At 43.5% G+C, this 144,179-nt stretch overlaps 3 protein-coding genes across 10 annotated transcripts in view; all 3 read left to right on the top strand.

Annotated features, from left to right (window-relative positions):
* The window catches only part of LOC311145511 (uncharacterized protein), a 27,549-nt gene extending 8,900 nt beyond the window's left edge, over nucleotides 1-18,649 (top strand). For 5 of the 8 annotated variants that reach the window (XM_084181770.1, XM_084181765.1, XM_084181766.1 and 2 more), the window contains 3 exons: nucleotides 12,204-12,614; nucleotides 13,483-13,662; nucleotides 17,714-18,649. In XM_084181770.1, coding sequence (XP_084037896.1) covers nucleotides 12,204-12,614; nucleotides 13,483-13,662; nucleotides 17,714-17,868 — 746 coding nt within the window. In that variant the 3' untranslated portion in view covers nucleotides 17,869-18,649. The remainder of the gene's footprint in view (nucleotides 1-12,203; nucleotides 12,615-13,482; nucleotides 13,663-17,713) is intronic. The other 3 variants (XM_084181768.1, XM_084181769.1, XM_084181767.1) reach the window with 1 other exon arrangement.
* A 40,753-nt stretch (nucleotides 18,650-59,402) lies between these two features.
* LOC311145334 (uncharacterized protein) lies at nucleotides 59,403-96,550 on the top strand. Its single transcript, XM_084181564.1, has 11 exons — nucleotides 59,403-59,484; nucleotides 60,717-60,828; nucleotides 61,779-62,381; nucleotides 62,581-62,654; nucleotides 89,971-90,539; nucleotides 91,027-91,123; nucleotides 91,316-91,382; nucleotides 91,506-91,678; nucleotides 93,920-94,036; nucleotides 95,716-95,775; nucleotides 95,895-96,550. The coding sequence occupies exons 2-11, from the start codon at nucleotides 60,789-60,791 to the stop codon at nucleotides 95,982-95,984; spliced, it is 1,890 nt and encodes a 629-aa protein (XP_084037690.1). The 5' UTR covers nucleotides 59,403-59,484; nucleotides 60,717-60,788; the 3' UTR covers nucleotides 95,985-96,550.
* A 1,971-nt stretch (nucleotides 96,551-98,521) lies between these two features.
* LOC311145333 (CD109 antigen-like) lies at nucleotides 98,522-116,291 on the top strand (the record flags this gene model as incomplete). The annotated part of the gene is made up of 27 exons (XM_084181563.1): nucleotides 98,522-98,689; nucleotides 98,818-98,943; nucleotides 99,078-99,117; nucleotides 99,280-99,361; nucleotides 99,486-99,594; nucleotides 103,937-104,188; nucleotides 104,756-104,860; nucleotides 105,274-105,456; nucleotides 105,630-105,782; nucleotides 106,227-106,322; nucleotides 106,675-106,744; nucleotides 106,985-107,090; nucleotides 107,220-107,337; nucleotides 107,825-107,938; nucleotides 108,205-108,423; nucleotides 109,175-109,316; nucleotides 110,089-110,265; nucleotides 110,425-110,506; nucleotides 110,609-110,837; nucleotides 111,052-111,223; nucleotides 111,515-111,705; nucleotides 111,880-112,035; nucleotides 112,195-112,260; nucleotides 114,668-114,810; nucleotides 115,013-115,169; nucleotides 115,328-115,430; nucleotides 115,541-116,291. The coding sequence occupies 27 exons, from the start codon at nucleotides 98,522-98,524 to the stop codon at nucleotides 115,729-115,731; spliced, it is 3,750 nt and encodes a 1,249-aa protein (XP_084037689.1). The 3' UTR covers nucleotides 115,732-116,291.
* Between the last annotated feature and the right edge of the window lie 27,888 nt (nucleotides 116,292-144,179).

Genomic DNA, 144,179 nt, shown 5'->3' with positions numbered 1-144,179 from the left:
GCCTCTCTAGTGCCATAAGTTTTCATAACTGTGACCTTAATTGCCTACCGTCTGTAAGATGTTAGTGTCTTAACGACTGTTCCACAGGTGCATGTTCATTAATTGTTTATGGTTCATTGAACAAGCATGGGAAACAGTGTTTAAACCCTTTACAATGAAGAGCTGTGAAGTTATTTGGATTTTTACAAATTACCTTTGAAAGACAGGGTCCTGAAATAGGGACGTTTCTTTTTTTGCTGAGTTCACATATGAGATGAGTAATGCAAGATATGTAAACATTATTAAAGTGACTAGTGTTCAATTTCTTAAAGTGGCCAGTGATTTCTATAGGCAGCAGCAGCCTCTAATGTGCTAGTAATGGCTGTTTTAACAGTCTGATGGCCTTGAGATAGAATCTGTTTTTCAGTCTCATGTCTCTGCTTTGGTGCACCTGTACTGACCTCGCCTTCTGGATGATAGCGGGGTGAACAGGCAGTGGCTCGGGTGGTTGATGTCCTTGATGATCTTTTTGGCCTTCCTGTGACATCAGGTGCTGTAGGTGTCCTGGAGGGCGGGTAGTTTGCCAACCGGTAATGCGTTGGGCAGACCACACCACCCTCTAGAGAACTCTGCGGGCGGTGCAGTTGCCGTACCTGGCGGTGATACAGCCCGACAGGATGCTCTCAATTGTGCATCTGTAAAGGTTTGTGAGTGTTTTAGGTGCCAAGCCAATTTTCTTCAGCCTCCTGAGGTTGAAGAGGCTCTGTTGCGCCTTCTTCACCACACTGTCTGTGTGGGTGGATCATTTCAGTTTGTCAGTGATGTGTACGCCAAGGAAGCTTTCCACCTAAGCCACTTCGGTCCTGTCGATGTGGATAGGGGGGGTGCACCCTCTGCTGTTTCCTGAAGTCCACGATCATCTCCTTTGTTTTGTTGACGTTGAGTGAGAGGTTATTTTCCTGGCACCACACTCCCAGAGCCCTCAGCTCCTCCCTGTAGGCTGTTTCGTCATTGTTGGGAATCAAGCCTACTGATGCTAGTGGTTGTATTAATTTGGGATCTGTCGCATCCCACAACTGTCCCAGACTATGTTTGGAATATTTATTTCTCACACAGAATAGAATAGGTCAACCTTTGTACTATGGGGGATAGTAGATTGACATAGGCTAGTGCTTTTGCTGTTCGTTAGGCCTACTCATCTTGTTGGCTGACGAAAAGTAAATGTAGACAGTTCTTCGAATATCTTCAATATGCGCCTCGGAATTGGATAAGGACTCGCGCAGTTGCGTCCCTCGTGTCTGTCTTCACTTGTAGCCTGTGAGAAAGACCTGATCACATGACTGAGAACCATGTGATTTGAGGGGTGCTTCGGAGCACACAACCCGCAGGGAGAAGGGAATTCATATTACTATATTCAGCCCAAGGACACAACGGCCACTGGCCGCAAAAGGCATGGATTTGTTTAGTGGGTATTATGGCCACACAAAGTGTATGCCACCGGAAATTCGAGGCATTATCAAGTGCTTGTCAAATTGTGAATGAGAGACTGAGGAAGTGTGTACAGCCTGCACAACAAACAAATCAGAGCTCATGCCTTTCATGCAACTTTTTTCAAATCGTCATTAGTCGCATCATGCAGCCTTAGAATGTATTAAAAATCAAAACATATAGCCCAACGTTTGTATCACAACTAAAGCACATAAATAACTCTAAATTAAGCATATAGGAGTACCTGTTTATTTGTTAACCGCTCAACACAGAATAGCTGCATTTGCGCACTCCCTCAAATCATTTGGAGACGATATCCTTTCTATTTTATTCAGCTTTGCTCAATTGTATTCTTCATACTATAAAAGAATGCCACGGAATTCTAAGCAAATCTTGTCTGCTAAATGAACTAGTTAGCCCACAACAATATTGCATAGCCAGATCAGGACAACTCAGAATATGCTATTCTGTTCTTCTGAAATAGACTACTTTTTCTTCATATCATGTTTCTTTAGACCTGTCTAAAATAAATAATGGATTTATTGTGATGGTGTAGGCGATATTACATGGATTTATTAGACTTTTTTAAATGTACATGTTCCAAAGGTCGACATCAGTGGCTTGTAGGCTACAGTGGGGGAAAAAAGTATTTAGTCAGCCACCAATTGTGCAAGTTCTCCCACTTAAAAAGATGAGAGAGGCCTGTAATTTTCATCATAGGTACACGTCAACTATGACAGACAAAATGAGAATATTTTTTCCAGAAAATCACATTGTAGGATTTTTTATGAATTTATTTGCAAATTATGGTGGAAAATAAGTATTTGGTCAATAACAAAAGTTTCTCAATACTTTGTTATATACCCTTTGTTGGCAATGACACAGGTCAAAAGTTTTCTGTAAGTCTTCACAAGGTTTTCACACACTGTTGCTGGTATTTTGGCCCATTCCTCCATGCAGATCTCCTCTAGAGCAGTGATGTTTTGGGGCTGTCGCTGGGCAACATGGACTTTCAACTCCCTCCAAAGATTTTCTATGGGGTTGAGATCTGGAGACTGGCTAGGCCACTCCAGGACCTTGAAATGCTTCTTACGAAGCCACTCCTTCGTTGCCCGGGCGGTGTGTTTGGGATCATTGTCATGCTGGAAGACCCAGCAACGTTTCATCTTCAATGCCCTTGCTGATGGAAGAGGTTTTCACTCAAAATCTCACGATACACGGCCCCATTCATTCTTTCCTTTACACGGATCAGTCGTCCTGGTCCCTTTGCAGAAAAACAGCCCCAAAGCATGATGTTTCCACCCCCATGCTTCACAGTAGGTATGGTGTTCTTTGGATGCAACTCAGCATTCTTTGTCCTCCAAACACGACGAGTTGAGTTTTTACCAAAAAGTTCTATTTTGGTTTAATCTGACCATATGACATTCTCCCAATCCTCTTCTGGATCATCCAAATGCACTCTAGCAAACTTCAGACGGGCCTGGACATGTACTGGCTTAAGCAGGGGGACACGTCTGGCACTGCAGGATTTGAGTCCCTGGCGGCGTAGTGTGTTACTGATGGTAGGCTTTTTTACTTTGGTCCCAGCTCTCTGCAGGTCATTCACTAGGTCCCCCCCGTGTGGTTCTGGGATTTTTGCTCACCGTTCTTGTGATCATTTTGACCCCACGGGGTGAGATCTTGCGTGGAGCCCCATATCGAGGGAGATTATCAGTGGTCTTGTATGTCTTCCATTTCCTAATAATTGCTCCCACAGTTGATTTCTTCAAACCAAGCTGCTTACCTATTGCAGATTCAGTCTTCCCAGCCTGGTGCAGGTCTACAATTTTGTTTCTGGTGTCCTTTGACAGCTCTTCGGTCTTGGCCATAGTGGAGTTTGGAGTGTGACTGTTTGAGGTTGTGGACAGGTCTTTTATACTGATAACAAGTTCAAACAGGTGCCATTAATACAGGTAACGAGTGGAGGACAGAAGAAGTTACAGGTCTGTGAGAGCCAGAAATCTTGCTTGTTTGTAGGTGACCAAATACTTATTTTCCACCATAATTTGCAAATAAATTCATAAAAAATCCTACAATGTGATTTTCTTTTTTTTTTTTCTCAATTTGTCTGTCATAGTTGACGTGTACCTATGATGAAAATTACAGGCCTCTCTCATCTTTTTAAGTGGGAGAACTTGCACAATTGGTGGCTGACTAAATACTTTTTTCCCCCACTGTATGTGTGGAAGCCAGGAGATGCTAAATGTGTTTGTTAATTAACGGTCAATTACCGGGGGACCGGCAGTTATTTGCTTGACAATCACTGGCTGACAAAATTTCGTGACTGCCACAGCCCTAGTTCTGACCTGCTGTTTTTTTGTTAGCATAGTTAATCACTGAAGTACATTGTATTTTCCAGCTACTGTGTGAGTAGTTTTGGGCCTGTGTGTGTGTATGTCACAAGGAATTTGTTTCAAACAGTGAGTGACCAACTGATATCTTAGCAGTGGCTTAGATGTACTCAGAGAGACCTTGGATGACCTTTACTATTCATCCCTCCTGTCAACATTACTATAGACCCACGTAGGGCTGACCCCATTTAGTCGATTGGTCGATAGGCTGTTGGTTGACCAAGATTTCTTTAGTCGAGGAGTCGCAAATGGATAATTTTTTTCATGGTGCACAAGACACCTGTCTGATTCGCGCCTGTCTCAGTGGACTAATCCATTGCAGGCACAGTCCATCACTAGACATGTGATACTGAAATTGTATATGGTTATATTATGTAAAAATAATGGTGCAACACTAATGAATATAATATAATTTTATAACGTGTGTTCAGATTTTTCGTTATTTAGCCCTCCGAAAAGGCTCACCAGGAAGCACACAATGTCATGACTCGTGTTTTGTCCTTAATTTTATTTTAAATCAAATGACCACAGGTCATAAACCTGAAATACAACAAACAAATAATGACAATATATTATTCAAATATATAATGTAAATATATTATTCAAATAATATAATAATAATAATAATGTAAATAATGAAAATCAAATAAGCCTGCAACACCATAAAAAATGTGGCAAATCTGGCTTAAAACAACATTGACTACATCACCCAGAATGCGTAGCGCCAGAGGAGCATGCGCACAGTGACTCTGCCGTCACTGGTTGCTATGGACGCTGGCACAGGACATAGAACCCATGCCACCACATGACTCGTCCAAAGGATTTACAAACGCAACACAACGCGGCACTCCACCATGGATCGCCGAACCAAATCACCGCTATCACCACCGCCACCAGAAACCAGCAGAGTGCTCCGAACAATCAGCACAATGCAAATGGCTGATTAATGATAGCCTAATGCTATACAGCATCTGGGTCGCTGAGCTACCGCACCCAGCGAGCTACAAGTTACTCTTGGCCAATTAACACCGACACAGTGAGGTAAACGTTCAGTGCTCAAACTTATAAGTGACTTAAACATTAATGCTAGACTGTGAGTAGTTCGCAGTTACATACCAACGGGCTGTGTGCTCATGATGATTGTCTGCGGTGAAATTATTACCAGGTGCCATAATTTAAGTCTCTAATGAAGCTGCGCATGCGCACATAACGTAACATATCTGAGCATCTAAGAAACTTAAAGAAATCACTCGTTCCCCATTTAATTGAACACATCAGACCCATTTGCTTCTCTTTTATCTATTTTTATATATACAGTGGGGAGAACAAGTATTTGATACACTGCCGATTTTGCAGGTTTTCCTACTTACAAAAATCCAGAAAATCACATTGTATGATTTTTAAGTAATTAATTTGCATTTTATTGCATGACATAAGTATTTGATCACCTACCAAGCAGTAAGAATTCTGGCTCTCACAGACCTGTTAGTTTTTCTTTAAGAAGCCCTCCTGTTTTCCACTCATTACCTGTATTAACTGCACCTGTTTGAACTCGTTACCTGTATAAAAGACACCTGTCCACACACTCAATCAAACAGACTCCAACCTCTCCACAATGGCCAAGACCAGAGAGCTGTGTAAGGACATCGGGGATAAAATTGTAGACCTGCACAAGGCTGGGATGGGCTACAGGACAATAGGCAAGCAGCTTGGTGAGAAGGCAACAACTGTTGGCGCAATTATTAGAAAATGGAAGAAGTTCAAGATGACGGTCAATCACCCTCGGTCTGGAGCTCCATGCAAGATCTCACCTCGTGGGGCATCAATGATCATGAGGAAGGTGAGGGATCAGCCCAGAACTATACGGCAGGACCTGGTCAATGACCTGAAGAGAGCTGGGACCACAGTCTCAAAGAAAACCATTAGTAACACACTACGCCGTCATGGATTAAAATCCTGCAGCGCACGCAAGGTCCCCCTGCTCAAGCCAGCGCATGTCCAGGCCCGTCTGAAGTTTGCCAATGACCATCTGGATGATCCAGAGGAGGAATGGGAGAAGGTCATGTGGTCTGATGAGACAAAAATCAAGCTTTTTGGTCTAAACTCCACTTGCTGTGTTTGGAGGAAGAAGAAGGATGAGTACAACCCCAAGAACACCATCCCAACCGTGAAGCATGGAGGTGGAAACATCATTCTTTGGGGATGCTTTTCTGCAATGGGGACAGGACGACTGCACCGTATTGAGGGGAGGATGGATGGGGCCATGTATCGCGAGATCTTGGCCAACAACCTCCTTCCCTCAGTAAGAGCATTGAAGATGGGTCCTGGCTGGGTCTTCCAGCATGACAACGACCCGAAACACAGCCAGGCAACTAAGGAGTGGCTCCGTAAGAAGCATCTCAAGGTCCTGGAGTGGCCTAGCCAGTCCCTAGACCTGAAACCAATAGAAAATCTTTGTAGGGAGCTGAAAGTCCGTATTGCCCAGCGACAGCCCCGAAACCTGAAGGATCTGGAGAAGGTCTGTATGGAGGAGTGGGCCAAAATCCCTGCTGCAGTGTGTGCAAACCTGGTCAAGACCTACAGGAAACATATGATCTCTGTAATTGCAAACAAAGGTTTCTGTACCAAATATTAAGTTATGCTTTTCTGATGTATCAAATACTTATGTCATGCAATAAAATGCAAATTAATTACTTAAAAATCATACAATGTGATTTTCTGGATTTTTGTTTTAGACTCCATCTCTCACAGTTGAAGTGTACCTATGATAAAAAGTACAGGCTTTGTAAGTAGGAAAACCTGCAAAATCGGCAGTCTATCAAATACTTGTTCTCCCCACTGTGTGTGTATGTATATGTATATATATATATATATTATTTTTTTTCTCTTCCTGGTGAGCCTTTTCGGAGGGCTAAATAACGAAAAATCAGCTTTCTCTCGCGCTGGATAGCGGTCACTGTCCGCGGTTCTGAAACAATCTTCTGTACGCCGTTGAATTGTCGCCTTGCACTATGTTTCTATGGGCATAATAGCAAAGTTAACCAGCCTATTGGTGTTGCGAACAATGCGGCGGAGGCAGCAGCGGCGTGAGGAGACGAGAAAACAGCCGTTGCCTTAATTGTGTAAGAGAGAGGAAACCCCAACTTAATTAGGTCTATAATCAATAGCCTAACTGTTAAATGTGCCTGGCTTTATAAATCGTCCATATACATTACCAGTCAAAAGTTTGGACACACCTACTCATTCAAGGGTTTTTCTTTATTTTTACTATTTTCTACATTGTAGAAAATTTGCACACTCTTGGCATTCTCTCAACCATCTTCATGAGGAATGCTTTTCCAACAGTCTTGAAGGGGTTCCCTCATATGCTGAGCACTTGTTAGCTGTTTTTCCTTCTCTGCAGTCTAACTCATCCCAAACCATCTCAATTGGGTTGATGTCGGGGGACTGTGGAGGCAGGTCATCTGATGCAGCATTCCATCACTCTCCTTCTTGGTCAAATAGCCCTTACACAGCCTGGAGGTGTGTTGGGGCATTGTCCTGTTGAAAAACAAATGATAGTCCCACTAAACACAAACCAGATGGGATGGCGTATTGCTGCAAATTGTTGTGGTAGCCATGCTGGTTAAGTGTGCCTTGAATTCTAAATAAAACATAGCAGTATCACCAGCAAAGCACCCCCATACCATCACACCTCCTCCTCCATGCTTCACGGTGGGAACTACACATGCGGAGATCATCCGTTCATCTACTCTGCGTCTCACAAAGACACGGCGGTTGGAACCAAAAACCTCAAATTTGGACTCATCAGACCAAAGGACAGATTTCCACCGGTTTAATGTCCATTGCTCGTGTTTCTTGGCCCAAGCATGTCTCTTCTTATTAGTGTCCTTTAGTAGTGGTTTCTTTGCAGCAAAGTCGACCATGAAGGCCTGATTCACGCCGTCTGCTCTGAACTGTTGATGTCTGTTACTTGAACTCTGTGAAGCATTTATTTGGGCTCCAATCTGAAGTTAACTCTAATGAACTTATCCTCTGCAGCAGAGGTAACTCTGGGTCTTTCCTGAGGCGGTCCTCATGAGAGCCAGTTTCATCATAGCGCTTGGTTATTTTTTTCGACTGCACTTGAAGAAACGTTCAATGTTCTTATTTTTCCGTATTAACTGACCATCATGTCTTAAAGTAATGATGGACTGTCTTTTCTCTTTGCTTATTTGAGCTGTTCTTGCCATAATATGGACTTGGTCTTTTACCAAATAGCCCTATCTTCTGTGTACCACCCCTACCTTGTCACAACACAACTGATTGGCTCAAAAGCAGATGGAAGGAAATTCCACAAACTTTTAATCAGGCACACCTGTTAATTGAAATGCATTCCAAGTGACAACCTCAGGAAGCTGGTTGAGAGAATGCCAGGAGTGTGCAAAGCTGTCATCAAGGCAAAGGGTGGCTACTTTCAAGAATTTCAAATATAAAAAAGTTTTGTTTAACACTTTATTGGTTACTACGTGATTCCATATGTGTTCATAGTTTTGATGTCTTCACTACTATTTTCTACATTGTAGAATAATACAAATATTGAAAAACCCTGGAATGAGTAGGTGTCCAAACTTTTGACTGGTACTATATGTGTGAGTGCATTCGAAAAGTATTCAGACCCCTTCCCTTTTTCCACATTTTGTTACATTACAGCCTTATTCTAAAATGGATTAAATAAATAAATCTCAGCAATCTACAAACAATACCCCATTATGACAAAGCGAAAAGTTTTTTTGAAATGTATGCAAATGTATTACAAATAAAAAAACGAAATACCTTATTTACATAAGTATTTGGACTCTTTGCTCGAAATTGAACTCCGGTGCATCCTGTTTCCATTGATCATCCTTGAGATGTTTCTACAACTTGATTGGAGTCCACCTGTGGTAAATTAAATTGATTGGACATCATTTGGAAAGGCACACACCTGTCTATATAAGGTCCCACAGTTGACAGTGCATGTCAGAGCAAAAACCAAGCCATGAGATCGAAGGAATTGTCCGTAGAGCTCTGAGACAGGATTGTGTCGGCACATATCTGGGAAAGGGAACCAAAAAATTTCTGCAGCATTGAAGGTCCCCAAAAACACGGTGGCCTCCATCATTCTTAAATGGAAGAAGTTTTGAACCACCAAGACTCTTCCTAGAGCTGGCCGCCCGGCCAAACTGAGCAATCGGGGGAGAAGGGCCTTGGTCAGGGGGGTGACCAAGAACCCAATGGTCACTCTGACAGCACTCTAAATTTCCTCTGTGAAGATGGGAGAACCTTCCAGAAGGACAACCATCTCTGCAGCACTCCACCAATCAGGCCTTTTATGGTAGAGTGGCCAGACAGAAGCCACTCCGCAATAAAAGGCACATGACAGCCTGCTTGGAGTTTGCCAAAAGGCACCTAAAGACTCTCAGACCATGAGAAACAAGATTCTCTGGTCTGATGAAACCATTATTGAACTTTTTGGCCTGAATGCCAAGCGTCACGTCTGGAGGAAACCTGGCACCGCCATCCCTACGGTGAAGCATGGTGGTGGCAGCATCATGCTGTGGGTATGTTTTTCAGCGGCAGGGACTGGGAGACTAGTCAGGATGAAGGCAAAGATGAACGGAGCAAAGTACAGAGCGATCCAGAGCGCTCAGGACCTCAGACTGGGGCGAAGGTTCACCTTCCAATAGGACAATAACCCTAAGCGCACAGCCAAGACAACGCAGGAGTGGCTTCGGGACTAGTCTCTGAATGTTTTTGAGTGGCCCAGCAAGAGCCCGGACTTGAACCCGATCGAACATCTCTGGAGAGACCTGAAAATAGCTGTGAAAAAAATGCTCCCCATCCAACCTGACAGAGCTTGAGAAGATCTGCAGAGAAGAATGGGAGAAACTTCCCAAATACAGGTGTGCCAAGGTTGTTGCGTCATTCCCAAGAAGACTCGAGGCTGTAATCGCTGCCAAAGGTGCTTCAAGTACTGAGTAAAGGGTCTGAATATTTATGTAAATGTGATATTTCCGTTTTAAAATTAGCAACCATTTCTACAAATCAGTTTTTGCTATGTCATTTGGGGTATTGTGTGTAGGTTGAGGGGGGGGGGGGGGGAACAAATCAATTTTGGAATAAGGCTGTAACGTAACAAAATGTGGAAAAAGTCTAGGGGTCTGAGTACTTTCCGAAGGCACTGTGTATATATACGTGTGTGTGTGTGATACTTTAATTAGAACAGACACTGGTAGTTTATTTAGTGTTGTTTACACTGTTCGAAATGGTCAGAAAAAAATATGATATTGTAATTGTAACACACAATACTCACGCAACACTTGTTCCTATACCCTCCTTTTTCTTGATCTCCAGTAGTTTCCACAACTAAGTCAAATGTCTTCCACTCATCTGACTTTCCCTTTCCCTTCTGAACAACCAGTAAACACTCTCCCGTTTTCGAGTTTCTTTTTCACATCCTCCGCATCCATTTTGCTGTCACGTGTTATGGCGTTCGGAGTTGGATATAACCCATTTATTGATGTGATTATGATATGCTATAGGTCAGGCCCTATTGGTCATTTGCATGCGATGCATACATGTTTCACGTAAAGAGAGCAAGGGTTGAGGGAATAGGGAATGTTTTTCCTAAAGAAATTAGGGATTTCGATAACTTTTGTTAGAGAAATAAGTAAAACGAAATAGCTGATATTATGTTGCAGCTTCAGCACCGACAGCGCGATAAACACTTGCTGTGCTGTGGTACCTTTTCGCTGCAGCAGGGAGGAGAGAGAGACGACGTGCACCAGTCACACAGGCATTCAGTCTTCTTTTTGGCATGCCCATCGGGCTCCCTCTTGAGTCATTTGTGTCTTAATTATTTAATCAAACAGTGCTTTTAAAGCTCCGCGCATATAGTTGATTTTATTCAAACACATAGTCTATATATGGAAAAATACACATTAAAAAAAAACTGACAACTCTCTGTCCACCAAGATTTTGTGTTGTTGGGGACAGCCCTAGATCCATTTCCCAGCTGGGTCATTAAAGTTGCACGCGCAGTTCGTCATCAGAAACCTCTTTGTTTTAGTGCAAGTTAACAAATAAGTAATCAGAGGGTTATCGCCTACAATATCACAGATGTCATCAGAGGATTGATTACCTAGGAAGCTATCTAGGCAAGGTAAATAGAGCTAGATAAATCCAGAATAAGAATAATTGTTGAACATGGCTATAGCCATCAGTCTTGTGTGTTTTCATGGTCATCACTCACTCACTGTTACATTTGTCAAGGTCCCGACACCAGCATTAGCTATCCTGCTACACACCAGCATTAGCTGTCCTGCTACAGAGCTTTTTGATGTCAGGATGCGAGCGCATCACTCAAACGTGACGTTTGATGGTAAACAGAAAATGGCTCTGTGGTTTGATCACTAACCATCAGACTACCTGACCACTAGAGGGAACACTGACTCACATTCATTTGATGACCGCAGTTCACCTGTTGAACAGATGGTCAATTTTCTCAGGATTAATACTATGTGTGCGCATGTCCGTCCTCATTCTACAGGACATCCTGTGTCTTTGAGAGACTATTGATTGAGCTGGACCTTGCTGGACCACATTTGCTGCATTAAGCACCTATTATCGAGCCATGTCTGCTTTGCTCCACATCTGCCGCAGCATTCACATATTGCCACCAACAGTAAATCACTTCCTACGTGCTTATTATGATTTGTTTTATGGAAATGCTGTGAATAATGAGCACCGGCTGTTTATTTGTGCCGTTTCCAATTTTCATGTCCTTTCACAGCTGAAAATTGATACATAACACAACCGTTTTTTAAGGTGCTTAATGTCGCTCTCTCTCTCACTCGCTCTCTCTGCACAGCTGCCCATATGGTGGCGGTTTCTCCTTCAGACCAAAAAGCTCTCGAAACTCTGCTGAAAGCCTAGAGAAAGAGAGTAGTGTACGTGTGTGCCCGCCCACCTGACAGGGTGTGCATGCATGCTCTGCCGTAGGGGTGCTGGAGTGTATAGACCGTGGTTGAGTTGCTAAATCCCAGACAGCCTCTCCACCCACCAGTTACCCTGGGGAACAGCCACCACACTCTACTGTGTGTGGGCAGGGGCCCAGCTTCACCAAATAAACAAAGTCTTGTGTCAAAGGTGAGGTAGACATGGTGTTGAAGATGGCTGATTCCAAGTGCTATGAAATGGATATTAGTTCTGAATATGGATCACAGGGACTGACTTACCATAGCACAGCACTACAGCCAAATGGAATGCTCGATTAGACTAGCTTGTGAAAGTTAACAAGCTCTCACTTTTTCTTGTTCCCTTCAGATGAGAACACTCATGAGTCCAACGAAGATGGAGAGGGAGAAGGACAACGACTGAGGAGAAGAAGAAGAAGGAGGAAGGGAACAACAGCTCCAGGAGGAGGGACAGTCGCTGGCCAGGCTACAGACTCCAACCCTGGGGATCCAACCATGGCTCCGACGCCCACGAAGGAGGAAGGCGAGCGGCTCAGCAAGAACAAGAGGAGGAAGCTAAAGAAGAAACGCCACAAAGAGAAGCTCCTGTCTCTGGGTCTGATGCCCCGCGCTGCAGCTCTAGAGTTCACCTACCAGAGAGAGGGGGATAGGGAGGAGGAGGAGGACGAGGAGGAGGAGGAGGATGAAGAGATGAGGCAGAGAAGAGCAGCTGAAGTGATGGACTTCCTCAGGACCACACAGGAGATCTACGTGTCTGATCGTAAGTATCATACCAGGGCTGCTAATCAACCCAGATACGGTCACATATAGCCTAGGCCAGGGCTCTCCAACCCTGTTCCTGGATGTCTACCCTCCTGTATCTTTTCAATCCAACCCCAGTTGTAACTAACCTGAGTCAGTTTATCAATCAGGTAATTATTAGAATCAGGTGCGCTAGAATAGGTTGGACTGGAAACCTACAGGATGGTAGCTCTCCAGGAACAGGGATAGGCTGTGTCTCACTCTTCCTAAGAGCTGGCCAAAAGTAGTGCACTGTATGGGGAAAGGGGGTTTTACCCATGCTCTTCAAGTGCCGAAGCATAGTTTATTTTATAGCCTTCAGATTGGCTGAAAATAAATAATTTGAGGAGCACTGTGCAGAGCACGACCCAAATTGAAAATGAAAACGCAGGTAATGAATCACTAACCTATAACACAAATGGTCACAACTTGAGGACCTTGAGAGATTTTAAGGTCTCAGGTGTTTAGGATACTTCCTCATGCTCAAGCGTAATGTACAGGCTCTGGCATAATCCCTCCCTGACTTGCCTCTGGAAGAAAGGCTTCTTTGTTGATGGTGAGTTACTGTGGAAGGCTAGGAAGGAAGACCTCTGGAAATGTCCACTCTTGTTCAGTTAAAGGGGCTCAGATGCTCATTTCCTTAATATGCACCTCTGTCTCAACATAGACCCCATGATTGTTAAGGTATTAGAGACATTGGTAAAAGCTCCATTTGCTGCTGTCATATGACCGAATTTGCCCACATCCTGCTTAGCGCAGCCCCCATTCAGCATTGGAGCTTTTAATGGTTGGTGAAGTAAAAGTATCTCCTCCTCTTTCCTCACACTCTCCGGGGTCATCGCCTGCAGGCAGGCTTCATGTGTCCTCTGTGGTAGTGGAGGGCCTTCTGACCAGCCTGTCCAATGGAACATTCTCCCCTGCTGTTTTGGCCCAGCTCCACAGCCTCAAGTCCCTGGTGCAGCAACAGGACACAGAGAGACTTGCCAAGGCTCTGCAGGAGCTCCAGAACAGCTCTACCATGTCTCCTAGTGAGTAGTCTTATCTGGTTTTACTTTACCTCAACTACCCTGGCCTTAACCATTCTTGTCTGAGCTCACCTGTCCATACTACCAGTCACCTAATCATACATCACCTCACCTCTCAATACCTGCCCTCACCTGGCCATACTAGGCCTTACCTATACATGCATGCTCTCACCTATCCAAACACAAACCAGTTTGAGAGTCACCAGTATCTCCTGCCACCTGGTGTTTTACTCAAGAGCTGCCAGGAGAGCAGTCTTTGTACAGGTCTGGAAATTGTGAATGAGAGAGTCTCAGGTGTGTGTGTTTGGGTCAGTTTAAATCTAACTGATAGGATCAGTGGTAACTTGGCTGGCCCTTGTGCAGAGTATACTACTGCGGTATATTATACGACTGTCCTGTCCAGGGCATTCAGGGCACGGCCGAGCAGGTGGTCATAGTGATGCTCAACTCTCTGCCCTCGTCGCCAAGGCAATGCTGAAGAGGAAAACAAACTCCCCTCCAGTCCAGACCAGTGATCAGTTCCCACAGTAGACTCTCTATAGACCAGGGATGATCAACTAGATTCAGCCTCGGGCCAATTCTTTTTCTTGAGTGGATGGTCGGGGGGCCGGAACATAATTACTAATAATTTGTAGACTGCAAATTGACCGCAAGAAAATATAATATTTGACTAAAACATAATCATTTCAAACCTTGCTTACATTTTGTATATGATCACGTGTTTATTATGTGTGTGAATACTTGGGAACAGATTTCCAAAATGAAAGTCACTTGGAGCTGATTTCTGGTGTTTTTACAGTCTTATGTCCGACAATGAAAATTCAACAAAATATATATACACTGCTCAAAAAAATTAAGGGAACACTTAAACAACACAATGTAACTCCAAGTCAATCACACTTCTGTGAAATCAAACTGTCCACTTAGGAAGCAACACTGATTGACAATAAATGTCACATGCTGTTGTGCAAATGGAATAGACAACAGGTGGAAATTATAGGCAATTAGCAAGACACCCTCAATAAAGGACTGGTTTTGCAGTTGGTGACCACAGACCACTTCTCAGTTCCTATGCTTCCTGGCTGATGTTTTGGTCACTTTTGAATGCTGGCGGTGCTTTCACTCTAGTGGTAGCATGAGATGGAGTCTACAACCCACACAAGTGGCTCAGGTAGTGCAGCTCATCCAGGATGGCACATCAATGCGAGCTGTGGGAAGGTTTGCTGTGTCTGTCAGCGTAGTGTCCAGAGCATGGAGGCGCTACCAGGAGACAGGCCAGTACATCAGGAGACGTGGAGGAGGCCGTAGGAGGGCAACAACCCAGCAGCAGGACTGCTACCTCCGCCTTTGTGCAAGGAGGAGCAGGAGGAGCACTGCCAGAGCCCTGCAAAATGACCTCCAGCAGGCCACAAATGTGCATGTGTCTGCTCAAACGGTCAGAAACAGACTCCATGAGGGTGGTATGAGGGCCCGACGTCCACAGGTGGGGGTTGTGCTTACAGCCCAACACCGTGCAGGACGTTTGGCATTTGCCAGAGAACACCAAGATTGGCAAATTCGCCACTGGCGCCCTGTGCTCTTCACAAATGAAAGCAGGTTCACACTGAGCACGTGACAGACGTGACAGAGTCTGGAGACGCCGTGGAGAACGTTCTGCTGCCTGCAACATCCTCCAGCATGACCGGTTTGGCGGTGGGTCAGTCATGGTGTGGGGTGGCATTTCTTTGGGGGGCCGCACAGCCCTCCATGTGCTCGCCAGAGGTAGCCTGACTGCCATTAGGTACCGAGATGAGATCCTCAGACCCCTTGTGAGACCATATGCTGGTGCGGTTGGCCCTGGGTTCCTCCTAATGGAAGACAATGCTATACCTCATGTGGCTGGAGTGTGTCAGCAGTTCCTGCAAGAGGTAGGCATTGATGCTATGGACTGGCCCGCCCGTTCCCCAGACCTGAATCCAATTGAGCACATCTGGGACATCATGTCTCGCTCCATCCACCAACGCCACGTTGCACCACAGACTGTCCAGGAGTTGGCGGATGCTTTAATCCAGGTCTGGGAGGAGATCCCTCAGGAGACCATCCGCCACCTCATCAGGAGCATGCCCAGGCGTTGTAGGGAGGTCATACAGGCACGTGGAGGCCACACACACTACTGAGCCTCATTTTGACTTGTTTTAAGGACATTACATCAAAGTTGGATCAGCCTGTAGTGTGGTTTTCCACTTTAATTTTGAGGGTGACTCCAAATCCAGACCTCCATGGGTTGATAAATTTGATTTCCATTGATAATTTTTGTGTGATTTTTGTTGTCAGCACATTCAACTATGTAAAGAAAAAAGTATTTAATAAGATTATTTCATTCATTCAGATCTAGGATGTGTTATTTTAGTGTTCCCTTTATTTTTTTGAGCAGTGTATATTTTTGCCCTTAAAACACTTGGGTGGCCAAATAAAACCACCCGCGGGCCACAAGTTGGGGAACCCTGCTATAGACTCACTATAAACTAAAACCATACAGCTTATTCCTGCTGGTCCCCTCCACCTGCTCCTCAGATGTGGACAAGCTTTGTGAATTTCCCAAAAAACTTAATTAGTCATTAAAGGGGAAGCTTTGGATTCAACATTGGCCAGCATCCCTGTGGAATGCTTTCGACACCTTGTAGGGTTCATGTCTCGACAAATAGAGGCTGTTCAGAGGGCGAGGGGGGGGGGGCACACTGCTCCGGCACTGTTTGTTCATTTTGCTACTGTCCACCAGTCTTTGGCTTGGGTGGCTGAAGTCTTAGGCAATTTTTTGGGGCCTTCCTCTGACACTGCCTGATATAGAGGTCCTAGGTGACAGAGAGCTCGGCCCCAGTGCTGTACTGGGCCGTCTGCACCACCCTCTGTTGCGCTTTGTAGTCGAGGGCTGCACATTTGCCATACCAAGCGGTGATGCCGTCATTCAAGATGCTCTATAATTTTTTGAGGATCTGAGGGCCCATGCCAAATATTTTCTGCCTACTTATGGGGAAGAGGTGCAGTCGTGCCCTCTTCATGACTGTGCGGGTGTGTGTGTGTGGACCATGTTAATTCCTTAGGGATGTGGACGCCAAGGAACTTGAAGCTCTCGACCTGCTCCACTACAGCCCTGTCGATGTGGATGAGGGCGTGTTCTCCCCTCTTTCTCCTGTAGTCCACGATCAGCTCCTTGGTCTTACTGACATTGAGGGAGCGGTTGTTCGCCTGTCACCACACTGCCAAGTGTCTGACCTCCACCCTGTAGGCTGTCTCATCGCTGTCGGTGATCAGGCCTACCACCGTCAGCAAACTTGATGATGGTGTTGGAGTCATGCGTGGCCACGCAGTCGTGGGTGAACGGGGAGTACAGGAGGGGACTAAGCACGCACTCCTGAGGGGCCCCTGTGTTGAAGGTCAGCGTGGCGGAGGTGTTTTTGCCTACCCTTACCACCTGGGGCCGGCCTGTCAGGAAGTCCAGGATCCAGTTGCAGAGGGAGGTGTTCAGTCCCGAGCTTGGTGATGAGCTTGTGGGGGACTATGGTATTGAACACTGAGCTGTAGTCTATGAACAGCATTCTCACATTAGTTATTTCCCGTCTTGTCCAGGTGGGAGATGGCAGTGTGAAGTGCAATGAGATTGTGTCATTTGTGGACCCGTTGGGGCGGTATGCAAATTAGGGTAGGTCCAGGGTGTCTGGGATGATGGTGTTGATGTGTGTCATGACCAGCCTTTCAAAGCTCTTCATAATTACAGATGTGAGTGCTACAGGGCGATAGTCATTTAGGCAGGTTACCTTGGAACTCTTGGGAACAGGGACAATAGTGGTCAGCTTGAAACATGTTGGGATTACTAACTGGGTCAAGGAGAGGTTAAAACACAGACGGTACACACAGACAGACGGGTACAGTACTAGACTTAGACCAGGATAATTAGTTTACTTGTCCTCATCACTATGGAATGGCAATAATGACCTCATTAAATAACTAATGTTTATCCACTCATTGTTCCTAATTGCAATCAAACTGTAATGTAACGTGTGTCTCGTCTTTCCAGGTGAGGCCACTGCAGTTGTGTCCCTATTTCAATACTGGATCACAGACATCCTGCCCCTGCAGAGACAGGAAGACAGGCCAACCAACAACACAAACCTCTTAGTCGAACCAACGAACAACACAGCCTTAGACTTTCCTAGATGTTCAAGGTTTTAAACAATACTACTGACGGAAAACGTATCTGACTTCATTCATTGTGAGCCCACAACCATGAACAGTAAATATGTGAACTGTTTGAGGAGAATACTGCATATAAAAGTTTTAAAGGTGCCACACATAGGATTATTTTAGAATTTTTGCATTGTAATTTCCAAAAATGTCCGTAATACATCTGCAGTAATAGTGGAATGATAGTGTTTCGAAGTATTACTTACCTGCCGTGTTATGATTGGCTGTGATATTCGCCTATTGATTTCTCCCGCCGGGCAGGCATCTGTTTTCAAAATGGGAAATCTGTTCTGACTTTGGTATCTAGTGGAAATCGGATCAAGCGGATAATGTAGAAATAGCTCTTTCGTTTTCTGGTTGCTAAAATTCTACGCTCAATTTCAGTTTGTGAGAAAACAAGCACTGAATAGTGTAGAGAATCATTGTACCATCTAAATCGCTGTGAAATACATTTTCAATAACAAACAAAAAATGTTTTTACAGCTGTTTGAAGCTGGTGGACCAAAAGTAAATGGCTCAACCGCGAGTCTCCGCCATGTTATGGGGATATGGATGCGGGGGAGATTTGTTTTGAATGCAGCCTAGTGCTGTTGCAATTCACCTAGCTTCCCCACAGGAGAAATTCAGAGAAATTCTGTGTGTAGCACCTTTTTAAGCATTTTTTAAAAGAAATTTATTTTTTGTTTGTTTATGCACACTCGTTAAGCTGTTAATTAGGAGTGGATATGTATGGTAATGTCTGTGTGCGTATTAAAAAGTTTGTTTTGATAAAGATTTTGCTTTTATTTTTATTGCCCACCTGATATACAGTAAGACATTACACTCTAATTACTTCTTCAAATATAGAGGCTGTTGGATCATTCTACCTTCCATGAGTAAGCGTGATAATGCCACTATTGAGTTACTGTTAGTTGTTTCATATGATAGCATGGATACCTAATTAGGAGTAGCATAACACTTAGGTCATTTGGAAGGAGGACGCTGAGACGTAAATGCCAAGTCTGCCCTAAATCTACACGTGTACAGTGGGGAGAACAAGTATTTGATACACTGCCGATTTTGCAGGTTTTCCTACTTACAAAGCATGTAGAGGTCTGTAATTTTATCATAGGTACACTTCAACTGTGAGAGACGGAATCTAAAACAAAAATCCAGAAAATCACATTGTATGATTTTTAAGTAATTAATTTGCATTTTATTGAATGACATAAGTATTTGATACATCAGAAAAGCAGAACTTAATATTTGGTACAGAAACCTTTGTTTGCAATTACAGAGATCATACGTTTCCTGTAGGTCTTGACCAGGTTTGCACACACTGCAGCAGGGATTTTGGCCCACTCCTCCATACAGACCTTCTCCAGATCCTTCAGGTTTCGAGGCTGTCGCTGGGCAATACGGACTTTCAGCTCCCTCCAAAGATTTTCTATTGGGTTCAGGTCTGGAGACTGGCTAGGCCACTCCAGGACCTTGAGATGCTTCTTACGGAGCCACTCCTTAGTTGCCCTGGCTGTATGTTTCGGGTCGTTGTCATGCTGGAAGACCCAGCCACGACCCATCTTCAATGCTCTTACTGAGGGAAGGAGGTTGTTGGCCAAGATCTCGCGATACATGGCCCCATCCATCCTCCCCTCAATACGGTGCAGTCGTCCTGTCCCCTTTGCAGAAAAGCATCCCCAAAGAATGACGTTTCCACCTCCATGCTTCACGGTTGGGATGGTGTTCTTGGGGTTGTACTCATCCTTCTTCTTCCTCCAAACACGGCGAGTGGAGTTTAGACCAAAAAGCTCTATTTTTGTCTCATCAGACCACATGACCTTCTCCCATTCCTCCTCTGGATCATCCAGATAGTCATTGGCAAACTTCAGACGGGCCTGGACATGCGCTGGCTTGAGCAGGGGGACCTTGCGTGCGCTGCCGGATTTTAATCCATGACGGTGTAGTGTGTTACTAATGATTTTCTTTGAGACTGTGGTCCCAGCTCTCTTCAGGTCATTGACCAGGTCCTGCCGTGTAGTTCTGGGCTGATCCCTCACCTTCCTCATGATCATTGATGCCCCACGAGGTGAGATCTTGCATGGAGCCCCAGACCGAGAGTGATTGACCGTCATTTTGAACTTCTTCCATTTTCTAATAATTGCGCCAACAGTTGTTGCCTTCTCACCAAGCTGCTTGCCTATTGTCCTGTAGCCCATCCCAGCCTTGTGCAGGTCTACAATTGTATCCCTGATGTCCTTACACAGCTCTCTGGTCTTGGCCATTGTGGAGAGGTTGGAGTCTGTTTGATTGAGTGTGTGGACAGGTGTCTTTTATACAGGTAACGAGTTTAAACAGGTGCAGTTAATACAGGTAATGAGTGGAGAACAGGAGGGCTTCTTAAAGAAAAACTAACAGGTCTGTGAGAGACGGAATTCTTACTGGTTGGTAGGTGATCAAATACTTATGTCATGCAACAAAATGCTAATTAATTACTTAAAAATCATACAATGTGATTTTCTGGATTTTTGTTTTAGATTCTGTCTCTCACAGTTGAAGTGTACCTATGATAAAAATTTACAGACCTCTACATGCTTTGTAAGTAGGAAAACCTGCAAAATCGGCAGTGTATCAAATACTTGTTCTCCCCACTGTATAGTCTCCATCCACGCAGAGGTCGCGTTCTCCTGCTTGGACGTTGCATGCATCAACCAATGGTTGTGTGCCACATCATCGACTGGGCCGTCGGCACCAGATTTCTATTACATAATTTGGTTAGCTGATACGTAAAATACCTATCCAGGCGTAGGATCTTGCATGCGTCAGCAATGCCTGGGCAGAGGAACTCGCCCACAATGTTACTGACATTCTGTTTGTGAGTGAAGTTCAGTTGATAATCACCTATTGTCCCAGAGCCAACAGCTTATCCACTGACATCACAGCATCTGACTTTAGCACTGAGCATTCTAATCTAGAATTGATTTCATTCCAGATGCTGATTTAGAAATGAGTGGCTTTATGAGATGAGGCATAGTCCTGGCTGGATCAGTAGCTAGCTACCATAGCGGTTGTGAACCATTAACACAAGGGCCACCATCTGTGGCCCCTATTCATAAGAGGAGCCGCCAGGTGCTGTGGTGTCTGGTTCATGCTTATAGGCCCATTGTGGAGTATTTAGCCAGAGGGGACGATGAGGTCAAACTACATTCCCATCATGCTGTAACAACAGTGAGTGTTAGCAGCATACCATTAGCACTTTGCCTGGTGGTGCTGCTAAAAGTTTTTTTTTATTTTTTTTTATTTCACCTTTATTTAACCAGGTAAACCAGTTGAGAACAGGTTCTCATTTACAACTGTGACCTGGCCAAGACAAAGCAAAGTAGTGCAACAAAAAACAACACAGAGTTACATATGGGGTAAAAAAAAAAAAAAAAAAAAAAAAAAAAAAAAAAAAAAAAAAAAAAAAAAAAAACATAAAGTCAGAGATACAACAGAAAATATATATACAGTGTGTGCAAATGTAGCAAGTTATGGAGGTAAGGCAATAAATAGGCTATAGTGCAGAATAATTACAATAGTATTAACACTGGAATGCTAGATGTGCAAGAGATTATGTGCAAATAGAGATAATGGGGTGCAAAAGAGCAAATTAAATAACAATATAGGGATGAGGTAGTTGGGTGGGCTAATTTCAGATGGGCTGTGTACAGGTGCAGTGATCGGTAAGGTGCTCTGACAACTGATGCTTAAAGTTATTGAGGGAGATAAGAGTCTCCAGCTTCAGAGATTTTTGCAATTCGTTCCAGTCATTGGCAGCAGAGAACTGGAAGGAATGGCGGCCAAAGGAGGTGTTGGCTTTGGGAATGACCAGTGAGATATACCTGCTGGAGCGCAGACTACGGGTGGGTGCTGCTATGGTGACCAATGAGCTAAGATAAGGCGGGGATTTGCCTAGCAGTGATTTATAGATGGCCTGGAGCCAGTGGGTTTGACGACGAACATGTAGTGAGGACCAGCCAACAAGAGCGTACAGGTCACAGTGGTGGGTAGTGTATGGGGCTTTGGAGACAAAACGGATGGCACTGTGATAGACTACATCCAATTTGCTGAGTAGAGTGTTGGAGGCTATTTTATAAATGACATCGCCGAAGTCAAGGATCGGTAGGATAGTCAGTTTTACGAGGGCATGTTTGGCAGCATGAGTGAAGGAGGCTTTGTTGCGAAATAGGAAGCCGATCCTAGATTTAACTTTGGATTGGAGATTCTTTATGTGAGTCTGGAAGTTGAGTTTACAGTCTAACCAGACACCTAGGTATTTGTAGTTGTCCACATACTCTAGGTCAGACCCGTCGAGAGTGGTGATTCTAGTCGGGTGGGCGGGTGCTAGCAGCGTTCGATTGAAAAGCATGCATTTAGTTTTACTAGTGTTTAAGAGCAGTTGAAGGCTACTGAAGGATTGTTGTATGGCATTGAAGCTCGTTTGGAGGTTTGTTAACACAGTGTCCAATGAAGGGCCAGATGTATACAAAATGGTGTCGTCTGCGTAGAGGTGGATCTGAGAGTCACCAGCAGCAAGAGCGACATCATTGATATACACGGAGAAAAGTGTCGGCCCAAGAATTGAACCCTGTGGCACCCCCATAGAGACTGCCATAGGTCCAGACAACAGGCCCTCCGATTTGACACACTGAACTCTATCTGAGAAGTAGTTGGTGAACCAGGCGAGGCAGTCATTTGAGAAACCAAGGCTATTTAGTCTGCCAATAAGAATGCGGTGGTTGACAGAGTCGAAAGCCTTGGCCAGGTCGATGAAGACGGCTGCACAGTACTGTCTATTATCAATCGCGGTTATAATATCGTTTAGGACCTTGAGCGTGGCTGAAGTGCACCCGTGACCAGCTCGGAAACCAGATTGCATAGCGGAGAAGGTACGGTGGTATTCGAAATGGTCGATGATCTGTTTATTAACTTGGCTTTCGAATACTTTCGAAAGGCAGGGCAGGATGGATATAGGTCTGTAGCAGTTTGGATCTAGAGTGTCACCCCCTTTGAAGAGGGGGATGACCGCGGCAGCTTTCCAATCTCTGGGGATCTCAGACGTTATGAAAGAGAGGTTGAACAGACTAGTAATAGCGGTTGCGACAATTTCGGCGGCTAGTTTTAGGAAGAAAGGGTCCAGATTGTCTAGCCCAGCTGATTTGTAGGGGTCCAGATTTTGCAGCGCTTTCAAAACATCAGCTGTCTGAATTTGTGTGAAGGAGAAGCGGGGGGGGCATGGGCAAGTTGCAGCAGAGGGTGCAGAGTTGGTGGCCGGGTTAGTGGTAGCCAGATGGAAAGCATGGCCAGCTGTAGCAAAATGCTTGTTGAAATTCTCGATTATTGTAGATTTATCGGTGGTGATAGTGTTTCCTAGCCTCAGTGCAGTGGGCAGCTGGGAGGAAGTGCTCTTATTCTCCATGGACTTTACAGTGTCCCAAAACTTTTTGGAGTTAGTGCTACAGGATGCAAATTTCTGTTTGAAAAAGTTAGCCTTTGCTTTCCTGACTGCTTGTGTATATTGGTTCCTAACTTCCCTGAAAAGTTGCATATCGCGGGGGCTATTTGATGCTAATGCTGTACGCCACAGGATGTTTTTGTGCTGGTCAAGGGCAGTCAAGTCTGAGGAGAACCAGGGGCTATATCGGTTCTTAGTTCTGTATTTTTTGAAAGGGGCATGTTTATTTAAGATTGAGAGGAAATTACTTTTAAGGAACAACCAGGCATCCTCTACTGACGGAATGAGATCTATATCCATCCAGGATACCTGGGCCAGGTCAATTAGGAAGGCCTCCTCGCTAAAGTGTTTTAGGGAGCGTTTGACAGTGATGAGGGGTGGTTGTTTGACCGCGGACCCGTTACGGACGCAGGCAATAAGGCAGTGATCGCTGAGATCCTGGTTGAAGACAGCTGAGGTGTATTTAGAGGGTATGTTAGTCAGGATGATATCTATGAGGGTACCTATGTTTAAGGATTTAGGGTTGTACCTGGTAGGTTCGTTGATAATTTGCGTGAGGTTGAGGGCATCTAGCTTGGATTGTAGGATGGCTGGGGTATTAAGCATATCCCAATTTAGGTCACCAAGCAGTACAAACTCTGAGGATAAATGGGGGGCAATCAGTTCACATATGGTGTCCAGGGCACAGCTGGGGGCTGAGGGGGGTCTGTAGCAAGCGGCAACAGTGAGAGACTTATTTCTGGAAAGGTGGATTTTTAGAAGTAGAAGCTCAAACTGTTTGGGCACAGACCTGGATAGTATGATAGAGCTCTGCAGGCTATCTCTACAGTAGATTGCAACTCCACCCCCTTTGGCAGTTCTATCTAGACGGAAAATGTTGTAGTTGGGGATGGAAATTTCAGAATTTTTGGTGGCCTTCCTGAGCCAGGATTCAGACACTGCTAGAACATCAGGGTTGGCAGAGTGTGCTAACGCAGTGAATAACTCAAACTTAGGAAGTAGACTTCTGATATTTATGTGCAAGAAACCAAGACTTTTGCGATTACAGAAGTCAACAAATGATAGCTCCTGGGGTGTAGGAGTGATACTGGGGGCTACAGGGCCTGGGTTAGCCTCTACATCACCAGAGGAACAGAGGAGGACTAGAATAAGGATACGGCTAAAGGCTTTAAGAACTGGTCTTCTGGTGCGTTGGGTACAGAGAATAAAGGGGGCAGTTCTCCGGGCATTGTAGAAAAGATTCAGGGCATTATGTACAGACAAGGATATGGAAGGACATGAGTAAAGTGGAGGTAAACCTAAGCGTTGGGTAACACTGAAAGAGATAGTATCTCTAGAGGCATCAATTGAGTCGGTTTCTGAGTGTATTGGTGGAGGGACAAAGGAGCTAACTAAGGCATGTTTAGCTAGGCTGGGGGGTCTACAGTGATATAGTACAATTAGAAATAACCGAAACAACAATAAACTAACCATGTTTGGGCTGAGGCTAAACATAAACAGGATGTAGTACCGTAAAAAGGAACAGTCCAGCAGATATCAGCTGTATAGCTGAGTTATCATAAGGTCCGGTGGTGAAACACTAGTAAGAGGCCACGGCTAGCGTGTGCTAGCGGGCCAGGGCTAGCAGATGGATGGAATCTTCGTGGTTAACGTCGTAACCACATCAGACGATTTCGTCGGCAGACCAGTCGTGTAGGATCGGCGGGGCTCCGCGTCAATACTATGTGGTCCCGTCCAGTTGATAGAGAGGTAGATAGCCGGGAGATGGGCCTAGCTCAGGTTGATTAGCCAGACCACAGCGTCCGTTTTGTTGTAGCCAGCTGGTGGCGATGAATCCGGAGTTAAAGGTCCAGTGAATCAGTGATTCCGCGGAAGAACTGATATGTTCTGGGTCGATAACGCGCTGTGCAGACTGGCCGAATATCCGGTGATCAATGTCCAGTGATTAAAATTAATCCCGCGGAAAAAATCCAATGTTCTGGATGAAAACACCTTAGCTGTGGCTAAAAGCAAATAGCAAGTAGCTAGTTAGCTGGCTAGCTAGTTTCAACTGGAGATTCTAGATTCTAGATAAAGGTAAGTCAATAATAGAATCCGTTCCACATTGAGTGAGGCGGGTTGCAGGAAAGTATATCTTGTAGAAGGATGAAAAGTCTGATAGGGAAATATGTACGAAAAATGTACGAAAATAGAGTATTTACAGGCTATTTACAGACAGACGATAAAAAAAACAACTGCACTACCTCGCCATCTTGGAACACGCGAGAGTCACACTGTTTTATTCAGCCTTGTCATCTTTTTGAGGATGTGAGATGGATAGGCTATCGCGGACCCTCTTTTAAGTCTTGTAAGACTTTTACGAGTTACAAGCAACTCAGTTTCATACATGTCATTGTAATATAACGTGAATGTCCATTCAGAGGAGTATCTTTCTAGGTAAATTGTTTTTAATGCATGTCTCACAAGAATGTCTCAAGATAACTCACACACTGCCTTACGAACTGCTTTACAACATGCCATAACACTGTCATGCATACCATGACATCTCCCCCTTTTAACTTTTACACATTTTCCTTTTATCCCCTTCTAAAAATTAGTGTAACCATAATGAAAACAACCGTACTTCAGAATAGTGATAAACACATTTTACTGTAAAGGTTTTGAAAGAACAATAAAGCAACGCAACATTCCACATGTACATTTTCTTTTTATCATCACTTTCCCCCCCCAAAGTCTATTGACCTGTAGTGTCTCATTTCAATGTCTCTTTGTTTCTATAGTTGTTCTTTACAGGTCCAGGCTGACAACTGGTTTGCTAACCCTACCAGACCTGGTAAGTAACAGTCCTTGACCAGCAGCCTGTGTGCTGTCACTCAAGGTAGGTGAAACAGTCTCTTGTTGACCATTGTCTGGCTGTAGATTGTTTTCTCTTCTTTCAGGAGAGGCCGTGCCTACCCATTTAGTTGGGGTAGGCACTGCCTGGAGGTGGTGACGGTTTCGTCGTAGTGTTCCTCCTTTCTGCATCTCGGTTACGTAAGACCTGGGTGTGGTGCTTTCACCTGTTACAACTGCAGGTGTCATCCACTCCTTTTGGTGATGGAGCTTGTTGAGCACGGTTTCTCCCAGCAGTAGCAACTGTAATGGTCTCGCCCCGTGATGTTGGTTGTAGTAGAAGGCTTGTTTCCTCTTTCTGCTTCATCATTTAGCCTGATGTGTTTTTTCTGTTGGGTCACTTAGGTTGCAGGTTTCTCTCCAAGGTTGGGACTGTAGTTCTGATTTTTCTACCAATGAGGCGCTCTGCTGGGTTTGCTCCTGTTGTTGTGCATGGGGTTGACCTGTAGCACGAGAGCAACCAGCGGGTCTTTCTGCTTCAGAATCCTCTTCGAGGTCTGCACTGCCCTTTCTGCGTGACCGTTACCCTGAGGGTTGTGCAGGCTGGAGGTAATGTGCTAAAGTCAAGCTGCTTTGCCATTTCTTGGAACTCGGGACTAGAGAATTGGGGCCCATTATCACTAACAACCTCATCTGCAATATCATACCTTGCAAAGGTTCCATTCAGCTTCAGGGCGACCTGTGTGCTTGTGGTTGTAGGCATGTGTAATATCTCGATGAACCTTGAGTAGTAGTCTGATATGATCAGATATATATATATATATATATATTATTTTTTTTGTTAGGCTTACATCGGTCCAAAGCAATTATTTTCCATGGCTGAGTGGCGTTGAGATTAGTGGCTCCTTTTGCTGTGCCTTTCTAAGCTCACAAGACTGACATGACAGGACCTATTTATCTCTGATGAGATCCCCGGCCACCATACTGAGGCGTTGGCCCTCTCTCTGCATTTAGTCAGACCTTGATGTCCATCGTCTATTCTATCAAGAATGTCTGCCCTCTGTGTCTTTTGGTTCTAGCATGCGTTTTCCCCTTGTGACTATACCATTGTACTCTGACAGTTCACTTTTCACTGGGAAAAACTCTCTGACTGTGACTGGGTTTTACTCACATGTTCAGGCCAGTCTGACCTGATGTACTTGATCACTGTCTGTAGTTTATCATCTGCTGCAGTGACAACTCTGATGCTCTTCATTTTTGTCTGTGTATCAGTTATGTTGTTGATTACGGCTGTGATGTAACACTCCACATCCATGTGTGTGTCTGTTTCCTTTTCTGTGCGTGTCAACGGACTCCTTGACAGAGTGTCCGCCACAACCAAGGTTTTGTCTGGTGCGTACTCCACTGTGGGTTTGAACCTCATAGTCTCTGGCACCGTAAAGGCACATTATCCAAAACATTTCTGTTCATTAGTGGGACCAAGGGATTGTGGTCTGTCAGTAACTTTAAGTCCTCCAGGCCGTACAGGTATTTTTCGATCTTCTCAAAGGCCCAACACTCGCCAGACATTCCTTTTCGATCTGCGAGTATCTGGTTTCTGCCTCTGTGAGCAGTACACCACTGGCTTCCACTCCTCTCCATGGAGCTGTAGTAGTATACCACCAAGCCCAAAGCTGCTTTCGTCTGCAGAGACTGCAGTGGCTCTGTTGCTGTCATAGAACGTCAGGACTGGGAAGTAATCAGAAGTTCTTTGAGGCGCTGGTCCCATGTCCATGCTGTCTTTGACTTCAGGAGCTCATGCAGTGGTTGACCCACTGTGGAAAGGTTGGGGATATACTTCCCTAGGTAGTTAACCATCCCAAGAACTCTCTTCAGCTCCTGCACGTGGGGAAAGCTGCCTGATGGCCTCCACTTTCTCTGGATCAGGCCTGACTCCTGATGGGTCGATGAGGAGTCCCACGAATCGTAGCTTTGTTTACCTGAGGACACACTTTTCTTTGTTCAACTTTAGTCCGGTTGACTCGATCTTATGCAGGACTCTTTTTAGTTTCTTGTCGTGCTCCTCCATGGTATTTGCATATACCAAAATGTCATCCATAAAAACCGCGACTCCCTCTAGGCCTTGCAATGTCTCCGTACTTTTCCTCTGGAAGATTTTCGGAAGTGCTCAAGATCCCAAATAGCAGGCGGCGGAAACAGTACCTGCCAAAAGATGTAATGAAGGTTGTTAACTTTCTGCTGTCACAGTGTAGGGGTATTTGCCAGAACCCACTTGACACATCCAATGATGAGAATACTTTGGCTCTGCTCAGTTTTGCGAGTATCTCTTCCGAGGTGGGTAGGATGAACCGTTATTTTTTCACCGCTTAATTAAGCTTTTTCAAACCCACACATATACTCCCTTAACCATTTGTCTTCAGGACAGGCACCATGGGTGCACACCAGTCTGTTGGCTGCGTCACCTTCTCCACAATGTCATTTTCCTCTGTCCTACACAGCTCCTCTTTCACCTTATGTATAAGTGGTATTGGGATTCTGGGCGCTGTGTGCACTGCATATGTCTCTGTGTTCTCTTTCAGCTGTATTTTCACTGGTTCTGTTTTGAGCAAGCCATGTTCTCCAAATGCGTCATGAACCTCTTCGATGCGTTTCACCAGGCCCATCTTAGCTGCTGTTGACCGGCTGAGTAGGTTATTCACACTCTTTCCCTGAACGACATATAGTGGGAAGGAGTAGTGCTTTTCTTTTTCTTCCTTTTTCCTTTTTTATATAGTTTTTCTTTTTTTTTGGGGGGGGGGGTAGATCAGCTTTAATATTGCAGATATATTGTAACTTCCATCAATGTAATTGTCTGCATCACCTACAATCCCCCATTTTTTTTTTTCTCGCTAATAGATATACACTACCGTTCAAAAGTTTGGGGTCACTTAGAACTTTCCTTGTTTTCCGTGAAAACATACATGAAATGAGTTTGAATAGGAAATATAGCAAAATGCATAGGAAATGTAGTCATTGACAAGGTTAAGAAATAATTATTTTTAATAGAAATAATAAATGTGTCCTTCAAACTTTGCTTTCGTCAAAGAATCCTCCATTTGCAGCAATTACAGCCTTGCAGACGTTTGGCATTCTAGTTGTCAATTTGTTGAGGTAATCTGAAGAGATTTAACCCCATGCTTCCTGAAGCACCTCCCACAAGTTGGATTGGCTTGATGGGCACTTCTTCCGTTCCATACGGTCAAGCTGCTCCCACAACAGCTCAATAGGGTTGAGATCCGGTGACTGTGCTGGCCACTCCATTATAGACAGAATACCAGCTGACTGCTTCTTCCCTAAATAGTTATTGCATAGTTTGGAGCTGTGCTTTGGGTCATTGTCCTGTTGTAGGAGGAAATTGGCTCCAATCAAGCGCCGTCCACAGGGTATGGCATTGCGTTGCAAAATGGAATGATAGCCTTCCTTCTTCAAGATCCCTTTTAACCTGTACAAATCTCCCACTTTACCACCACCAAAGCACCCCCAGACCATCATATTGCCTCCACCATGCTTGACAGATGGCATCAAGCACTCCTCCAGCATATTTTCATTTGGTCTGTTCTTCTTTGTGATCCGAACACCTCAAACTTCGATTTGTCTGTCCATAACACATTTTCCCAATCTTGCTATGTCCAGTGTCTGTTCTTTTGCCCATCTTAATATTTTCTTTTTATTGGCCAGTCTGAGATATGGCTTTTTCATTGCAACTCTGCCTAGAAGGTCAGCATCCTGGAGTCGCCTCTTCACTGTTGACGTTGAGACTGGTGTTTTGCGGGTACTATTTAATGAAGCAGCCAGTTGAGGACCTGTGGAGGCATCTGTTTCTCAAACTAGACACTAATGTATTTGTCCTCTTGCTCAGTTGTGCACAGGGGCCTCCCACTCCTCTTTCTATTCTGGTTAGAGCCAGTTTCGCTGTTCTGTGAAGGGAGTAGTACACAGCGTTGTACGAGATCCTCAGTTTCTTGGCAATTTTTCGCATGGGATAGCCTTCATTTCTCAGAACAAGAATAGACTGACGAGTTTCAGAAGAAAGGTATTTGTTTCTGGCCATTTTGATTCTGTACGCCTATGTAGATATTCCATAAAAAAATCAGCCGTTTCCAGCTACAATAGCCATTTACAACATTAACAATGTCTACACTGTATTTCTGATCAATTTGATGTTATTTTAATGGACAAAAAAATTGCTTTTCTTTCGAAAACGAGGACATTTCTAAGTGACCCCAAACTTTTGAACGGTAGTGTGTATATATGTGCAGTTGAAGTCGGAAGTTTACATACACTTAGGTTTGAGTCATTAAAACTTGTTTTTCTCGTTTTTCAACCCCTCCACACATTTCTTGTTAACAAACTATAGTTTTGGCAAGTCTGTTAGGACATCTACTTTGTGCATAACACAAGTCATTTTTCCAACAATTGTTTACAGACAGATTATTTCACTTATAATTCACTGTATCACAATTCCAGTGGGTCAGAAGTTTACATACACTATGTTGACGGTGCCTTTTTAAACAGCTTGGAAAAATCCAGAAAATGATGTCATGGCTTTTGAAGCTTCTGATAAGCTAACTGACATCATTTGAGTCAATTGGAGGTGTACCTGTGGATGTATTTCAAGGCCTACCTTCAAACTCAGTGCCTCTTTGCTTGACATCATGGGAAAATCAAAAGAAATCAGCCAAGACCTCAGAAAAAGAATTGAAGACCTCCACAAGTCTGGTTCATCCTTGGGAGCAATTTCCAAACGCCTGAAGGTACCACGTTCATCTGTACAAACAATAGTACGCAAGTATAAACACCATGGGACCACGCAGCCGTCATACCGCTCAGGAAGGAGACGCATTCTGTCTCCTAGAGATGAACGTACTTTCGTGCAAATAAATCCCAGAACAACAGCAAAGGACCTTGTGAAGATGCTGGAGGAAACAGGTACAAAATTATCTATATCCACAGTAAAACAAGTCTTATATCGACATAACCTGAAAGGCCGCTCAGCAAGGAAGAAGCCACTGCTCCAAAACCGCCATAAAAAAGCCAGACTACGGTTTGCAACTGCACATGGGGACAAAGATTGTACTTTTTGAAGAACTGTCCTCTGGTCTGATGAAACCAAAATATAACTGTTTGGCCATAATGACCATTGTTATGTTTGGAGGAAAAAGGGGGGTGGCTTGCAAGCCGAAGAACACCATCCCAACCGTGAAGCACGGGGGTGGCAGCATCATGCTGTGGGGGTGCTTTGCTGCAGGAGGGACTGGTGCACTTCACAAAATAGATGGCATCATGAGGAAGGAAAATTATGTGGATATATTGAAGCAACATCTCAAGACATCAGTCAGGAAGTTAAAGCTTGGTCGCAAATGTGTCTTCCAAATGGACAATGACCCCAAGCATACTTCCAAAGTTGTGGCAAAATGGCTTAAGGACAACAAAGTCAAGGTATTGGAGTGGCCATCAGAAAGCCCTGACCTCAATCCTATAGAAAATGTGTGGGCAGAACTGAAAAAGCGTCTGCGAGCAAGGAGGCCTACAAACCTGACTCAGTTACACCAGCTCTCTCAGGAGGAATGGGCCAAAATTCAACCAAGTTATTGTGGGAAGCTTGTGGAAGGCTACCCGAAACGTTTGACCCAAGTTAAACAATTTAAAGGCAATGCTACCAAATACTAATTGACTGTATGTGAACTTCTGACCCACTGGGAATGTGATGAAAGAAATAAAAGCTGAAATAAATACTTCTCTCTACTATTATTCTGACATTTCACATTCTTAAAATAAAGTGGTGATCCTAACTGACCTAAAACAGGGAATTTTTACTAGGATTAAATGTCAGGAATTGTGGAAAAACTTAGTTTAAATGTATTTGGCTAAGGTGTATGTAAACTTCCGACATCAACTGTACATACACATACATACATAAAAATACATATACAGTGGGGAAAATATGTATTTAGTCAGCCACCAATTGTGCAAGTTCTCCCACTTAAAAAGATGAGAGAGGCCTGTAATTTTCATCATAGGTACACGTCAACTATGACAGACAAAATTGCAAAAAAATTCCAGAAAATCACATTGTAGGATTTTTAATGACTTTTTTTGCAAATTATGGTGGAAAATAAGTATTTGGTCAATAACAAAAGTTTCTCAATACTTTGTTATATACCCTTTGGCAATGACACAGGTCAAATGTTTTCTGTAAGTCTTCACAAGGTTTTCACACACTGTTGCTGGTATTTTGGCCCATTCCTCCATGCAGATCTCCTCTAGAGCAGTGATGTTTTGGGGCTGTCGCTGGGCAACACGGACTTTCAACTCCCTCCAAAGATTTTCTATGGGGTTGAGATCTGGAGACTGGCTAGGCCACTCCAGGACCTTGAAATGCTTCTTACGAAGCCACTCCTCCGTTGCCCGGGCGGTGTGTTTGGGATCATTGTCATGCTGAAAGACCCAGCCACGTTTCATCTTCAATGCCCTTGCTGATGGAAGGAGGTTTTCACTCAAAATCTCACGATACATGGCCCCATTCATTCTTTCCTTTACACGGATCTGTCGTCCTGGTCCCTTTGCAGAAAAACAGCCCCAAAGCATGATGTTTCCACCCCCATGCTTCACAGTAGGTATGGTGTTCTTTGGATGCAACTCAGCATTCTTTGTCCTCCAAACACGACGAGTTGAGTTTTTACCAAAACGTTATATTTTGGTTTCATCTGACCATATGACATTCTCCCAATCCTCTTCTGGATCATCCAAATGCACTCTAGCAAACTTCAGATGGGCCTGGACATGTACTGGCTTAAGCAGGGGGACACGTCTGGCACTGCAGGATTTGAGTCCCTGGCGGCGTAGTGTGTTACTGATGGTAGGCTTTGTTACTTTGGTCCCAGCTCTCTGCAGGTCATTCACTAGGTCCCCCCGTGTGGTTCTGGGATTTTTGCTCACCGTTCTTGTGATCATTTTGACCCCACGGGGTGAGATCATGCGTGGAGCCCCAGATCGAGGGAGATTATCAGTGGTCTTGTATGTCTTCCATTTCCTAATAATTGCTCCCACAGTTGATTTCTTCAAACCAAGCTGCTTACCTTTTGCAGATTCAGTCTTCCCAGCCTGGTGCAGGTCTACAATTTTGTTTCTGGTGTCCTTTGACAGCTCTTTGGTCTTGGCCATAGTGTAGTTTGGAGTGTGACTGTTTGAGGTTGTGGACAGGTGTCTTTTATACTGATAACAAGTTCAAACAGGTGCCATTAATACAGGTAACGAGTGGAGGACAGAGGAGCCTCTTAAAGAATAAGTTACAGGTCTGTGAGAGCCAGAAATCTTGCTTGTTTGTAGGTGACCAAATACTTATTTTCCACCATAATTTGCAAATAAATTCATTAAAAATCCTACAATGTGATTTTCTGGGAAAAAAATGCTCAATTTGTCTGTCATAGTTTACATGTACCTATGATGAAAATTACAGGCCTCTCATCTTTTTAAGTGGGAGAACTTGCACAATTGGTGGGTGACTAAATACTTTTTTCCCCCCACTGTATATACATATCCTTTAAAAATATATATATATTTCCCTTTATTACTTTCCAACCCCACCACTCCTTCCCTAATTGGAGTAAACTAGTGAACAACAACGCTCAGGCCTCTACTTCCAGCTTATACATACTATATACATTTTATGGACACAGTCAATTTTACAATAATTCTATTTTGTTTGTTTTTACTCCTGAACTTCCTCTACCCTCAACCTCTCCGATCATTTTCATGATGTCCATCCGGTTTGCCATATATGCCATATCTTTCTAATTGTGCTCTTTCACAAAACTCTCAACCTTTAACCTATATGCTTATTATGGACACAGTATGCTTTACATTAGTTATCTTGTTGTTATTAGTTGTTGTTAGTTGCTATTAGTCCCATCCTTCAGCTCCATCAACACATCCCATCTATCTCTTAACACCATCCATATTGGATTTCTATTTGCCATATATTTTTCAACTGTACTGTGATGTTTCACAAAAGTTCTGAACCGTTCTGTTCTCATTGTTTCTACAGATTGTAAATTGAAAATAAACATTTTTGCTAAAAGTATTATTATATTATTGATCAATTAATAATAATAATAATAATAATAATAATAATAATATGCCATTTAGCAGACGCTTTTATCCAAAGCGACTTACAGTAATGCGTGCATACATTTTTTTTTTTTTTTTTTTGTGTATGGGTGGTCCCGGGGATCGAACCCACTACCTTGGCGTTACAAGCGCCGTGCTCTACCAGCTGAGCTACAGAGGACCACAATTGACTGTGACTTTTCAGATCACCCAGTAGTGCTATCTGCAGGGTTAGCTCCAGGTAAATATTGCAATCCTTTAGCCATTCCTGGACCTGTGTCCAAAAACAAGCTACAAATGGATAATACCAAAACAAATGATCTAATGATTCTCTTCGCAGCAAAATCTGCAGAGCTGGGAAGATTGTATCCCCCATATAATATAACATTCTATTAGTAGCAAGAATTTTGTATAATAATTTAAATTGAAAAATTATAAGTTTTGAATCCGGCGTCGTTTTCCGTATCAGTTCATAAACACTATGCCATGGAATCAATACGTCAAAAATCTCTTCCCAACTATTTTGCAATCTATATGGGACGGCTGTCAATCCTTTGGTCCTTAAATAAAACTGGTATACTTTTTTCTTTATCCCAATTTTCTTTAACCAATGACAAGTTCCTTACTTTTTCCCCCTTCCTCTTTCATTTTTGCGGTAATGCTGCAATTATTTAGTTGTAATTTTGCGTAGAGTAGACATTTCCATATGTTTTTGTTAGCTGCATGTGCGACAACTCCACCAGTCCTACCTATGATATAATTTATGAAGATTATACCTTTTTTAAACATCTTTCAAAAAATATATATATATTTGAGTTTAACCACAATATTTGTTGCATTATTTGTTCTGTAGTTTCTGGAGGATTAAATTGAAATTGCAACCAACTTTCTATGGCTTGTTTTAGAAATAGTAATATTTGGGAGATGATTTCCTTTTCAAATAACTGAAAGTGAGAGGTTGTAATCTGAATAAAGGGAAAAAGGCCATTCTTGAACATTGGGTGAGACAATCTTACTAATTTGCTAGAGAACCAGTTCGGATTTAAGTATAACTTTTGTATGACTGAAGCTTTTAGTGATAGGTCTAATGCTTTAATATTTAATCATTTCTGTCCTCCGAATTCATTTTCATATTATATAAATAGGGCCGTTTAATTTTGTCTGGCTTGCCATTCCAAAAAAAATGGAATATTTCTTTCTCATATAATTTTTAAAACTGTTCGCTAGGCGTAGGCAAGACCATAAGCAAATAGGTAAACTGGGATAATACTAAATAATTAATCTGGGTGATTTTTCCACAAATAGACAGGTATTTACCTTTCCATGGTAGCAAGATTGTATCTATTTTTGCTAACTCTCTATTAAAATGTATTGGAGTGAGATCATTTAGTTCATTTGGGATATGTATTCCGAGTATATCCACATCACCATCAGACCATTTTATTGGTAAACTACATGGTAATGTAAAAATTGTATTTTCTTGTGATCCAATATGTAATATAGTACATTTATCATAATTTGGTTGTAATCCAGAGAGGTTAGAAAATGTATCTAGATTCTCTGAGGCTGTGGAGGGATTCAAGTTGTGGATTTAAAAGAACATGAATCGTCAATGTACAATGACAACTTTGTTTTTAAGCCCTGGATTTCTAATCAGTAGTGCTTTTCTTTCTATGTGGTGCTCGCTTGAAATTGCCCTAAACAATTCAAGTGGCCCCCGGGACTGCACAGGGTAATGGTAGTTGGCTGCAATGTTCACTCTGGAATGAGCATATCAAATTTCTCTTCACACGTTACACTAGCCTTCTGCTCCAGTGTCAATACATTTTTTACAGGTGTTGCACCAATGAGGAATTGCACTGTCCATTGGTCATCACTCCTAACGGATCCCAAGAAATATGAAGCCTGGTCATCATTTTCTGTAACTTCACTAACCGATTTTGTATGACACATTCTTTCCCAATGTCCTGTTTTCTGGACATCTCTCCCGCTTTTTATGTTGCATTTTCCTTCTGCACACTCCGTGTCCCTTGAATCTCTGTTCTCATTGCATTTTGTGCACCATTTTGCATTCTTCTTGTGCCACCCGTGCAATCTCTTACTTGCATGCTAACCCCCTCTGACTGACGGCTGTTTGTATAGTAGTTGCTAATGTGAGATCTGACATCAACTGCAGTTTGCGAGACAGTCCTTTATCCAGTCCTGAATATGCTCATCTCTATTCGCAGCAGTCACAATGCTCTGAAAGCTCGTAAAGGGCTCTTCCTTTTCCCCAGGCCGCTGTACTCTTTGATAAATACAGGCACGTTCGTGAATAATATTCTGCTTGGGGGGGGGGGGGGGGGTATTATTTACTGAACAAAAATATAAACGCAACATGCAACAATTTAAACGATTTTACTGAGTTACAGGAGGAAATCAGTAAATTGAAATAAATAAATTAGTCCCTAATCTATGGATTTCACATGACTGGGCAGGGCCGCAGCCATGGGTGGGCCTGGGAGGCCATAGGCCCACCCACTGGGGAGCCATCCCAGCCAACCAGAATAAGTTATTCCCCACAAAAGGGCTTTATTACAGACAGAAATACTCCTCAGTTTAAACAGCTGTCCGGGTGGCTGGTCTCAGACAATCCTGCAGGTGAAGAAGCCGGATGTAGAGGTCCTGGGCTGGTGTGGTTACGCGTGGTCTGCGGTTGTGAGGCCGGTTGGACTTACTGCCACATTCTCTAAGACGTTGGAGGCAGGTTTATGGTAGAGAAATGAACATTAAATTATCTGGCAACAGCTCTGGTAGACATTCCTGCAGTCAGCATGCCAATTGCACTCTCCCTCAAAACTTGAGACATTTGTGGCATTGTGTTGTGTGACAAAACTGCACATTTTAGATTGGCATTTTATTGTCCCCAGTACAAGGTGCACCTGTGTAATGATCATGCTGTTTAATCAGCTTCTTGATATGCCACACCTGCCATGTGCATAGATTATCTTTGCAAAGGAGAAATGCTTAAGATGTAAACACATTTTTGCACAAAATTTGAGAGAAATAAGCTTTACATGTTGAGTTTATATTTTTGTTCTGTATATTTCCACATGACAAGATCAAAGTCTGCTTTCTCATCCTCTGATGCAAAGGTGAACAATTTGAAAATGTTCTCTGCCTTGCTGCCCATGGCATGTATGAGGGAACTGACCTGCACATCGCCATCTTCCTGATCCAACTTGGTCGTGGTTCTGAACCCCATAAAATGTTGTTTACAATCCGTTCATTCCGTCGGTTTATCAAAGTTAAAGTTTTGCGGTGCTTCAAACTTTGCCATAGTCCACTTTCTTAGTAGGATGTTAGCCTGTCACGCACTTCTGACACCATGTAATATAACGTGAATGTCCATTCAGAGAAGTATCTTTCTAGGTAAGTTGTTTTTAATGCACGTCTCACAAGAATGTCTCAAGATAACTCACTGCCTTACGAACTGCTTTACAACATGCCGTAACACTGTCGTGCATATTATGACAGTCATCTTTGGGGTGATGTGGACATGCATCGTATCCTATTAAATACCTTTTTGTGAGTAACAATCTACTTGGACTGACATTGGGGAGAGGATGCTCTGAAAGCTCAGTGGCCTAGTTGAGTGAGTGTGAAATGTACAAGCCACGGTTCAGAGGTTCTGTTGAGTGGAGGGTCATCACTGGTTCCTCTGTGCCACTGTTCCTTCTCTCCCTGTCCAATGAGGATGTTATCAACCGAACAACCTCCTTATTATTAGTGTTCTTCTGAGCTGGAGACCACCCCCAGGCAAGTATGGACCCAACAACACAAAGGGATATTAAACCTCAAGGAAGGCGCTGACTTAGCAAGAACAGAGGACACACTGCTGCAAACATAATCAGAAAAACATCCAGATCTCCCAACTAGGCCGATTTGAAGGAATCTTTGTTGTTGAGGGTTCAACTCACAACTAACGATACTCACTCTACCCTTGGGAAGGGGAGAGCAGCTAACCAACTGGTGTCGATGTGTTCTAATGCCCATCCTGTTGTAGGTAGCCTACCATTTAGTATGCTTGACCATATAACATTACTTCTAACCATGTATTACTACTACTGTACAGCTACTATGTATGCTGTGTTTACATATTGATCTCTGAGCAATGTGACCCACTTCTCACCTGGCTCACTAGTGATTGACTTGTTGTGTCTCCCCGTTGATGACCTTGTGTATAATCCCCCCTCCTCCCTGTCTGTTTACTCCTAGGTCATTGTCTCTGTGCCAGCAACTCCCATAATCCACTCACACACACCACCTGTGTTCTATACTGTACTGTGGTTGTGTAAAGAGGAGAGGTTATATAAGAGCTTCAGAGACTGACACGCACCAGGTAGACAACAGCAGGTCCACACATCCAGATCCTCTGTCCTCTGACGAGTCCTCTTACAGTGGGTTCCTCACCGGAGAGAAAGAGAGGGAGTCTGAGAGGAAACAGTTTGAGGAGCTGACCAGTAGAGCTGTATTTTCACTATCAGTCTCTAAGCAACAGGTTGAAACCCTGGAGACCCGCAGCAAGATGTTTTTCAGACTCCCAAGATTAACTCCTGGATACATACGGTATTTACAGGTGAGTGGCCAGTGATGTGTACAACATTTTACTGTTTAGTCTTGTCCTTTTAGACAAATCTTATAAGAGTATACAAAGTACTGTATGTTTTGCTGTGTCATTCCTTACTCTAAGGTGATTAGTGGCTTTTAAACTGTCTGCTACCTCAAGTAGCTCAGGGCTAAATTAGTCCTCTTCTGGCTGAGTCACTGGAAACAGTATGTCCTCAACACTGGTTAGCATGAGGCAGTGGATTCTGCTTTGTTTGGCCTGATCTGGCCTGGCCTTGATTGAGGACCTTTCAAACATAAATGCCCTGCAATATCTGCTGATGTTCTAGTATAGATGACTTGGTCCTTGGCATTCTGTGGTTTTAGGAGTCTCTAGGGAGTACCTGGGAAGTAAAAAAATGGAATGAACTTGAAGTAGTGTATTGATGTATGCTGTATTGCCTGTAGTTGTGGACAGGTACTGCATGGCTTCCAGGTTAATACCCCATGGCCAGAGATTGCTTTACTGAGCCTAATGTTATCATTTATTACTAACCTATCGCACCTTATAGTAGGGCAGTTTGTCTCAAATGGTTTTATGTTTAGGTCCTTGTAAAAAGTGCAGTGGCCTTGCAATTTGATCGGACATAGGGCAGTTTGTGTCTCTGTTTCTATCAAACCACTTTAACACAAGTGGCCAGCTTGATCAAATGTATTTTCCCCTTTCCATTCAAACTTGAGTGCCTGCAGGCAATGAATGACAGAGAACACAGTGGCGTTGCAATGTGTGATAGACCACAGTGCAGTTTACACTTCTACTTCATAAAAAAAAAAACTATATTCTCTGTCTTAATTATCAGCTGTAAGTTTGAGGAAGTCTTTTGTTTTAGCTCACAACTTTGTTGGACTTATTTAGTGGTGTTTACCGCTAGCTAGTGAGGGAAAAATCCATGACATGGTTTGTTGAATTATGATTACAAATAACTCAGTGAGGGAGCATCAGGAAGGGCTGCTTAACAGCCTGAGTCCCAGACCCATTATTTCCTCTTCTCTGCTCTTTATTATTGTCTAGGGGCCTGCGAGGAAATTGCCCGTCTCGCAAAATAACAGAGCCTTTGTTTGACACAGACACCGACTGTAATTTGGCAAATGGGAGAAAATTGGTTTTTAATCTCTTCAGTTGGGATGTGGGGGGTGAAGGGGGCATAATGTGGCTGACTATTGGTACTGTGGGAATTTTGTCGCAAGAGACTGGGAGGTTTTATGTTTTTCAAGTTGTGTTCTTTTTAAGTGACTGCAGCCCACTACATCCCCTTATCTATCAGTATATAGCATAATTGCATTATATAGTGTATGTGATTTTGATTTAGTTGGCTTATATGGCCACAATGCACAGTACATTCAGTACATTGGTCAGTGCCGTAGTCTCAGTGGTTAGCATTGAGCCCGTTTAGAAAACCTATTCTGATTATCCTATGGATGCCAATGCCATGCCATCTCCCAGACCATTATTCATGAATAAGAAAGCTTTCCCCTTTAACCATGTCATGTTGCTTTGTCTGCCCCTCAGACCCAGGCTGTGGCGAGTGAGACCCAGAGAGCTGGGGACCTGGCCATGCCGCGTCTGGCCATGCTCCTGGGGGCCTTGGGGATCGGGGTGTGTGGCTACAGCTCCAGGCAGCTGGCACTGCACCACCGGCCCTCCGCCCGCGTGCTAACCTGGATGGACGTCGGGAGCACCCCAGTGAAGGGGAGAGCACCTTCCTTCATGGACCTGTCTCAAAGCCACAGCGTCTGTCAGGACATCCCGCCTCCAGCATTCGCTGGGCAGAAAGTGCCTTAAAACAACCACAAAATCTAGAGTGCATGTTTTAATCCCTCAGTATGCAGTACCTAGCCAGGTATGGTGGAGCTTTACTCCACTGTGCTAGCACTTCAGTGTTAACACAAGTTAAACCCTAACCCAGAGATCCATAATCTGATAATCAATGATTACTAGCCACACCTGTGAGATTGTGCATTGGCATGCAGTATAGGAGCTGCTATACCAGGTTATGGATAAAAAATTGCTGATTGGATGAGTAGTTCAACTTATTGCTACAGTGGCTAGGAAGGTTTAGCTGTGGAAGTCTATCTGATTAGCTACATCCTGTGTGTCTTTTGTGAAGTCCCCGTGTTTTGCTCGTCACCCTGGTACACAGATATGGTTGGCAAACCCTGCTCACTGGGGCAGGTTGCCATCCATAAGTGGTGGGGCAGCTCATCCACAGCCAACAACTTCCATTGATTTCAACGGATAAGAACTAGGGGGACCTATCCATCACTAGAGCTTGGCATCCACTGTCAGGTCCGGTCTGGACTGGACTGAAAGACAGGTTTTATTTCCCGGTGTCTTCAAACGATAGCGCTACAGTAGTCGTCCTCTCTGAAGGTGTCAATTCTCTTACATATTGATATTGTAATGAGGTACATTGCAAGGAAAGGCTGGACGATTTTTCAGTTACTGAAGCATGCTAGTGATGCCTCTGGTTGTACAGAATGATCCAGACTCTCTTTATGATGTCTTACTGTCATGCTATTTAAATAATGTAACTGTATCAATACTGCTCATTCGATTACAGCTCTTATTTTACCCATGGTTATAATGATGATGGAGGGAGGGAGGGAGAGAGAGAACAAAGCTACTCATCACTAAGCCAATTTCCTCCTGTGGGATGAAACCAGGTGGAACATCAGTGAGCTGGCATACATCGCTCCAATCTGGTATTAGGGATGAGGACAGGAGACTGGTTCCTGCTGTGCCGGGAACAGAGGCTGGGTACCAGAGTTCATATGATATCAGGTATCTTTAACTATGTTGGGAAATGTGCACTGCATCTTTCAGAATGAGAATGTTTCTGTTACTGCTACCAACGCCTGTAATGGATTTCTCAGAGCTAGGGTGAACCACAACTATATTTTCCCCCAAAAGAAGATGGTGAGATTCATTGTACAACCACTGGAACCACAAAATATCAAACCAATGCTATTGTCTGTAAACAAGGAGAGCAGGTACAGTAGAGGTCAGCAAAAGCTGATCCCATAATCCTTTTCCACAGCAGCTGAGCCAGTTTCCTGTGTCTGCCAAAATATATGTTTTTAGCAGGACCAGATTAGCTGTGCTATTAGCTGTGCTATCCCTGCCACTGCATTTTAGGTCGCTACAAATGGCCCTAATCCACTCAGCAGATGTGCTAATTGGCCGAGCTGGCATCAAAGAGCGACCGGCAGTTCTCTCAACTCATGACTGAGGCTGAGACTGACACTCATAAACACTTGTTAATGGCCCACCTAATGGTTGTACGCAGAAACATTACACGGTGTGTTCCCGTTGGGCTCGATTTGGAAACCACCTTGCATCCTGTTAGGTCACCCCCTATTTCCCTCAAACTGAACATTTTGTAGTCTGTACCTACTGTATAAATGTTATATGTAATTTGCTTAGGCTTGTAAGGGATTTCTGGGACAAATAAATGTTGTAACTTTTGGCACGTTTTTCTTCTCTAATTTATATTTGTTTTTAAAATGTATGATTATTTTACGTTGTTACTATTGTTGACCACTATTGTTGACTTTTACTACTCCTCAATCAGTCTGTTCTATCTACCTGTACATTAGAAAGTCCAAATATTTTTTTACAAATGGATTGAACAATGTATTATCTATTGTTTAGTCTTATAGACTACATAATAATGGTCACTGAAGCGGCATGTGGGCATTTCCATCAAAAAGGACCCATGACCACCAACGTGATGTTCATATGATGAAAGTTAAGAGTATATATTTTTGGGAAATGAAGGCATAGATACATTTTTTGAAAATGTTTTATCTTAATAATGTGGCAAAAGTAAAGGCTTTGAGTTCTGGAAAAACAGATGGAAAAGGGGTCTTAGAAAACATCTACCAAAAAAAACCCTGCCAACTAATACCAACATTTATATTTAGTTTTGGAGAAATTGTTAACCTTCTGTAAGTTTAAGAAACAATGCCTTTGGCCTCCCGAGTTGCGCAGCGGTCTAAGGCACTGCATCACAGTGCTAGAGGAGTCACTACAGACCCGGTTCGATCCCGGGCTGTATCACAACCGGCCGTGATCGGGAGTCCCATAGGGCGGCGCACAATTAGCCCAGCGTCGTCCGGGATAGGGTGGGTTTGGCCGGGGGGAATTTACTTGGCTCATTGCGCTCTAGTGACTCCTTGTGGCGGGCCGGCTGCCTGCAGGCTGACTTCGGTCGTCAGGTGAACGGTGTTTCCTCCAACACATTGGTGCGGCTGGCTTCCAGGTAAAGCAGGCGGGTGTTAAGAAGTGCGGTTTGGCTGCTCATGTTTCGGAAGATGCATGACTCCACCTTCACCTCCCGAGCCCGTTGGGGAGTTGCAGCGATGAGACGATCTAAATTGGGGAGAAAAAGTACACACAATATATATATATATATATATATATATATATATATATACAGTGAGGGGAAAAAAGTATTTGATCCCCTGCTGATTTTGTACGTTTGCCCACTGACAAAGAAATGATCAGTCTATAATTTTAATGGTAGGTTTATTTGAACAGTGAGAGACAGAATAACAACAAAAAAATCCAGAAAAACGCACGTCAAAATTTTTATAAATTGATTTGCATTTTAATGAGGGAAATAAGTATTTGACCCCCTCTCAATCAGAAAGATTTCTGGCTCCCAGGTGTCTTTTATACAGGTAACGAGCTGAGATTAGGAGCACACTCTTAAAGGGAGTGCTCCTAATCTCAGCTTGTTACCTGTATAAAAGACACCTGTCCACAGAAGCAATCAATCAATCAGATTCCAAACTCTCCACCATGGCCAAGACCAAAGAGCTCTCCAAGGATGTCAGGGACAAGATTGTAGACCTACACAAGGCTGGAATGGGCTACAAGACCATCGCCAAGCAGCTTGGTGAGAAGGTGACAACAGTTGGTACGATTATTCGCAAATGGAAGAAACACAAAAGAACTGTCAATCTCCCTCGGCCTGGGGCTTCATGCAAGATCTCACCTCGTGGAGTTGCAATGATCATGAGAACGGTGAGAAATCAGCCCAGAACTACACGGGAGGATCTTGTCAATGATCTCAAGGCAGCTGGGACCATAGTCACCAAGAAAACAATTGGTAACACACTACGCCGTGAAGGGCTGAAATCCTGCAGCACCCGCAAGGTACCCCTGCTCAAGAAAGCACATATGCAGGCCTGTCTGAAGTTTGCCAATGAACATCTGAATGATTCAGAGGAGAACTGGGTGAAAGTATTGTGGTCAGATGAGACCACAATCGAGCTCTTTGGCATCAACTCAACTCGCCGTGTTTGGAGGAAGTGAAATGCTGCCTATGACCCCAAGAACACCATCCCCACCGTCAAACATGGAGGTGGAAACTGTAGTGTATTAAGATTATGACTTTCTTAATGGGTTTAAGTGGAACCTTTGAGGATGTTTATTTTAGTATCAAGAGGGAATGTTTTAGTGTAACGCCACATACAACAGACAGGAAGTGTGTGTTGTAGACAGGGGATTGGACAGTAGAGGGAGCCACCCACATCTTGGGAAGATTATATATACTGGGTAAAAAGCGAAGAAGAGGTTAGAGCGGCCATTGCAATTCGGGGGATGCCGTTCTCCGGGTGATCTTGACACCTGTAACTCATGCTGAAAGCTTGTGATATGAATAAACTTATGATCAAGGTTCAGTATGAGCGGACTCCTTTGTTTATCAGCAATAATTGCCAGCATTTACTCGATACTACAAAACATTATGCTTTGGGGGCGTTTTTCTGCTAAGGGGACAGGACAACTTCACCACATCAAAGGGACGATGGACGGGGCCATGTACCGTCAAATCTTGGGTGAGAACCTCCTTCCCTCAGCCAGGGCATTGAAAATGGGTCGTGGATAGTTATTCCAGCATGACAATTACCCAAAACACACGGCCAAGGCAACAAAGGAGTGGCTCAAGAAGAAGCACATTAAAAGGTCCTGGATTGGCCTAGCCAGTCTCCAGACCTTAATCCCATAGAAAATATGTGGAGGGAGCTGAAGGTTCGAGTTGCCAAACGTCAGCCTCGAAACCTTAATGACTTGGAGAAGATCTGCAAAGAGGAGTGGAACAAAATCCCTCCTGAGATGTGTGCAAACTTGGTGGCCAACTACAAGAAACGTCTGACCTCTGTGATTGCCAACAACGGCTTTGCCACCAAGTACTAAGTAATGTTTTGCAGAGGGGTCAAATACTTATTTCCCTCATTAAAATGCAAATCAATTTATACAATTTTTGACATGCGTTTTTCTGGATTTTGTTGTTGTTATTCTGTCTCTCACTGTTCAAATAAACCTACCGTTAAAATTATAGACTGATCATTTCTTTGTCAGTGGGCAAACGTACAAAATCAGCAGGGGATCAAATACTTTTTTCCCTCACTGTATATTGCCTTGTGCCTTGTAATTTCATTACCAAAAACCCACATATCTTTAAGATATTTTCACATTTCTCTCCCTCATGAGGAGGGAGGATAATGAAAGTTCACAACAGTAACAAGTAACATGTTTTAACTTTGAAATCAATGCTTTTTGTTTGGCATACATTTTAAAGTGAAAAAACTGAGTTGAAGTATAATTCCGTTATTGTGGAATTATCCATGTAGAGTAGCATAAACTGTACCAAGAACACTAACTAGAACGGTTGATATGCCACGTCTTATTCCTTCCAGACTGTTTCCTGTGGAGGCTTAAGGCTCTTTGGCTGTATAATGAAGAATTGGGCATGAAACAACATTGAGAGGCATTAGTTCTACATCAGCTCTGTTTGCTGTGGTCAACAGAGCACATACAGTGCCTTCAGAAAGTATTCACACCCCTTGACTTTTTACAGCCTTAATTTTAAATTAATTAAATTTAGATTTTTTTTGTGACTGGCCTTCAGGATAAAAAAGAAACGGAATGGAGCTAAACACAGGCAAAATCCTAGAGGAAAACCTGGTTCAGTCTGCTTACCACCAGACACTGGGAGATGAATTCACCTTTCAGCTGGACAATAACCTAAAACACAAGGCCAAATCTACACTGGAGTTGCTTAACAAGAAGACATTGAATGTTCATTAGTGGCCGAGTTACAGTTTTGACTTAAATCTACTTGAAAATCTATGGCAAGATCTGAAAATGGTTGTCTAGAAATGATCAACAACCAAGCTTGAAGACCTTTGAAAAGAATAATGGGCAAATGTTGCACAATCCAGGTGTGGAAAACTCTTAGAGACTGACCCAGAAAGACTCACAGCTGTAATCGTTGTAAAAGTTGTATTGACTCAGGGGTGTGAATACTTATGTAAATTAGATCTTTCTGTATCTCATTGTCAATAAATTAGCTACAATTGTTCACTTTGTCATTATGGGGTATTGTGTGTAGATGGGAGTGGATTTTTTTTATTTTTTTTATTCAAGCTGTAACAACAGAATGTGGATTAAGTCAAGGGGTATGAATACTTGAAGGCATTGTATTGCTGGTGTATCCTCACCGCCACACTATCATCATCCAACTAGATACCATACATTCTCTTAATGAACCCAAAGGTTGGAATAATGGTCTTTTACGCAGTACTAAATTCCAAATTGATTCAACTCGGTTTTACCAGGGAGAAATTAATTGAGTCATTAATTATATTTAGGGAGGAAAAGTTAACTGTGTGTGACAATATAAAGCCAAGTGTGTGAGCTCTACAACCAAGGAGTGTATTCATAGAGTTGGGTTGTTTTCATTCATGTTCTTCATATAGATATATTACGGATATTTGGTTGTTCATTATATTATGTGACCAAGTATGGCTGTTGATACTCTATCAAATCAGTTTGGGAAATCATGAAGAGTCTCTATGATGTAAGGGCCAGTGGCGATTTTAGCATGTAAATCTTGGGGGGGCAAACTCAAAAAAATATGTTTTAGATGCATGCCAGCAAAGCCACTACACAATACAACACTAAACAATACATTAATTGCACTATAACGGTGACAAACGGTGCCCACAAACTGTTAGGGCCTACATAAAGCTGTCCCAACAGCAGAGTCCCAACAGCAGTCCCAACACCTTACCACTGCTACACCTGGCTATCAGCGGAGCCTTGTCGGGCAGCAAAACTGTTCATTCAGCCTCATTTAATGCCTTTAAATAAAACATAGCTGATATGGCTGACTTGCTTAAACAAATGTGGTTTCTACTGACAATTGAGATGTACAAACTGGCATAAGGGAACGACGAGTGGATAAGAGGCAATCCGTAGTTTTTACAATATTCAACGATTACATTTCCCTAAAACAGGCTATAGGCTACATGTGCACCACCAAGTCAGAACAGTAGGCTAAATTATGGGGGAAAGGGACCAAATTATTAGGCTGAGGCACATGGGATACTAACAGCTTACCACACAACATACACTTAGTATTACTTTCTTAGCCACAGTATACATATCTCCCTGGCATATTGACATCAGGGATTTTCAGGTCGGAGCTCTAGAAAGAGGCCCGAGTTCCTGACTTGGAATTCTGAGTTGGATGACCGTTCAAAACCTATTTTCCCAGTCGGAGCTCTTTTTTTTCCCCAGAGTTCCCAGTTGTCCTGAACTCACTGAAGTCTGAGATATCCCAGTTCTGAGTTCCCAGTTGTTTTGAACGCGGCAGAAGTCATGCTGGATTGACAGCATGACCAATGTATTCAACCTTTTCTGGCCCATGGCATGTGAATGTTTATCCTTTTAAGCTTGGAAAAGAGACCCTTAAACCCAGACTTGGACCAAACACCCACTCCACTGAATAGCAGGCTAGTGATTGCTTTGCAACTCTTGCAGTTAGCCACTGATTCCTTCCAAACCACACATGACCTTGAGCCTTCTTGGATTGGAACTTCAAAATGTTTTTTTTATTTTGTATTATTATTTTACCCCTTTTTCGTGATATCCAATTGGTAGTTACAGTCTTGTCCCATCGCTGCAACTCCCGTACAGACTCAGGAGAGGCGAAGGTTGCGAGCCATGCGTCCTCTGAAATGCGACCCTGCCAAGCCGGACTGCTTCTTGACACACTGCTTGCTTAACCCGGAAGCCAGCCGCATCAATGTGTCGGAGGAAACACCGTACAACTGGCGACGAAGTCAGCGTGCATGCGCCCGGCCCGCCACAAGGAGTCGCAAGAGCGCGATGGGACAAGGACATCCCGGTCGGCCAAACCCTCCCCTAACCCGGACAACGCTGGGCCAACTATGTGCCGCCTCATGGGTCTCCCGGTCGTGGCTGGCTGCGACACAGCCCGGGAACGAACCCGGGTCTGTAGTAACGCCTCTAGCACTGCGATGCAGTGCCTTAGATGGCTGCGCCACTCGGGAGGCCACTGGATGGGCACTTCTAATGTAACTCTATGGCAGCACCCAAGGGGTCTTCCCGTAGATTTTGCGGTGACGTAGTGTCCCCATGAGTGACAGAACGCTGAGCCAATCACGGCGCAACTAGAGAACATTACCAACCCCTATGCTCTGTATTTTCCGCTGGCTGACCCACCACCACAAAAAGCACTGAGCTAGGCTGAAACATCAGCATTTTGGAGCTGCCTTACTCAAGAAAGCAAAAAAGAGACCATGTTTGTATGCGGCTTTATCAACTCAAAGATTATTTTATTTTTTTTACATTGTTTGCAAACTGATATGTGACATGTATTAATACCCAAATAACATACAAAACAGGCAATAATAAGACATTAAAATAGTATACACTACCGTTCAAAAGTTTGGGGTCACTTAGAAATGTCCTTGTTTTCGAAAGAAAATAAACAAATGTCTCCATTAAAATAACATCAAATTAATCAGAAATACAGTGCAGACATTGTTAATGTTGTAAACGGCTATTGTACCTGGAAACGGCAGATTTTTTATGGAATATCTACATAGCCGTACAGAGGCCCATTATCAGCAGCCATTAGTCCTGTGTTCCAATGGCACGTTGTGTTTGCTAATCCAAGTTGATCATTTTAAAAGGCTAATTGATCATTAGAAAACCTTTTTGCAATTATGTTAGCACAGCTGAAAACTGTTGTGCTGATTAAAGAAGCAATAAAGCTGGCCTTTTTGAGACTAGTTGAGTATCTGGAGCATCAGCAATTGTGGGTTCGATTACAGGCTCAAAATGGCCAGAAACAAATAACTTTCTTCTGAAACTCGTCAGTCTATTCTTGTTCTGAGAAATTAAGGCTATTCCATGCGAAAAAATTGCCAAGAAACTGAAAATCTCGTACAATGCTGTGTACTACTCCCTTCACAGAACAGCGCAAACTGGTTCTAACCAGAATAGAAAGAGGAGTGGGAGGCCCCGGTGCACAACTGAGCAAGAGGACAAATACATTAGAGCGTCTAGTTTGAGAAACAGACGCCTCACAGGTCCTCAACTGGCAGCTTCATTAAATAGTACCCGCAAAACACCAGTCTCAACGTCAACAGTGAAGAGGCAACTCTGCGATGCTGACCTAGGCAGAGTTGCAAAGAAAAAGCCATATCTCAGACTGTCCAATAAAAATTAAATATTAAAATGGGCAAAAGAACACAGACACTAAACTTTTTCTTTGCAACTCTGCCTAGAAGGTCAGCATCCCGGAGTCGCCTCTTCACTGTTGACGTTGAGACTGGTGTTTTGCGGGTACTCTTTAATGAAGCTGCCAGTTATTGACCCCAAACGTTTGAACGGTAGAGTATATATACAGTACCAGTCAAAACTTTGGACACATCTACTCATTCAAGGGTTTTTATTTATTTTTACTATTTTCTACATTGTAGAATAATAGTGAAGACATCAAAACTATGAAATAGCATATATAGAATCATGTAGTAACCAAAAAAGTGTTTAACAAATCAAAATATATTTGAGATTTGAAATTCTTCAAATAGCCACCCTTTTCCTTTATGACAGCTTTGCACAATATTGGCATTCTCTCAACCAGCTTTACCTGGAATGCTTTTCCAACAGTCTCTTGAAGGAGTTCCCACATATGCTGAGCACTTGTTGGCTGCGTTTGCTTCACTCTGCGGACTGACTCATCCCAAACCATCTCAATTTGGTTGAGGTCGGGGGATTGTGGAGGCCAGGTCATCTGATGCAGCTCTCCATCACTCTCCTTCTTGGTAAAATAGCCCTTACACAGTCTGGAGGTGTGTTGGGTCATTGTCCTGTTGAAAAACAAATGATTGTCCCACTAAGCCCAAACCAGATGGGATGGCGTATTGCTGCAGAATGCTGTGGTAGCCTTGCTGGTTAAGTGTGCCTTGAATTTGATGGTTTTTGCGACTGCACTTGAAGAAACTTTCAAAGTTCTTGAAATGTTCCGTATTGACTGACCTTAATGTCTTAAAGTAATGATGGACTGTTGTTTCTCTTTGCTTATTTGAGCTGTTCTTGCCATAGCCTTATTTGGTAAAAGACCAAATCCATATTGTCTTCTGTATACCCTCCCTACCTTGTCACAACACAACTGATTGACTCAAACGCATTGAGAAGGGAATAAATTCCACAAATTAACTTTTAAGAAGGCACACCTGTTAATTGAAATGCATTCCAGGTGAGTACCTCATGAAGCTGGTTGAGAGAATGCCAAGAGTGTGCAAAGCTGTCATCAAGGCAAAGGGTGGCTATTTGAAGAATCTCAAATATAAAATATATTTTGATTTGTTTAACACTTTTTTGGTTACTACATGATTCCATATGTGTTATTTCATAGTTTTGATGTCTTCACTATTATTCTACAATGTAGAAAATAGTAAACATAAAGAAAATCCCTTGAATGAGTAGGTGTTTCCAAACTTTTGACTGGTAGTGTATATACAGTATATATTTTTTTTTGCTAAACAGGTGGGGCTCGAAACAGGTGGGGCTTTGCACCTGACCTGAATGACGGGTCGCCACTGGTAAGGGCTTAGGATGGCTAGGCCTCGTCACGGGGCTATGAAGCACCTAGACCTACAACACCATGCCGTGTGTGCACACATCAGATAAAAAGTTTGTAGGCTACAGTTACCTGTTTGGTAACTCTGTATAGCCTACTCTACATAATCCATGCCGGCTACTTCATTCTTAAAAATTGTAGCTGTTGTTTGTAGTCAGGAAATGCCACGGATGAAAGTGACTAGTATGCTAGATAAATATGAAGTAAGTAGGCCTGTCTTTGGAAAGGAATACCGGCGCATTAATTGCCACCACGTACTCGCGTATCATTGTTCTACATCTTTGCATAGACTATTATTTATCATTACATGTATTTACATCAACTATTTATAAGAAACACTCAGACACGTTTTTATATTTGGAAGTCATGTCATATTTATTGTAAATCATTAGGCAGGTTTCCATTGACACAGGTTTATTCGACAAAATCAATTTCGTAAAAGAAATCATTGCGACATGTATAATGGAAACGGCAGATATAGGTGAAACTAAAGATCGACAAAAAAAAAAAAGATCAGTTTAACGGGGTGGATTTTTCTTTTGTCAAACTTTCTTTATTTCAACAAATGATGACAGAAACTGTTTTTCGATCAATGATGATTGCCGAATCATTTTGAAGGTACAAGGGACACGTAAATATAAAGCTCTACTCCACATTTAATTTGAAATGCCTACCGCTTGTTTATTTGTTTATTTTAAAGGTTTATTTGCAGGACAACGATTGTCCTGACTTTCAAGAATGCCTGAATTGCTTCGCCATGCTTTTCTGGTTGTCTGGCAAGCAGGCCCTGAGTTCTGGGCGTGGCCCTCCCTACCGAACCTCCTTGCCCTTCCAAATAAAATATTGAACTATTGATCATTTATTTGACCAAGACGCACAATCTCAGATAAAGCATCCGAGCGAGCGAAACAGCGCCCCCCTGTCTCCGTATGTGTAGACCATGTATTTGATGCTGTCTGGACAAAAGGAGTATGGCATATCATACTTTTTCTGGCCAGACAACATCAGATACATGGGCTACATATAGGGGCGGTGTTTCGCTCGATATTTTCAGCAGAGAGGAAGAGGCGAATCGAGAGGGCTCACTTTCGGCCATATCTGTCCTGAATAAGCCCAATGCTTTTCTATGGGCATAATATGCAGACCTAAGCTTGTCGCCTGCATTCCCGCCTTTGAGACAACGACTCACATTGTTACATTTTTACATTTACGTCATTTAGCAGACGCTCTTATCCAGAGCGACTTACAAATTGGTGCATTCACCTTATAGCCAGTGGGATAACCACTTTACAATATGTTATTTTTTTAAATATTAATTTTATTTTTTATTTATATTTTTTTGGGGGGTGGGGTAAAAGGGGGGTAGAAGGATTACTTTATCCTATCCCAGGTATTCCTTAAAGAGGTGGGGTTTCAAGTGTCTCCGGAAGGTGGTGAGTGACTCCGCTGTCCTGGCGTTGTGAGGGAGCTTGTTCCACCATTGGGGTGCCAGAGCAGCGAACAGTTTTGACTGGGCTGAGCGGGAACTGTGCTTCTGCAGAGGTAGTGGGGCCAGCAGGCCAGAGGTGGATGAACGCAATGCCCTCGTTTGGGTGTAGGGACTAATCAGAGCCTGAAGGTACGGAGGTGCCGTTCCCCTCACAGCTCCGTAGGCAAGCACCATGGTCTTGTAGCAGATTCGAGCTTCAACTGGACGTGAGAGAACTTGGGAAGGTTGAACACCAGACGGGCTGCGGCATTCTGGATGAGTTGTAGGGGTTTAATGGCACAGGCAGGGAGCCCAGCCAACAGCAATCCAGACGGGAGATGACAAGTGCCTGGATTAGGACCTGTGCCGCTTCCTGTGTAAGGCAGGGTCGTACTCTTCGAATGTTGTAGAGCATGAACCTACAGGATCGGGTCACCGCCTTGATGTTAGCGGAGAACGACAGGGTGTTGTCCAGGGTCACGCCAAGGCTCTTCGCACTCTGGGAGGAGGACACAACGGAGTTGTCAACCGTGATGGCGAGATCATGGAACGGGCAGTCCTTCCCCGGGAGGAAGAGCAGCTCCGTCTTGCCGAGGTTCAGCTTGAGGTGGTGATCCGTAATCCACACTGATATGTCTGCCAGACATGCAGAGATGCGATTCGCCACCTGGTTATCAGAAGGGGGAAAGGAGAAGATTAGTTGTGTGTCGTCTGCATAGCAATGATAGGAGAGGCCATGTGAGGATATGACAGAGCCAAGTGACTTGGTGTATAGCGAGAATAGGAGAGGGCCTAGAACTGAGCCCTGGGGGACACCAGTGGTGAGAGCACGTGGTGCGGAGACAGATTCTCGCCACGCCACTTGGTAGGAGCGACCGGTCAGGTAGGACGCAATCCAAGAGTGTTGTTAGGGCGGAGACATGTGGATCTTGTCATTATATATTGATCTCTGGTTTCAGCCACCTACGAAATAGAAAGGAAAGTTGGAGGGTGCACAGTGCACTGTTCGGATGCTGGTTCCCCTAAAGTAAACTGATGTTTTGCCAAAATTTTATAATTACTCCTGTCTAAATAAAATCATAAAAAATACTTTACCAGAGAGCTTGACTTAGCAACAGAGGATCATTAGCTTCTTCTTCTTCTTCTTCTTCTTTTTTTTTTTTTATAGCTGTGGATTGTTTCAAATCACAAGTTTATAGGCGTATGCCTATTAGGAAGCCAGCAATTTGGCAGCGCGCGTTGGCAGTAGGCCTAGCTGATTATTGCGTTGCAGCTGTCAGTGAAAAGCATCTAAAATGTGTGAATATAATATTGAGTATAATTTAAAATGTTGAGACAAGAAGGGAGGGGTGTGTGCCGGCGAAGATGTGGCCGTCTACGTCTCCCTCCAGAATGCATGCACTCAGCTCTCCAGAATGTGCTCTGCTGTCTCCCGCCAATTCTTGCACATTTATTGTGTGAATTGTTTGTCCACTGATTGTTTATTTTGATACATTCCTCATTACATATGTAACTAGTAGGCCTAGTAAACGTACTGTTAATCCCCATCATTTGGTTACATTAATTTCTGTTAATGCATGTATTACAGTCATTTACTGTTCTCATTCTCGGAGTGGAAATGGTGTTTGCAGAGTTCACAAACTGCTGCACTTGTGAGAAACAAGTTTTGGTTTATTTCATAACCATCATTAGGAGTTTAGTCAATTGTTTCATTGTATTTTATTTGGAGTGCGCAATGTGAGCAATGACCATGTGTGTGGTTTCTCTGACTTGTTAAAGTGAGGGAGCGCGCGCATGAGCATGCCAACCTGCTGAGTTGATACAATGTTGCACTTCACTAGCGATAGAAAGAACCTGCATTTTCATCAGGATACATCGACTTTAGGCCTATGTATTTTACTTAGTTGAGGATGGAAGTTATAGGCCTACTGCTGCATTGGCCTATAGGCTACCTCAGTTCCATGCGCTTATTTCTTTAGCCGCCAATGGATCATGATGTATCAATGTTTCGAAATGGCAAAAGCTGGTGCTCATGCATTAGTTGAATTTTAACTTTTAGATTTTTATAATTTTAATTCAGATTTTTATGATTAATCACCTGACAATAATTTTGAGAAACTAAAACATTATTGAAATGAAACTGTTCCATGAAAATGCACATATAAAAATGATCATAACTGGCACTCAGATAGGTAGCAATATGGTAGGATAAATTGTAAGCTTCCCCAAACTTGAAACTCACAAGCTGCCTATGGTCTTTATTATAACACCCATTAACATTTTTATTTATTTATTTTTTAAACGTCGAACTGATTTGTTCTGGCGCCGGCCCTGCTGTCAAGTTTCAACATCCAATTATTTCCGATCTACAGGAGTGCAAGTTTCACTATAGCACAGACCGTGGCGATACCTTGGCACATGATAATTATTAGAATATGGCAAATATTAGTCAACTATTGCAAACTATAGCCAACATGCTGGCTTTCGCGGGCTATAGGCCCACCTGAGACATGAAACAGATTGCTGGGAGGGCATACAGGCTGTCGCCAATTTATTATTGCACAATGTGCCTAAATGGGTAATGGAAACTGTTGGTGAAACCATACAGGAGAGGAAGTACAAAACCAACGACGCTAGACGGAGAGGAATATGTTTAAGCAAAAGGCAGTTTATTAAACACAGAGATAGCTGGTATCTGCTCAAGCTACATGCATGGACCCATTCAGTTGCCTCTTATGGAGACAGTTGAAAAGGGATCAAAAACAGAGTTTTCAGCATTACTTTATACAATGCAACATAAAGAAAGGTTCTTTCTTCTAGTCCCTTGATTGGTTCCCGAGGCGTAGGAGGCGGGTCTGCTCTGTCCAGAGCAGAAGCCCCATTGGTGCACGGCAGAGTCCTCTGCCCTTGGCACCCGACCAGTAGAAAGAAGTGCAGTTGTGTGTGTGTGCGTATGCATTTGTGTGTGTGTGCGTCCTCAGAGCAAGAACTCGTGAGGCATGAAAATGAGTGTGCGTATGCATGGAGATGTGTGTGTGAATGTGTATGTCTCATGGGAAAGACTCGTGGGGAGCAACCAGATTGTGGCCTGTGGCGTGGGTGTTGTCCTTGACAAGATATTGGTCCTCTGTCCATTGTTCTTGCATAGGAACAGCATTGATTGAAAACAAGCTCCTAACATTAAAATGGGTCATGCACAAGATTTTAGTCAGACCAAGCTATAACATTTTATATTTACTACGACAAAACACTTCAACCACTACATTTTTATTCGACACTGTAAGTGTCCATCTCATTATGTCCATCTGTTTTTATGAGAAGGGTGCAACTGCAGTCAGCAATTCGGGGTGTTTCTGCATGTGGGCATTCCTGCATCTGCAGGAACCCCTCTTTATACTTATTTTGGTCCATTTCTAAGCTACGACTCCAGTACATAGGCGGGAGGCAGGGGCGCTCCAGTACAGTAGATGTCAGTAATGCACCATAATGTTGGATGCCAACCGATGATAAACCCCACAGAAGAAGAGGCGGGGAGCGAAAACAGTAGCTAGCTATAGTTAGTACACACCGGTAGAGTGTGTTTCTCCCTCCTGCCTGTCCGGCACTGTTTTCTCGCAGTTCTGTTAATGACGGCGAGGGCAGGTTTTCGGCAGGTGGGAGCGAAGAACATTGTGTGCTAGCTTAGCCAGCTAGTCCTAAGGAGGACTCCGGTACACAGCAGGCGGCAGTGACACTGTGTCATGGAAATTCTACACCATGTCGTGGAAATTACCACTAGGGACACTCTAAGTCAATCTTAAATTAATCATCCTTTATTGTCAGCGCGCTGGAGAGGTTCCAACCAACTCAATGCACCAGATGTACACATGTCGACCAGGAGCTCGGCTGGGGTAGTCCCAGCAGTTGTCTTATATACGGCTATACACAGACAAGTTATATGATTTAGCATAATTAATTAATCATTAGCATTTTGTTTCATTCATGTGACCGACCAATACTGGTTCATAACATGTGACAGACCAATACCTCACGAGGATTCTTCTCTCTAAGCGGAGACCTTGGAACTGAGATATCTTCTGCCACCCCTGATCTATGTTTCCCAAGTGCTGGGTGTTTGAAAATGTTCTTATAACAATTTCTCAAAATCACCAAACCTTCAAGAAAAATCTAATGAATATCAATATTCAGGTGGTTTATGCCTACTAGTTGAAGAGCCCTGCCATCATCTTACTCTACATAGACAAAATATGATGCTTTTATGAGTTGCCTAGAATGTGCACAATACTAAAATGTAAAACATTATATTTGATTCCTGGAGCATTTAATATCCAGTCCTTATTTGTATGACTTATTCAAAACGGTCAATGAATGGCTGCAAAAATACATAGCCTCATATAATTCATTTTCAAAGACAAGTAGACATATGATATTTTAAATATGTGATTACACTGGCAAAATTGGGAAGAAGTGGAATAATACAATAAGTGTGGTTATTGTTCCTGCTGACAAGCACAGTAATTACCCTATATTTTAGCCCATTGTTAAGAATGAGAATTGTTTCACTGATTAGACTAAATAAAATGTATAATAAAATCTCCTGAAGACAAAATGACATAAATATGCCCCTACACCCTAACAAAATTATTTGTATGTTTATTGTCCCCCTACTAGAATCAAACGTACACTTTTGGGTTCACAATCTGTTTGACAAAATTATTTTCATAGTGACAAATCATGTCACCCTACCAAACATCCATGCCAAATACATACTGTAGGTCTGTCTGCTGCCTTTTCGTTGTCACAGCCTAAATTCCAATCACCAAACGAGGGGACTAATGCAAGTGTGGATTAAATCGACTTTAGTACATGCTGTCAAAAGGCTGCATTCTTCAATAGAGATGGGAGTCAAAGCAACCTAATTTTGTTGACAACATTGTACATAAAACAGCGCTGCCATGCTACTCTTTTTACAGTTTTATAAACTCAGCGGAGAACGTTCTCTCTCTCAATTCAGCTCCAATCTAATCTTGAGGGGCGTTTATTTAAAACATTCATCCAATCCCCTTGATTCCTTAAATAACTAGACCAATCATATGCTTCAATGTGCCACGGTTCACAGTGCTGTGGCAAGACAGGACAATGATAGAGGTTCTGCTCGTGATGTTAAATTGCAGGCGCAGATGCTCCGATTTGGAGCACAGTTGAAAAGTTAACGCGCTGACTATACAATGAACTACTTAGAAAAATTCATGAAGGAACCAATTGGGTGCTCGAGGGGAGGCGTTCATGCAGGAATCAATGGGAATCTCGAGTGGGGGCGTTCCTACAGATGCAGGAATGCCCAAATGCAGGAAGGCCCCGAATTGCTGGCTGCACACCATTGGTTTTTATCAACACAAGAAAGTTAAATGGAAACGCATCCTAGCAGGCAATTGTCACATCTATTTTCTATGCAAACTCTAAATGTTGACTTTAAAATTCACTGAAACACTTAATGGAAACTTAATGGAAACTGTAGCTTCTGAAATCAGAATTATGGTTCTGTTGCCATTCAACTCACCTGTCCGAATCTCCATCTGTCCAAGTTGCAAACCTGAATTGGGAGATTCCAAGGACAGAGAGACTGGAGAGGTTCCAGCCTTCCAGGGTATCAAACCACAGGAGGTTGGTGGCACCTTAATTGGGGAGGATGGGCTTGTGGTAATGGGTGGAGCAGAACACATGGAATGACCATCCTGATCTCGCAAACATACATTTTGTTTCGCGAGAGCAGGATGGTTCATACGAGGCTAACACTTTTTAGGGCCCAAGCCAAGTTGGCGTAGTCTAAACCAAGTTTGTTTTTTCAAGTTTGTATCATATATAATATAATAATAATATAATATGCCATTTAGCAGACGCTTTTATCCAAAGCGACTTACAGTCATGTGTGCATACATTTTTACGTATGGGTGGTCCCGGGGATCGAACACACTACCCTGGCGTTACAAGCGCCATGCTCTACCAATTGAGCTACATGTTATTTATTTTATTTTGTATTTTTTGTCAGGCACTGTAAATAGCCTAATTCCCATAGAGACCTGGAACTTTGCATATTTTCTATGAAACAAACCAATGATGTAAGGCCACTGCTGCCTCCATTCCAACGCTTTCAAGCCTACTGCTGGGCCAACCTTACAGGCGCAGGCCTACCCCTACCCCTACCCCTGGATTAATCAATATGTTTCACTTTATATGAGTGTACACCTGAAAGCCTAATAAGATACCACTAGATCAAAAATAGTTGACACCTCAAAAGGCTATAACACAGAGTTTCTAAACCCAGAGGCGCAACATCGCAAGACTTCCGGGAACGCTTGAGAAGCAGACCAGTCCGGGGTTTGAGAAGTCAATGAGTGAAAAATTCTTCCTTAGGTCTTAATTTTCTCGAAATCTAAAGGCACAACTTAGATTCGTGCCAAAGTAGTTGAACATGTCATTACTCCAGCCTCGTGAAAGTGAAAAACTGACACGTTTTCATTTTCGTCAAACACGACTTTATATTGAAGGAGTGCCTTTGATTTGACGGCTTGCACATGCGCAGTTTGGCGCATGGCGACCATTATACCCGAGTATGAGATTAGCTAGCTATCAGCATACTGTACTGTCTTTGACTATAATTCCATCTGTAAGGTTGCATACCATAGGACAGCCCAACTATGCACCCTAGTGGCCAAGGCCAGAATTGAGAGAAGAATGGATCAAAGTTAGAGAAATTTAGGCCTGTGTAAAGTTGATAACGATAAAGATGCATTCAGTTCTGTTATAAAATAATAATCACATGACATATTGGGGGTTTTCATGAGAGAAACAGGAGTTTATATGTCTACTCCACCGAGAACAAGCGGAGTTGGTGCACTTGGCTACTTCATCCCGACTCTTTCGTGGTGCGCAAACCCCGCCAACCCCACCGCATTGACAAAGACGGATCCAATGCGCGGTAGGCTACAGCGGGAAGATAGGACAACAAACGGATTATATTTCCACGAGGAGGAAAAGAAAGCGATTAAAAAAGAAATTATTCTACTTTAAAGGTTGTGTACAGTTACTTTTTTTCGCTGAGTAAAAAGCTTGTTGCATGCGTCACTGTTTGGAAAGAAAGAACATCTCAGCCAACTTCTTTGAAACGGGTTTTGTGTTTTTTGAACAATGTTTGCTCCTCTAATTCCTTGGATAAATAGGTATGTTTCAGAATAAATATTTTTTATGGGACGACTTGAGTTGCGCCTGTAGGCTACATTAATTAGGGGAAGGTGCGGTTCTGTAAGTGTAGGGCTACATGCATGACACTTCGTTCGGTTATCAATCATCCAATTTAGATCTTGATTAAAGGCCTTCGTGTTAATTTAACATGTGAGAACAATGCAAACACCCAAAGCCACTCAGGTTTGAGTGATCTCCATCATTAGTCAGCTACAAATTTGGATTGAGGACCACCAGCGCCTCATGTATTGGCAGGCTTTTTTGGACTGATCTCACTGACATGATTAGACGACCTAACCTAGGATACCAGCACTGATTTATTATTACTACTAATGTAAATAGTCTTTACATCTAGTGTCTTCTATAATTAAAATGTATGCAAATGTACCTTGGACATTATATAGTTTGTCATCTGTGCTAATGATAAGAAGTTGTGGGATTCTATTGTCTCCTGGTCTATCCCTCTCACTAAAATGTGGTTTATTTGGTTGTAGGCTTTGATTTACACCACAGGTACTACACCAAATTCAAATGAACATTCAAATGAACATTGTGTAGTTTCTAGGGTGTGTAATGTTTAGTCTGGATGCACAGTCTCTCTTACTGGGCATACAATATGCTAGACTAGAGGGTCAGGGTCAAGTGATTGGTTTGCATGTGAAACAAAGTAGCCTTTTTCCATAGCACTTCTCTAATCATATCTAGAGTGATTAGAGAAGCACTATCACTGGCTTACCACACACCCTGCAACCCCCGCCAAAAAACAAAACTGCAACATTTTCTCTCAGCCTCATGCCAAAATGTGTAGAATGGCATGATATTAGCTATGTAACTGCACATTTTTCTTTTTGCCCCATGGCCAAATGTGTACAACTGTTGGAAGTTTGCTCTTTTCCCCCCCAGACCTTGTGGGGGCCCCTCAAAACTGCGTTATGCCACTGAGTGCTATGTGTATGATTAGAGAAGTGATGTGCTATTCATTGGTGCATCATTTCCCTTGTGGAATATTACATACTTGTGCAGTGTCATATTGGAGATTAATCCTACTGATTGTTGTGTGCAGGTCTCCTCTGCAGCCTCTGCTCTGTCCTGACTGAGAGAGCCACTGGTGTGTTGCCCACTTTCCCACTGCATCATGGGTAACTTCTCCAGCAAGGATGGCCATGGACCCACAGGTACCCTCTGCCCCCCAACAATACACACAACTCACTTAATTAAGCTGTCAACCCTCCTGCTGTGCTGAACAGTCTCTGAAGTCTTTGACTTTTCTTACAGAGAACACAGACAACATACCCTGAGACTCGCATACATATTTCAGCTTTTAGTCGACGGTGGAAAGACCGAAAGGAGGGGGGATGGACAGAGACTGACATGAATAGAGTGAAGGAATGAGACAGGGAGAGGGGAAGAGACAGGAGATTGGGGAACACAAAGGGAGAGATGGATGCAGAGAGACAAAGTGTGTGTGTGTGTGAGCCAGAGGGTAGGAAGCTTGGCTTGGCTCCTGTGTGTGTGCTGCTCGGTGGTCATTCTCCTCGCGTCCTCTTGTGATTCGTCAGGCTCTGCTGCCCCAGCTGTGATGAATCGGCAGAATTCCTCAGCTCTGCACAAGGGCAACGGATTAATCATGGCAAGCCTAATGCTGGCAGACACACACACACACTAGCACATTATGGCTTGGAATAGGTGAACAAAAGGCAGCGGTGGAAGTGGGGAGTTATGGCCCGTCACTCTGTATTGATATTTACCTGATCATGATGCATCACTTTCCATAACTTGTTTAGTTTAACTCTATCAGTGAAAATATCCATTAAACCTAGAGTAAATCTGTTCAAGCCAAGGACATAGGAGGACTTAGGGTCAGTGGTGGTGTAGATCAGCAGCACAGAGCAGAGGAATGTGTCTCCTGATGAGCAATGGCCCATTCATCCTGAGAATGACAGCCTGGGTATTGTGCGGGGTTAATGGTCTGGTTTAGTCATCCTGGCAGCTCTGCATGCCCAACCAGTGACCACTGCACTCAATCTCTCACACTCTCTTTGTCAGTCTGCCTGTCTCTCTGACTGTCTGTCTGTGTACCTCACTCACCCTCACACTCGTGCGTTGTTGCTCTTATGCTCTCCAGGGCCCAACTTGGATTTGTTCCAAACCCCTCCTACTTCTCCAGTGACCACCACCCTGCCTGGTCTCACTCCGATCACACCCTCTATACCAGGCCAGCTGGCGGTCCCAGCACCAGTCACAGCCCTAGCCCTAGCCCCAGCTCCAGGCCCAACACCAGTCACAGCCCCAGCCTTAGCTCCAGCCCTAAGTGGGAAGAGACCCCTGCCCATCAGCCCAGGCTACTCTGTGATTGGTCCTGGGTTTATCTCCCTGCAAGGAAGGACAGGAAGTAATGCAGCAGTGCCTGAAGGGTGGGTTGTGATGGGGCGTAATGGAGGCCCCACCAGGTCTAGTCCCAGGATCCCTGTACCCCAGGGGAAGAGCTCAACGATGAGCCCCACCAAGAGTCCTTCATCCCTGGGTAGCTCCCTGTCCTCGGCCAGCCCGGTTAGCCTGGTCAGCCCCTCGGGGCAGAGCGGGAAGGAGAAGGACAGTGGGCTGAGCCTGACTACACTGGAGCACCATGGGGCTACAGACAACCAGGGAGAGATTGAGAGACTGGTGGAGGAGTGTAGGACAGCACTGGGTCTCAGTCCCAGTCAGTATGCAACACTGAACAGCGCGGGTAAGAGCAGCACATACTGTACATAAACATTACCACTCCCTCTTTATAGCAATGCCTAAAATAATCCCCCAGTATGAAATGCATGATCTCATACCTCTGAATTATGTGAATGTCTACTTCCAAATGCATCTTTCTCTCCTCCCCCCTCTCTCGCGCTTACTCTCTTTCTCCTTTTTCTCCCCTCCCCTCCCTCTGTCAGATGTGTTGAAGCATCTGCTAGTGGAGCGTCAGGAGTTGACCGCTGAGGTCCAGAGTCTACAGGAGACCATGCAGGTGAGAAACACCAACAAGACATCCCAATAAACAATAAACTGACCTCAGGACAGGAGATGTCCTGTTTCCAAATCAGGAAGCTGATTTTACATAGTTTAACCCTTCAGCTTCAGTATAGTCCCAGATCTGATTAGGCTTTAGCCAACTCTTCTAACTATTGTTGTCATGCCATGCAGCACATTTGGCATAATAAGAAAAGAACACTGCAGAGAACATTTGGCAAAAGCACAAACATATCTGTAGGGAGGCTCATCATGGCTACAAACTCAGACAATAGAACATGACAGATTCTCTTCCTATTAATCTAAGTACTGAAGCCCAGGTGTGTTTTTAGGTTGGAAAACTACCTTCCGTTTTAGGTGTTGCTACTATTCTATTTTTGGTTTTAGTACTTGGAGAGGTGTATTGGAGAGAGCTTTCGGTGGATACGTTTAGAAATGTAAACAGGAAATGACACCACCCCTGAGGCAGAGGTCAGGGCTGGGGTTCACCGTGTGTTCAGGAGATAACAACAAAATACCCTGTCATCTCCACCCAGAAATGCATCAGAGCAAGGGCCTCTGGGAGAAGCGGTCCAGCTAATAGGCCTCTTCCTGTCCTAGACCCATCCTGAGATCCTGAGAGGCCCAGGAGGAAACGCTCTGAGATTATCTTGACCCCCCCCCCCCCCACACAATATATTTTCCTGTCTCCCTCGCCTGACGCACCATTAAAGGTTCCTGTGTTGAAAGGGCTAGATGGTGTGTAGAAAGACAAGGAGAGGAATATGGAAGTTTAAATTCTTAGAGTGTTGCTCAGACAATCCAAAGAGGCTCCCAAGAGATTCCAAATCAGATTAATTTTTTATTCTGGTGATTTCCTGTCAAAAGCCCATTCCAAACCTTGACCCACCCTAATGAGTATTCTACCCAGGGGCTCCCAGCTTCCCCTGATATGATACAGATTGGGACAGTTGGAACACAAGCCCTCCTCCCTCCATCCCTCTCTCTTTTCCTACCATCCTCTCTCTTTTCCTACCATCCTCTCTCTTTTCCTACCATTCTCTCTCTTTTCCTACCATCCTCTCTCTTTTCCTACCATCCTCTCTCGTTTCCTACCATCCTCTCTCGTTTCCTACCATCCTCTCTCGTTTCCTACCATCCTCTCTCGTTTCCTACCATCCTCTCTCGTTTCCTTCCATCCTCTCTCGTTTCCTACCATCCTCTCTCATTTCCTACCATCCTCTCTCGTTTCCTACCTCCTTCCATCCCTTTCTATCATTTCCTCTCCTTCCCTGAGTTGAAGTCGGAAGTTTACATACACTTAGGTTGGAGTCATTAAAACTTGTTTTTCAACCACTCCACAAATATCTTGTTAACAAACTATAGTTTTGGCAAGTCGGTTAGGACATCTACTTTGTGCATGACACAAGTAATTTTTCCAACAATTGTTTACAGACAGATTATTTCACTTATAATTCACTGTATCACAATTCCAGTGGGTCAGAAGTTTACATACACTAAGTTGACTGTGCCTTTAAACAGTTTGGAAAATTCCAGAAAATGATGTCATGGCTTTAGAAGCTTCTGATAGGCTAATTGACATCATTTGACTCAATTGGAGGTGTACTTGTGGATGTATTTCAAGGCCTACCTTCAAACTCAGTGCCTCTTTGCTTGACATCATGCGAAAATGAAAAGAAATCAGCCAAGACCTCAGAATGTTTTTTGTAGACCTTGGGAGCAATTTCCAAATGCCTGAAGGCACCACGTTCATCTGTACAAACAGTAGTAGGCAAGTATAAACACCATGGGACCACGCAGCCGTCATACCGCTCAGGAAGGAGATGCGTCTCCTAGAGATGAACGTACTTTGGTGCGAAAAGTGCAAATCAATCCCAGAACAACAGCAAAGGACCTTGTGAAGATGCTGGAGGAAACGGGTACAAAAGTATCTATGTCCACAGTAAAATGAGTCCTATATCGACATAACCTGAAAGGCCGCTCAGCAAGGAAGAAGCCACTGCTCCAAAACCGCCATAAAAAAGGCAGACTACGGTTTGCAACTGCATGGGGACAAAGATCGTACTTTTTGGAGAAATGTCCTCTGGTCTGATGAATCAAAAATATAACTGTTTGGCCATAATGACCATCGTTATGTTTGGAGGAAAAAGGTGATGGCTTGCAAGCCGAAGAACACCATCCCAACCGTGAAGCACGGGGGTGGCAGCATCATGCTGTGTGGGTGCTTTGCTGCAGGAGGGACTGGTGCACTTCACAAAATAGATGGCATCATGAGGAAGGAAAATTATGTTGATATATTGAAGCAACATCTCAAGACATCAGTCAGGAAGTTAAAGCTTGGTCACAAATGGGACTTCCAAATGGACAATGACCCCATGAATACTTCCAAAGTTGTGGCAAAATGGCTTAAGGACAACAAAATCAAGGTATTGGAGTGGCCATCACAAAGCCCTGACCTCAATCCAATAGAAAATTTGTGGGCAGAACTGAAAAAGCGTGTGCGAGCAAGGAGGCCTACAAACCTGACTCAGTTACACCAGCTCTGTCAGGAGGAATGGGCCAAAATTCACCCAACTTATTGTGGGAAGCTTGTGGAAGGCTACCCGAAACGTTTGACCCAAGTTAAACAATTTAAAGGCAATGCTACCAAATACTAATTGAGTGTAACTTCTGACCCACTGGGAATGTGATGAAAGAAATAAAAGCTGAAATAAATAATTCTCTCTATTATTATTCTGACATTTCAAATTCTAAAAATGAAGTGGTGATCCTAACTGACCTAAAACAGGGAATTATTACTAGGATTAAATGTCAGGAATTGTGAAAAACTGAGTTTAAATGTATTTGGCTAAGGTGTATGTAAACTTCCGACTTCAACTGTATCTGTGGGGGCCCAAGGCAGATAAACTGAGCTGGGGAAAGCCAAGAGAGACGGGCTCTAGAGAGAGAAAACCTTTAACCCTAAATATCCAGTCTTTTTCAACACTATGTTGACTCAGTTGTGTAATATAAGTGATATTAGCTTTAATGAACTTTCAGGTTTCTCTGTTCTCCTGTGGGTTGGGGAGGCTTTTGTAGACAGAGCGAGGGAGGGAGGGAGAGAGAGAGAGAGGGAAAGTTGTGTGGAGGAGGAGGGCTGCATTCAGCTGTCGAGGAGACAACTTGTTTTGTTTGGTGGCGTTAGGGGAAAAAGTCAGTGTGTTGTTACTGACTGTGTGTTAGAGGGAGAGAATGGAGAGTGTGACTGACTGACTGTATTGTTGGTGTGTGTGTGTGCACGCTAGAGAGAGAGAATGGGGAGAGGGATCAGACACATTGAGATTCTTGGCTGAGATGTCGGTGTCGGGCTGCAGTGTTTCCCTGTGCCTCGCTCACTCTCTCTCTCTCTCTCTCTCTCTCTCTCTCTCTCTCTCTCTCTCTCTCTCTCTCTCTCTCTCTCTCTCTCTCTCTCTCCCTGTGTCTCTCTCTCTCTCTCTCTCTCCCTGTGTCTCTCTCTCTCTCTCCCTGTGTCTCTCTCTCTCTCACTGTGTCTCTCTCTCTCTCTCTCTCGCTCTCTCTCTCTCTCTCTCCCTCCCTGTGTCTCTCTCTCTCTCTCCCTCCCTGTGCCTCTCTCTCTTTCCCTGTACTTCTCTCAATTCAATTTCAATTCAATTTAAGGGCTTTATTGGTATGGGAAACATATGTTTACATTGCCAAAGCAAGTGAAATAAACAAACAAAAAAATGAACAGTAAACATTACACTCACAAAAGTACCAAAAGGATAAAGACATTTCAAATGTCATATTATGTCTATGTGTTATAACGATGTGCAAATAGTTAAAGTACAAAAGGGAAAATTAAATAAACATAAATATGGGTTGTATTTACAATGGTGTTTGTTCTTCACTGGTTGCCCTTTTCTTGTGGCAACAGGTCACAAATCTTGCTGCTATGATGGCACACTGTGGTATTTCACCCAATAGATATGGGAGTTTATCAAAATTGGGTTTGTTTTCAAATTCTTTGTGGGCCTGTGTAATCTGAGGGAATCTCTCTCTCTGTCTCTGCCTCTCTGTATCTCTCTCTGTCTCTCTGTCTCTGCCTGTCTCTCTGCCTCTCTCACTGCCTCTCTCACTGCACCTCTCTCTCTCTCTCTCTCTCTGCCTCTCTCTCTCTGCCTCTCTCTCTCTGCCTCTCTCTCACTCTCACTCTCACACACTCTCTCACTCACTCTCTCTCTCTCTCTCTCTCTCTCTCTCTCTCTCTCTCTCTCTCTCTCTCTCTCTTTTCTCTCTTCCAAATTCAGATTGCTTCATTATACATATTGACAAAGCAGTATAGTGGTAGAGCATTTCAGTAAATGCAGTACAATGCAATGAGGATAATAAAAATACTGTTCATTTCAGTATGAATAATAATAGTACATATAATCATGAATACAGTTACAACACTACAGCTGTTGTACTGTGTAATCTTCGTTCAATAAATGTAATTAAATAAAAATAAGATTACAAAAAATAATGGCTAATAAATAAACAACAATGTACATGGATGATGGTTACACTACAGTATGTATTACTTGTAAGTTATACAGTGGGGAGAACAAGTATTTGATACACTGCCGATTTTGCAGGTTTTCCTACTTACAAAGCATGTAGAGGTCTGTAATTTTTATCATAGGTACACTTCAAAAAAACAAAAATCCAGAAAATCACATTGTATGATTTTTAAGTAATTAATTTGCATTTTATTGCATGACATAAGTATTTGATACATCAGAAAAGCAGAACATAATATTTGGTACAGAAACCTTTGTTTGCAATTACAGAGATCATATGTTTCCTGTAGGTCTTGACCAGGTTTGCACACACTGCAGCAGGGATTTTGGCCCACTCCTCTGTAGCTCAGCTGGTAGAGCACGGCGCTTGTAACGCCAAGGTAGTGGGTTCGATCCCGGGACCACCCATACACAAACATTTATGCACGCACGACTGTAAGTCGCTTTGGATAAAAGCGTCTGCTAAATGGCATATTATTATTATTATTATTATTATTATACAGACCTTCTCCAGATCCTTCAGGTTTCGGGGCTGTCGCTGGGCAATACGGACTTTCAGCTCCCTCCAAATATTTTCTATTGGGTTCAGGTCTGGAGACTGGCTAGGCCACTCCAGGACCTTGAGATGCTTCTTACGGAGCCACTCCTTAGTTGCCCTGGCTGTGTGTTTCGGGTCGTTGTCATGCTGGAAGACCCAGCCACGACCCATCTTCAATGCTCTTACTGAGGGAAGGAGGTTGTTGGCCAAGATCTCGCGATACATGGCCCCATCCATCCTTCCCTCAATACGGTGCAGTCGTCCAGTCCCCTTTGCAGAAAAGCATCCCCAAAGAATGATGTTTCCACCTCCATGCTTCACGGTTGGGATGGTGTTCTTGGGGTTGTACTCATCCTTCTTCTTCCTCCAAACATGAGTTTAGACCAAAAAGCTATATTTCTGTCTCATCAGACCACATGACCTTCTCCCATTCCTCCTCTGGATCATCCAGATGGTCATTGGCAAACTTCAGACGGGCCTGGACATGCGCTGGCTTGAGCAGGGGGACCTTGCGTGCGCTGCAGGATTTTAATCCATGACGGCGTAGTGTGTTACTAATGGTTTTCTTTGAGACTGTGGTCTCAGCTCTCTTCAGGTCATTGACCAGGTCCTGCTGTGTAGTTCTGGGCTGATCCCTCACCTTCCTCTTGATCATTGATGCCCCACGAGGTGAGATCTTGCATGGAGCCCCAGACCGAGGGTGATTGACCGTCATCTTGAACTTCTTCCATTTTCTAATAATTGTGCCAACAGTTGTTGCCTTCTCACCAAGCTGCTTGCCTATTGTCCTGTAGCCCATCCCAGCCTTGTGCAGGTCTACAATTTTATCCCTGATGTCCTTACACAGCTCTCTGGTCTTGGCCATTGTGGAGAGGTTGGAGTCTGTTTGATTGAGTGTGTGGACAGGTGTCTTTTATACAGGTAACGAGTTCAAACAGGTGCAGTTAATACAGGTAATGAGTGGAGAACAGGAGGGCTTCTTAAAGAAAAACTAACAGGTCTGTGAGAGCCGGAATTCTTACTGGTTGGTAGGTGATCAAATACTTATGTCATGCAATAAAATGTAAATGAATTACTTAAAAATCATGTGATTTTCTGGATTTTTGTTTTAGATTCCATCTCTCACAGTTGAAGTGTACCTATGATAAAAAATTACAGACCTCTACATGCTTTGTAAGTAGGAAAACCTGCAAAATCGGTAGTGTATCAAATACTTGTTCTCCCCACTGTATATAGCGTAAATACTTTGATGGTTATGGGATGTCCCTCAGGCTATGGCAATCATATCTGTAATAAATCGCAGTAATATTTGCGATTTCTCCCTCACCCAGAATAATTCCCAGCTTTATGTCATTAGGAAATGCACAGAAGTTGGGAATTGATTGAGATACAGTGAGGGGAAAAAGTATTTGATCCCCTGCTGATTTTGTACGTTTGCCCACTGACAAAGAAATGATCAGTCTATAATTTTAATGGTAGGTTTATTTGAACAGTGAGAGACAGAATAACAACAAAAAAATCCAGAAAAACGCATGTCAAAAATGTTATAAATTGATTTGCATTTTAATGAGGGAAATAAGTATTTGACCCCTCTGCAAAACATTACTTAGTACTTGGTGGCAAAACCCTTGTTGGCAATCACAGAGGTCAGACATTTCTTGTAGTTGGCCACCAGGTTTGCACACATCTCAGGAGGGATTTTGTCCCACTCTTCTTTGCAGATCTTCTCCAAGTCATTAAGGTTTCGAGGCTGACGTTTGGCAACTCGAACCTTCAGCTCCCTCCACAGATTTTCTATGGGATTAAGGTCTGGAGACTGGCTAGGCCACTCCAGGACCTTAATGTGCTTCTTCTTGAGCCACTCCTTTGTTGCCTTGGCCGTGTGTTTTGGGTCATTGTCATGCTGGAATACCCATCCACGACCCATTTTGAATGTCCTGGCTGAGGGAAGGAGGTTCTCACCCATGATTTGACGGTACATGGCCCCGTCCATCGTCCCTTTGATGCGGTGAAGTTGTTCTGTCCCCTTAGCAGAAAAACACCCCCAAAGCATAATGTTTCCACCTCCATGTTTGACGGTGGAGATGGTGTTCTTGGGGTCATAGGCAGCATTCCTCCTCCTCCAAACATGGCAAGTTGAGTTGATGCCAAAGAGCTCCATTTTGGTCTCATCTGACCACAACACTTTCACCCAGTTCTCCTCTGAATCATTCAGATGTTCATTGGCAAACTTCAGACGGGCCTGTATATGTGCTTTCTTGAGCAGGGGGACCTTGCGGGCGCTGCAGGATTTCAGTCCTTCACGGCGTAGTGTGTTACCAATTGTTTTCTTGGTGACTATGGTCCCAGCTGTCTTGAGATCATTGACAAGATCCTCCCGTGTAGTTCTGGGCTGATTCCTCAACATTCTCATGATCCTTGCAACTCCATGAGGTGAGATCTTGCATGGAGCCCCAGGCCGAGGGAGATTGACAGTTCTTTTGTGTTTCTTCCATTGCAACTGTTGTCACCTTCTTGCCAAGCTGCTTGGAGATTGTGTTGTAGCCCATTCCAGCCTTGTGTAGGTCTACAATCTTGTCCCTGACATCCTTGGAGAGCTCTTTGGTCTTGGCCATGGTGGAGAGTTTGGAATCTGATTGATTGCTTCTGTGGACAGGTGTCTTTTATACAGGTAACACGCTGAGATTAGGAGCACTCCCTTTAAGAGTGTTCTCCTAATCTCAGCTCGTTACCTGTATAAATGACACCTGGGAGCCAGAAATCTTTCTGATTGAGAGGGGGTCAAATACTTATTTCCCTCATTTAAAATGCAAATCAATTTATAACATTTTTGACATGCGTTTTTCTGCATGTATTTGTTGTTATTCTGTCTCTCACTGTTCAAATAAACCTACGATTAAAATTATAGACTGATCATTTCTTTGTCAGTGGGCAAACGTACAAAATCAGCAGGCGATGAAATACTTTTTACCCTCACTGTATTTTCTATTCTCTTTTGAGGGCCAAATGGCAATTTTTGTTTATTCTGTATTTGTTTCATTTTCCCAATTTGTCAAATAGGAGGTTTTCATTTCTGTAGCAATTTGATTGATTTCCCTGTGTGTTTGGATAATAGGGTTGTTTAATGTTTTTAATTATTAACAGCTGACATGGGGGACTCTTTTCAGGGTTCAGCTCTTGGGTTTCCAGTGCTTTGAATTCTAAGGATGTTTTGGGGCTTAATTTTAAATGGTGCCAACATTTTAGTGTCCTTTTCTTTATATTGACAATTAAAGGGAGTCTTCAGAGTTCTGCTCTGCATGCATAATTTGGTACTTTCTTTTTGATATTTAGGATAATTCTGTATGTAGATTTTTTTATTGGGTTTTTCTCCCAATGCTTATAATCGTAATTACAGGTTAGACCCCAAACCTCGCTTCCATATAGTGCTTTCGGTAAAATTACACTTGAATATTTTGCACCAGATTTGGAAAGGAATATTTAATTTTGGAATGTTCTTTTTGAGTAATGCTTTGCGGGCTTTTTCTTTTAGTGCATTCACTGCCGGAGCAAATCCACCAGAGGCACTGATTTTCAGTCTCACGTAGTTGTACAATTGGGCATGTTCAACCATGGTATTTCCTAATTTGAAGGAGTGTCTGCTGCTCTGATTCCTGGCCTTTTTCTGGAAAATCACAACTTTGGTTTTCTGAAAGTTGATGTTGATTTCCCCGTTGATGCAGTATTCCCAAAGAATGTTAAGTTGTTCCTGTAGATCTTGCTCTCTTGGTGACAGTAGGATTGAAACTGCATCCTTGTCTCACCCCTCACCCTTGTGCAAAAATGTGTTGTTCGAGTAAATAGATTTTATGATGTCGTATACTTTAACCCCAACGCCACTTTGGAGGGTTTTGTAATATAATCCATCAAGCCATATGGAATCAAAAGCATTCTTAAAATCAACAAAACATGCAAATACTTTTCCTCTGATTTTCTGATGAACATGCTGGCATAGCAGTGCGGTCGTGTTCTTTGTTGTGTTTCTGTGTAAATAGCCAGTTTTTTGTATTTTTTGTATTTTTCGTACATATTTCCCTATCACACTTTTCATCCTTCTACAAAATATACACTGCTAAAAAAAAACACTAAAATAACACATCCTAGATCTGAATGAATGAAATAATCTTATTAAATACTTTTTTCTTTACATAGTTGAATGTGCTGACAACAAAATCACACAAAAATGATCAATGGAAATAAAATTTATCAACCCATGGAGGTCTGGATTTGGAGTCACCCTCAAAATTAAAGTGGAAAACCACACTACAGGCTGATCCAACTTTGATGTAATGTCCTTAAAACAAGTCAAAATGAGGCTCAGTAGTGTGTGTGGCCTCCATGTGCCTGTATAACCTCCCTACAACGCCTGGGCATGCTCCTGATGAGGTGGCGGATGGTCTCCTGAGGGATCTCCTCCCAGACCTGGACTAAAGCATCCGCCAACTCCTGGACAGTCTGTGGTGCAACGTGGCGTTGGTGGATGGAGCGAGACATGATGTCCCAGATGTGCTCAATTGGATTCAGGTCTGGGGAACGGGCAGGCCAGTCCATAGCATCAATGCCTTCCTCTTGCAGGAACTGCTGACACACTCCAGCCACATGAGGTCTAGCATTGTCTTGCATTAGGAGGAACCCAGGGCCAACCGCACCAGCATATGGTCTCACAAGGGGTCTGAGGATCTCATCTCGGTACCTAATGGCAGTCAGGCTACCTCTGGCGAGCACATGGAGGGCTGTGCGGCCCCCCCAAAGAAATGCCACCCCACACCATGACTGACCCACCGCCAAACCGGTCATGCTGGAGGATGTTGCAGGCAGCAGAACGTTCTCCACGGCGTCTCCAGACTCTGTCACGTCTGTCACGTGCTCAGTGTGAACCTGCTTTCATTTGTGAAGAGCACAGGGCGCCAGTGGCGAATTTGCCAATCTTGGTGTTCTCTGGCAAATGCCAAACGTCCTGCACGGTGTTGGACTGTAAGCACAACCCCCACCTGTGGACGTCGGGCCCTCATACCACCCTCATGGAGTCTGTTTCTGACCGTTTGAGCAGACACATGCACATTTGTGGCCTGCTGGAGGTCATTTTGCAGAGCTCTGGCAGTGCTCCTCCTGCTCCTCCTTGCACAAAGGCGGAGGTAGCAGTCCTGCTGCTGGGTTGTTGCCCTCCTACGGCCTCCTCCACGTCTCCTGATGTACTGGCCTGTCTCCTGGTAGCGCCTCCATGCTCTGGACACTACGCTGACAGACAGCAAACCTTCTTGCCACAGCTCGCATTGATGTGCCATCCTGGAAGAGCTGCACTACCTGAGCCACTTGTGTGGGTTTTAGACTCCGTCTCATGCTACCACTAGAGTGAAAGCACCGCCAGCATTCAAAAGTGACCAAAACATCAGCCAGGAAGCATATGAACTGAAAAGTGGTCTGTGGTCACCACCTGCAAAACCAGTCCTTTATTGGGGGTGTCTTGCTAATTGCCTATAATTTCCACCTGTTGTCTATTTCAATTGCACAACAGCATGTGAAATGTATTGTCAATCAGTGTTGCTTCTTAAGTGGACAGTTTGATTTCACAGAAGTGTGATTGACTTGGAGTTACATTGTGTTGTTTAAGTGTTCCCTTTATTTTTTTGAGCAGTGTACTTTCCTGCAACCCGCCTCACTCAATGTGGAACGGATTCTATTATTTACTTACCTTTTATCTAGAATCTCCAGTTGATGCCAGCTAACTAGCTACTTGCTATTAGCCACCGTTAGCGGTTTTCACCCAGAACATCTGATTTTCTGCCGGAATAACTGAATCACTGGACATTAACACCGGATCGCAACTAGCTAGCCGCAACCGAATTGGATGTTGCTGTTTGGCTAATCACCACTGCCCCTGAAGCAAGCACCAGTTAGCCTGGAGCCAGGCCCATATCCCGGCTATCTACCTCTGTCTACCGGACTGGAGTAGCCAGCTAACTAGCTACTTGCCAGTAGCCACCGCTAGCGGTTTCTCACCATTGTCCGTGGCCTGCACTACCTACCAGTCAGCTCTAGCCTGGACTATTATCCGCCAGTCTGCACTGTCTGCACAGCGCGTTATCGACCCAGAACATACCGTTTTTTTCTGCCGGAATCACTGATTCACTGGACCTTTAACACCGGATCATCGTAGCTAGATAGCTGCAATCAAATGGACGTTGTTGTTGGCTAATCAGCCTCGAGCTAGCCGCGAGCCAGGCCCTTCTCCCGGCTATCTACCTCTCTGTCAACCAGACGGGACCTCCTAGTGTTGACATGGAGCCCCGCCGATCCAACACGACTGGTCTGCCGACAAAATCGTCTGATGTGATTACAACAGGTTTCCCGTTACGACGTCGACCACGAAGATCCATCTGCTAGCCCCGGCCCGCTAGCACACGCTAGCCGTGGCCTCTTGCTCGCTAGTGCTGTAGCAGCCCCCGAACTACCTCCGAACTCTCCTATTGCTGTTCACCGGACCTTATGATAACTCAGCTATACAGCCGATGCCTGCTGGACTGTTCCTTTATATGGTACCGCATCCTGTTTATGTTTAGCCTCAGCCCAAACTTTGTCGCCATTACCAGCTGTTGTCTTAGCTCTCGAATAACACCTGTGATTGCTTTATGCCTCTCTCCCATTTCAATATGCCTTGCTTATTGCTGTTTCAGTTATTTCTTATTGTACTATTTAACTGTAGATCCCCCAGCCCAACTCAACCTGCCATAGATAGCTCATTTGTCCCACCCCCCATACACGTGGAGACCGACTCAATCGGTGCCTCCAGTGATGCTATCTCTTTCATCGTTACCCAACGCTTAGGTTTACCTCCACTGTACTGATATCCTTCCATATCCTTTTCTGTACATAATGCCCTGAATCTTTTCTACAACGCCCGGAAACCTGACCCTTTTTTTCTCTGTACCCAACGCACTAGAAGACCAGTACTTAAAGCCTTTAGCCGTATCCTTATTCTACTCCTCCTCTGTTCCTCTGGTGATGTAGAGGTTAACCCAGGCCCTGTAGCCCCCAGTATCACTCCTACTCCCCAGGCGTTATCATTTGTTGACTTCTGTAACCGTAAAAGCATTGGTTTCTTGCACGTTAACATCCGAAGCCTACTCCCTAAGTTTGAGTTATTCACTGCGTTAGCACACTCCGCCAACCCTGATGTCCTAGCAGTGTCTGAATCCTGGCTTAGGAAGGCCACCAAAATTTCAGAAATGTCCATCCCCAACTACAACATTTTCCGTCTCGATAGAACTGCCAAAGGGGGTGGGGTTGCAATCTACTGTAGAGATAGCTTGCAGAGCGCCATCGTACTATCCAGGTCTGTGCCCAAACAGTTTGAGCTTCTACTTCTAAAAATCCACCTTTCCAGAAATACGTCTCTCACTGTTGCCGCTTGCTACAGACCCCCCTCAGCCCCGAGCTGTGCCCTGGACACCATATGTGAGCTGATTGCCCCCCATCTATCCTCAGAATTCGTACTGCTTGGTGACCTAAACGGGGATATGCTTAACACCCAGGCCGTCCTACAATCTAAACTAGATGCCCTCAATCTCACACAAATTATCAACGAACCTACCAGGTACAACCCTAAATCTGTAAACATGGGCACCCTCATAGATATCATCCTGACAAATGTACCCTCTAAATACACCTCCGCTGTCTTCAACCAGGATCTCAACAGATATAGCCCCTGGTTCTCCTCAGACTTGACTGCCCTTGACCAGCACAAAAACATCCTGTGGCGTACTGCATCAGCATCGAACAGCCCCCGCGATATGCAACTTTTCAGGGAAGTCAGGAACCAATATACACAATCAGTTAGGAAAGCAAAGGCTAGCTTTGTCAACACCCAAATTCAGATAGCTGATGTTCTGAAAGAGCTGAAAAATCTGGACCCCTACAAATCAGCTGGGCTAGACAATCAGGACTCTTTCTTTCTAAAATTAACCGCCGGAATTGTCGCAACCCCTATTTCTAGCCTGTTCAACCTCTCTTTCGTAACATCTGAGATCCCCAGAGATTGGAAAGCTGCCGCGGTCATTCCCCTCTTCAAAGGGGGTGACACTCTAGATCCAAACTGTTACAGACCTATATTCATCCTGCCCTGCCTTTCGAAAGTATTTGAAAGCCAAGTTAACAAACAGATCACCGACCATTTCGAATCCCACCGTACCTTCTCCGCTATGCAATCCGGTTTCCGAGCTGGTCATGGGTGCACCTCAGCCACGCTCAAGGTCCTAAATGATATTATAACCGCGATCGATAAAAGACAGTACTGCGCAGACCAGGCCAAGGCTTTTGACTCTGTCAACCACCGCATTCTTATTGGCAGACTAAATAGTCTTGGTTTCTCTAATGACTGCCTCACCTGTTTCACCAACTACTTCTCAGGTAGAGTTCAATGTGTCAAATCGGAGGGCCTGTTGTCTGGACCTCTGGCAGTCTCTATGGGGGTGCCACAGGGTTCAATTCTCGGGCCGACTCTATTCTCTGTGTATATATATATATGATGTTGCTCTTGCTGCTGGTGAAGCTCGGATCCACCTCTATGCGGACGACACCATTTTGTATACATCTGGCCCTTCATTGGACACTGTGTTAACAAACCTCCAAACGAGCTTCAACGCCATACAACATTCCTTCCGTAGCCTCCAACTGCTCTTAAACACTAGTAAAACTAAATGCATGCTCTTCAACTGAACACTGCTTGCACCCGCCCACCCGACTAGAATCACTACTCTCGGCGGGTCTGACCTAAAGTATGTGGACAACTACAAATACCTAGGTGTCTGGTTAGACTGTAAACTCTCCTTCCAGACTCACATTAAGCATCTCCAATCAAAAGTTAGATCTAGAATCGGCTTCCTATTTCGCAACAAAGCCTCCTTCACTCATGCTGCCAAACATGCCCTCGTAAAACTGACTATCCTACCGATCCTTGACTTCGGCGATGTCATTTACAAAATAGCCTCCAACACTCTACTCAGCAAATTGGATGTAGTCTATCACAGTGCCATCCGTTTTGTCTCCAAAGCCCCATATACTACCCACCATTGTGACCTGTACCCTCTTGTTGGCTGGCCCTCACTACATATTAGTCGCCAAACCCACTGGCTCCAGGCCATCTATAAATCACTGCTAGGCAAGTCTCCGTCTTACCTTAGCTCACTGGTCACCATAGCAACACCCACCCGTAGTCTGCGCTCCAGCAGGTATATCTCACTGGTCATCCCCAAAGCCAACACCTCCTTTGGCCGCCATCCCTTCCAGTTCTCTGCTGCCAATGACTGGAACGAACTGCAAAAATCTCTGAAGCTGGAGACTCATCTCCTTCACTAACTTTAAGCGTTAGTTGTCAGAGCAGCTTACCGATCACTACACCTGAACACAGCCATTCTGAAATTAGCCCACCCAACTACCTCATCCCCATATTGTTATTTATTTTGCTAATTTGCACCCCAGTATCTCTATTTGCACATCATCTTTTGCACATATATCATTCCAGTGTTACTACGAAATTGTAATTATTTTGCACTATGGCCTATTTATTGCCTTACCTCCATAACTTACTACATTCGCACACACTGTATATATATTTTCTGTTTGTATTTTTGACTTTATGTTTTGTTTACCCCATATGTAACTCTGTGTTGTTGTTTTTATCGCACTGCTTTGCTTTATCTTGGCCAGGTCGCAGTTGTAAATGAGAACTTGTTCTCAACTGGCTTACCTGGTTAAATAAAGGTGAAATAAAAATAAGTGTGTATGTGGTCTGTTCTATGTTTGTGTAGAATTGTTTTTTTGCAGAGAGCGTTATGTTGTGTAAGGAAGGTCTGTATTCATTCATTGATAATACAGCAGAACAGTTTCCTCATGTTACTAGTGACACATATTCCGCTATAGTTATTAGGGTCTAATTTGTCTTTTTTTTTTGTCACCTCTAGGGCTGTGGCAGTCATGAAATTTTGTCAGCCGGTGATTGTCATGCAAATAACTGTCTCGCGTGAATTAACATAAACACATTTAGCATCTCCTGGCTTCCACACATAGCCTACAAGCCGTTGATGCAGACCTTCGGAACATCTACATTTAAAAAAGTCTAATAAATCCATTTAATATAGTCTACATCACATTATTTATTTTAGACAGGTCTAAAGAAACATGATATGAAGAAAATGTAGCCTATTTCAGAAGAACAGAATAGCATACTCTGAGTTGTTCTTATCTTAGGCCCTATGGCTGTGCGCTACACTAGTTCATTTAGCAGCTACTTAAGTTTTGTTTTTGGACAATCATTTCCTCCTCCAGTTTAAATGGATGTCATATTCTATTTGTGTCTCCCCGTCTCGTAGGCCTATTTTATGGAGAACGTTGTTTTTATTGATCTGTTTGTCAGTGTCAGCAGAGTAGGCTACCCTGTCATTTGTCATATTAAAATGTCTCCAGTCATATGAAGTGCAGTAGAATTGCATGAAATGTGTTTATAAAAGGCCACATTTTTTCCATGCAAAGAAAGAATAAACGTATCTGATATAGCCTAGTTCTACTCTATGCTATACACTCTCAGCCATGCATTTAACTCTTTTTTTGTGAACAGTGATTGAGTTATATTATTAGCCTAAATTATGACTATTCAATCTACTCATCACATTGCGAATAGTAGGTTTATCTTACATAAGTCTGCAAATGCCATGATGCATGGAATGCTTTATTATCAAGGTGCATTTTATGGTGAAGATTAGCTTCCCCAAACTTGAAACTCACACTCTGCCTATGTATGCCAGGTAGGCTACTATGGTTGTAAAGGGGATTCGTGCTTCATTTTAAGAATTGAGCAATAAATATAGCAGCAGGAGAAAGCTGGGATCCTCTTAAATAGTGGCCAGTCAAAACTCTGTTTTCACACGCGATTGCTCAATGACTGGGCTTATAATAACACGTTTCACTAGGCTCTGTAGGCTATGTGCTCTGACTGTGTTACAGGAGTCCTAGGCCTATAGGCTATGTTTAGTTGTGATACAAACCTTATCTAAACATATAGGCCTATGGGCCAGGCTATATGATGTGTGCGACTATGATTTGAAAAAGTCACAAAAAAAGGCATGCACTGTTTCAAAAAATTAAATACACAAATGTTTATTTTCCCCCCAAAAAAAGACAGATACAAACATTGACATTCATTTTAGTGTTGAATGGAATGGCAAATTTAGAGGATAAAACAAAACTTAACTCGCATAGTCTTGCCTTAGACTGCACACGCTGGGCATCATTCACAAATGATAATACATCAATCTCATGTGATAATATTGTCACCCGTCAGACTATTCTCAATTTAATCTTTACATATATTAAATAATACATGTGTGAAGTTAGTTTTGATTTAGAATGGAGCATTATCATGCACCTGTCGGAACAGGGGCAGAAAAAAACAAACAAAAAACATCCTTATACATATAAATAGCGAATGGAGGACGCTTTTCCTGCGGTTCATTTTCATGCCAGCCAGGTAGGCTATACTCCTGTTGTAAAGAGAAACAATGTGCCTAATATTAGGAAAGTTGAGAAATAAATATATTAGACCTAGCCTATAGAAAGCTGATGGAATACTCCTCTCTTTAATAGAGGCCATCAAACTCTGCTTTCTCACGCAATTGCATAGCCTATAGAAATATTGTGCAACATGAGCTCATGGGGTCTCATGAAGTGTTTGATTTGATTTTGGATTGCATTTGCATTGATGTCAGAGTGATTAGAGGGACAATAGAGTGCTGAGTACCAGGTCATTATCGCTGGTAGTTAGCAAGTTTGGTAGGCTACTAATGACCATCAGCGGCATCAGAGCGCAGTTTTGGAGAAGCCTAGTTACTGTGACCGTTCACGTGGAATTTGACTGCGGTGTGGCGGTAATACAGTCAGCGTAACAGCCCTAGTCACGTCTCTATGTCTCTGTGTGTGTCTCTCTCGCTCTCTCAATTCAATTTCAATCAAATTTAAGAGGCTTTATTTGCATGGGAAACACATGTTTACGTTGCCAAAGCAAGTGAAATAGATAATAAACAAAAGTGAAATAAACAATATAAAATTAACAGTAAACATTTCACTCACAAAAGTTCCAAAGGAATAGAGACATTTCAAATGTCATATTATGGTGACAGTGGGGAGAACAAGTATTTGATACACTGCCGATTTTGCAGGTTTTCATACTTACAATGCATGTAGAGGTCTGTAATTTTTATCATAGGTACACTTCAACTGTGAGAGACAGAATCTAAAACCTGTATAAAAGACACCTGTCCACACACTCAATCAAACAGACTCCAACCTCTCCACAATGGCCAAGACCAGAGAGCTGTGTAAGGACATCAGGGATAAAATTGTAGACCTGCACAAGGCTGGGATGGGCTACAGGACAATAGGCAAGCAGCTTGGTGAGAAGGCAACAACTGTTGGCGCAATTATTAGAAAATGGAAGAAGTTCAAGATGTCGGTCAATCACCCTCGGTCTGGGGCTCCATGCAAGATCTCACCTCGTGGGGCATCAATGATCATGAGGAAGGTGAGGGATCAGCCCAGAACTACACAGCAGGACCTGGTCAATGACATGAAGAGAGCTGGGACCACAGTCTCAAAGAAAAGCATTAGTAACACACTACGCCGTCATGGATTAAAATCCTGCAGCGCACGCAAGGTCCCCCCGCTCAAGCCAGCGCATGTCCAGGCCCGTCTGAAGTTTGCCAATGACCATCTGAATGATCCAGAGGAGGAATGGGAGAAGGTAATGTGGTCTGATGAGACAAAAATATAGCTTTTTGGTCTAAACTCATGTTTGGAGGAAGAAGAAGGATGAGTACAACCCCAAGAACACCATCCCAACCGTGAAGCATGGAGGTGGAAACATCATTCTTTGGGGATGCTTTTCTGCAAAGGGGACTGGACGACTGCACCGTATTGAGGGAAGGATGGATGGGGCCATGTATCGCGAGATCTTGGCCAACAACCTCCTTCCCTCAGTAAGAGCATTGAAGATGGGTCGTGGCTGGGTCTTCCAGCATGACAACGACCCGAAACACACAGCCAGGGCAACTAAGGAGTGGCTCCGTAAGAAGCATCTCAAGGTCCTGGAGTGGCCTAGCCAGTCTCCAGACCTGAACCCAATAGAAAATCTTTGGAGGGAGCTGAAAGTCCGTATTGCCCAGCGACAGCCCCGAAACCTGAAGGATCTGGAGAAGGTCTGTATGGAGGAGTGGGCCAAAATCCCTGCTGCAGTGTGTGCAAACCTGGTCAAGACCTACAGGAAACGTATGATCTCTGTAATTGCAAACAAAGGTTTCTGTACCAAATATTAAGTTCTGCTTTTCTGATGTATCAAATACTTATGTCATGCAATACAATGCAAATGAATTACTTAAAAATCATACAATGTGATTTTCTGGATTTTTGTTTTAGATTCCGTCTCTCACAGTTGAAGTGTACCTATGATAAAAAATTACAGACCTCTACATGCTTTGTAAGTAGGAAAACCTGCAAAATCGGCAGTGTATCAAATACTTGTTCTCCCCAGTGTATATAGCGTAAATACTTTGATGGTTATGGGATGTCCCTCAGGCTATGGCAATCATATCTGTAATAAATCGCAGTAATATTTGCGATTTCTCCCTCACCCAGAATAATTCCCAGCTTTATGTCATTAGGAAATGCACAGAAGTTGGGAATGTTATAACTGTACAGTGTTATAATGATGTGCAAATAGTACAAAAGGGAAAAGAAATAAACATAAATATGGGTTGTATGGGTTCACGCAATAGATATGGGAGTTTATCAAAATTGAATTTGTTTTCGAATACTTTGTGGGTCTGTGTAATCTGAGGGAAATATGTGTCTCTAATATGGTCATACATTTGGCAGGAGGTTAGGAAGTGCAACTCAGTTTCCTCCTCATTTTGTGGGCAGTGTGCACACAGCCTGTCTTCTCTTGAGAGCCAGGTCTGCCTACGGCGGCCTCTCTCAATAGCAAGGCTATGCTCACTGCGTCTGCACATAGTCAAAGCTTTCCTTAATTTTGGGTCAGTCACAGTGGTCAGGTATTTTGCCAGTGTGTACTCTCTGTTTAGGGTCAAATAGCATTCTAGTTTGCTCAGTTTTTTTGTTAATTCTTTCCAATGTGTCAAGTAATTATCTTTTTGTTTTGTCATGATTTGGTTGGGTCTAATTGTGTTGCTGTCCTGGGGCTCTGTGGGGTCTGTTTGTGAACAGAGACCCAGGACCAGCTTGCTTAGGGGACCCTTCTCCAGGTTCATCTCTCTGTAGGTGACGGCTTTGTTATGGAAGGTTTGGGAATCGTTTCCCTTTAGGTGGTTATAGAATTTAATGTCTCTTTCTGAATATTGATAATTAGCGGGTATCTGCCTAATTCTGCTCTGCATGCATTATTTGGTGTTTTACGTCGTACACAGGATATTTTAGCAGAATTCTGTTTTTTTTTTCAATTTGTTTTTTGTCCCATTTTGTGAATTCTTCGTTGGTGAGTGGGACCACAGACCTCACAACCATAAAGGGCAATGGGTTCTATAACTGATTCAAGTATTTTCAGCCAGATCCTAATTGGTATGTTGAATTTTATGTTCCTTTTGATGGCGTAGAAGGCCCTTCTTGCCTTGTCTCTCAGATCGTTCACAGCTTTGTGGAAGTTACCTGTGGCGCTGATGTTTAGGCCGAGGTTTGTATCGTTTTTTATGTGCTCTAGGGCAACAGTGTCTAGATGGAATTTGTATTTGTGGTCCTGGCAACTGGACCTTTTTTGGAACACCATTATTTTTGTCTTACTGAGATTTACTGTCAGGGCCCAGGTCTGACAGAATGTATTTCCTTCTTAATGCGTTTGAGCCAATCAGTTGTGTTGTGACAAGGTAGGGGTGTGGCAAGAACAGCTCAAATAAGCAAAGAGAAACGACAGTCCATCATTACTTTAAGACATAAAGGTCAGTCAATACGGAACATTTCAAGAACTTTGAAAGTTTCTCCAAGTGCAGTCGCAAAAACCATCAAGCGCTATGATGAAACTGGCTCTCATGAGGACCGCCACAGGAATGGAAGACCCAGAGTTACCTCTGCTGCAGAAGATGGGTTCATTAGAGTTACTAGCCTCAGAAATTGCAGCCCAAATAAATGCTTCACAGAGTTCAAGTAACAGACACATCTCAACATCAACTGTTCAGAGGGGACTGTGTGAATCAGGCCTTCATGGTCGAATTGCTGCAAAGAAACCACTACTAATGGACACCAATAATAAGAAGAGACCTGCTTGGGCCAAGAAACACGAGCAATGGACAATAGACCGGTGGAAATGTGTCCTTTGGTCTGGAGTCCAAATTTGAGATATTTGGTTCCAACCGCTGTGTCTTTGTGAGACGCAGTGTGGGTGAACGGATGTGTATTTCCCACCGTAAAGCATGGATTAGGAGGTGTTATGGTGTGGGGGTGCATTGCTGGTGACACTGTCTGTGATTTATTTAGAATTCAAGGCACACTTAACCAGCATGGCTACCACAGCATTCTGCAGCGATACGCCATCCCATCTGGTTTGGGCTTAGTGGGACTATCATTTGTTTTTCAACAGGACAATGACCCAACACACCTCCAGACTGTGTAAGGTCTATTTTACCAAGAAGGAGAGTGATGGAGTGCTGCATTAGATGACCTGGCCTCCACAATCCCCTGACCTCAACCCAATTGAGATGGTTTGGGATGAGTTGGACTGCAGAGTGAAGGAAAAGCAGCCAACAAGTGCTCAGCATATGTGGGAACTCCTTCTGTTGGAAAAGCATTCCAGGTGAAGCTGGTTGAGAGTGCCAAGCGTGTGCAAAGCTGTCATCAAGGCAAAGGGTGGCCATTTGAAGAATCTCCAATTTGTTTAACACTTTTTTGTTTACTACATGATTCCTTATGTGTTATTTCATAGTTTTGATGTCTTCACTATTATTATACAATGTAAAAATAAAGAAAAACCCTTGAATGAGTAGGTGTCCAAACTTTTGACTGGTAGTGTATGTTGAAGAGGGTGGGGATCAAACTGCATCCCTGTATCACCCCACGGCCCTGTGGAAAGAAATGTGTTTTTTGCCAATTTTCACCGCACACTTGAGGTCCTTGCTGCAGGGGTGAGGGGCAGAAGGTGCATAAGACTTGGTTGGTGTGCGGACCCCAGACCTTACAACCATAAAGGGCAATGGGTTCTATAACTGATTCATGTATTTTTAGCCAGATCCTAATTGGTATGTCAAATATTATGTTCCTTTTGATGGCATAGAAGGTCCTTCTTGCCTTGTCTCTCAGATCGTTCACAGCTTTGTGGAAGTTACCTGTGCCGCTGATGTTTAGGCCGAGGTATGTCTAGTTTTTTGTGTGCTCTAGGGCAACGGTGTCTAGATGGAATTTGTATTTGTGGTCCTGGCAACTGGACCTTTTTTGGAACACCATTATTTTTGTCTTACTGAGATTTACTCTCAGTGCCCAGGTCTGACAGAATCTGTGCAGAAGATCTAGGTGCTGCTGTAGGCCCTCCTTGGTTGGTGACAGAAGCACCAGTTCATCAGCAAACAATAGACATTTGGCTCCCAGCTTCCCCTGATCTGATACAGATTGGGACAGCTGGAACACAAGCCCTCCTCCCTCCATCCCTCTCTCTTTTCCTACCATCCTCTCTTTTCCTACCATCCTCTCTCTTTTCCTACCATCCTCTCTTTTCCTACCATCCTCTCTCTTTTCCTACCATCCTCTCTCTTTTCCTACCATCCTCTCTCGTGTCCTACCATCCTCTCTCGTGTCCTACCATCCTCTCTCGTTTCCTACCATCCTCTCTCGTTTCCTACCATCCTCTCTTGTTTCCTTCCACCCTCTCTCATTTCCTACCATCCTCTCTCGTTTCCTACCTCCTTCCATCCCTTTCTATCGTTTCCTCTCCTTCCCTGAGCTCTTCAATATACAGTTGAAGTCGGAAGTTTACATACACTTAGGTTGGAGTCATTTAAACTCATTTTTCAACCACTCCACAAATATCTTGTTAACAAACTATAGTTTTGGCAAGTCGGTTAGGACATCTACCTTGTGCATGACACAAGTAATTTTTCCAACAATTGTTTACAGACAGATTATTTCACTTATAATTCACTGTATCACAATTCCAGTGGGTCAGAAGTTTATATACAATAAGTTGACTGTGCCTTTAAACAGCCAGGAAAATTCCAGAAAATGATGTCATGACTTTAGAAGCTTCTGATAGGCTAATTGACGTCATTTGAGTCAATTGGAGGAGTACCTGTGGATGAATTTCTAGGTCTACCTTCAAACTCAGTGCCTCTTTGTTTGACATCATGGGAAAATCTAAGGAAATCAGCCAAGACCTCAGATTTGTTTTTGTAGACCTCCACAAGTCTGGTTCATCCTTGGGAGCAATTTCCAAATGCCTGAAGGTACCAAGTTCATCTATACAAACAATAGTACGCAAATATAAACACCATGGGACCACGCAGACGTCATACCGCTCAGGAAGGAGACGCGTTCTGTCTCCTAGAGATGAACGTACTTTGGTGCGAAAAGTGCAAATCAATCCCAGAACAACAGCAAAGGACCTTGTGAAGATGCTGGAGGAAACGGGTACAAAAGTATCTATATCCACAGTAAAACAAGTCATATATCGACATAACCTGAAAGGCCGCTCAGCAAGGAAGAAGCCACTTCTCCAAAACCGCCATAAAAAAGCCAGACTACAGTTTACAACTGCACATGGGGACAAAGATCGTACTTTTTGGAGAAATGTCCTCTGGTCTGATGAAACAAAAATAGAACTGTTTGGCCATAATTACCATCGTTATGTTTGGAGGAAAAAGGGGGTGGCTTGCAAGCTGAAGAACACCATCCCAACCGTGAAGCATGGGGGTGGCAGCATCATGCTTTGGGGGTGCTTTGCTGCAGGAGGGACTGGTGCACTTCACAAAATAGATGGCATCATGAGGAAGGAAAATTATGTGGATATATTGAAGCAACATCTCAAGACATCAGTCAGGAAGTTAAAGCTTGGTCGCAAATGGGTCTTCCAAATGGACATTGACCCCAAGCATACTTCCAAAGTTGTGGCAAAATGGCTTAAGGACAACAAAGTCAAGGTATTGGAGTGGACATCACAAAGCCCTGACCTCAATCCTATAGAAAATTTGTGGGCAGAACTGAAAAAGCGTGTGCGAGCAAGGAGGCCTACAAACCTGACTCAGTTACACCAGCTCTGTCAGGAGGAATGGGCCAAAATTCACCTAAGTTATTGTGGGAAGCTTGTGGAAGGCTACCCGAATGTTTGACCCAAGTTAAACAATTTAAAGGGAATGCTACTAAATACTAATTGAGTGTATGTAAACTTCTGACCCACTGGGAATGTGATGAAAGAAATAAAAGCTGAAATAAATAATTCTCTCTACTATTATTCTGACATTTCACATTCTTAAAATAAAGTGGTGATCCTAACTGACCTAAGACAGGGAATTTTTACTAGGACTAAATGTCAGGAATTGTGAAAAACTGAGTTTAAATGTATTTGGCTAAGGTGTATGTAAACTTCCGACTTCAACTTTATGTTGAAGAGGGTGGGGCTTAAACTGCATCCCTGTGTCACCCCACGGCCCTGTGGAAATAAATGTGTGAGTTTTTTGCCAATTTTAACCGCACATTTGTTGTTGGTGTACATGGATTTTATAATGTTGTAGGTTTTTCCCTTAACACCACTTTCCATCAATTAGTATAGCAGACCCTCATGCTAAATTGAGTCAAAAGCTTTTTTGAAATCAACAAAGCATGAGAAGACGTTGCCTTTGTTTTGGTTTGTGTAGTTGTCAATTAGGGTGTGCAGGGTGAATACGTGGTCTGTCGTAAAAAGCCTGTTTGACATTTGCTCAGTACATTGTTTTCACTGTGGAAATGAACTAGTCTGCTGTTAATAATAATGCAGAGGATTTTCCCAAGGTTACTGTTGAAGCATATCCCACGGTAGTTATTGGGGTCAAATTTGTCTCCACTTTTGCATTTGATCATGTATATTTTTGGTGGTTAGAGTCTATGGATTCTTCAATTCTCTCTCTCTCTCTCTGTGTGCCTCTCTCTCTCTCTGTGCCACTCTCTCTCTGTGTGGCAGGTAGCCTAGCGGTTAGGAGCATTGGACCAGTAACCGAAAGGTCGCTGGTTCGAAGAATCTGTTGTGCCCTTGAGCGAAGGCAGTTAACCCTGTGCTTCTTTCTCCCTGTGCCCCTGTGCCGCTCTCTCTGGACATCTGAGGGTTCACCGCTCCTCTCTCACCACGCCTCCCTCCTTCAGCACAGAAACTACAACAATGACTTCACAACTGTTGCTCCCGTCCATCCACCCTGTCTCTTATCCCTCTCTTTCTACCCCCCGCCCCCCCTCATTCTAGCCTCCCTGTCTCACTCTCTTCATTGTGCCTGTCCATTTGGTTGGTGGGTGGGTGGGCTGATCACGAGGATTTAATAGCTCTCAGATCTGCTCTGGGATCAGTTCCAGGTGGACAGTGCTGCAGATTTCCTGGAATGAGCTATTTGGTTTTGGCTCCAAACACTCAAGAGGCTGGGGTTGAATATGTTTACATGCCAAATGAAGGTTGTGTGTCAAATTTGCAATGCATAATAAATGGTGGAGGCTGGGGAGAAGGTAGATACCATCTGTGTGTGTGTATGTGTCTGTGTGTGTACTTGTCAGGTGGCTTTGTGTGTGTATATATGGGAGGTATAAGCAGTATGTATTTTCTCTAGGTGTGTGTGTAGTGTGCCTGAGTGAGTGTATCCACAGGCCTTGTAAGTAGAGGGACTGAGCCGGTCTCTTAATGAGTATCAGAGTGTATGGGAACTGGTTGTTCAACACACCCCAGTGAATGTGTAAAGCTGCAGAAGAGCCACGTCAGAGTGAGGATGTATCCCCAAGTACGCGTTAGGGAGTCTGGGTGTGGATGTAAACTGAGGCGTGGGGACAGATGAATGGTTCTTTCTCTCTATCTCTCTCTCTCTCTCTTTCTCACACGCACAAACACACACACACAAACTGAGATATACACACATCTGGAATAAGCTCAACACTCCCGGAGAGACTGTGCATGTATCAGTGTATGAGAGTCAGCATCTGTGCCTGTGGTGGGTCACTATGTCAGTACCTCAGGGATAGCTAGAGAGAGAGCAAGAGAGAGAGAGTCTGATGGAAAATCAACAGTGTTATCTCACTCCTGTCTAGTTGAGGAGTGTCCCATCCTGTTTCCCTTCTAAGACGTACCCTAGTTGGACACACTGACAGTTAGTTAGCTGTACAGACAGAATTCAGAACATAGGCTACAAAATAATGTGGTGGTTTAGACAATAATGGTTTCCCATGTTGTCCTTTTCTCCCATCTGGCGTTATGAGTTGCATCATGTGTACTAATAAAAAGTAGTTTGTCTCTGCTGCCATAACAAGGTAGTTTAAACTCTGTGAGGCTGTGTGTTTGTGGCTTTGAATCAAAGAATGTAAGAACGGGTTGTTCAGTGTTTGTGTGGTTTTACATGCTGTAAAGTTTGCGTTAGAGAGAGGGGTGAACTTCACTTTATGGCTGTGTTCGAAGGGAAAAGACAAAGAAGGGGGAGGTGTGTGTAATAGAGAGGGGGCGGAAGAGAATATGTTCTGTGTGTGTGTGTCTCCAGTGACTGCATAATTGGCCCCAGCTGTGGTCTTAAGTCGCTGGTCAGATGAGGAAATGAGTTGGCTCCAGTTTCTCCGCCTCTTCTCTTCCTCCTCCACATCTCTATCCATTCTTCATTTAATTACCAACCGACCCAACTCCTCCACACTCCCACGTTTCTCCGTGGGTCACATTGCAATGCTCACAAACCCCTTCTGCTCCGAGTCCATCTGTACATGTTACCTGAATGCTTTGTAACTAGATAGTCCACTATTTCCATCGTTATAGTGATGGCTGTTCTCAAAATCTTTTCTCAATATGAGAGCTTGGGACTATAAGGTTCTATCTGCAAAAAGATGATTCTGAGATAATTAGCTTTAAATTTCCAAGTCCTCATTTGGAATGGTTTCAGCAATTTTTTCATTGTATTATTTTGAACTTAACAACATGAATTGGGGTATTTTGAGTACTATATAGTTAGAGAACATTGAACAGAACAAGGCTACAGTATGTCAATGACTCAATTTGGACAACAATTAAGATATTTCCAAACTTGAATAGTCAGTATTGTTTACCTTTTGGCTCGGCAACTCTGTTTGAGAACCTTTGTTTTATCTCTGCCCCTTATCCACAGGGCAATGGGTGTGCATGTCCAGAGCTATGGCATGCTCTCAGGGTCTATCTCAATAGTCTAAAGTGGTGTTCTCACCTGGTCTCCTCTCCTGCATTTGCACTAATCTGAGAACACAGGAGATGTGAAGAAAACATGGTTGATGTTTATTGGAACTTTACCTTGGTGCAATTCTATCAGTGCAGATGAGGTTAGGGGAGGAGCCCACTTTAGAATATTGAGATGCACAGTCTGGGTTTGATTAGAGGACTTGGTATTGGTATCTTGGTATCCACCCTTCTCATGAGGTAATAGCCTGATGCGGGGATAATTCAAGATGGCGTCGATAGACATGGTCGCCCTGTTCCTAGCTCCTAGCCAACTATAAGCATTTCACTACACCCGCGATAACATCTGCTAAATATGTGTACGCGACCAATAAAATGTGATTTGATTCTCCCTGTTTATTGGGATGAGTCTTGTCCTGGAGGCAGAACTGAGCGATTCCCGCTAGATGGGCCAGCTGCAAAGTCAAAGGGTTGCCTCTCATTCCATCCAACTGATGAGTCAGATTATGAAGGCCAAATGGATATTTGATCATTAAATAGCTCATAGTCTCTAGAGGCGCAGTGCTGTGTATAATGTGATGCTGGTAGACAAATTAATATAGAAGTGATGTCATATGAGATCAAAGATAAAAGGCTTGCACTCTGGGTGTGAATATAGAAATACACTTTAAGACCGAATTAAGCAACTCCAGGCCTTGAGCTGCAGACTATACATATGTTTGTTCCAGCCCAGCACTAACACTGCTGATTCAACCTTTGGATTGTTCTTCATAGTAGCTAACTGTTAGTGTCTTCCTTCCTGCAGACGGAGCGAGTGGAGTGGCAGCAGTTCCAGTCTGACCTGCAGGTGGCGGTAGCAGTGGCCGACCGGTTGAGGGCCGAGGCCGAGGAGGAGCTGAACACGCTCAGAGCTGCTCAGATGGATACAGAGCGGGAGCTGGTGGCTGCCCAGCAGAGACAGAAAGAGACTGATGGGCAGCTGGTCAGCCTGAGAGGAGAGCTGAGGGAGAGCAGGCAGAGACTGGTCCACCTCACCCAGAACCAGGGACCAGGACAGGCCCAGGCTCAAGCCAAGACCCAGGGCATGGATATGGCTACTGGGGAGACCAGCACTCCTGAGCCCCAGGAGGGGACACACCGGGGAAGGGAGAGGGGGATCAGCAGGTTGGGCCGAGGAGTAGGAAGAGGAGATGACGAGATGGAGAAGAGGAAACAGGAAGAAAGGAATAAGAATGTAGGTGTGGAAGAGGCTCGAACTGACACTAAGGGCGTGGCCAACAGGTACTTGAGGAACGTGACCAATGAGGAGAGGAGTGGAGAGGAAGGGTGTAGCATGAGGGAGACGTGGAGGATAGTCACACAGGAGAGGGCAAGGTGAGTACCACGATGACTTCCTGTTTGTGTTATTTCAACTATACATGAACTTACACTCAGCCTCCTGCTTAAATCAATGTATTGAAGGTTAATGTCCATGATTTATTTATTTATTTATTTATTCAAACAAAATGCAGTCCAGACCGATTTTGGACTGCTGTAAATTAAGGGTTGTAGGGTTGAGCGGTCGTTGGAATGGAAGAGAGATTAACAGGCAGGGCACTTGAGGACATGGATTTGTAGAAACATGTTAAAACTGTGATTTACTACTATGGTTTCAGTTAGATTATTAAAACATAATTGTGATTTTCAGTATTGATAATTTAAAAAAACATGAACTGAGAAATAAAGTGTATCAACAACAGTTGGCTTTGCTCTCATGTCTAACCCCTGATAAGTTGAACAACAAATGGTTATTCTCTGCTCAGTGTGGCTGTGTGAGTTGAGTTCATCCAATAATAGCAAAGCACATTTCTTGATTTCACAGAAGCCTTTCCAGACTAACCGCATCTTCAGACTCCCCTGCTGTAATGAATGGAACATCCCAGTCCAATACTGCCATAATAACTGGATCTACAAACAAAGTGAGCAATTAAAAGTTGGGGTCTAACTGCTTGTCTGTGTGTCATACCTCTGGAAATATTTAACGCGATTACTATTCCAACAGGTGGCGTCATTGCTTTAGTCAATGTGTTTACTGATCTACTGGAATTGGAAAGGAATGTATGGTATGTAATTGCGTATGAATCAATATACTGTATCGTGTCTCCTTTCAGAACCAAAGCCAAACCAGAGGAAGAAAAGGGCTGGAAAGGCAAGATAGCTGGTCCAGCACTCACACAGGTGTGGTTCTGTGTGTGTGTTCCCCTATCACCCACGTGTCCGTCCACTCACCATTCCATGTTCTTATGTCTAGTAACGGAAGTTAGGTAAATGACCTTCTATTGGCATATCTGTGTGTTCCAGGGAAACAGGAGGGGGCATTGAACCAGTACAACTCCACCCTGACAGAACTGCCCCCTAACAAGACCTCTAAGACCAGGTCTCAGGATGGCTTCAATCTGCTGCTACGCCGCCATGGAGGCTCCAAGAGGAACTCTCTTCTGCGCTGGTGTCAGAGCCGCACTCAGGGCTACAAGGTACTGTAACGTGTGTGTTTGTTAGTGTTAGGGTTGGGTGATTATTATGATAGCATCGTCTATCGACGATGATTGGTGACGACATCGTGATGTGACCCAAAACTGAGTCTCGTAGGGATTCACACAAGTGACATTCTGAGTAATTTGCCTTGTCCTATTTGCTATAGTTTATTTCAATAGATATGTTCTATAGGCCTACACAAGAGAGGGATGTAGGTCAGACAGAGCAGCGCAAAATGTCCAGTCAGAAAATATAGTTTCTTTCTCTCTGTCAGATGCATGGGCATCAGTCTATAGTAGCCTAAACCTGTTTAAAAAAAAAAAAAAACGTAGCCTATATCCCCTTCTCTCTCCATTCGATAGGATGAATATGACAGAAGGCTACGCTTCATCGGTTTATGCATGGCTTTCTCCCGATCAAACAATGAACGAAACGGCGTTCCATCTCAAAGTTATTTGAATAGCCTAAAAATGTAAGGTAGCCAGTAGTGCTGAGCGATTAGTGCCTTTTGAGGTCCGTTTGGTTTCAGTTTGATTATTAAAAAATAATCACGATTTCGGTTTCAATTATTATTATTTTTACATTAAATGCACACTGCATTATGTGGGTTGAGTGCTGTAACACAGAATAAAACTATTAATAAAAGTCCCATAATGGTAGTGACTGCCCATGACTGCTGATCACTTATTAACCATTAGTTGTTCACATTACTTTACTTTAGTAAAATATTTAGTTGTGGATATTACATTTGTTTTACATTTGTTTTATTTTATGACTTTATTTCATTCCAAGTCATCATCTCATCTCTATAGAGCTGCTATCTATGCTTTCTGACAAAATCACTATTTTGTAGTTCTTCAAAGTAAATAAGGCATACTTTTATGACTGCTGAATACCAACTATCAAACACTTAGATCATGTATTTTCAGGTAGAGATACATCACGAAGAAACTGCTCTCTATGTATCCCATCTTGATCGCACAGACCTGACAATGGATTATGGTCATTGTAGTTAATTATCAAGTTTTCTGCGCTAAACTATGTAGAACATTGGCCTGTTGGAAACTACAACTCCTTACTACTTCGCACAGTTTGGGCATATGATCTGATTTATCTGTAGAGAAACTGCAGCAAAATGTGCGCATTGAGCTCACAGAAAAAAATTATTATGAAATGGAATTCAAATAATCAAACCGACGTCGGTCAATTAGTTGTTTAAAAAACAAAAAATAACCAACATTTTGGTTAATTGCTCAGCACTAGTAGCCAGAGGACTAATAATGAGAAAAAACAAACAATATCAATAACCTATAGAAAAATCGAATGACAAGTTTTTAAGCTTATTAAGACAGAAATTATCCATGCGGGCCGGGAAAATCCCTCTATGCGAGGTTGAAAACTAAATGGCCAATGACCTATCCTTTTACTAGGCCTATCATAAAAGCTTTAAGAAAATGTACAGTTATGAACAGTAGCTTATTTCCCAAATATTCTAGCCTACGAAGGTGTTGTGGCTTTCAGAAATAGCAAGAATGAAAGTCCATAGCCTAAGTCTAGGTATACTGTAGGCTATTCTCAACCACAGCTTTATGAGAGATAGAACAAGCAATATTATTCATTTTTCTATTTTATGATGCAAATAAAACAGTTCTGAAGACTGTAGACTGCTTCTATCCAGCACTTGATGTAGTCCTATAACCTAGCGCTCACTACTGTAAGACAGGCCGTTCCTCATCACACGGTCACTGCTTCACCATGTGCGTGCCACACACACACACACACACACACACACACACACACACACACACACACACACACACACACACACACACACACAAACCTCTTCTGCTCCTCCACCAGAAAGGAATAATAGAAAATATTTGCCATTGTCTGCACTTTGCCTCTGCCCAGGCTTTCAACAACATTATCTTTCGTCATGATTCGTCCAGTTTCATTCGATTTCGCGCTATAGCCCAACAGTCGTTTTAGCAGATTTGTATTATTTATTTATTTTAATAGGGGCGATAGCATCGCACATCACAATGTTTAATGGGTACATAATCACGATAGGACAAAGGTTGACATCGCCCATCCCTAGTGTGTGTGTTTGTGTGTGTGTGTTGAACAGGGTCATCGACTCTCTGATGTAAAGAGAATGTTGTCCAGATGTAATCAGTCAACACTCATTATGGTGGTGTCTTTACCCTTTCTCTGCCCCCGCTCACCTTCTCTATTGACAGAATATTGACATCACTAACTTCAGCAGTAGCTGGGCGGATGGTCTGGCCTTCTGTGCTGTGTACCACAGCTACCTCCCCTCACACATCCCCTACTGCACCCTAAGCCCTGACAAAAAGGTGGGTAATACTAGGGCTGTGGCGGTTATCACATTTTTTCAGCCGTTGATTGTCATGCAAATCTGCCCGTCTCACGGTAATTTACCGTTAATTAACATAAACACGTTTACCATCTCCTGGCTTCCACACATAGCCTACAAGCCACTGATGCAGACCTTTGGAACATGTACATTTTTAAAAAGTCTAATAAATCAATTTAATATCGCCTACACCATCACAATAAATCCATTATTTATTTTAGACAGGTCTAAAGAAACATGATATGAAGAAAATGTTGCATATTTCAGATGAACAGAATAGCATTTTCTGAGTTGTCCTTATGTTAGGTCCTGATCCATATGGCTGTGGGCTACACTAGTTCATTTAGCAGACAAGATTTGCTTAGAATTCTGTGGCATTATCTTATAGTATGAAGAATACAATTGAACATAAATAGAAAGGATATTTTCCAGATGAAGTGTGCACATGCGGCTATTCGCATGAAGGCATGAGCTCTGCTCTGTTTCTTGCTCAGGCTGCACACACTTCATCAGTTGCTCATTCACAATTTGACAAGCACTTGATAATATTCTCACCCATCAGACTATTCTTAATTTAATCTTGTCTTTACGTATAGCCTACTAATATACACTGAGTATACAAAACATAAATAACACCTGCTCTTTCGATGACATAGACTGACCAGGTGAATCCATGTAAAAGCTATGATCCCTTATTGATGTCACTTCAATCAGTGTCGATGAAGGGAAGACGACAGGCTAAAGAAGGATTGTGTATGTGTGAAGAAGTTAATTGACAGCATGCCAGGGCAGATTGCAGAGGTCTTGAAAAAGAAGGGTCAACACTGCAAATATTGACTCTTTGCATAAACTTAATGTAATTGTCAATAAAAGCCTTTGACACTTATGGAATGCTTGTAATTATACTTCAGTATACCATAGTAGCATCTGACAAAAATATCTAAAAACACTGAAGCAGCAAACTTTGTGAAGACCAATACTTGTGTCATTCTCAAAACTTTTGACCACGACTGTACATGATGCGTGCGACTGATTTGAAAATGTCACAAAAAGGCATGTGCTGTTTCTTGCCTGCACACACTGGGCATCATTCACAAGTGATAATACATAATTCACAAGTGATAATATTGTCACCATCACACTATTCTCAATTTATTATTTTCTTTAGTTTTGAAATTAGTTTTGATTTAGAATGGACCATTATCATGCACCTGTCGAGCAGGGGAAAAAATACATGTCATCCTTATGTACTTAAATAGCTGTTAATTTTCATGCCAGCCAGGTCGGCTACTCCTGTTGTAAAGCGAAGCAATGTGCTATTGTGCTGTGTATTAGGAAAGTTGAGAAATAAATATAGTAGGCCTAGCCTATAGAAAGCTGATGGGATACTGCTCTTTTTAATGGAGGCCATCAAAACTCTCTTTTCTCACGCAATTGCATAACCTATAGAAATATTGCGCCACATGAACTCATGGGCTCTCATGGAGAAGCCTAGTTACTGTGACAACGGTCACGTGGAATTTGATTGCGGTCATGACTCGTGACCGCCAGTGTGGTGGTAATACGGTCACCGAAACAGCCCTATGTAACACACACATGCATTGCACACTCACCCAGTGATTTGCCTGTCAGACATGGTGCTGCTTCTTTTATCCATAGAGCGAGAACCTCAGCCTGGCATTTAAGACGGGAGAGAATGTTGGAATCACAACATCACTGGTGAGTCTCAGTTAATCAGATGTTGTGTTATTTAAAGACTGTCTAGTTTGTTGTATGCTTGTATGAAAACTCAACAGTGAATGAGATGCTGCAGTATTGAAGTCATCTGTGTTTTACAGACCATGGAGGAGATGCTGAGGGCCGGAGGACCAGACTGGCAAAGGGTTCTGGGATACGTGGAGTGCATGTACCGTCACTTTGAGATGTAACGCCAAGGACTGTGTGTTTGAGGGAAGCCTCGGCGGGAGGTACAGTTCACTGCTACTGGTGGAAGGATGGGGAATGTGAGGGTCACTCCTCTACTAGCTGAGATGGCCATTGATTGCCATGTAGAGAATTGTAGGCTTTGTTGGCACAACAGAGCCCCCTTCCGGTTAGGAGTGCAGGTGCAGGTTGTGTTGCTGTAAACGTCTCTACACTGGGACCCCATCAGACAGTTACTTGTGTCACCTATCTTATCATACCAAACCATTGCTTGACTCTTAAACTTTTTCTCAGCAGTGCCATCTAAAGCTGCTAATCTGTGTCCAGTGCCTTTAGTACCACAGTCTTCCATTATAAACATGTTCATGTTTTCTATCCGTTTTAGCACTCTGTAAATATGCACTTTTATAAGCACTTTGATGATTGTAATTTAAAGAAGGAAGGAGGAAAAAGGAGTGTATGGATGCAGTCTCCCTGTCTAGCAATCCATTGATTCTTATATGTAACTAAAATGTGAATACTGACTATGTTGCCAAAGATGCAGAATAAATAAAATGGTCAATATAAAGCTAACAATGTCTGTTCGTTCTATACAGTGCTGTCTAGAAGGGAGACTGAAGTGCTTTATTAATGACTTGACTTGTGAAATCAGAGGGGAGGCCTTGGTTAGTATGGGCTTTGTCTCCATCTAGTGGTGTCTTCAAAGTTGACAAGTTATAGCCATTGTAGTTATTAGTACTGTGATAAAAACAAACAAATGAAAGGTTTTTCCGAAGATGATTACAGAAGAACCATAATCACACAGTGACACAGACACACACACACACACACACACACACACACACACACACACACCGACAGAGACACACACACACACACCCCGACAGACACACACGCACACACAATGACCGATTAAGAAAATATCACACCCAGGTGCTGCCCTCTTGTCACCTGTATTAATCTGTCCCCAAGTGGTAATGGAAAGATCACGTCCATTTATTACATACTTGAATTAGTTATGAAAACTTTAGACCACTGAATCATATTACTCTATATAGCTCTTGGCTTGGAAGTTGTTTTGCTCCAAACAAACTTTTGTTCCAAGTGGGTGATACTGAAAAAGGTGGATTTAATTCATGTGTGGAATAGGATCTTCTTAGCTGTGGACAGAAACATTCAGCTACTGAATATAGTCCCTCTGGGCAGAGATGTAGTGTCAGTCCCCACATGATCATCTTCAGCCCCTACAACATGGCACAGGGATGAACCTGAACTGGGATGAACCTGATATGGCTATCGGTGTGTGTGGCTGGGTAAGGGCCGGGCTGTGGCCCCTTGGGCTTGGCACTATGGGTGTGGTTTGTACAGGTATGGTACGGGTCAGTGGAGTTGATTAGAGCCAAACGGACTGGTGTTGCTTTCAGTCTGGCCCTGAGTACAGTAGAGAAGACATGGAGAGGATTTGGCTCCTGGGAGTTTGTGTGGCACTGGCTGTCGTTTCTGCTTCTGCTCAGGTCTCCTCCAGGTAATGCACCTTCAATTTGATGAAAATGAGATATTTCTATGATTTATTTGAAATATTTTGCCATGTCTTTAAATTGAATCTTAAAGGATGACTGGGTCTTCCCTGTCAGGTAGTCTGCTTATTATTAGAAATACTCATTTCTGATAGTCATAACTCATAGGAGTCAACAAGCATGTTTGAATAGTTTAAATTGCTATCTGTTTTTTTTTTTTTTTTTTGGGTGGAGCATTTTATTGATTGCTTGAACACTCTTAGGCTTTACACAGGAAGACCAATTATTTTCACTAATTGGTATTTTGACAAATCAGATCAGCTCTGAAAAATATCTGATGTGAATATCTGATGTGATTGGTCAAAAGACCAATTAGTGGAAAAAATATCAGAATTGGTCTGCCTGTGTAAACTCAGCCTCAGTGTGTGTATCCCTGCTGATGTAGAAGTTATTCCATCTTCTCTCTCTGTCTTTCCCAGTATGAGTGCTACATACTTGATCTCAGCCCCCAGTGTGTTGCGTCCTGGAACCCTTACCTCCCTGGCTGTCACCATCCTCACTAATGACCCAGTCAGAGTCACAGCAGAGCTGACCAACGGCAACACCAGCCTGGTCCAGGCAGAGGGCACCTTTAGAGGAGGTGACATTGACTTATATGACTCTGTCTGCAAGAACTTTTGAAGATGTTCAACTTAAACATTGTTGCTGTTTTTTTTCTCCAAAGGTGTGACTGGAGTTCTAGATCTTCCTCCAGTGAGTATTTTTAAAATCTGTATTTATAGTCTATTGAGGTAATATCTGGGCTGGTCAGTGGTGGGTAAAGGACCACTGATGATACAAAAAGTATTCACATTTGACCAAGCATGACATTCATTTAGGTTATTACCAAGTTATTACAGCGTAATTACACAGATATAAGATCAACTCAATTACATAATATACTTTTTCTTTTTTAGTTTCCTGAGAGCTCTGTTGACCAGAGGTATTCCTTTACACTGCTTGTGAGGGGATACCAAAGAGACCGAATGGTATTCATCAACACAACCACTCTACGCTCCAACCCCAGGACTTTCTCCACCTTCATCCAGACTGATAAACACAACTATAGACCAGGAGACACGGTCAAAATGAGAGTCCTGTCCGTCCAACCAGATGGCAAGCCACACAAGGGCCGTGTGTATGTCTCTATAAGGGTGGGTCTGAATCCTCTATGTGTGAGAACTTCGAAACAAAACCCAGGGTGATGAATAGATTTGCAGCCTGTATTGTGTTCTAAACAGTTTGACTGACGCCCCTTTGTGCTACCTTCCCTGTAATCCAGGATCCCAAAGGGAACCTCATCCAAGGGTGGGCATCGCTGGACAGTTACCTGGGTGTTGTGTCCAAAGAATTCCACTTGTCTCAGACCCCTCACCTTGGCATATGGACCATCGAGACCATGGTGGATGTATGATTCACCATACTGTCATTCTGCATTGTCATCATACTGTATTCCACCACAAATACATTCTGTTTTTCATATCAGTGGTGATGATCAGATATAGTTTCACCCCATTGACATTGATTTCTGTTTCTCTGTAGGAGTTGGCCACAGAGGAGCAGTTCATAGTGGATTACTATGGTAAGACTCTCCTGGCCAGGTTGACATAGCTAATGATTGGAAATGGCCTAGTTAAGGGTTGGATAAAGAAATGAAAGGGGGGCGGGGGTCATTGAAATGTTCATGATAGTTGACATATCAGACTATTATCTATTCAACCTCTCTTTTTGGCTGTTGTTCTAGAGCCGCCCCACTTTGAGGTGCAGGTAAAGACAGACCCAGCGATTGCCATGGTGGACGACCTCTCAGGGACTGTGACTGCTCAGTGAGTCAGGCTTAAAAAACAACAACCAACTCAATATTTTTGTGTATCGATATTAAAGGTGCTAGAAAAATGTACTTTCAATATGTAAATCATTTTGGTTCACATACATTATATTTCTTTCCAGACACACCAATGGACAGCCAGTCCAGGGAACGCTGTCTGTCACAGTTACTCTGGTGTCTGCTTTGTACAACTCTGGCCGTCCAACCATTGTCCATAATACAACCAAAGAAGTAAGACTGTCATACTACGTTTATGAAGTGAAACTAGTAACAGCAAACCATTATAGATAAATCCAGTTTGAGCCAGGATTCAGTCACTGTTTGATCCAAAATGGATATACAGTGCATTCGGAAAGTAAAAAAAATCCTCATAAATCTACACACAATACCCCATAATGACAAAGCAAAAACAGGTTTTTAGACATTTTTGCACATGTATAATAAACAGATACCTAATTTACATAAGTATTCAGACCCTTTGCGATGAGAAGACTCGAAATTGAGCTCAGGTGCATCCTGTTTCTATTGATCATCCTTGAGATGTTTCTACAACTTGATTGGAGTCCACCTGTAGTAAATTCAATTGATTGGACATTATTTGGAAAGGCACACACCTGTCTATATAAGGTCCCACAGTTGACAGTGCATATCAGAGCAAAAACCAAGCCATGAGGTCGAAGGAATTGTCCGTAGAGCTCCGAGACAGGATTGTGTCGAGGCACTGATCTGGGGAATGGTACCAAAAATTGTCTGCAGCATTGAAGGTCCCCAAGAACACAGTGGCCTCCATCATTCTTAAATGGAAGCAGTTTAGAACCACCAAGACTCTTCCTAGAGCTGGCTGCCTGCCCAAACTGAGCAATCGGGGGAGAAGGGCCTTGGTCAGGGAGGTGACCAAGAACCCAATGGTCACTCTGACAGAGCTCCAGAGTTCCTCTGTGGAGATGGGAGAACCTTCCAGAAGGACAACCATCTCTGCAGCACTCCACCAATAAGGCCTTTATGGTAGAGTGGCCAGACGGAAGCCACTCCTCAGTAAAAGGCACATGACAGCCCGCTTGGAGTTTGCCAAAAGACACCTAAAGGGCTCTCAGACCATGAGAAATGACATTCTCTGGTCTGATGAAACCAAGATTGGGGTGAATGTTCACCTTCCAACAGGACAACGACCCTAAGCACACAGCCAAGACAACGCAGGAGTGGCTTCGGGACAAGTCTCTGAATGTCCTTGAGTTGCCCAGCCAGAGCCCGGACTTGAACTCGATTGAACATCTCTGGAGAGACCTAAAAATAGCTGTGCAGTGACGCTCCCCATCCAACCTGACAGAGCTTTAGAGGATCTGCAGAGAAGAATGGGAGAAACTCCCCAAATCAATTCAAATCAAATACAGGTGTGCCAAGCTTGTAGCGTCATACCCAAGAAGACTCGAGGCTGTAATCGTTGCCAAAGGTGCTTCAACAAAGTACTGAGTAAAGGGTCTGAATATTTATGAACAGTGGGGAAAAAAAGAATTTAGTCAGCCACCAATTGTGCAAGTTCTCTCACTTAAAAAGATGAGAGAGGCCTGTAATTTTCATCATAGGTACACGTCAACTATGACAGACAAATTGAGAGAAAAAAAATCCAGAAAATCACATTGTAGGATTTTTTATGAATTTATTTGCAAATTATGGTGGAAAATAAGTATTTGGTCACCTACAAACAAGCAAGATTTCTGGCTCTCACAGACCTGTAACTTCTTCTATAAGAGGCTCCTCTGTCCTCCACTCGTTACCTGTATTAATGGCACCTGTTTGAACTTGTTATCAGTATAAAAGACACCTGTCCACAACCTCAAACAGTCACACTCCAAACTCCACTATGGCCAAGACCAAAGAGCTGTCAAAGGACACCAGAAACAAAATGTTAGACCTGCACCAGGCTGGGAAGACTGAATATGCAATAGGTAAGCAGCTTGGTTTGAAGAAATCAACTGTGGGAGCAATTATTAGGAAATGGAAGACATACAAGACCACTGATAATCTCCCTCGATCTGGGGCTCCACGCAAGATCTCACCCCGTGGGGTCAAAATGATCACAAGAACGGTGAGCAAAAATCCCAGAACCACACGGGGGGACCTAGTGAATGACATGCAGAGAGCTGGGACCAAAGTAACAAAGCCTACCATCAGTAACACACTACGCCGCCAGGGACTCAAATCCTGCAGTGCCAGACGTGTCCCCCTGCTTAAGCCAGTACATGTCCAGGCCCGTCTGAAGTTTGCTAGAGTGCATTTGGATGATCCAGAAGAGGATTGGGAGAATGTCATATGGTCAGATGAAACCAAAATTGAACTTTTTGGTAAAAACTCAACTCGTCGTGTTTGGAGGACAAAGAATGCTGAGTTGCATCCAAAGAACACCATACCTACTGTGAAGCATGGGGGTGGAAACATCATGCTTTGGGGCTGTTTTTCTGCAAAGGGACCAGGACGACTGATCCGTGTAAAGGAAAGAATGAATGGGGCCATGTATTGTGAGATTTTGAGTGAAAACCTCCTTCCATCAGCAAGGGCATTGAAGATGAAACATGGCTGGGTCTTTCAGCATGACAATGATCCCAAACACACCGCCCGGGCAACGAAGGAGTGGCTTCGTAAGAAGCATTTCAAGGTCCTGGAGTGGCCTAGCCAGTCTCCAGATCTCAACCCCATAGAAAATCTTTGGAGGGAGTTGAAAGTCCGTGTTGCCCAGCGACAGCCCCAAAACATCACTGCTCTAGAGGAGATCTGCATGGAGGAATGGGCCAAAATACCGGCAACAGTGTGTGAAAACCTTGTGAAGACTTACAGAAAACGTTTGACCTGTGTCATTGCCAACAAAGGGTATATAACAAAGTATGAAAATGTCATTTGTTATTGACCAAATACTTATTTTCCACCATAATTTGCAAATAAATTCATTAAAAATCCTACAATGTGATTTTCTGGAAAATGTTTTCTCATTTTGTCTGTCATAGTTGACGTGTACCTATGATGAAAATTACAGGCCTCTCTCATCTTTTTAAGTGGGAGAACTTGCACAATTGGTTGCTGACTAAATACTTGTTTTCCCCACTGTAAATGTAATATTAAAGTTTATTATTTTATTTTTTGCAAAAATTATGGGGTATTGTGTGTAGATTGATGAGGGGGAAAAAAACTATTTTATCCATTTCAGAATAAGGCTGTAACGTAACAAAATGTGGAAAAAGTCAAGGGGTCTTAATACTTTCCGAATGCACTGTATGTTACAGGTGTACCTGTCTGACAATGGTGCCAGAATCTCATACACACTATCTCACCATCTCTTTCAGATTCATGGGTCGACCCAGTTTCTTTTCAGCCAAGATGATCCTCCTGTACGCCAGCGCAGGTCAACAGATCTGAGTAACTCTCAGCACCACACTGATGGAAGCCTTTATATTACAGCTTGTGTTACAGAGATGTCCACAGGTGAGGTACCGATGTATGATCTTATTTTGATCACCCTGTGGCAGGAGAACCTTCCTACAATGCAGGAAATAAAAAAGTGTAGTGTATTTGAGGTTTAAAAAGGCTTCTGAAGTTTAATTTCCACTTTGAATTTTCCCTTACGAAAAATGTATCAACCCCTACAAACATTTCCATTAATTATAATCCACATAATAATTCACATTTCCTGTTGCTGCAGGATCATTTTCCTGATGTAGCAAACTGGCTTGAATTAAGATCCTCCATCTGTATATCACATGTTTTGAGAAAATTGCTAAACTTGAAGTAACAGTTTGACACATATTTAAATTAATTTAATATAGCTGGAATGTTCACAGATACAGGTAACTGCCAACATAAAGGAAACATTTTAGTAAATGAGGGATACAAAGTATATTGAAAGCAGGTGCTTCCACACAGGTGTGTTCTTGAGCAATTCCTAAGCAACTAACATCCCATCATGCTTAGGGTCATAAAAAAAAAATGCTGGGCAGGCCCAGTTGCCTATTATTTTGGCTATTGGATGATAATGCCCCCATTCACAGTGTAAACCATATGCCATGGCCGTCTGTCACCAGATCTCAACCCAATTAAGCACTTATAGGGAGATTCTGAAGCAGCGCCGGAAACAGCGTATTCCACGACACCAGCAACAAAACACCAAATTATTGATTTTCTCGTGGAAGAATGGTGTCGTATCCCTATAATAGAGTTCCAGGCATTTGTAGAATCTATGCCAAGGCGCATTGAAGCTGTTCTGGATTGTGGTGGCTCAACGCCCTTTTAAGACACTTTATGTCGGTGTTTCCTTTATTTTGGTAGTTATCTGTATTTCCTTGTCTTTTATCCTAAAGGACTCAAAACCAATAAGACCGTGGTGGTGCACATTATGGAGAATACATACCACCTTGAATTCTACAATTTCCCACATGTTCTGAAGCCATCTTTAAACTTTTCAACACATGTGAGTGGTAAATATTTATTGGCTTGGAGTAATACATACCTCTACCTTTGGTACCACTAGTTCACTGTTTTAATGATGCTATATGAATCACAGACTACACCTTCCTGTATCCCTCAGCTGAAAATATCCAGGTATGACAACGAGCCTCTGACTCCAGAGGATCGGGTGAACTCTGTGTTCATTGACATCGCTCACAGAACATCTAAGCCCATCAGACAGGACCAGGGAGAAACCTTCAACTCCGATTCTCCACAAGACAAGATGGAGGACATAGAAAGCTATAGACGCTTGACTCTCCCAATGCCTGAGGATGGGATCGTACACATTGAGTTCCAGTTACACAAACAAGTAGAGATGCTTTTCATCCAGGTGAATAGTCACTTTTCAATGAGCTACTCTCTATACCACAGGAATCTCCCAATACACAACAAAACTCACTTTCAGCAATTCAGCTGAACGGATATTAATCAAGACTCAGTTGTCAAGTGAGGGTAAGCAGTTAAGCTATACAATAAATACACAACAGAAGGTATACTTGACCTAGTAAGAGAACCACAGATATTAATCTCAATAGTATAGGTCATGGCTCTCCAACCCTGTTCCTGGAGAGCTACCGTCCTGTAGGTTTTCACTCCAACCCTAATCTAGCGCACCTGATTCTAATAATTAGCTGGTTGATAAGCTAAATCAGGTTACAACTGGGGTTGGAGCAAAAACCTACAGGAGGGTAGCTCTCCAGGAACAGGGTTGGACAGCCCTGCTGTAGCTCAAGATTGATCTAATCCAACACAATCCCATGTCACCATTCTATGATGATTGAATGAACATGTGCACCACAAGAGCTATAATCTCAGCACCCAGAACCGAGAATATTGTGTGTGCACCTTTTCTGTCACGTGACACTAGAAGATGAGGTTGGGCCTTTGTTCTCTGCAGGCCATGTTCATGGGCAGTGAGGACAGCCTGGAGCTGTACCATAGTAACCGCTCCTCTCCCAGTGGATCAGACATCCAGATCCAACGCCTCCACTCTCCACCACAGGTGACATATCAGCATCCATTCTATATCACCAAACTCAACTCTGGACCTTGAAGCCAGTTCCACTGCGTTTTTTCATTGTTGCTCTCTAATAAGGGATTGATTTAGACCTGGGACACCAGGTGGGTGCAATTAATTATCAGGTAGAACAGAAAACCAGCAAGCTCCGGACCTCGTAGGGTAAGAGTTGAGTACCCGACTATGGTATACAGTTGATGAAAATAATATTTTTTTGCATTTTATGTTCAAGATTGGAGAACCTCTTCCTATATCTGTAGAGAGCACTTTCGAACTCACTGAGCTTCACTATCTGGTAGGTATTTCTCTTGGTTTGTGAGATTGTAGAGAAGTGTAGTGATTCCTCAGTGCTCTTTGGGTTGACCTCTGCTCTGACCTCTTGTGTCATTGGCTTCCAGGTGACATCCAGGGGTCAAGTGGTGGCTGCTGGGACAGCGACCTCTCCCTCCTTCTCTCTGACCCCTGCAGTATCCTGGTCACCAGAGGCCTGCATCACTGTGTACTGTGTCCTACCAGATGGAGAGATCATCAATGATGCCATGCATGTCTTCATCAAGCCCCATGGAGTCCTACAAAACAAAGTGGCTAACTCTTATTCACTAGATAAATCAGTGTGAACCTTACTGATGATGCTACAGAGCCTCTATGGTGATTTTAACAACTCTGTTAGAAGCCAAAGTATTTACTGTATTTGTTGTACAGATTAGGTATGGCATCTTTAACTTGCTTATACTGTATGGACATGTTTCTCCAGGTATATCTGAGCTGGAGCCATGAGAAGGCGATGCCAGGTGAAGAGGTGTCCCTCTCTGTCCTTGTGCTTGAACCTGGCTCTCTGGTTGGAATCATGGTGGTGGCCATGGAGGACAAGGACTCTGACTCTGACGGTGACATCACAGAGGAGAAGGTAAGGAACACAACAATACTGAACTGGACTGGACATCTAGATAATCCCTGCTTACTGTAAACAATCTGTGAAATTGAGACTTCTGTGAAGCATTGAACAGTTCAATCAGACATAAAGGAGGTTTCAGATAATGTCAGCCATAGTTTTATTTATCTTTGTGGGCTTTCCCTTTGATTACAATAGTTGTAATCATAATGATCTCTTCAAGTGGTTCATCTCAAAAAATCTTATTGAGCCTGGAATAACCCTTAAGTAGTTCATATTGTGATTGTAACAGTTTTGGGGGCATCAGCTCAGCAGTCAGGCTCTGTATCAATGGAAAGGTGGTGAACTTCAGTCTCCCCCAGAACTGGCCCAACTGGCTGTAATGTAGCTAGTTGTATTGTTGTGGAATGATGTTGTTTCTAAGAGGTAGTGGCAACTCTAGTGTTGTGCTGTTCTCAGGTGCTGGGGGAGATTACTGAATACCTTAAGGAGGAGATAACCCTTCACCACAGTGGAATAACTGGAGGGAAAGACAGCCCGCTCTCCGTTTTCATGGTACTGACGCCGCACATTGTGTCTTGCTGAGTAAACCACACTGAGCCTGGAATAACCCCAAGCCTCACCTCACTGAATACCTGGGTTGATTTACAATGTCATGTTACATCATGACCTACCTGACCCACTTCTTCATAGATGATAGTTGACAATGATGGAGGCGCCTGTTGTCATACTGTATAATTTTGGCTTTGGTACAAGTGTTGTATTACTATTGTGTTAATATTTACTTTTGAACACACTGCAGATGAAATTCCATATAAAGTATGTAAAACACAAACTGTTTGTACACATAGGCCTAATAGTGTTTCGTGTACAATGTTGTCATAAACATTTGCTTTTCAAATCTTAGGCTTGCAACCTTGTGGTATTAACAGATACCAGTTTACATAAAACAGAAGATTCTGAGAAGACTGAAATGGGTATGAAAACAATTACACACCCCACAATGTTTGGAAAAATTTACATTGAACAAAACGCATAAACAAACACACAATGTGAGATCTTCTTTCTGTGATCTGGATGGAGGATGAAGTCAGGGGTCCCTCTTGTGGAGATGTGGCGTACTACATAAAGAAAATACTTCATCTAAATTCACAGTGGTACAGGCTACGTGACAGAGGCTTACATACTTCTGATTACCTATGTTGTATATCCATCAGATCATAAGGAGGCGGAGGCACTGATGAGAGAGGAGCAGCCAGAGTGGAGGCCCTCCATGGAACAGGACTTCTCTAAGACCTGGCTGTGGCTGGACATGAACTTCAGGTGAGCTTTAAGAGAAGCACCTAACCAAGGCGGGAATACACTTGAGGATACAGTCTACATTCACCACTATTGAAAACATCAGGGTTATTGGGAGGGAATGTTTCAATACTTTATTTCTTCCTGTATCAGTGAGTCAACAACAACTAGTCTCCGTGTGGTTGTCCCAGATAGCATCACCTCCTGGAGAGCTATGGCGTTTGTTATGTCAGATAACCTGGGCTTGGGCCTCACCTTTAAACCACAGAAGGTATGTTAAGACCTATCCACTACCACCACAGTTACCTAGTCTGGGCAGCTAACTAGTAGTTTATTAAGATTAATATTACTTTTTTAAGGTCCAATCGAAATTCGCTTTTAACCCCGCTTTTAACCCAAAGACACACATACATACATATATTTACAGGTTTTGGAGAGGTGCAGGGGGCTGCCCCTCGGGGTGCCCGGGGAGCTGTTGTTGTAGCACAATGGCAGGCAAAGGCATCTAGGATTTGATACCAGCAACCCTCCGGTTGCCAGATCAGTTCCGGACAGATTTTTTATGCCGGACTAGGGATTCGAACTGGCAACCCTCCGGTTGCTGGCTCGCCTCTCTAACCGATAGACTACATGTATGGCTCTGTGACATAAATTAATGGTTGATGAAGATGGTATGTTTCATTTAATGTCAGTGCAATATTCAGATATTCTAGAATTCAATTTTTTAGGATAGTCTGAGTATTGGTTGTCTCCCACAGCTGACAGTGTCCAAGGACTTCTCCCTGTCTCTGGATGTCCCAGAATGCATCACCAGAGGAGAGCAGCTTGTCCTCGAGGTCAACCTCTTCAACCATCTAGAAGAGGACATGGAGGTTAGTGTTCTTGGCTGAAGGGGCCAGGAGGTTTTACCTCTCCTCATATGTTTATGGTCTTAAGTCTCACCATGTATGGTGATTTCTTCAAAGAACAGTTTATGTGACACTAACAGTGAACCAAAAACCAAGTTCTTAAACAATGTTGTGAAAACGTCTTAGAAATCATTACCTTCCCATTCTCTTTGTATCTACCACATCAAACAGCTTCCTGGATGTAAGTGATCCATCCTCAATTGTTTTCCCATTCCTGTTGTTCTCCACAGGTCATTGTGGTGGTTGCTGAGAGCCAGCGCTTTGAGTTTGTTCTGGCAGATAGAGACCTTGTTTCTATGGTGAACGCACGTAGAGTGACTGTGGGGAGCCAGGGCGGCGCCACCGCTCTCTTTCCCATCAGGCCTCTGGTTTTTGGAGAGATAACAATGTCTGTGAAAGCAATGACTGGACAGGCCACGGAGAAGATTGTTCGTAAAGTGCTTGTGAAGGTACAACGTGGCTGAATAACTTAGTTTTCTAAGTTATAAAATGGATTCTTGGTGCCTGTAAAAATATTAACTGTGTCTGTCTCTGTCTTTTGATGCACCCCTTTCAGTACCCCTCTCTCCTCAGAACACCCCAGTAAATCACTCATTTAACACTACACTGAGTATAAAAAACATTAAGAACACCTGCTCTTTCCATGACATAGACTGACCAGGTGAGTCCAGGTGAAAGCTATGATCCCTTATTGATGTAATTTGTTAAATCCACTTCAATCAGTGTAGATGAAGTGGAGGAGACAGGTTAAAGAAGGATTTTGAAGCCTTGAGACAATTGAGACATGGATTGTGTATGTGTGCCATTCAGAGGGTGAATGGGCAAGTCAAAAAAAAGTGCCTTTGAACAGGGTATGGTAGTAGGTGCCAGGCACACCAGTTTGTGTCAAGAACTGCAACACTGCTGAGTTTTTCACGCTCAACAGTTTCCCGTGTGTATCAAGAATGGTCCACCACCCAAAGGACATCCAGCCAACTTGACACAACTGTAGGAAACATCGGAGTCAACATGGGCCAGCATCCCTGTAGAATGCCTTTGACACCTTGTAGAGTCCATGCCCTGACGAATTGAGGCTGTTCTGAGGGCAAAAGGGGGGTGCAACTTAATATTAGGAAGGTGTTCTTAATGTTTGGTATACTCAGTGTATATTTCCAATTGGTACTCCTCCCGTAACCGCTGTCTGTGTGTGTGTTCTCTCAGCCCGAGGGCAAAGAACAGTCCTTCTCAGAGACAGTGTTTCTGGAGGTGGTTCCGTCAAAGCGTAACCTGTCCAGACAGCTCCACTTCTCCTTCCCTCCAGATGTGGTGCCAGGCAGCGAGAGGGCTCACGTGGCAATGGTTGGTATGTACCCTGCCCTACTGTATACCATCCATCTTTTGTTTGTTATCACCAACACAGCTCTGTTTAGTTTTGTCGTGAACTCAACCGCAGCATACGCCCATGTTTCATTTTGTGTTTAGACAATGGGCATGATGCAGGCACATGATTGTCCAGTAAAGAGCTGTCATTTACCATGTTGGGTGTTAGATGATGGAAACGGAAATGAGGGCTATCAAAACAATATTTGTGGCAAGCCGACTCCGAGCAGCTGCTGGGTTGTTTGTTATCATCACCAATCAGGTCCAGAGATGTTGGGTATTTGTCATGGTAGAATACTAACCTAGAAAGTTTTTGCGTGTGGTGTTTACTGTACAGGGCATCGTAATCTTTTCTGAACACTAAGGTTCATTTCTGTCTCTTCCTCTCTGTCCTTTGGCTCTCTGCCATATTTTTGTCTACATTCACACCTTTTTCCTCCCTCTCTTCAATCTGTCCATCTCTCTCTCCCTCTGTTCTCACATGTTCCACCCTCTCTTCAATCTGTCCATCTCTCTCTCCCTCTGTTCTCACATGTTCCACCCTCTCTTTAATCTGTCCATCTCTCTCTCCCTCTGCTCTCACATTTTCCTTCTCTCGGTTCAGGGTGCTTGGTCTGAAATGTCCTCTGGCGAAATTGTGAATCTGTCTTCCATCTCAAACCCAATCCGTCTGTATTACCACCACAATGTTTGGGTTGTGTAACGTCTAAATGGTTCCTCCCTTCCCTCCTTGTTTGTGGGGTGTGGTGTGACAGGTGATATCTTGGGCCTGTCCATCACAGGGCTGGGCTTGCTGGTTAAGATGCCTCACGGCTGTGGAGAGCAGAACATGATCAACTTCGCTCCCAACGTCTATGTCCTGCAGCACTTGGTGAAATCCAGCCAGCCATACGAGGAGATACGCAGCAAGGCTCTGTCATACATGATGGAAGGTGATGAACTTTCACACACACTGACTCCATGCCCTATAGTTCAGTATGATACTCAGTATAATATAATCAATGCTCTATAACTCTGTATGATTTTAGTATAATGTTGTCTCTTCCGAAGAGTTATGTTCATATGTAGTATGTTCTGTCATTCCTGTTCAGGATATCAGAGAGAGCTGTCCTTCCAGAGAGATGACGGATCATTCAGTGCCTTTGGAGCCAGCGACACTTCTGGTAGTACCTGGTAGGTCATTATATAATAATGTAACTGTCATAGCTGTGGTTCAGACTCAAGCCAATAATTTCAAAGTGTATCCGTTCTCAAACTCTTCTCTCCCTGGTCCAGGCTGACAGCGTTTGTCCTGAGGTGTTTCTTGCAGGCCCGATCCTTCATGCAGATTGACCAGACTGTTCTCTCCAGGGCCATGGGCTGGCTGGTCCAGCAGCAGGGATCCCAGGGAGAGTTCATCGAGGTGGGCAGGGTCATTCACACTGAGCTGCAGGGAGGCCTGGATGGACCCATCTCTCTCACCTCCTATGTACTGATGACACTGCTAGAGGACCAGGCCTATGTGGTGAGGAGAACCATGATGAAAGCACATTTTCTGTAGAATCATAGTGTGTGGAGGAAAGTTCAGTGAGTTTGATACTCTCAAGTCTTTAAAGCAAAGTGTAAGCAGAAGAAGGTTGACAATCTAAAAACTTGAGGAGTCTCAGCCTTGGGCCACCATCTTGTCTCTCTTGATGTGTCCCTGTCTCATGCCATCCTCCATTCTTGTCTGTGTGTAGAGCATGTTCCCGGGCAACGTGTCCCTGACCAGGAGCTATCTGGAGGGCGAAGTGGCTAGTGGGGTGTCCAGTAACTACAGCCTGTGTCTGGTGGCATACGCCCTGTCTCTGGCTAACAGTCTCAGCGCAGGCACAGCCCTGGTTGAGCTCATGAGGAGAGCTGATATTCGAGGTAATTTGTTATTGAATTAGCTATGGTTGTTTACAAGTTGTCAATATGTGCCACAGAGAGAAGATGGATTACAGCCCATGACAAAATGTTGACAATCAATATTGTTTTTGAGTGATCAGTTGAGAAACAGTATGGTCAGTTGAGGAACAGTATGGTCATTTGAGGAACAGTATGGTCTCAATCATCGACATTGGTCTTATAACGTACGTAATGTGTACATAGTGATGATGACATCAGCCCATCTACCTGTGAGACACTGTTTGACCTGGTGTCTGTTGCTGTCCCCTCCAGATGGGGTCCAGACCTGGAGGTCGTCCAGTGCCGAGGTGTCTGACTCATGGCAGCCGCGCTCAGCAGAGATGGAGATGGCTGCCTACGTGTTGCTGGCGCTATACATGCGGGCCAGTGTGGTGGAGGCCATCTCCCTCATGAAGTGGCTGAGCCAGCAGAGGAACCATCTGGGGGGATACGGGAGCACACAGGTAGACGCTAACTTCACATACTGTAGAAGACCGTCTCTAGTCGCTCTATCTTCATGCCACTGTTTTTGTATGACTCTCTGTCTTAAAGTTACCTTTTCACTGTCAATAAGATAGATTTATCCCTGATGGGTGGATTTCCAAAATGATACCACCTTTGACCCTTTCCTCTCTTAGGACACAGTGGTAGCCCTACAAGCCCTGTCTGTCTACGCTGCCTTCAGTGGGGCAGATGCCATTGAGCTGGGGGTCAAAGTGTCCACCTCAGTCTCACCTACAGTGTCCCACTTCAACATCAACTCCACCAACTACCTGGTACATCAGCGCAAAGAGGTAAAACATTTGGCCATAGTAGTCTTTGTCTAGTTCAAGATGGTTGTTGCATGCCATATTTCAACGATCTATCATCTAACAGCATACACAGGTAAACAGCCACCATAATGTATAGTTTAAAGGCAGTACAGTATTAACAGAGATTTTGTATTTTTCCAGGTAGACGCTGAACAAGATTTACTCATCAATGTATTTATGGAGGGAAGAGGATTCGCCTTATTTCAGGTATTGCCACTCAGTTATCGCTGGATGTCTAAAGTCATAGCTATGAATCCCATTTTCAATTTGTGCTTGACATTTATGATATGTGATGACATAACTATGTCATAGAACAGTGGTTCCCAACCTTTTCCGGTTACTGTACCACCAACAGAATTTTGCTCTGCCTGGAATACCCCTGAAGTACCCCTTTATGTGAATTTTACCAGTAGGCCAATGGTTTCATGCGTCTTCTCAAGTACCCGCTGTGGATAGACCAAGACCCCCAGGGGTCCTAGTACCCCTGTTTGGGACCCACTATCATAGAATAATGTATAGGTATGCTCATACAGGCAATGGAGGGGGCCTACAATTAATCCTACACTTCAGATTGAATACATACATTAAAATGGTTGTCTCCTCACTAGCTTTCCATGTAATCTCAGAACCATGTCCAGAGTGAATGAAGGCAACAGCTGTGAATGATAGATCTGCCCGCCACAATGCAGAATGAACCCTGTGTTGAGACGGGTCAACACAAAAACGTGGTAATTGACCACAAATACGGCAATTACCATCTGGAACACATAGCGTCCGGTCCATGTTAAATCGGCTCCGATTGTATCGCAGAGAGGATATGATGGAAGGTCCTGCTTCCAACTGCCTTTAATTTATTCCTTTGTTACAGACCCCTTCTAAACATCTTGTTACAGAGCCCCCCTTCTAAACATCTTGTTACAGAGACCCCCCTCTAAACATCTTGTTACAGAGACCCCCCTCTAAACATCTTGTTACAGAGCCCCCTCTCTAAACATCTTGTTACAGAGCCCCCCCTCTAAACATTTAAATTTTTTACGTTTACGTCATTTAGCAGACGCTCTTATCCAGAGCGACTTACAAATAGGTGCATTCACCTTATAGCCAGTGGGATAACCACTTTACAATGTTTTTTTTTTTTTTGGGGGGGGTGGTGGGTTGGGGTAAGGGGGTGGTAGAAGGATTACTTTATCCTATCCCAGGTATTCCTTAAAGAGGTGGGGTTTCAAATGTCTCCGGAAGGTGGTGAGTGACTCCGCTGTCCTGGCGTCGTGAGGGAGCTTGTTCCACCATTGGGGTGCCAGAGCAGCGAACAGTTTTGACTGGGCTGAGCGGGAACTATGCTTCCGCAGAGGTAGGGGAGCCAGCAGGCCAGAGGTGGATGAACGCAATGCCCTCGTTTGGGTGTAGGGACTGATCAGAGCCTGAAGGTACGGAGGTGCCGTTCCCCTCACAGCTCCGTAGGCAAGCACCATCTTGTTACAGAGCCCCCCCTCTAAACATCTTGTTACAGACCCCCATAAACATCTTGTATACTCCTGAGTGGTGCAGTGGTCTAAGGCACTGCATCGCAGTGCTAACTGTGCCACTAGAGATCCTGGCTCGAATCCAGGCTCTGTCGCAGCCGGCCGCGACCGGGAGACTCATGGGCGGCGCACAATTGGCCCAGCGTCGTCCAGGGTAGGGGAGGGAATGGCCGGCAGGGATGTAGCTCAGTTAATAGAGCATGGCGTTTGCAACGCCAGGGTTGTGGGTTCGATTCCCACCGGGGGCCAGTATAAAAAATAAAAAAAGATATGTATTCACTAACTGTAAGTCGCTCTGGATAAGAGCGTCTGCTAAATGACTAAAATGTAAAATGTTGTTACAGAGCCCCCCTCTAAACATCTTGTTACAGAGCCCCCCCCCTCTAAACATCTTGTTAGAGCCCCCCCCTCTAAACATCTTGTTACAGAGCCCCCCCTCTAAACATCTTGTTACAGAGCCCCCCCTCTAAACATCTTGTTATAGAGCCTCCCCTCTAAACATCTTGTTATAGAGCCCCCCCTCTAAACATCTTGTTACAGACCCCCCTCTAAACATCTTGTTACAGACCCCCCTCTAAACATCTTGTTACAGAGCCCCCCTCTCTACAGCTTGTTACAGAGCCCCCCTCTCTACAGCTTGTTACAGAGCCCCTATCTAAACATCTTGTTACAGACCCCTTCTAAACATCTTGTTACAGAGCCACTCTAAACATCTCTCCAGCCCCAGGGAGCCCTTATCTGCTGTGTTCCATTGTGGAATCAGTGAAAACAAATCCACAGAGGATTTGGCCATTTCTTCAAACACGTTCTCAGATTGACTGAAAAAACATAGCTTTCTTGTTTTTGAAATCTTATCAATTTAATGAAGTTTAATGTTGTTTTTTGTCTGTGGGATTTAAAAAAAAAGTGTTTAATTACATTTTTTCATTGTGATTCTTTCTTTGTTCTGTCTCTGACCAGCTCTTTTGTTTATTATGGTATTGTAGTTGCACATAACAAGTCATACAGTACTATGTATAGAAGATGTTACTATAGTAATTACAATGTAACTCAGATATACACCGACGTCTACCTCCTCTCCTGTCATTCAGATGAATGTGTTCTACAACATAGAGGACAGAGTGCTGTCTGAGAGGAGCCAAGATGACACAGACCATGAAGGTTTCTCTCTGGATGTTGAAGTGTTAGATGATGAGGATGACCTGGACCATATCATGTTATCCATATGCACCAGGTAAGTGTCCATCTCTATGGAGATGTTTGGCTGACTTGTTTTCAACCATTCTTTGTCTCTTGCAGGCATCAAGACGTGTTCCTAATTTGAGCCACTATTCTCAATTTGTCTAGACAGTTGTATGTGTTGATAAATGTCTGATGGAAATATGTTCATATAATCATGTATTTGTTCATATAATCATGTATTTGTTCTGTGTTAGGCTGCTGGAGAGCCAGAAGATGGCTCAGACAGGTATGGTGCTGGTGGATGTGGATGTGCTGAGTGGCTTCACCCTCATGCCACAGGCTGTTGCCACGGGAGACCTGGTCAGAAAAGTTGAGGCTTCTCCTGGGAAAGTCAGCCTCTATTTAGATTCAGTAAGTTGACTTTACATATTGTACATCTCATGTTCAAATACAATAGCATTGATGTTTGAGGTGGAATTGAGGAAATACACATTGTATTTGCTGTATGTTGGAAAATTAATTTGTGTCATCTATTGATTGTGTAGCTAATTCATGACTTTTATTTGCAGTTGACCACAACAGAGGTGTGCATCAGAATCCCAATGATAAGAGTCTTCAAAGTGTCACATGTGCAAGATGCTGTGGTTCAGGTGTACGACTACTATGAACCAAGTAAGTACCTTTACTATCACAGCAGACAATCACTAATGCGTAGACTCAGTCTCTCTTGTTATCAATACAATATTTATCAATACAATATTTCCCTCTTCGATATCTTATAGGGCGTAAAGCAGTGAGGTCCTACAACTCGGATGTGATGCAGGACATGGGCTCCTGTGCCTTCTGTGGGAGTGACTGTGGTCTCTGCAGGCAAGAAATAATAATCTCTAGCTCCTCCACCGCCAACACAAAGAACACTGCCATCCACTGTTTGGGATGTGTACTGGTTGCAATTACAGCTTTACTGTTATAACAATATTAATATCTCGTGGACACATCCACGTAAACATAACTGGTACCGTAGAATCTATGGGATGCGTGGTATAACGAGCAGCAGTAGTTCCGGTGTTCAAGTTTTTTTCATCACTGGTTATTTGGACAAATCACGATTTCGTAGGTGTTAGTGTCTTTAGAATTTTGGAAGGGAGCGGACATTCGGCCCGTAACTTGAAAAGAGAGAGGTTGGAGCTCCTGGTTCTAGCATTTCTTTATCACTTTTGGACCCAGAACTTAATCCAGAAGCTGACCAATTAACTGAGATTATAATAATATAAACGCATATTTTAATAGCCATTGTCAGAAGGCAAAAACTACCTGTAGAAATATATAGATTTGATTTACTTTAGCCTGAATCAGTAAATTGGTCAAATCTGGGTAATGTTTTATTAGCTATTTGATGCACTGGATTTAATGTTGAATGCACTTTTTACATTTATCATAAATCTGTATTTTTTATGTTGTGAAGTAACCTCATTCATTTGTACACTTTGACACACAAATGTAAATAAAATAAATTGAGGTGAATTATGAAGATAAAGTTTGCAGGACATAGTTTTCCATCCACAATTATGAGTTAATTGCCAGACTAAATAACTCATGATGTAGCCTATATTGGGGCTCCCGAGTGGCGCAGCGGTCTAAGGCACTGCATCTCAGCGGTCTAAGGCACTGCATCTCAGTGCAGTGGTCTAAGGCACTGGTCTAAGGGCAGTGGTCTAAGGCACTGGTCTAAGTGCAGTGGTCTAAGGCACTGCATCTCAGTGCTTGAGGCGTCACTACAGACCACCTGGTTTGATTCCAGGCTGTATCACAAACGGCCGTGATTGGGAGTCCCATAGGGCGGCGCACAATTGGCCCAGCGTCGTCTGGGTTTGGCCGGTGTAGGCCGTCATTGTAAATAATAATTTGTTCTTAACTGACTTGCCTAGTTAAATAAAGGTAAAATAAATAAAATATTCTGGATATTTGGCAACAGAAGAAGTAAAGGCGATTGGTTCTTATCCTCCACATGTCTCTGACCCTTTGGAAGATTAATGCAGACATGTTAAGATGAAGCAGTAAAATTGTGAATTAAGATTTATTCTGCCAGCACTCAACTTGACTCCATGCAAATGCATCACTTGTGGGCTCAATCTGTTTTAGCTTACAATGATGTATGGCACTCCTCTTGGCAGCATCTGGCCGTTGCGTGCACTGGACTCTTCTGTGAGTTTGCGTAAGTCTTGTCACTTTAGGAGAGATGTAATCTTGTCCACCAGCCGGCTCTCTTGCTATGCACCTGCAATTCGAGCCTGGGGACGAGGTTAGGAGAGATGCCACTTTAAGCTGCTTCTATGCAAGTAGAGGCCACGGTTTCCATGGCTTGGGTCAGTCAACGGTAAATTCTACCACAAGGATGATGAAAGGACTAATCTCACATGTGTAATGTCTCTAGTATCTGTCATTGGGATATCGCTCGTCACATCTTTAGTGTGATGTAGCTCAAAGTTGCAGTGTGACTAGTTTAAGTTCCTGCTCTCTGGCTTTCGTCCTGTAATACCTCGCTTATACTGTACTGGACAACACCACTCCGTCAGAATAACTGTTACACAATCATCATAAACCTTCCCTGCTTTATCTACAACCAGCTGAATGGGGATCATTAGTGTACTGGCCAACTAGGCTTCCTCAGCTGTTCCTATTCACAGACAGATGGACGGACAGACAGACAAGCGTGGGCAGCTACTGCAGCAGGACTGTTCCAGGATCTGTTCTACATCTGCGCACCAATACCTTCCTGTTAGAATATGGCAATTCCCAGCTATTATCATTATCATTCCCATATCATTCCCAGTGACCTCCTCTGAGAGTGACTAACTGACAATAGCTTTGTCTATACAATTTCCGTCCATACATAAACATACAAAACTATTTAAAACTACAGTGAATGCAACTCCTCAATCTCTCTAGCCTGTTGGCTGTGTGACCCCCCTATAACTCCCAGAGCAGTGACACAGAACGGCTCCATATAATAAAGCATCTATTAGAAACAGGTGTCATCACCAGAGGATTATATTGTTAGTATACACAGGAAAGAGACGATTCACAGACACGCCTTGCTCCTCCTGGGTTGTGGCGAGTTGCGAACACATAATAATCAAAGACACCCCCTTAAATACACATGTTGCTCAGTCAGCTGTGACGGCACGCTGGGAACATAAGCAATGGAGGGGAAGGGAACACACACCTTCTAAGCACATTTAAAGGAAATACACACACTAATTCATCATTACTCAATATAAACATGCCAGGCTGCTGTGTAAACAAGCATGGTACAGAGTTTTCTTTATGCAACACCAATTACACTAAATGACCAAAAGTACGTGGACACCTGCTCGTCGAACATCTAATTCCAAAATCACGGGCATTAATATGGAGTTGGTCCCCCCTTTGCTGCTATAACAGCCTCCACTCTTCTGGGAAGGATTTCCACTAGATGTTGGAACATTGCTGCGGGGACTTGCTTCCATTCAGCCACAAGAGCATTAGTGAGGTAAGGAACTGATGTTCGGCGATTAGGCCTGGCTTGCAGTCGGCATTCCAATTAATCCCAAAGGTGTTCGATGGGGTTGAGGTCAGGGCTCTGTGCAGGCCAGTTAAGTTCTTCAACACTGATCTCGATAAACCATTTTTGTATGGATCTCGCTTTGTGCACGGGGGCATTGTCATGCTGAAACAGGAAAGGGACTTCCCCAAACTGTTGTCACAAAGTTGGAAGCACAGTTTCAGGAAGAATGTCATTGTATGCTGTAGCGTTAATATTTCCCTTCACTGGAACTAAGGGGACTAGCCCGAACCATGAAAAACAGCCCCAGACCATTATTCCTCCTCCACCTAACTTTACAGTGGCACTATGCATTGGGGCAGGTAGCGTTCTCCTTACGTCCGCCAAACCCAAATTCGTCCGTTGGACTGCCAGATGGTGAAGCGTGATTCATCATTCCAGAGAACGCGTTTCCACTGCTCCAGGGTCCAATGGCGGCAAGCTTTACACCACTCCAGCTGACGCTTGGCATTGTGCATGGTGATCTTAGGCTTGTGTGCGGCTGCTTGGCCATGGAAACCCATTTCATGAACTTCCTGGCGAACAGTTATTGTGCTGACGTTGCAGTTTGGAACTTGGTAGTGAGTGTTGCAACCAAGGACAGACTATTTTTACGCGCTACGTGCTTCAGCACTCTGTGGTCCCATTCTGTGATATTGTATGGCCTACCACTTCACGGTAAGTCGTTGTTGCTCCTAGACATTTCCACTTCACAATAACAGCACTTACAGTTGACCGGGGAAGCTCTAGCAGGGCAGAAATGTGATGAACTGACTTGTTGGAAAGGTGACATTCTATGACGGTGCCACGTTTAAAGTCACTGAGCTCTTCAGTAAGGCCATTCTCCTACCAATGTTTGTCTATGGAGATTAGATGGCTGTGTGCTCAGTTGTATACACCTGTCAGCAACGGGTGTGGCTGAACTAGCCGAATCCACTAATTTGAAAGGGTGTCCACATACTTTTGTATAAACAGTACCAGTAAAAGTTTGGACAATCCTACTCATTCAAGGGTTTTTCTTTATTTGTACTATTTTCTACTTTGTAGAATAATAGCGAAGACATCAAAACTATGAAATAACACATGGAATCATGTAGTAACCAAAAAAGTGTTAAACAAATCAAAATATATTTTATATTTGAGATTCTTCAAATAGCCACCCTTTGCCTTGATGACAGATTTGCACACTCTTGGCATTCTCTCCACCAGCTTAATGAGGTAGTCACCTGGAATGCATTTCAATTAATAGGTGTAAACGTTAATTTGTGGAATTTATTTCCTTCTTAATGTGTTTGAGCCAGTCAGTTGTGTTGTGACAAGGTAGGGCGGGTATACAGAAGATAGTCCTCTTAGGTAAAAGACCAAGTCCATATTATGGCAAGAACAGCTCAAATAATCAAAGGGAAACGACAGTCCATCATTACTTTAAGACATGAAGGTCAGTCAATACGGAAATTCTCAAGAACTTTGTTTCTTCAAGTGCAGTTGCAAAAACCATCAAGCGCTATGATGAAACTGGCTCTCATGAGGACCGCCACAGGAATGGAAGACCCAAAGTTACCTCTGCTGCAGAGGATAAGTTCATTAGAGTTACCAGTCTCAGAAATTGCAGCCCAAATAAATGCTTCACAGAGTTCAAGTAACAGACAGATCTCAACATCAACTGTTCAGAGGGGACTGTGTGAGTCAGGCCTTCATGGTTGAATTGCTGCAAAGAAACCACTACTAAAGGACACCAATAAGAAGAAGATACCTGTTTGGGCCAAGAAACATGAGCAATGGACATTAGACTGGTGGAAATGTGTCCTTTGGTCTGGAGTCCAAATTAGAAATTTTTGTTTCCAACCGCCGTGTCTTTGTGAGACGCGGTGTGGGTGAACGGATGATCTCCGCATGTGTATTTCCCACCGTAAAGCATGGAGGAGGAGATGTTATGGTGTGGGGGTGCATTGCTGGTGACACTATCTATTTAGAATTCAAGGCACACAACCAGCATGGCTACCACAGTATTCTGCAGCGATACGCCATCCCATCTGGTTTGGGCTTAGTGGGACTATCATTTGTTTTTCAACAGGACAATGACCCAACACACCTCCAGGCTGTGTAAGGGCTATTTTACCAAGAAGGAGAGTGATTGAGTGCTGCATCAGATGACCTGGCCTCCACAATCCCCCGACCTCAACCAAATTGAGATGGTTTGGGATGAGTTGGACCGCAGAGTGAAGGAAAAGCAGCCAACAATTGCTCAGCATATGTTGGAAGTCCTTCAAGACTGTTGGAAAAGCATTCCAGGTGAAGCTGTTTGAGAGAATGCCAAGAGTGTGCAAAGCTGTCATCAAGGCAAAGGGCGGCTATTTGAATAATCTCAAATCTCAAATATATTTTGATTTGTTTAACACTTTTTTGGTTACTACATGATTCCATGTGTTATTTCATAGTTTTGATGTCTTCTCTATTCTACAATGTAAAAAATTGTAAAAATAAAGAAAAACCCTTGAATGAGTAGATGTGTCCAAACTTTTGACTGGTACTGTATGTTGTCAACAAATTGCCTTCAGTCTAAAGACAGGTTTGTAGGTAACCACCGTTGTCAAAACACTATCTGGTCATGACAAATGAGTCATGACTGACCACTGACACATACCAACACTTTGGTTCTAAAGACAACCAACTAGCCAGCCATGGTCATACCATGATCCTGACGTCAGGTCTATGGCATCTGTTATGTCACCCAGGTGATAAAGTATTGGTCTCTATGAAGCATTGAGTAAGGTGTTATAATGGTGTTATGGAGGACTTAGAGCTAGAGATGAATGGCACCATGAATCTTCGCTGGCAAGGTCAGAGTGTCTGAGGTAATGTAGCTTTGTTATTTTGACCAGAATGTAGCCCTGAGGGAGTGGTTCTCTGTAGATCCTCTCCCCACAAGTTATCCAACTGTCTGATAGGAGCCAAGGAGTCTGTACAGACAGACCACTCAGTAAGTGGTTGTGACTTTTAAAACAGCTGAGAAATTATAAACCTTTATGCACCAAAGAAAAGCTGGATATCTGGTGTGTGTCATTGGCTTGCAGTGGTATGTCCATTTTCACATGGAGCAGGATGATAGTAAGTGCCTGTTATGTGCTTTTGTGTTGACTTTATTGGAATATATATCCAGTAGGTAATGCAGATACAACAATGTCATTGCATTTATTTTCGGGATGAAAATTAATGATTTGTAGACTTATGGTTAGAGAAAATGCTATTATTTTCAATGATCAGCTGTTGAAACTTCAAAAGTATGACAGAAGGAATGGCTGATGGTGCAGACATCTATCCCTAACTGTCCTATCGTTGGTTTCTGAGTTTCTAGACAACATCATGACGTAAAAAATCACGACCATTGAGACTGGTGACATTTATTCATATTCAATAACGTCAAAGTGCTTGGAAATCACAGGCCCTGGGTCTGAACCCCGCCCTGTGCAACTGTGTCCTGGACTTCCTGACGGGCCGCCCCCAGGTGGTGAAGGTAGGAAACAACATCTCCACTTTGCTGATCCTCAACACTGGGGCCCACAAGGGTGTGTGCTCGGGCCCCACAAGGGTACATGCTCAGCCCCCTCCTGTACTCCCTGTTCACCCATGACTGCGTGCACCCCCCTATCCACATCGATGGGACCGCAGTTGAGAAGGTGGAAAGCTTCAAGTTCCTTGGCGTACACATCACCGACAAACTGAATGGTCCACCCACGCAGACAGTGTGGTGAAGAAGGCGCAACAGAGCCTCTTCAACCTCAGGAGGCTGAAGAAATTTGGCTTGGCACCTAAAACCCTCACAAACGTTTACAGATGCACAATTGAGAGCATCCTGTCTGGCTGTATCACCACCTGGTACGGCAACTGCACCGCCTGCAACCGCAGGGCTCCCCAGAGGGTGGTGCGGTCTGCCGAACGCATTATCAGGGGCAAACTACCCGCCCTCCAAGACACAATGTCACAGGAAGGCCAAAAAGATCATCAAGGACATCAACCACCCGAGCCACTGCCTTTTCACCCCGCTATCATCCAGAAGGCGAGGTCAATACAGGTGCATCAAAGCTGGGACCGAGATAATTAAAAACAGCTTCTATCTCAACTACTGTATCTTAGTCCATGCCGCTCTGTCATTGCTTGTCCATATATGTATATTTTCTTAAACTCCATTCCTTACTAGTTTTGTGTGTATTAGGTATATGTTGTGAAATTGTTAGATATTACTTGTTAGATAGTACTGCACTGTCGGAGCTAGAAGCACAAGCATTTCGCTACACCCGCTATAAAATTTGCTAAACACGTGTATGTGACAAATAAAATGTGATTTGATTAGAGATTTTGGTTTGCTAAGATACTGTCACCATGGGGAAGAACATGAAATACACTAACTTATGATCCCCACTCCCTAACAGGAAGCCTGGTAAGCAACATGTACTGCTGTTGTTGAAGAGAGATCTGACACAAGAAAAGATGAATAGTGTTCAATCTGTTACAAATAAACCTCAGTGAATGCATGGGGATGAGTTAGAGTTGTTGAATTCATTCTGCATATTATTTTGCATATGAAGTTGTAGGGCTATTACACTTCTGCTGTTAATTGGAGTTCTATACCTGGTATTTCATCGAAACATAGGCATAATGTTTTGTTCTTGCATCAGAGATGAAATGGTTAAACGGAAGACAATAACAAAAGGCAAATCAATCAAACATCACATGGTTGGTAACCTAATACAGTAAACTACATGAAAGACAACAGGGGTCTTCTCAATAACAAGAGGGATGGGGAACAGAGGGCACACCCTAGTAACTGGCCTCTGTAATGGCTGTGATGTCTGCCATAATGATGCGTAAGTTTGGCTGTCCACGCTCCAGTCGTCCGGGAGAGTCATGGAAACTCATTTGAGCTTTCTTCCTAGCCAGAGTGTGTATTTACACAACGCTGTGAGCTGCTTTGTGCGATCTCCTCAGGGTCCTTCCACAGCCCCATACAGACAGCTCTGCTCTGCTGGTGGGGGCTGACCCAACCCAGACACAAAGAGAGACACAGGGGATTAGAGAGAGCCTGTATGGTCTAAGAAACCTCAGCTATTTGCTTTAGTCATTCCAGACATATGAAACCGCCCTAATCTCACCACAATACCATAATGCTTCCAGGTAGAGGTGAGACGTACATGAAGAGTCTGGAAAAAGCTGTTACCACAGGGTGTGGTCAGGAAGCACTGGGAATGATGAGGGTGTCTGTGTGTGTGTGTCTGTGCATGTCTGGATCACAAGGCCATTCAAAGATGATCAAACTCAAACAAAGAGTCCTCTTTCACAATTCAGTATTATTCTCCCAGTCAGAAAGTCATCATGACCCTTCCACTCAGAGGCCTGGCCATGCAGAAAGAGGCGGAATCAACTATTTTGAATAGCTCCCATTTGGCTTTTAAACCAACAAAATGCAGATGTTCTCAGTGTGGTGAAAGGGGAAGGCATGAGAGGCTGAGACGTTGTGAACTGACGTCTGTGTCATTGATTTATTCTGCCTGACCCATGGTGGGGCCTTTTGAATCAACGCCTCATCAGCTGCCTCTGTGTGTGATTAATCTGGCCTGATGCTTTGGCGTGGCTCTGTGAAACCTGGTGAACCGAGACTGTGTTAAACCTGACTGGATGTGTTTGAATTAGTGACTCACAGCGGGGGATTGTAGCCTCAACTTTACTACAGTAGGCTGCTGCTTCTGCCCAGGAAAAGCAGCACCATAGTGTCACTAGACTCGCTACAGTACCTCGCAACAGAGTTTCGAAACCCAGAGGTGCAACATTGCGAGACTTCTGGAAACACTTGCCAAACAGACCAAGCAGACCAGGCCGGGGTTTAGGGTTTAAGAAGTCAATGAGAGAAGTGAAAAATGCATCCTTAGTTGTTAGTTTTCTCAATCTAAAGGCACAACCTAGATTCAAACCAATGTCTTAAGTAGTTGAACATGTTATTACTCCAACCGTGTGAAAGTGACAAACTGACACAAAAATAACTTTATATCGAAGGAGTCCTTTTGATTTGATGGCCTGCACATGTGCAGTTCAGCGTGAGACGACCTGATGAGCTGTTTATGTGCATGGACTTAGCTAGCCAACGTCGCCATAACATCGCCTACAAGTGTGATCGGGGATGGATTTCTTCCCATCTTTAAACTCACAGTCCAACCAAGATGCATGCGTTAAGGAGCAAACTTTGTGAGAGATATTGAGCCACTCTTGGAGGACAATGCAATTTGAATAGGGAAAATACTTGTGTGTGTGCTGTTCTAAACCCAAAGTGACTTCTGTCTTCATACTGTTCTCCACTCATTTTTACACTGTTCAGTTTTTGTGGCACAGACTCAGACAGCCGCCACTGATTTCCTTTCGTAGGCCAATCAGAAACAGGTGAAGACTGTGTGACATCATCGCTGTCTCTGTGTGATTGGCATGGTATAATAGAGTAGGGAGGTAGCCTAAACCATGGAAAATGTGGAGGCCCCTATAGGCTTGATTGGGGTCCTTCCAAATATAGCTGTTTGACGTGTCTGGGTTAGGGCTGGTGTGATCAGCTGCTTTGATAGTTCTGTGGTGGAAGGAAAAGAAACATGGGTCTGACTTCCCGGGGTTAAACACACGTGAAATCTATATGTGAGTCGTAGCAGGGAGGGAGGGTGGGATTGATGAACGGAGGAGCTGTGAAAATAAACCATCACTCTGTGTTATTACAGTGACGTACGCCCCAACGATAATGAAGAGTTACAAACTGTTGAACGCTTGAAGAAAGAGAGAAACAAAAGTGCTGACATTAATCTGCTCTGCTAGACTCTACCATTCTGAATATCTCTTCCCCCATCCACCCCTCCTCCTTCACACCGCGTCCCCATTCTACGCATATTCCTCTGGGTCCATTGGCATTCTCTGAGACTGACAGTGCTAAGGTGTTGTCTAAATATTTCCTGTCACAGTTTCAAGACTTCTGTAGGATGCTTTTTCCAGCTACCGGGCTGCGGGCCACTTCTGATTCAAGAGTACCAAGCCCAGTCTGAGTGACAGAGTTCTAGAGGATATTCACCCTCTGGATATACTAACACCTCCCTATAAGTGTGTTAGGGAGCTGACACAGAGTCCCGGGTTGCCAAGCCAAGAGAGTGTGGGTCAGAGTGTATAGTGTAACTTGACTTGTCTCTCATTAAGGGGGGAAATATCATGTATTTTTGATATTAGTGTTAGTATTAGTATAATATTGTATAAGTCAAACAGAAGACACCTTTGAATGTTTGAATGTATCATCTTTTAACATCATTTTATGAAAGAAGACACCCATTTGGCCTAAAAGAGCAAATAGTATCCAGTTCTAAACAGGGGTTGTAACCAGTTCAGGGAACAGAACAGAAAAATGGAAAATAACAAAGATTTGAGGAACGGAAACAGAACCGGGAACGAAAGTGATCTCTAGTGTGGGAACCGGTAAAAACTTTATTTTACCTTCAGTCCCACAAAAACACAATTCAAAGCGCCTGAGGCTATGTAAAGCACTCTCTGTCACTCAGACCCAGTCTGTAATACCTACTGTACATGTTTCAAGCAAACCACCATAGTCCCTGTGCCCAAGAATGCCAAGGTAACCTGTCTAAATGACTACTGCCCTGTAGCACTCACATCTGTAGCCATGAAATGCTTTGAAAGGCTGGTCATGGCTCACCCTTAACACGGAGGCGCCTCAGGGGTCTATGCTCAGTCCCCTCCCTGTTGACCCACAACTGCATGCGCATGATTCCAACACCATCATTAAGTTTGCCGACGACACGACGGTGGTACAGTGGCTGTAATTTTCATCATAGGTACACGTCAACTATGACAGACAAATTGAGAAAGAAAAATCCAGAAAATCACATTGTAGGATTTTTTATGAATTTATTTGCAAATTATGGTGGAAAATAAGTATTTGGTCACCTACAAACAAGCAGGATTTCTGGCTCTCACAGACCTGTAACTTCTTCTTTAAGAGGCTCCTCTGTCCTCCACTCGTTACCTGTATTAATGGCACCTGTTTGAACTTGTTATCAGTATAAAAGACACCTGTCCACAACCTCAAACAGTCACACTCCAAACTCCACTATGGCCAAGACCAAAGAGCTGTCAAAGGACACCAGAAACAAAATTGTAGACCTGCACCAGGCTGGGAAGACTGAATCAGCAATAGGTAAGCAGCTTGGTTTGAAGAAATCAACTGTGGGAGCAATTATTAGGAAATGGAAGACATACAAGACCACTGATAATCTCCCTCGATCTGGGGCTCCACGCAAGATCTCACCCCGTGGGGTCAAAATGATCACAAGAACGGTGAGCAAAAATTCCAGAACCACACGGGGGGACCTAGTGAATGACCTGCAGAGAGCTGGGACCAAAGTAACAAAGCTTACCATCAGTAACACACTACGCCGCCAGCCAGACGTGTCCCCCTGCTTAAGCCAGTACATGTCCAGGCCCGTCTGAAGTTTGCTAGAGTGCATTTGGATGATCCAGAAGAGGATTGGGAGAATGTCATATGGTCAGATGAAACCAAAATAGAACTTTTTAGTAAAAACTCAACTCGTCGTGTTTGGAGGACAAAGAATGCTGAGTTGCATCCAAAGAACACCATACCTACTGTGAAGCATGGGGGTGGAAACATCATGCTTTGGGGCTGTTTTTCTGCAAAGGGACCAGGACGACTGATCCGTGTAAAGGAAAGAATGAATGGGGCCATGTATCGTGAGATTTTGAGTGAAAACCTCCTTCCATCAGCAAGGGCATTGAAGATGAAACGTGGCTGGGTCTTTCAGCATGACAATGATCCCAAACACACCGCCCGGGCAACGAAGGAGTGGCTTCGTAAGAAGCATTTCAAGGTCCTGGAGTGGCCTAGCCAGTCTCCAGATCTCAACCCCATAGAAAATCTTTTGAGGAAGTTGAATGTCTGTGTTGCCCAGCGACAGCCCCAAAACATCACTGCTCTAGATGAGATCTGCATGGAGGATTGGGCCAAAATACCAGCAACAGTGTGTGAAAACCTTGTGAAGACTTACAGAAAATGTTTGACCTGTGTCATTGCCAACAAAGGGTATATAACAAAGTATTGAGAAACTTTTGTTATTGACCAAATACTTATTTTCCACCATAATTTGCAAATAAATTCATAAAAAATCCTACAATGTGATTTTCTGGATTTTTCTTTCTCAATTTGTCTGTCATAGTTGACGTGTACCTATGATGAAAATTACAGGCCTCTCTCATCTTTTTAAGTGGGAGAACTTGCACAATTGGTGGCTGACTAAATACTTTTTTTCCCCACTGTATATCTTTCAACTATGCTGTGATGTTTAACATACAATTTGAATCTATCTAATAGAATAGAATCCACCGATTGCGAGTTGAAGATAATTACTTTTGCTAAAAGTATTACTATATTAGCGATCGACTGACTAGGTCTCTCCAGATCTCCCAACAATGCTGTTTCAAGGGTACATTTTTTATGAATGTTATGCTTTTTCAGCCATTCCTGAGACCAGAGGCCGGCTACCTGAGGGCAATACCAAAGCAACATGCTTGTTAGCTAGCTCTGATCCTGGGCGGTGCGCTAGCCTCAGCGTTGAGCAAACTCTCGGACGTTCAAGGTTCCTCCATATTAGCCGCTCCTCCATAGGTATCTAGCTAGTATATAATTATGTAATTCAGTGAAGTAATGATAGGCCTACTACTAATATCCTAAGCACATTATAATGCATGTCATATCATGATGCCCAGAGCTTCAGCCAAGCCTCTTCCATGTCCAACCCTCTATCTCGCTCTCTCCCCACACCGCAACATGTGTTGCATCTCGCACCCTAGATGTCTGTCCATCAAGCATGTAAACAACTAGCTTCCCCAGTCCATAGAAATCTGCTCTATCTGCACTGATTGGTGGAGTAATTAATGAGATAAATGTAAAAACGGTCAATTTCACAGGTTAAAGAAGGAATGATATAAACCGCTACTTTTTTCTGTTTCGAACCGGTTCAGACTTTATGCTGGTTGGAACAGTGGAACGGGAAAAAATGGTGGTTCTGTTCAGAACAAAACGATTGGAAAATGATTTTGGTTCCAAGCCCTGGTTCTAAGTATCCATCTGTCATCTCAGATATGTTGTTTTTTGAGGACTTCCCCTCGAGACGTCCCATTTCCACTGTCATATTTATGCCATTTGGCCACTTATCCTAGCTGTTCTATTTTATTACTATTTATTGATTAATGACTAAGACATTAGACCTGAGCTAAACAGAAGGATATTTAAGACTGTTATAGGGATACAAATATGTGAGGCTGCGTTGCTATCTCATTCATACAGCCCGCCTGGTGTTCAACTCAAGTTCTCCCATGTCACCACGCTCCTCCCCACACTCCGCTGGCTTCCAGTAAAAGCTCACATCCACTACAAGACCATGGTACTTGCCAACGGAACAGCAAGAGGAACTGCCCCTCCCTACCTTCAGGCTATGCTCAAACTACACCCCAACCCGAGCACTCCATTCTGCCACCGCTGGACTCTTGGCCCTCCCACCCCTACGGGAGAGCAGCTCCTGCTCAGCCCAGTCCAAGCTCTTCTCTGTCCTGGCACCCCAATGGTGGAACCAGCTTCCCCCTGAAGCGAGGGCAGCAGAGTCCCTGCCCATTTTCCAAAAACATCTGAAACCCTACCTCTTCAAAGAGTACCTTCAATAATCCCACAGCACTCCCTGCCCCCGCCCCCCAAAAATAATTTTGTGAACTAACACTCGCACTTGACTAGCTCTGACTTTGTGGTAGCTACTTTATTTAGGAAAATGTACTTACTATGACTGTGATACAATGCATTAGGAAAGTATTCAGACCCCTTGACATTTTGTTACGTTACAGCCTTATTCTAAAATGGATTAAATTAAATTAAATTCTGACCAATCTACACACAACACCCCATAATGACAAAGCGAAAACAGGCTTTTAGAAATTTATTAAAAATAAAAAAAACAAATACCTTATTTACATAAGTATTCAGACCCTTTGCTATGAGACTCGAAATTGAGCTCAGGTGCATCCTGTTTCGATTGGTCATCCTTGAGATGTTTCTACAACTTGATTGGAGTCCACCTGTAGTAAATTCAATTGATCGGACATGATTTTGAAAGGCACACACCTGTCTATATAAGGCCCCACAGTTGACTGTGCACGTCAGAGCAAAAGCCAAGCCATGAGGTCAAAGGAATTGTCCATAGAGCTCCGAGACAGGATTGTGTCGAGGCACAGATCTGGGGAAGGGTACCAAAAAATGTCTGCAGCATTGAAGGTCCCCAAGACTCTTCCTAGAGCTGGCCGCCCGGCCAAACTCAGCAATCGGGGGAGAAGGGCCTTGGTCAGGGAGGTGACTAAGAACTCTGACAGAGCTCCCGAGTTCCTCTGTGGAGATGGGAGAACCTTCCAGAAGGACAAACATCTCTGCAGCACTCCAATAATCAGGCCTTTATGGTAGAGTGGCCAGATGGAAGCCACTCCTCAGTAAAAGGCACATGACACCCCGCTTGGAGTTTGCCAGAAGGCACCTAAAAGACTCTCAGACCATGAGAAGGAAGATTCTCTGGTCTGATGAAACCAAGATTGAACTCTTTGGCCTGAATGCCAAGCGTCACGTCTAGAGGAAACCTGGCACCATTCCTACGGTGAAGCATGGTATTGGCAGCATCATGCTTTCGGGATGTTTTTCAGTGGCAGGGACTGGGAGACTAGTCAGGATCGAGGGAAAGATGAACGGAGCAAAGTACAGAGAGATCCTTGATGAAAACCTGCTCCAGAGCGCTCAGGACCTCAGACTGGGGCGAAGGTTCACCTTCCAACAGGACAGCGACCCTAAGCACACAGCCAAGACAACACAGGAGTGGCTTCGGGACAAGTCTCTGAATGTCCTTGAGTGGCCCAGCCAGAGACCAGACTTGAACCTGATCGAACATCTCCTGAGAGACCTGAAAATAGCTGTGCAGCGATGCTCCCCATCCAACATGACAGAGCTTGAGAGGATCTGCATAGAAGAATGGGAGAAACTCCCCAAATATAGGTGTGCCAAGCTTGTAGCATCATACCCAAGAAGACCCAAAGTACTGAGTAAAGGGTCTGAATACTTATGTAAATTTGATATTTCAGTTTTATTCTTAATAAATGTGTGGAAAAAAAGATTTTTTTTTTGCTTTGTCTTTATGGGGTATTGTGTGTAAATTGATGAGCAAAAAAACAACAATTTAATCCATTTTAGAATAAGGCTGTAACGTAACAAATTATGGAAAAAGTAAATTGGTCTGAATACTTTCTGAATGCACTGTATGTGGCTGTCCCACCTAGCTATCTTAAGATGAATGCACTAACTGTAAATCACTCTGGATAAGAGCATCTGCTAAATGACTAAAATGTTAATGTAATACAGAATGATAATATATTTTTCATTTCACTGATGGTAAAATGAGAGCTTGTTTTTGAATGGAACTCGGGCATGCACGGTTGCGCACACATAAACATGAAAAACCAAGACTGATCACAAAAACATGACAAAATAGCCATCAATATCTGCTATTGAGATAATTGGTCACGTTTGTCAATATGACATACAAACATTGGTACCTCTGTATGTTAGGATTGGTCCATGTCTCAGTATGTGTCATGAGATAAATCATTGGTGTGTAAACATTTGATCGCCACATTGTTCCACTACTCTGCACTGCCCCCAACCCCAGACAGACAGACAGACAGCAGCTGCATGGGGCGCGTGTGGATGGCTATGGCCTAGTAGTCGGTCCACTCCTCTCTAGAGCCTTCTAACACACAGCAGTCAGAGGAACGTAACGCACACACTCAACGTGGTCTCAATCCATACAGAGTAAATCTCCTCTGGCAAGCAGCTCTCTTGGTGGAAGAAAGAATAAAACCTAGATGAGCCTTGGTGTTGTTGAGACAGTGGCTGTGTCTGAATACCCATACTAGCGTACTACATACATAAACTCTATACTAATTTTGGTGTTTGATCTAGTAGAATTCACTCGTCTTTTCTTTTCTGACTCAAGTGTTTGAGAACAGCTAATAATCAGAACGGCTAATAATCAAAATGAACGAATGGCGGGAGTCAATGCAATCGGACATTCAATGATGCATTCGGAGTACTATTTTCTAAATTTCACATACTATAAAAAAACAAAATAATTCACATACCATTTAGTACGCTAATATGGGTATTCGGACACGACCAGAATTTTCTGAGATGTCACCCAGGTCAAAGGCGTGTCCATGAAATGATCCCAGTCCAACCCAGGTCAGGTAGTGGTCAGTAACCCTGTCACCTGAACAGTCAGATGTGCTGATAGAGATATGGGAGATGTGTGGTTTCTCACTTATTTTCATTTCATATCCCTCCTCCTTTCCTGGAACGCTGTATGTACTGTTGGAACTGTAAACCATGCTGCATAAAACTGCTGAATGCGAGCCTCTACTATGTTAAATGGTTGCTGCAACTGCTTGCATATTGAGACATCTCACCCAGGACTATTTCTAGATGCTATAAAAAATTACCTAAACATAAACCATTGCCCAGACATACCATAATCTTATTTGATGTTTTATTGTCACACACACCAGATAGATGCAGTGAAATGTGTTGTTTTACAGGGTCAGCCATAGTAGCATGGTGCCCCTGGAGCAAATTAGGGTTGAGTGCCTTGCTCAAGAGCACATCGACAGATTTTTCACCTTGTCGGCTCAGGTATTCAAACCAGCAACCTTTTGGTTACTGGCCCAACGCTCTAACTGCGAGGGTACCTACCATCAATCCAATTCACCTGTCCATGTTCTATGAGGACCATGACCACCCTTTATGTCATATAACACCCTGATAGTGATTTAGACCAGGGTCTGGGGTGAAGGCCAACCATGCTCCAGCCACCCCCTTTCTCTCCACATCCTGATAGTGATTTACTCCAGGGTCTGGGGTGAAGGCCAACCATGCTCCAGCCACTCCCTTTCTCTCCACACCCTAATAGTGATTTACTCCAGGGTCTGGGGTGAAGGCCAACCATGCTCCAGCCACCCCCTTTCTCTCCACATCCTGATAGTGATTTACTCCAGGGTCTGGGGTGAAGGCCAACCATGCTCCAGCCACTCCCTTTCTCTCCACACCCTAATAGTGATTTACTCCAGGGTCTGGGGTGAAGGCCAACCATGCTCCAGCCACCCCCTTTCTCTCCACACCCTGATAGTGATTTACTCCAGGGTCTGGGGTGAAGGCCAACCATGCTCCAGCCACCCCCTTTCTCTCCACACCCTGATAGTGATTTACTCCAGGGTCTGGGGTGAAGGCCAACCATGCTCCAGCCACCCCCTTTCTCTCCACACCCTGATAGTGATTTACTCCAGGGTCTGGGGTGAAGGCCAACCATGCTCCAGCCACCCCCTTTCTCTCCACATCCTGATAGTGATTTACTCCAGGGTCTGTGGTGAAGGCCAACCATGCTCCAGCCACCCCCTTTTTCTCCACACTCTGATAGTGATTTGTATCTCCAGAGGGTCTCTGACAGGATTAGAGCCCCGTTGTGCTCACTGCTCACTCCATCTCCTCCTCTGACGTGGCCTGGGCTGGTCTGCATGTTGAACTCTTCACTGACAGAGTGTTGGACATGTTGTTTTTCCAGGGGGAAACTCCATCTTCTCCTTTTGATCCCCTCCAAGGGAATACTGCATACCACAAAACTGGAGGCTTCTGCTAAAGTATGTGTTCTATGGAATTTCCTTTTGATGGCTCACTTCAAACATCTGAGTTCCACATGAGACAAATCATCTGCTGCTGGAGCCTGCCCTGGATCCTCAACACTGGGATCCACATCACATCCATCTCCACACATCTACATTTAAGCTACATGTAAATGAATGCCATGACAGTGTAGTACTTAGGAATACTGTACAATATCCCTATCATATGTTACAGAAATTACAAACGTGAAATGTTCATATGTCATGCGAAAATGACACATTAGATTCATTTCGATGTCAACCCATCTCATGACACCTGACAGTGGTTGTGAGACATTAGGGCCTCATCTGTTCCATACACGCCACGGAACATATCATTATTATGGTTATAATTATTTTGGGGGGGGATACTCTGTTGCTATAATACATGATGAGTATAATGGATGGATTCCTTTAAATCCAAGTTTTGAAATAAAATTATTAAATAGAGAATGATGATTTTCTTGAAAAGACAAACGATACTCGACTAGACATGAAAGTCATGTTAATTTCCGTGTTTGTAGTTTCATTGATATAGTTTTTAATCATGCTTAATCAAGTCTTATATGAATTGGATGGAGTGGCAGGTTTTGACAGCAATGATAACTGAAGAAAGCCAGATGAGGCCAAAGGTGGAAATGTGAGAGTGCTGACCTAAATAGATTTTACTGCCTGATTCTTCCACGCCCCAGACATATGGACAAAACATCTAGTGGAGGTGCTTGCCAGACTCTGTCCTCTTTACTGGGTCTGACATGACAAATACTTTAGTACAATGCAGTGTGGGCCATGACCTGCAATCAAAATGACACTGCTTCTGGTGAGGACATCGTGCCAGGCATGACATCACCCTACACCCACAGGGACAGCTCTCCACTTAGCCAGGCCACAGCTCAACCTTTCCCTCCGGTAACCTCCTCTCAGCAGACACTGCTTCCTCCTGGTTCAACCTTTCAGCATTCTTCTCTCTGTGGATCTCAGGAAGCCGACCAGCTCCCTCCCTTTGATGTCTCCTGCAGGATCATACCACCGCTCTGCTCTGCGGGTCATCTTTGAAGGCTTTCTGGGACATAGAGAGGGAAGGAGGGAGAAGGAGAGAGAGTGAAAGAAGATGGAAGAGCAGCTAACATGGACCCTGTTATTCTGCGGCAGAGTTTGGGCCATTATCTTGACTAGGCAGTCTCTAATATATGACAGCGTCTCTCCTCATATCCATCTGCATCAAGCCCCATCCCCCACACCCCTGGCCCAGGCATCTCTCCAGCAGACGCCATGGAGCTGTGGCCAGGAGCGCCAAGAGACATGCCTAAGTCATGGAAAATATGGAAGGCAAAGGCTTGTAATTGGTTAATTGGACAGCCTCACTCTCCCTCTAACTCCTTTCTCCTCACGGGCCCGGGATTCAAAACTAAACATGGTTCGTGGTGAACACGATCGAGAACTCCTCAGCAACAGAGAATGGAAAAATAGATGGTAACTTGATATGTTCATTAAGGGGATACCTAGTCAGTTGCACAACTGAATGCATTCATCCAAATGTGTCTTCCACATTAAACCCTACCTCTTTGAATCAGAGAGGTGCGGGGGGCTGCCTTAATCGATGTCATCAGCGCCGGGGAGCAGTTTTTCCACCTTGCCGGCTTGGGGATTCGAACAAGCGACCTTTTGTTTACTGGCCCAATGCTCTTAACCGCTAGGCTACCTACAGTTGAAGTCGGAAGTTTACATACACCTTAGCCAAATACATTTAAACTAAGTTTTTCACAATTCCTGACATTTAATCCTAGTAAAAATTCCCTGTTTTAGGTCAGTTAGGATCACCACTTTATTTTAAGAATGTGTAATGTCAGAATAATAGTAGAGAGAATGATTTATTTCAGCTTTTATTTCTTTCATCACATTCCCAGTGGGTCAGAAGTTTACATACACTCAATTAGTATTTGGTAGCATTGCCTTTAAATTGTTTAACTTGGGTCAAACGTTCAGGTAGCCTTCCACAAGCTACCCACAATAAATTGGGTGAATTTTGACCCATTCCTCCTGACAGAGCTGGTGTAACTGAGTCAGGTTTGTAGGTCTCCTTGCTCGCACACACTTTTTCAGTTCTGCCCACAAATGTTCTATAGGATTGAGGTCAGGGCTTTGTGATGGCCACTCCAATACCTTGACTTTGTTGTCCTCAAGCCATTTTGCTACAGCTTTGGAAGTATGCTTGGGGTCATTGTCCATTTGGAAGACATTGTCCAATTTGCGACCAAGCTTTAACTTCCTGACTGATGTCTTGAGATGTTGCGTCAATATATCCACATAATTTTCCTTCCTCATGATGTCATCTATTTTGTGAAGTGCACCAGTCCCTCCTGCAGCAAAGCACCCCCACAGCATGATGCTGCCACCCCCGTGCTTCACGGTTCAGGCTATGTCAATATAGGACTCATTTTACTGTGGATATAGATACTTTTGTACCTCTTTCCTCCAGCATCTTCACAAGATCCTTTGCTGTTGTTCTGGGATTGATTTGCACTTTTCGCACCAAAGTACTTTCATCTCTAGGAGACAGAACGCGTCTCCTTACTGAGCGGTATGACGGCTGCGTGGGCCCATGGTGTTTATACTTGCGTACTATTGTTTGTAGAGATGAACGTGGTACCTTCAGGCATTTGGAAATTGCTCCCAAGGATGAACCAGACTTGTGGAGGTCTACAATTCTTTTTCTGAGGTCTTGGCTGATTTATTTTGATTTTCCCATGATGTCAAGCAAAGAGGCACTGAGTTTGAAAGTAGGCCTTGAAATATATCCACAGGTACACCTCCAATTGACTCAAATTATGTCAATTAGCCTATCAGAAGCTTCTAAAGCCATGACATAATTTCCTGGAATTTTCCAAGCTGTTTAAATGCCCAGTCAACTTAGTGAATGTAAACTTCTGACCCACTGGAGTGATACAGTGAATTAAAAGTGAAATAATCTTCACATCAGCGCGTGCTTGGCCTGCAGAACACCTAGGTGAGCGAGAATAGCGTGTCTCTGGCCAAGTCATTATGCCAGTTGAGTATTGAAGCACTGTGAAACCAAACAGATCCTGCAGCCCTGGAGGACCAGACGGGGTCACCCCCACTCTCACGACAATGGAGGAACAGAATAGAAAAGGGAAACCATAAACTTTATATCCTTATGTAACTCTAGTGCCATGGGATGGCTGCTTTTCAGGAGGACCAGTTCGATGCAATGCTTAGAGAACTATGGCTGTAGTTGTGGTGGTATACAGCCTGGTCTCATAGACTAGACGTAACATAGTAAATGTAAATCCGGGACACTCAAATTAGTATGATATGTTACGTTTGGTATGGTTACATAACACAGAAGATTACTGAAGGCAAAAACGAAGTAGGGTGGTTTGTCAGGGTGGATGGGTAGGTGTATAAGGCGAACGTCTAACAACCCAAATGTTGGACTTTAAAGCCAGCAGTCCCAGTAGCTCTCCTCTCCAGTCCTTGGCTGTCTGATGGCATAGCCAGACACGTATTCACTCATTCTCACTTGTCATAAACCTGTCACACAGCTGGTCGCCAAATACACATACTTCATGTTGTCCTATAGCATACTGCTGCAATACCTTTCAGTCTGTGGAGATCTGAATTAGGACACGTCGATATTGTATCATTCCTGCTGTTACGATCCAAACAATAGACTGCAACACAAGCCTGTAGAAACCGCAGGAGAACGAACTGCCAAAGAAGTTACGACCTAATTTGAATGCCATTACTTAGAAATCCATTCGTATTTTTGTATGTGATTTTGAGAAACATTAGTCGTACACAAAACCACACATTGAAACTTTTATATCCATTGTAAACATCACAGGTTGTAAAATGGAAGGTTTTGCTTCAGACAAGAGATTACAACATTGGTGGTGTGTAGTGTGTCACGTTGCAATTCCACATTTCCAATGTTTCTAATGTTCCAATGTCAGAAAGCAGTCAAAGCATTTAGGTCATTTTTAGCAAGCATACAACAATAATCATGGCAGAGAGAGTGAAAGGTATGAAGAATAAAATCATCACCTGAAAACTCTGTGGAGTTTGTTGTGATAGACCAATGGCATGGCCCATTCAAGCAACACTCAGACCATTGGCTGACAGACAATAGCTCTAAGCACATCTGTGAAATTGAAGTGTTTTTCACCTTCTGCCCATGTAACAACATCCCGGCAACAGGCGTCATGATTAGTCACAACTAAATTTACTAATGGTTGTTGACAAATTACTGTCATTTAACCGTCAGCTACATTGTGTAACTAATGTTGTGGAATGTATCATGACTGTGTGTTCATTTATTGTAATTATGTTGTCACACTTCACCGTGTGAAATGAGATTTAGGGTAGATGTTACAAGTTGTGTGTTGCTAAGAGTTGATAAAAATCTTTAACTGTTATGTCAACCAACCTCGTAATGCTCATTAACAGTTTTTGTCTCTGACACAGTCTTTTCATTGAAGAAACGCTTTAGGTCTACACAGTACTGTATATAACATACTTTTCTGTGTGTTAGCTTTCAACCCTCTGAAATGGTGATGTTTCCCCATCTGTGCAGTAGTATGGTGGTGAGGCTGGCTGGAACACTGCATGAGCGAGAGGGGCTTGGTGACCACAGACTGTAGGGTTCCTGGTTCTACACCACTGTGTTCTCACTCCCTGGGTCTCCAGCATGTGCTCAACAAAACTCATACACACACACCAGCACGGAGCTGTTTGTGTTTCCTTCTGTGAGCACGTGCTGGAGACCCAGGGAGGGAGAACACAGTAGTGTAGAACCAGGAACCCTACAGTCTGTGGTCACCAAGCCCCTCTCGCTCCCTCTCCACCACAGACGGCACTGGGCTTTTCCATCCACCAATGGCCTTCCAGAATACTTTCGTAACCAACAATGCAAATATAGCGTAGTTCCCATTCCTGATTTTCCGCTCGTTAAAAAGTGCCCCAAACCCCCGACATCAGATATCTCCCTAAAACAATACGTTGATGTGAGGACTCAGCACTCCCCCTGCAGTAGCCTGCTTGTTCCTCTGGTTGCGTCATTTTATTGACTGTTAGGAGAGAAACTTCAGAGCGTATTGCTGAGGCGTTGATTCACACTGCACCAGGCCATGCAGCGTTGTGGTCCATGAGAGAGCATATTCCTGGCCCAGGAGGAGATGTGTTTCACCGGGGTCACTGGCCAATATCAGTGGGAGTCTGTCTTTCAATGCCAGATGTAATTCCCAGCATCCCGTTTTGCAGGTTTTGATTGCTGTTTAGTAATGGTTTTATGGTGTGTTGAATGTTGGTGTGAGAGTTGAATGTAGATTTAGCTGATGGCAGATTTGAGGGGTCCAGAATAAATGCATTAAACACAGAAAATCAAGGAAAACTAGCAGCATGTTGTCAAGTGTCAGGTTTGGAGCAGGATAGCTGTGTAAGATTAACATTCTGGCCTGAGCAGGTATTGGTGAAAGCACATGTTAAAATAATCACCCGCATCCTGCTGAAAATTGTGTTGGCCAGACTCATGACTTAAATCAGGGATGGGCAACTGGCGGCCCGCCCCCTTTTGTAGGCCTGCGAATAATCTTTGGGGGAACTCAGTCAGGGTCTCGACTAGAATACACAAGGTGCAATTTCAATATTTGGTTGTGCATCATCAGTTTCTCTTTTTTCAATTGTCAGATAACATTTTTTAGATTGGTAAATTAGTCCAGCGGCCAGCTATCTAAACTTGTAGTAATCATGGTCAAATTACTGACCAGGGGCCCCCATTGATTTTGTTAATTACATGTACATTTTAGTCATTTAGCAGACGCTCTTATCCAGAGTGACTTACAGTTAGTGAGTGCATACATTTTTTCATACTGGCCCCCCGTGGGAAACGAACCCACAACCCTGGCGTTGCAAGCGCCATGCTCTACCAACTGAGCTACAGGGGACTACACTTTCACTCAGATTTTATATTAAAAACTGCAAACATTTATCTCCACCCTATAGCAAAATGTATAGAATTGCAGGAAATAAGCTGTAAAACTGCAAATCTTTCTCTCCGCACCATGGCAAAATGAGTAGAATTGCAACATTCTTGCTTTAAATCTGCAAAATATTCTCTATGCCCAATGGCAAAATGTAGAATTGCAGGAAATTAACTCAAAACCTTTTTCTCTACGCTGTGAAGAGGATGGCTGCTAAAATGTTTTGCTCACAGGGTGGGGGTATGGATGTGGGTAGGCAGTCCCTCGAGCCACTGCGGCACCCCATGAGATCAGATGTTTTGTGGCCCCAACCTCCAAAGTTGCCCATCCCTGACTTAAATCATTACCTAATTTGGCCCTATTCAACCAGTATTTGCCATATCCATCACTTGGGTGCAGATGGGTTGATGCAAGCTTAAAACATGATCATGAGTTCATGAGTTAGGTACACACTTCTTGTTGTGTACTACTTAGAGCAACAAGGTACCTGTCGGATTTAGACTCCTCTAGACTCGCAAATACGTTTTCTGAGCTTCTGTCGGTCTTGTCCATTCTGTGTCTGTCTGGAAGATTCTGAGATGAGCTCTGCACTCAGGGAGTTCTCATGATGACACCTTGATTGCACTCACCCTGTCTTGCAGAGGTCAGACTTCCTAATCAAATGTTATCTCAGTTGTTTCTGGTGGTGATTGTGATATTTCTGGGCAATACCAGGGAGGGAAGCAGAGGTGAATGTAGATTTGTCTCATGCTGATCACAGAAAACACTGTCAATAGCTGTTGTATGTCATGAAACGTGATACTTTTACAGTTGGCTCAGGTTGTTGGAGGAATGTTGTATAGTCCAATAAGTGTTTGGAAAATACAAACATGAACCTTCTTACAAAAAACACTTTTGTTTTCCTATTATTTAAACTCTCCAATGAATTCAATACCTGACTAAGGCCATGCATGCATTGATTTGGCAAAGTACGGGACCACACACATACATACGTGTGCTCACACATACACACACATTTTAATGTGTATATACTGTACATACCACACACACTTTAATTGATTTCCTTGGCATCAGTAGAGTATTCCATTACAATCAGTGTCATGTGGAGAGCACCTAGAAACAGTCTAAAAACACATAAGGGCGAGGACCAGAATAACTACCCACTGGGCACAGACGTCAGTTCAACGTCTAGTTTTAATTTACATTTGCTTGAGTTGTCAACTAACGTCTATTCAACGTGAAATCAACAACAAAAAGTTCACCGTCATTGGATTTAGATTAAAAGTTCGGTAAAAAAAAGCCCTTACGTTGATTACTTTTTGCAAATCCAATCAGTTTTCCACTTTGATTCAACATCATCACATAGATTTTTTAGGTTTAAATGATGTAGAAACAACTCTGATTCAACCAGTTTTTGTTCAGTGTATTTTTGATCACTGTAACTGTCAATTCAAATTCTGTACCATTTATTTAGCTTTCTCTTGTTGACGCGTAATAGGGAGATCTTAAAGATAAACAAGTAAAGGGAATACATCTGAACCCTAAAATTGCAGCTATTACAGGAAATAATGTGCTTTGTCATACATTACATAGTCTTGAACAGAGCCGCTTCAAACCAAATGCAATTTCCATTTCAAACCCATAACGCAATCGGTATGCATTTAAACATAATTTCAATGTAGTTTCGGATTAGTAGTAAGCAGCAGCCAGTAGTTCTGGTTCCTATTCAGTTTGAGGTTCTACTGTGCATTTCTTCCCTCTCAAGACAGGAAGTCAATAAACCTACACAGGCTTTTGGTCAAGCCAGACAGAGGAACAGCTTGAAGCGATTTATGGAGGAACTTGTGAGTGCGGCTCACAGATGTTGAGTTTATCCAACAAAGAGGAGGAAGAAAGTCAGTGGGAACTGGGGATCGATCTGGTGCTGGTTTGTATTTGCTAAAATGCCCGGTTGGTTGTAATGCCACAGCAGTGTTTCCTCTGGAATAATGTTTATGTATAAGGAGTGAGAAGCTCAATTCTAGTGGCTTTTTAAAAAGGACATGCTACTCCAAAATGAATGAAAATAAAATTATGCTGACACCATCTAAAAAAGAATTTTCACCTCCAGAAATGAGCCCAATAACATAATGGTAAAAATATTTACAATAATTTTAACATATTCGACCATGCCTGTGAATGGTCCATATTATCAGGTATACTATTAGCAATAAGCCTGTAGCCCAACTGATGCAGCATAGTGGCTATAAATAAATAGGCTGAAGCATGGGGTTGCCTATCTGCATTTACCCTATTGGGCTAATCATTAGCTAGATTACAAATGTAATCTTTTAACTATTTAGCATACTATTAGTGAATTTTATGTCCCAGAAAACATGCATAAACACAGTGAATATAATGTAGGGTTGTGGGTTCGATTCCCACGGGGGGCCAGTATGGGAAAAAAATGTATGCACTCACTAACTGTAAGTCGCTCTGGATAAGAGCGTCTGCTAAAATGACTAAAATGTAATGTAGGCGTATCTGTTAGGGTAATTTGGGGTAACCTGCTACCCGGGGTAACACACCCCCTGCCTGTACTTCTCACAGAAACCACTTCATGTCACAATTCTTTCCCCCAACACTTTCCCTGGTTGCCACTACTCTTGCTCAACAAAAAATGTAATCTGTCTCATCACAATTTTTTAAGTCACTCCAAAAAAATGATTTTGAGGTAGGGTGGCGTTGTACCCAAAGTTACCCTACAACTGACCCGTGTTACATTTAGCCCCACTCTCCTCGATGCACTCATGATTAATTGCAGATTTGTAAAGTGCTTAACCATGAAGCTGCTAAAAACTCTAAGTTTTAAATGGTGCAGTTCACACATATTTAGGAGTTGAGAAATAAATAAAGTAGGAATGGAAAGCTGGGATCACCCTCTTTTTAACAAAGGCCATAGAAACTGCTGTTTTCCCCGCGATTGCAAGAATTGTTGTGCATTGACTGCTTGTCAGAATGCAGGTTTCCCTCCCTATGGTACTCCTAACTTGAATGCGCTTCGAGAGGAATATTTATCTCACATAGAACACACAACAAGCCGACTAGGTAAATACAGTAGATGAACTATTCTACTATGGGGTTGTCAGATTTTTCTATTCATTACTCATTTTGTTTGCAGAGGAAAAGTAAATGTGGACTGTTCTTGCATCGCAGCGCCATAGTTAAATGACTGCAGCGGAAACACTGAGCCACAGACTATGTTGTGCTAATGGCCTGCCAACCAATGAGGTGTGTGGACAGGGGACTCAGCTGGCCAGTTGAGTGGTTTCTCTCAGTTTGACATCGTTAGCTTTTATTAAGGTACACTAAAAACAAGAGACGAGAGGATGGCGCGACAGTGACTTATGTACTTCTAAACTGGGCTTTTATTTGTTATTTTTGCTACTTCCCCCTTCTTAGAGTTCATGGGTCACAGAGGATACCTGGGGTGAGAAGTAGCCAGTCGCTAAAGAAAACATAGTAACACAGACACCATTATCAACTGAACACATACAGACAGGGACCCAACAGACAGGCCACAGGGGAAGTCAGGCCTGTGGTCCTCTGTAGCTCAGCTGGTAGAGCACGGCGCTTGCAACGCCAGGGTAGTGGGTTCGATCCCCGGCACCACCCATACGTAAAAATGTATGCACACATGACTGTAAGTTGCTTTGGATAAAAGCGTCTGCTAAATGGCATATTATTATTATTATTATAAGTCAGGTCTGCTTAGAAACAGTGGGAGAGCAACCAAAATGTTACAGTGAGTGAGAGAAATCCTCCCTGGTCATTGTTGGAGCACAAGTAAAATATCACCATAAAATATTGTTCTTAAAAGTGCAGTTAAGCTTAGTCTTGGCAAGAGCAGCTTGGACAGTATGGTTTCAACTTCTCTATCTATGTTAGTGTGCTAGTGATATCAGGGCCCATAAAGCCCAGTGAAGAGCTGCTCCAGGGGCCTCTGTTTCTCGGCACTAGGTGTCACTGTTTCTCTGCTGTCTCACAAGTCCCCTCAGCCAGTGAGAGACAGGGATGCTAAGTGCAGCTTTCACACAGAATCACCCCTGATTTCATTTCAAGGCATCTTTCTCTCGCCACCACTTCCCATACCCAGACCCCCCCGTCTGTCCTTCTGTCTGTGTGTGTGTCTGTCTGTCTGGGGAGAGAATCCACACTGCAAAACATTCCGCCTGGCGCCCCATAGAGAGGACGTTCGTTTTTCCACTACCACACACTTCACCTTGTGGTAACCCCCATGAAACCCTGGACCTCCTGAGATAATCTGTCTGAACAAGGGCCCCAACACTGGCTGAGCCACTCTGCCTTCTCCATATGAGTTGTTTGATATGCTGGAGCATGGACCACTGAATGGAAAATTATGCTAAGTTTGTGCTAGGAAGAACACCTCCTGTATGACCGACTATAATGGGCTATACACCTCTGCCCCTTATTATGACAGACAGCAGCTGTTATTTTCACTCTGTACTCAATGTACATTTCTCTGCCATTTTTTTCTTGTTGCCTTTCCTCCAGCTACCTCCTCTTGTGCATTGACATCATTAGAGCAGTGATTTGGGTAAGCGTTCAACTCCACATCCGTGGTTTGGAATTCCCATTGTTAGAAAAACATCAGTAGCGATGGGGTGAGGTTGTGTTTCTCTAAGCGGGAGGTAAGCTTGACTTCTTCTTTATATGGTGTCGAGTAAAGCTTAAACCATGTATTTAGATTGTAGGTAGGTATTGTAGTTAGGTATTGTAGGTAGTTTATCTAGGTAGTTATTGTAGGAAATTATTGTAGGTAAGTATTGTATTCGGCTGAGCCCGGTGAAGCACGAGGCTAGCTAACCCACTACCTGGACCAATAAAGCTAGATAGCTAGCGGGTAGCTACTGGTAACTATTAGCAACTGTGGATAGTTGTTTCCAATGTTATTTCACGCTTAAGAGTACCTGTAATTATGCCAGCTAGCTACCTACCATT

Source organism: Coregonus lavaretus, assembly GCF_964263955.1.
Source record: "Coregonus lavaretus genome assembly, chromosome: 18".
Classification (NCBI taxonomy): domain Eukaryota; kingdom Metazoa; phylum Chordata; class Actinopteri; order Salmoniformes; family Salmonidae; genus Coregonus; species Coregonus lavaretus.
Note: the sequence above shows the minus strand (reverse complement) of the source record. Positions and strands in the feature narration are given on the sequence as shown.

Excerpts from the sequence above, each read along its gene's own strand:
- LOC311145334 (XM_084181564.1), top strand. The coding sequence starts at position 60,789 with ATGGGTAACTTCTCCAGCAAGGATGGCCATGGACCCACAG. Across the intron at positions 91,383-91,505 it reads CTGGTCCAGCACTCACACAG|GGAAACAGGAGGGGGCATTG; the intron begins GTGTGGTTCTGT and ends TGTGTGTTCCAG. Across the intron at positions 91,679-93,919 it reads GCCGCACTCAGGGCTACAAG|AATATTGACATCACTAACTT; the intron begins GTACTGTAACGT and ends CTCTATTGACAG.